Genomic DNA, 119,393 nt, shown 5'->3' with positions numbered 1-119,393 from the left:
TGTATTGCTTTAAATATATAGCCACGCATTTGGTTCCGCATATCTCAAAAAGTAGTTTTGTGAAGTGTAAAAAAAAGATATGAATAATTATTGTAAATTTCTCAACATTAGTATTATTAAACTTACTATATAGTTTTCTTCGTGACGCCACAGGATGGGGTGTTAATAAGTTGCCGTGCTGAACCCCAGATCTTCTCCCGTCAGCTATCGGTGCTGTGCAGTAAAAATGTTATACACTACGTAATGGAAGTCGAATCGTGGCCTATACACTGTTTTTTTGATTCCTACTTTTATTTAAATCTGTGCTGTAGAATGTCGTAATTAAAGCATATATTATTTCAATATTTAACTACTTGATTATTATATATTACAATATATACTTACATATTGTGTCAGTAGGTTCAGTCGGCGGGCAGGTTTCGTCGTCCACAGAGCTTTGAAACTTTAGCTCACGTTTCCGGAGAATTATGTTCTCGCCTTTGACTCTGGCGTATTCTGTTGAAATGCATAGACCAATAAAAAAGCAGAATGTTTATATAAATAATGCACAACGATCATTCATTTTTACAAAAGGTATGCAATCAAAATAAAACAGTAAAATACCCCGCAATATGTCGCATATTGCTAATTACGATTAATAAGTACCTATTAGAAGTTGAAACTATAGTGACGTAAACTGAAATAAGTATGTATGTACTTCTTAGTTACTTACACCTTAAAGATACTAAATTAGATTTTTAGAAACTTTTTTTTTTCTAGGAAGACAAGAAACATATCTACCAATAATAGACTCACTCATTCGTAAACAATTTTTATCAACGGGTTGTTCTGTTCTCGAGTTAGCTAGTACAAATTACAATATTATTATACTACAATAGTAGAATAAAATGGGTTCTCAAAGAGAAGTAAGTAGTCACCAGTCTTCAACAGGTCCACGAGTAAGAGTGCCTGCTGCAGCGGGTCTTCTTGCGAGCCCGCCGCCAGCGCCGCTGCCAGCACGCCGCACCACGCCACCACCTCCCATCTAAATAATGCCATTTGATTTATACATTTATGATTATTTTGTTGTTGAACGAACTGTTCGCAATAAAATGTTTTATTGTTCCATTTTTGTGTGATAAGGATTTTTAAAGTGAAAAGTATAATCCTTTTCGAAAATATTTATTCTATAGGTAGGTAAAACAACAGATTTTTTTACATTTTGTATATTTCCAGAGATAAGTGATTTAAAAATGATCTACGTTCGGTACTTCAACAGATGCTACAATTACTAACGTACAAACTAATAATTATTATACATAGCTGTTGATAGTGTGTTAATAAAATCGTTATTCAAATTTCAAACTCAACATCAAACTTTATAACAATAATAATTATCCGTTTTCAAGACAATACAATGGTATCTAAGATGCTTCTTTTTTAAACAGAATTTCACGTAATAACATCAAAGTGTAGCGAATCAAAAACTACAATAATTCCAAGGATTTTCTATTGTGACCAGTCGTTGAATCCGCCATTCGTTCTGCTCTATTTATGTATCCTCGTAGATAAACCTATGGGGTATAAAAAGTAATATAAGCAGTTAAGCATATTAAGGTAGACAGTTAATGCTATTAATTTTTGGGGTATAAGATAGTCTAGTAAGAACCTTCCTTACTTTTTATCAATATCTAATAGAACTAAGTAATAGATACTAAGTATTCCTTTCAATAATTGAGTACAATTTCTTATTTATCCATCTTTTTTGTGTGGTTTGAAATATTTTATAATAATTGATTTCCATGTGCTCGACTACATATTTCTGTTTTTCGCCGTCTCCTTCTGGTGGTGTTGTGGTTAATACGTTAGGGCGGCTCAGTCTGGCAGGACAAAGAAGGTTGATCAATGATCATCTTTTACGCAAAGAAAGTCGATCACGGAAACCGATGAAAATGCATCTGCCTCATATCTTACAAGGGCGCAGCCCATGAGAGTTGAGACTTTTATTATACACTTATTAGAAACTACCTATTCAGTAACCTGTGCTTTTCCTTGAGTTAACAAAAAACAAAATTATGCAAAGAAAATACTGCTAATTTTGTACTCAAGTACTTAAAATTAACTTTTATTATGATATTACTGTTCAACTTTGTCTATGTTCAAGCAAGCTTCACAAGAATTTTCATTAGCTTGACAACATGGTGGGGAATTTTCATGCGCTCTTTGAAGCAAGGAAGCGCTCTGGTAAGATTAGGCTCCATTTTTGTCTGATACTTGTTAGACCGTGTCTTGATTTGCATACCTAGGTAACTAGAAGATCATCCTACTTCCTACTAATATTAATGGGTTAAATAATTAAAAAAATCCTGTCCGGGATTTTATCAGTCAACCCATCTTTAATAGATTTTTTAATAGACTACGTATTATAAAATTGGTCTCATTCTATTATCACGCCGCTACAGGTCGACCTATATTCGGATCTAGACCATTATAAATGCGAAACTTTGTGAGGATGTATGTGTGTTTGTTACTCTTTTACGCAAAAACTACTGAACCGATTACAATGAAATTAAGCACACAAATGGAGGGTAACTTGGATTAACGCATAGGATAGGTTTTATCCCGGAAATCGAACGGAAACTGCGGGTTTTTCTTTGAAAACGCGGGCGAAGTCGGGGCGGAAAGCTAGTAGTTTATAAGCTGCAATTTAATATTATTAACTCAGGCCCCGAAATCACAGACACAATAGAAAATCTATTGTGTCGTGGACCGATCGGGCCGTTCGGGGCTCAATGGGTTATGCACAATACTTATATTTAAATAACTTATTTATAAAAAAAGAATATCTTAATTACTCTCGATCTCGAATCTATACTAATATTAAAAAAGCTGAAGAGTTTGTGCTGTGAGTTTGTGTTTTTGTTTGTTTTTTATCTCGGGAACTACTGGTCCGATTTGAAAAATTCTTTCGGTGTTAGATAGCCCATTTATCGAGGAAGGCAATAGGTAGCTATATATTTATATTATCATCGCGCTAAAACTAACACTGCGGGTAAAATCGCGGGGCACAGCTAGTAATATTATAAAATGAGCCATGGTCTCCTAAATATACCTTTAAAAAAAGAGTCATAACGAAAGTGTCACAAGTGTCAAAGTAAAAATCTTCAAAGTTCACTTTTTATTGCCCCTAATTTTTTAAATAAAATCTGATTACAATGGTGTTTTCTCCTAATTACCATTACAATTCAACAATACGAAGGCAAAAAGTAAATACAATATGCTGTAAACTGTAAAGTATGATTTATATCTATCTTGCTCGTATTGATTCGCTCGAATATCATTAAACAGCATTAAACAAACAGCAGTACTTCCTAGTGCAATTAAACTTTTATGATTATTTTTATGTGCTTAAAACCAGACGTTAAGTGCAACAATTATTAATCAGTTCAACTATTGCAATTAAATAAATGGTCCTTTGCGAATTGTCTCAAAAAAATTGAAATATTTCTATAATTGTATTTACTTATTCAATCGCATTTCTTTTAGCGACCTTACTTTCTTGATTTGCAATTTTTACGAAGGAAATCTAATTAGCACCTTATTATGAAATGAGGTTGAGGGTTAGATATTCTTTAATCCTCACGGATCTAGCACAACTATTTGTAATTATTGTAACCAATCCCTAATCGATACATTGCTAACGTTCCGGACCGTTAAATTAATAATGAGATAAAAACGACCGTTAAATAAATTTTCTATGTAAATAGTAGATAAATGGGTAGTTAGCGAGGATTCAATGAAACTACATAAAAGTAAAAGGTAGGTAGGTCGGGGTGCCGGAGGATCTGGCTGAGTGCCTAGTTGCCGCCAGCCGCCGCCGCGGCCGTCCGCGAGTGTTGTCTCAGTGTCGTCTTGGGGTGGTCGTGTTACGTGCTCGTCTTAGGCCGTATTCGTGAGTCGTGTAAAGGTAAGTCGTTTCTGCGATTTGTTGACATGTGTATATTTTAATGAACCCGGTTAAGATGCACGCGTTTGATTATGAATAATGATTAATTAGTGTCATCGTTGTTCTTTTGATTTATTGTTATTTTAAAGTGAAATAAGAAATTTAATTAGAGAAGACGAATGCTAATGAATGTGTAAATCAATGGTTAATAGAGAATTGGAAAATTTGAAATGGTGGTGGATGTTGATTTTAAAAGTTTCTTAACGTATTTTTATTTACAATATTCAGAATAATTTAATTACGAGGTACCCAGATTTTTACATGCTTATACAAGAAGGTAGTATTGTATCTTTGGAACGTTACGTTTTTTTAAATTTAAATTAGGAATGTGCATGGTCCTTGCGAATGCATTGCAAAAGCGATTATTATTTTTTGTTTAACTGCATTATAATATAACAATATTTATATCAATTGTCTTATCTTTTACATTTATCTCAAGAGACGTTTTATAGAATTAAATATGCTTTATTTCGTATCTTAGTTTATAAACTATCATTTTATTTAAGTTTTAAAGAATTAAAGAACGCTATTGTTCACGTTGAAGTTTTTTCAATTTATTAGGTATCTATTAGTAACAGCAATTAACGAATTTAAAACAAATGTTTATTTGAATTAAATGAACATAAAAAAACGTGTAATCAGTGTAATATTGACATAGGTATAGGTTTCATGTATGTATTTGCAACAAATGTCTTACAGTTTTATAATTTCTCCTGATACCTACCAGTACGCATCCATACTAATATTATAAATGCGAAAGTAACTCTGTCTGTCTGTTTGTTACTCAATCACGCCTAAACTACTGAACCAATTTGCGTGAAATTTGGTATGGAGATATTTTGATACCCGAGAAAGGAAATAGGCTACCTTTTATTGCGAAATTTGTACCACGCGCGAAGCCGGGGCGGACCACTAGTTATTTATAAAAAATACAGATATTATAAGAGCAAGGATGTTTAAAGTCATTTGACAACAATTATCAAATGAGTTAGCGGTAAATACGCTTAAATTCGGGGCCAAAATCTAATTACCTCTTTTATTGAGCGTAATCTATGGTTTTATTTATTTTTCAACATGCCTGTAATTAGGGCGAGGACAAGGGCGAGAGGTTTGTACGATTTCGAGACTTATCAATCAATGAATTTTATCACAATTACATTTTAATCGATAAAATATTACAAAATATTTGAATGACCCTCCTTTTTAATGCGTTGAGTACAACTGAGAGATACTGTCCCTACAAGATTCGATATCTTGTTGACACTTTGGTGACATGTCATATTATGCACTTGAATTTAGTTAACATCAATCAAAAGGCTTAGAGCTAGCGCGCACGAGCAACTTTGCCTCCGCAACTATTAATTTGTCTCTTAAGGCTTATACATGCGCTAATAACCTTGACCATACTAAACGGATCTCAAATCTCTCCCGCTGCACCTTCTTTTTTCCTCGCATTTTGTATTTAAAAAGATACTAATCAGTGAAAAAAAAAATCCTCGTCAGGGAATGTTGTGTAACTGATAATTTATTAAACATAAAATTTTCAGAGCTCTAAGTCAGCAGGTTACGAAGTTTATAGAGTATTTGCGGAAAAATCGATGACCACGGCACATTTTTTTTCTATAAATCTATTAACTTTGGAAAAAAATCCTCGCGAGCAATTAAAGATCAAAGACCATCCTATCTTATATATTTTTTTCGGTATTGTGCTTTATGTTGTACCAGACTTTATAGAGGTTGAACATAGTCGAAATTGCCGGGTAGCGCCTTAAGATCGGAAAAATGCATCTACAATATCACTGAATGTGTATTTTTTACTTATTTATTACTTTAATAGGTATGTACCTTTTTAACATTTTCATATAAAATATTGTTTGTTATGATTTCGCATTCGATTCGAAGGTTTTTTTTTGACATCTCATGTTGCTATATTGGACCTTGAAACAGGTCGTTGAATGTTACTATTTAAAATGTTGAAATCTTAGGTTGAAACATGATAGGGTAATTGGTATGGGGAATGGGAAACCATATTTTTTTTTACGCAAGTAAAGTCGCGGTTGGTCACTAGTTTATTGTTAAAGACTGTATCTCCCTATAAGTACTGTAAGTACATCAGAGATGCACGGTGTGAAATACTGTAGAAACAAATAAAAACTAACCTTCACAAACAATGTGTTACAATGGACTTAGAAAGATTTTATGGCAATGCACATTGCTGTTCTTATTTTCTATTCAAGTTTCTATTTCTGAACTGTATAATTATTAAAATAGTACTTACATGTTTCTATGGAGACACCTTTTATAATATTATATTAAAGATTTTTTAGAAGCATTTTCTAAATCAGAAAGTGTGTTTTTATGTTTGTATGTTTTATTTTCACGCCGAAACAGCTGAACCGGTTTCGATGCATTTGACATTGGCAACGGATACAAGGTGCTTTTTGTTGCTCGATCGGCCGCGGCGCGCGGAAAGCTACTTATAGTTTCAACAACTCATTGAATAAATACTTCATTTTGTGCTAGTAATTGGAGTTTGGAGTTCTCCTCAAACGTTTGAAATGTTTCCGCAACTATGATATTATACGAATTTATTCTATTCATTAAAATGATTATAAGTTTGCCAACTTTACATTGAACTTAAGTATTTTTTGATATTCTGAAAAATATGTGGACTGTCAAGCGAGCAGAGGGGACTAACCTGTGGGACTAACAACATAGTATGTACCTATAAAGAGAACATGAGAAAGCAAAGTATAATTTTTATGTAACCGACAGCATTAGACTCGACTTTCATTCAAAACGGATCTAGATTTTATTCATACGTTAAAAAAATACACTTATCAAGGATCGGTGACAATAAAATAATTTCATGAGTTTAACCGTGTTTTTTAGTTTTTACTACTTATGAGATGACTATGACTGTATGTATTTGTTTTGCACGAATTGACACAGTTATAAATTGTAACAATTATCTAAAATCTAGGACGTTTCTAAAAAGACGATTCTTAGATTAGATTAGACATCGAAAGTAACGGTTTTCGTGTGTCTGGTTCAAGTTTGGTTTTATGCAAATATGTATTAGGCTAGCGGTACACCCCGGCCGCGGCCACGGAAATTATTGCCTGTGTTATTGCTGGGATTTTTTGAAATCGGTACTGTCATTTCTGAGGTACCTAATAAAAGTAAGTTTGTAAGTTTGAACGCGCTAGCGTCAACCAACGTCAATTTTTTTTATTACCTACATAATATAGAATACCGATATACATAACTACTAGGTAAGTTACTAGTTACTTATAGTAATTTTAAAATTTCGATAAATTCATTGTTTGACCACATTCGGTGCTGTGTTTATAAATTCACGAATAATTAAAACCAGACAAGTAACCTTTTATTTAAATTTTTTGCTTTTAGAAAACCGCCAGTTTTATCAACCGAATTTTAATAAGTAGACTTAAATATTGTATCAAGTATCAAGTCGATGTATAATACGTGGACATATTTTTCTCCAGTATTCCAAGTATCGATGAAACACAAACAACGTATGATCTCCACGTATTTTTATTAATTAGAAAAGAAGAACATGATTTTTCTGAACTGTATGATGTTTAAATATATTTATGTATATCAGAGATGTGGGTTGACTGAATAAAATAATATAAATAATATACCGGTTGAACTGCATGTTGATAATCATTTTCTATATAATTTCGTGATCTTCCGATGTTTATGATGTCTGCTTATTTTGGTGTTAGGTACATATAAACTAAAATAAATAAGTCGTTCAAATTTACTATAACTACTAGACGAACTTTCTAAAAAAATTGCAAAATGTTGTGAAATTTGGAACTCCATTTAAACTATTTTATGATTAGATAAGTGCGTAAAAATTCGCCAGTCCATTGTCCATTATGGACCAGTTTATACCACCATTCAAGAGTAGTTCATATTGATGCTTTTCCAAACATACAATGATTGATCTGTGGACTGTGGTCAATGTCCATTGATTGGCCGAATGTGGCACGGTACTTTTATATTTTTTAATAGTCAAAACAATGGCAAAACAAAAAAAAATGTATTTATCTTATATTCGTATACTATATCAGCCGGTTGGCGGATATTAAGAACCAAATGTTAAATGCTAAACGTGTAAAATAACATAAAAAGGACTATTACGTGTTGTTTTTAACATAAGTGCTTGTTAAATGACCCTCATATGTTTTGCTTTGTACTAACGATGATTAAACTGTGAAGAACCTTCACAGTTTGTTAACAGATTTAAAAGAAAAAAGAATCATTTATGCACGTTTGTATTTGTATATGTAATAAAATATTTACATAAGATTATCTATTAAAGCTTCTGAATAAATATATACTTCAAATTACGTACATACCTATGTGTGTATATTTTGTATAGGTAGGTGTGTATGTTGATCTTATATCATTTTGATTTACATTGCTTTCAATTTGAAAAGGATTTCAGCGAAATTGGTACAGCAATTTAATATATGCGTGTGTAAATACTAAATATTATTTATACTTGTTAAAATTCAGTACATCAACAGATTATCTCGAGAGACTTGAATAAGATAAGGTCATAAATAGCTAACATTTAAAATCTATTAAACAACTTCTAAGTAGTTTCGTATTTTTATTTTAATACATACTTATATACAAAATTTATTTTGTAATTTTGTAATGCTAATAATTATATTGTATATGTTAATACTAGGGATGTAACGATACATGATTTTGCCGATACGATACCGATACCGATATTTGTAGTAATGTATCGGCGATACCGATACCGATACCGATATCGATGGCTTGGTAGAAAAATAAATAGTGAATTATGCATAAAAAGTTACCAACATTTAACAGAGACAACTGTTAATCGTATTCTTTTAAATAAAAATGCCAAATCAAAAAACAACAAAACCATATATATATAGTATTATTATTTTACGAAGTCAGTTAAACTTTAAGTAATACACATACAATCAGTACCTAACAAAAGTTTACTATTGGTAGAGTTTTTTCAGAAAACAAAGTGCGCACGCGCGGGCGGCCTCCCGCATCGTTCATTGGGCGCGGGTTTTTGAATTATTTGATATTAAAAAAATTGGTTGTTTGTAAAGTAGGTTTACGATCGAGATGTTTACGTGATAACATAATGCAGTGGCAGCGCTCTAGATGAAACGGGAGATCGGTCCGTCTCTCTCTCGTTATACCTGCGATCGCGCTCGTGAGGTTTTGGTGTGACACAAGTTTATGAACATGTCACCCGACTAAAACGATTTTAAAAACGTTATCACGTTAAAAATTAAAAAAATTCAAAATTATTTATTTCTTTCCTTTACATGAACAAAGTGTTTGGAACACTCCTAGTAAGCAAATAAAATGCTTGTGTCAGGAGGTTCCGCTCTTCCTTAACACTATTACAGAAACAGAAATAAAACAATATTTGGAAAATCCAAAAGTGCACGCCTCATAATTTTTTTTTAATAATTATTTATTAATTATTATTTTTGTTTATTTAATAACAATTAAACCACATCGAATCAGACCCTGAAAAATGAAAGGGTTCTATTCCTGAGCATACTCAAGCGTAAGAGAAAAAAAAAGACTCGATTAGTAAAGTATTTCGGTCGCTATCGTGTTAACAAGAAAATCCTCCGCACATACAGACACACGGACGTCCAAAACAGAACTTTTTTTAACTAGTTTAAATAACAAAAATGGCATCAAAAATATCATGAATGTTAATAATAGTGTTTTTTCTTAATATGTGTGTGTATGTATTATCTTACAAGTGCAATGTATGATACATAAAGACATTTTAAGTTTGAAAAATCAGATGTTTTGCGCGAAGTGACAGTAGTACCCACCTCAACGCTTCGCTTATGAGGCGTGCAATATGAATGAATACAATGCAAAAACATAAAAGAAAAGAAAGAATTTAATAAAAAAATATCGGTATCGGTATCGGTATCGTTACATCCCTAGTTAATACATATATACAAAATTATTAGCATAGGACTATCTGTTTTTAATAAAATTATCACTTGCTTTTGGACCCAAAAGCCATCTTACATATTACAACAAAAACTTGATTCTATATTATACTAGTGGTCCGCCCCGGCTTCGCCCGTGGTACCTAGGTACATGTTTCAACTATCCTATCTTTCAAGTTGGATCGAACTGCACATGGTGTGCGAATTTTATTATAATCGGTTATGTGGTTTAGGAGTCCATTGAGGACAAACATTGTGACACGAGATTTATATAGGTATATTAAGATTACATTGTTAAAAATATACATATTTTTAATACTTAATTTCACAGCAGCCAGTACTTACCTACGTGTAAGTAGATATTATGTCCGTATTCGTTTATGCCTTTTTTATTCTAAAGTTTCAAATATTTAAATAGCACTTTTAGGATTTAATTGCATGGAATATTCTGTCGAAGGCCAAATTAAGGGTGAATTTAAGAGTTAATCTTCCCGTCGTCGATAGGGCCAATTGCGGCTAATTATACGCAGGGGAGGTTAAAAAAGAAAAAAAAAGAGCTCTTTTCTCTACTTGACTGTTTTATTGACTCCCCTTTGTATTCTATAAACCGAAGAAATAGTATTTTTGTATTTTTAAAAGTATGATTCAATGCTTTAACTTTTAATTAACATATCAAAAACACGACGTTACCCTGTAATAGGTAAACTAACTTCGTAGAACACCGTACGATCATAATTAGTTTGTATTTGTGTAGTAAATAACTAAATAGTTTCTCAGTCTATATTTAAATTCATTAGCGGTGTAATGCAATGCTTGTAATGGATCTATTCTCGGCTTTAGATTATCAGCCGTACAAATAAAAACTTGCGTATTCAAACCTTATGCAATGAATAGATATGATAAGAATAAATAAAGAATAAGGATGTCATAATTTCTTACAAATAAATTTGGAATATCGTCGATGTAACTATAATCACGCTATGCAATAGGCGCGAAGCGGCAACGTAGCAATTCATTCATAATATTATGAAAAACATTGAAATTGTCTACGGTTATGCCTTGGTGCTGTCATTTTGACGCTCGTTTGACTTCGTCGAATTTGTTGTGAAGTTTTATCATACGATGTTCTGTTTATTTATTTTTTAAATATTTATTGGAAATCATTTAAATATAACATTAAATATGCAAGCAAATGAAAGAGAACGCTATCCAATATCCGGAGAACAGAAGATAAACCCACCTTGAGATAGAGAGTTGCCAAAAACAAAACATACAACTCCAGGCTTAGAAGATTTATATTTTCAACGAAAGTTTATATTATTGTGATAAGTTTAGAAATAAGTTTTATGTATGTATGGTTTGGCACATGTCATGATAAATATCAAAAGGGTTTTTCATAATTTCGTATATTTTGACATTTCATACAAAATTTTTCATTTCAATAGGTACATAATGAAATTATTAATTTGCTCAACTTTTTCTACTTCTCGTATATATTATCTCAAATTCAGATTGAAAATTGCTTCTAAAACTTGTAAAACACAGCACAATGTACCAAAAGATATGTTATAACTCGGTTATGTCAGACTTATACTAGGGTGGTAGCCGGAATAACGTCGAAATAGCATTAGTATGAATACTTATTACGACGTTATAATAGGTTTCATTTATTACGAGTTTATTTGTATGATTTTTACTTATTCTTAGTTTATTCTTATCATAAAATGTTATAACTCGTTTATTTGTACGGCTGTATGTATTTTATAGTCATATTACCATATTTAACGGGTTTGTTGGAAAGATTTAAATTTCTTGCATTTCTAGTCAATAAAATTCTTTGACCGAGCTAGCCGGAACTACAACACGTTTCTTTAAAAAATTTAGGGCCCCTGAAAACATCCAACATGAAATAGTGTTGCAACATCTAATATCATTAGATAAGATATTCATATTTTTTATTTGACGATGAAATCTTGTGCATCTTATAACTATAAATACATTACTTATAAAGTGACAAAATGCTTACTATATAAATCTTTATAATGTTGAGATGACGACGGAGGTCATTGCTCTATATTTTAATACATATTTGGCATTGTTACTCATGCAGATATATCTAAAACATATCTAATCTAGCCACACGTGCATAGCCGCGGGCTGAATCATTGTTTTGGTAAATATGTACTAATATTATACATACATATATCTATCTAATCTTTCCATCTATCATATAAATGTCTCAATCTAAATATTTCCATGAAATTTCGTATGCAGGGGGTATCGGGGGCGATAAATCGATGTACTTAGTTAGGACTCATAAAAGAAAATACAAAGCTTGTCATCCAAGTAGACAAGGTACCTATTCCATACAAAAGGAGCGTATGTGTGACCTAATAAACATTAAAGTGCATCACGTTCATCCTATACATACATATTACATACATACCTACATGGTCAATATTTTAAGCGCAACCGTACATTATATAATATGTACATATTTAATAATGCAAAACATTTATAATAATTATATGTAGGCAGGTTTTATTAAATTATTACATTTTATTTTTTGAGACCAAGAAAAAAACTAGAAAAAAAAGGATTAATATTTGTGGCTTTTGTGCGTTGTATTAAAAAACACTATCACATAGACTATAGTACCTACCTACGATTTATCTTTTTTCTACTAAATATATAAAAACATATCAAAATGATGTGAGTTGCTTAGTTCTATCACAGGTTCTATTCACGTTAGGTTTATTTAACTTGAAACTAGTATTTATTGTTTAATTGTATACGCGTTCCCGGAAACAGGGTTTGAAATATAATCTACATTACCTAACAAAACATGTTTTATTCAAAATGTATGACGGATTAGCAAAGAAACATTATTATTTATTTGTATGTATCGGGCAAGGATCTTGGTACTTCTACACGTAGTAGAAAGTAGTGTTAGAATTTTTTACATCAATAAAGGAGTAAATTTAAAAACAAGTCTTTGGAACTCCTATAGTACCTATTTACTATGCGCACGAGGACTTTTATTAATTGTCTTTATGATAAGAAGTAGTTCGTCGACGTTATCTAAGTTAATAATTTTCTTGCTCGAAACACCAAAGCACAGACCAAAGTATCCTTATTATATTTTTAAATATGCTTCTTAGAAAATAAACTAACCTAGAACGTCGTCAAATTACCTATTTCTTAGTATTCATAAGCAGATTTAAACTAATAAAGGTGATTGAGCCAATATCAGTACCTAGGTACATAATATGTACATTAATCCATATTTTTAAATTTACAATGGGTGAAGTAATGCGTAAAAAGTAGGTAAAGAAATTTAAATTTTGGATTGGTAACTTTCAGTAATATACAAATACTAGAAGTAACGATCATATTCAATACCTACACATAAAATAAATATAATTTTAATTATAATTCCCGTATAATTCACGTAAGTAGGTACTCAAAATACAAAATTAATTACATACATGATTGTTAACTTGCAATCATGTAAGTATATCAATGTCGTTGTAAGATAATTATTATACGATTATGTATGGTAAATAAAAAAATAGGTGTCTTTACTGGGGGCGATTGTAACTATAATATATCAACATAAAATATATAAGTTACATACTAATTACACGCTAATTCTCATAAGTATTAAGGAGATTATATTGAAACTTGAAAGCTCTGCAGTAGGAACTATTAAATTTTAACAAAAATAGGTACATATAACAACATAACGTAGTAAAGGATTGATGATGACAAAGGGTTTATTCAATTACTTTTTGGTGTGATTAAATTTCATATAGCCTCCAAAATTTTATGAGTAGGTACATTATGCCCTTTATATTTTTAATACATCTAGGACTTAGAATACATCACTACATAGTATAAAACAAAGTCGCTTTCCCTGTCCCTATGTCCCTATGTCCCTATGTCCCTTTGTACGCTTAAATCTTTGAAACTACGCAACGGATTTTGATGCGGTTTTTTTTAATAGATAGAGTGATTCAAGAGGAAGGTTTATATGTATAATAAGATCCATTAAGTAGTGGAGAAGTACTGTTATTTTTGAGGTTTCTAATGTGATGTCGTAAAAAATTACATTTATTCCGCTTACATTGCAAACGCAGGCTGAACCCTACAAGTTTTATCAAAATAATGTACTAAGTATTATACACATTGAAAAGGTCTACAGAAAAGTCCGCGATGGTATATGTCTATCTCTTATGGATAACCCACAATAACTTTTTTTTGTCATTTACTTTTTACGACAAATAATGGCTAATTTTCGAAGCGATTTTAACCAATACAGCATTAATCCTTAACCATGGCCGTGCGATGCCGGAGCGGGCCGCTATATTTTTATACCTATGTACAACGTTCACAGTTTTTCTGTAGTGTATTTAGTATCAGCATTGCACCCGTGCGAAGCCGGGGCGGGTCGCTAGTAAAATATAAACTGAGTTTTATACATTTTTATATATAGGTATTCTAAGCACCTTGTAGTGTTCAGATTCTATGTAATTTACTAATGAATCCTTAAATATATTTTACCCTTTCAGGCAGTCGCGTAAAAACTTGATCGTTGGAGACGAGAATTTCCAAGAAATTTTCTTCATATAATTTTATCGCAAAGTGCAATGCGCGGAAAATTGGCAATGTTTACTGATTGATCGTGTTAATTGCTTTTTGAAGTATTAAATAACACTCAGTTAATCTAGTTGAGCTGGTGTTATTAGTTATTACACCCGCGATGTCCGGTAACACAAACAAAAAGATAATTAGTAGTAACGTTAACACTTGCGCCAGTGTGCGCGAAATTTCCCGGTTGCAAAATCATGTAGGCGCTAATTGAGGTTCTAATTCTATATTACGGTGGTTTGAGTAACAATGTTACGATGCTACTATTATTATATATTCCTTGTAAAACTTTTAATGACTTATATATGACTTAATTTCCGACCCTAAATAAAAAACTTGAAAGAGTAGGTAAACATTGTGGCGTATAATTTCTTTTGAGTACTTAGTATATTTTTCTTATTTTTCTATAAATTACATCCGATATTGATAATAACGTAATGATTGTATTCAATTGAATACATATTAAGTTTCTTACGGGTATAAATATATGTTAATACTTAATATAAAAAAATAGATTTTCATTGAGACAAATGCGATTTATTGAAACATAGTTTAAATTCAGATTTGTTACCAAATAATTATAAAACACATCTGTAATATTTTTTATATTTTATAGTATTGTATACAAAAAGTAGTGAATCTATACATTGTTTGGTTTGGGCGAGCTAGACCGTCGTCGGGCAAAAGACCTAAAGGTGTCCTGCAGGCGCTCGGTCAAAGATTTTAGATTGCTTTTGCGAGTGGACTCCGGTTCCTTGATTTCCTGCAGAAAAATTTCACAAAAATTTAATAAACAACAACTTCATTTACAGTTTTGTTAGGTACTTACTAATAGGTAATGAATCGAGACATGAAAGCCTCTAGATAATGACCAATTTCCTATTTATTATAGCATTATACATAATTGTTTATCTTATATATGTCGTGTGTATTCAATGGAATAGACGAGATGCACTCTCGTCGATTCCATTGAATAGAAGCTAAGTAAGTGATGCGACTAATTATATAATCACGCAGAAGCTTGAACGCATGGCGGCGGTTATTGACAATCTCGTAAACAAGTCGATTTTACTCATTTTATAACTTTTGATAGGTCTGTTACCTCACTGTCATAAAAATAACTGAAAAAATACAATCTGTGCAAAGATCGTCGGTTCATTTAGACTATAAAAAATAAATTTAAAGTCTAATAAACCTCGGTTGGCGACAATTCCTCTTGTGGACTAGTGATGCTGATCGGCTGCATCTCCATGTCAGCTACATCCATCCCGGTCTCCAGGCTCCCCCCACTCTCCTCGGAGGAGGAACTCGAGAATACCTGTGTGTTTAATTAACAAATTGTTTCATAAAATCTGAAGCGCGTTAAATCTTAGACCATATCTAGCTTACCATCAGGCGAGATCGACCAAGCATTTCGCTATGAAGAATAAAAAATCTTCAATTTTACAATATGTTATTTTATATTTCAGTAGGTTACAACTCGTGGCTTCATCCGTTGTCCAGAACTTAACAGATTTTAGACTAATTTCCCTCGAAATCCTTGTTATCCATTGTTATTAACAGAATGAAAATCGGTGCGTTTTTTTAGGTTTATCGCAAAAAGACAGACAGACACGCCGGTTTAAAATGTGTATTAATGAAATTCATTTGTGCGTTATCATAACCTACTTAATCCTAATACATGTAGGTAGTTAGTAAATTATCATATATCTAGCTATTAATTTTTTGTTACTATGTATTAACTTGACACTGTTTTTGCCATTATTATGTAAGCAAGCGGATGCGTGCCGGATGTAGACATTATGTTGGCAATTATTAAATCACTACATAGTATAAAACAAAGTCGCTTTCCCTGTCCCTATGTCCCTATGTCCCTTTGTACGCTTAAATCTTTGAAACTACGCAACGGGTTTTGATGCGGTTTTTTTTAATAGATAGAGTGATTCAAGAGGAAGGTTTATATGTATAATAACATCCATTAAATAGTGGAGAAGTACTGTTATTTTTGAGGTTTCTAATGTGATGTCGTAAAAAATTACATTTTTTCCGCTTACATTGCAAACGCAGGCTGAACCCTACGAGTTTTATCAAAATAATGTACTAAGTATTATACACATTGAAAAGGTCTACAGAAAAGTCCGCGATGGTATATGTCTATCTCTTATGGATAACCCACAATAACTTTTTTTTGTCATTTACTTTTTATGACAAATAATGGCTAATTTTCGATGCGATTTTAACCAATACAGCATTAATCCTTAACTAATTAAATACCTTGAATACATTGTTCATTTAATATAGATCTATATGGCCCTTTACACCGTATGATTTAAGTGAATATTTTCGAAGATATTACAGATTTAAAAATTGCGGGACGTAGCGTTTGCAGCGGTACCGGCCGGCTATCTATTTTATACCCGTGCGAATCCGGAGCGGGCCGCTATGTTTTTATATACAACGTTCACAGTTTTTCTGTAGTGTATTAAGTATCAGCATTGCATCCGTGCGAAGCCGGGGTGGGTCGCTAGTTAAAACTATGATGGATAATATTCCCACGAGTTTGCAGGTAAAGTAGTCGTCTAACATATTATTCAATGAAGTGCATGTTATACAAGCGTGAAAGTTTCCTCAAAATCTGCCTAGTCATTCGTGGTGAGGAACTGTCATATACATAAACTAGCTTTTGCCCGTGGCTTCGCTCGCATCAAATTGTAAATGCACTGAAAACTAGCAAAAAAAATCGATCGACCATTTTAGGAGGAGTTCAGTGGAAAACAGACGCACAGAAAAATATAATCATTAATAACATAATACCGGAATGATAGACGTCCGTTTCGTGATGGGAATGTCAGGTGGAGGCGCGTCTCTGGGTACCAGCAAGGGGTCGATACAGAGTCTGTTATCCTCATTCGCGTTGAAGATGAAGAAGGAGTCAGCGAGGGGCGGCAGGCAGCGCTGGATGATATGAGCTAGCGCGAGGAGGGCGCAGAGTACCGCCGCCATCACAGCTACCACGGGGGCGAAGCCCAGCCTCTCCACGGGTAGCGAACATTGAGATTTACGCTCGTCGAACCTGCACAATTACCCCATTACAATTTAGATTTAACGAGCCGTACCGCCACTGAATTGCATAGAGATTTACTTTAGACCCATAGGTAGGTATAGAGGTTTTAAAATATCACCACGAGGAGTGCATCAATGTTGCAAAATTGCAAATTACAAACACACACGCATGGCTAATACGAGTTGTTACAGTAAATAGTTAATTTTAGTCTGTTTTGTTGTTATCTATCTTTTATATCAGTTATGTGTCGTTTATGTGTGTTTTTCTATAGGTAACTACTAAATCTTGATGGACTATAATACTGATGTCTTACTTAATCATATAAGGTAAAGTCGTGGCGTATGAAATTCGGTAGGTTTAATCCTGTTCTTAAAAAGTTTATTATTTTTACAAGACTGAATACTTTAAGAACAATGTATCTTTGAAAGTCATTAAAAGTTCATGCCGAAGTAAATGTTGTGTAAACCTATGATAAAATAATAAACAATGTTGCATTAACGCTATACAAATATAAATTACAGTTTGACTGTCTGTTGCGAAACAGCTGGTTCGTAACCAATTTACCATGCCATATAGTTTGAGAAGGTTATGTCTGTATCTTTTCCATTGGACATAGTGATACAGTAATTACTTAATTACCTTATAATTCAATTGTATTGACTTGATATCAATCTATTTCTAATTTAAATATTAGAAATAGATTGAAGAAACATGTTATTTTTAATAAAATTTTCCATCTAACTAGTTTAGTTATTTGGAATAGAACAGGTTCTCGGATAGAGTTTTTTACGATAAATAGGTATGGTTACAGATGAATCGTGAGGAAATTTGAGAAACATTAGGGATTTATGCAAGTACTATTGGATCGACCCACACCCAGGACATCCAAAAAACGAACTTACTATATTCGTATGTCATCCACCATCCAAATCATCCGAAGCGATAAGACAAACATTCCAAGTCCTCAAGCGAGTTACGAAACTGCTGGCCCTGAGATGTTGATGTTGCTTCATTGATTGAATAATCGCACCATTCACGACGTATTCTAAGGTAATTGTACGTACATAACAACAAAAACATTGTCGATTTTCCTATCCTTTGATAAGGATAAAAAAATGTATAAAACTATTATTTGAAGATACAATTTTCGTATAAACGTAAGGTCAATAAAATTATCCTATTTGAGGTATACAAAAATTAGTTCACAAGCTGTATTCCTATTGTGTCGAACTCGAAGAACGTATTATTAAATACCTATTACAAAAACTTGTTCGTTAATATGTAATAACTAATTAATAATTCCTTTGTAGAAGTTTTAATTTAAAATTTCAATCAATCAAATTCAATATCGATATTTTTTTATTCTATTCAATGAACATCAATCATGACGTAAGAATAATAAAAATACACTTTTAAGCAAATTCGCGAAATCAAAATATACGTAATATGTTCTTGCTTGTTTGTTGCACGAACAAAACAGTCTTGTATTAACAATGTAGAAACGAATGTACATAATATGTATAATAATTGCAATAATTACTATAATAGCAACGTCAAGTCAATTTTGAGTCAAATTCAATCAATTTCGACGAGTTAATTTATAAATTAAGGTGATGAATTAATTTTTCTAACATTTACGGCCCTTTTTAAACCTTCGTAATTTTTATATTATTAAAGTTGTCGTGATGAAAATTCTTGACAAGAAAGTTCAATAGTAACACAATACGTCTACCGTTTTAGAAACATGATTCCATGATATTTTCTCGATAGAAAAAAAATACAAAGTTCTCATTGTTATTTTTTTTTAATCTCTGGCATCTTCAAAATAACAAACGTAAAGTTACGACTTTTTGGATATTAACTATAAAATATACAACCTATACGTCTACCGTGTTAGAATTTTGAAATATGCGATGGTTTTGAAATAAACAAGAAATACTTGAAATTAGCGCCTGACCAGCCAATATAGCGAGAGCCGCCCTGTACCTTCCTACCCCGATCGCTGCACGAGTCATTCCCGCTACGGCCGTCACACGGGGAACTTGTGTCGCTTGCGCAATCGTAAAAAAGGGTGACAACACGATAAGACAAAATGAGACAAATGGGGACAATAAAGAAAATAAGAAGAAGAAACATAAAGGTTGGAGGAAAAAGAATGCTTACAATTGGAACAAATTAATGAAGTAAGTTGGTTTTATTTTAAATTTGATGATAATTGTATTATAGACGATGTTTGATATGTACCCCTGTTTTAAGTACATAACGAATGTGTAAGATTTTTGCATTTATAGCATAAATAATCTTTTCAGAAATCCGGAATCCAGAAGGAAAATAAACCCACTGATTGTTCACAATGTGAACCCACTCCTTCGTAAGTACCTTTATTCAGTCAAAAATGTATGTTATCAACGCTCTACTGGTTTTATCGCATGATTTCCATTTTTAACAAAAAGCAACAAAGTGCAAAGAAATAAAAAATCATGGTGAACTTAGTGGAAGTATGGTGGACGTAATATGGAATTATGGAACAGGAGCTCGTTGGAGTAGTATTATATTTTAAAAAAATACGAAAAAATTTCAAGAATTTCTTAGTAGGTGGTAGATAAGTATGTTGTATAAAGAATTTGATGTTGATATTTATTTCATTTATACTTACTACACCTGTGCGGGAAATTGCTTAGTACTAAAACAGGTTTATATTCATATTTACATAGTAATGTGAGTTTTCATTTCGAAAAATTTTGTGTAAGTATATTAAATTGAGTTCCTGGGTGATCTGGAAACACAATTGGGCCCGGAGGATGGCGCTGCAGTCACTCCTCCTAATCACATGAACCGATTTGGATGAATATTTGTGTGCACATTTCATTGTTGTGGGATGATTGGTTGATTCGTTTTCACATTAGCTAATATTATGTATTTTTGTTGTTAGAAAGTAAACTTAATTTAATGTTTATAATACATTATTATTGGTATAAATAAGCCAGTATTCGTCTCACATTGAAGTTCTCGTTTCTTTCTTCACCTGCCTACCTATCCTACCAGGGCCTAACTTTGTTCTGGCTATTTTATTTTGATTATTTGTAATGAATAATTACAATTATAATAGAGTGCAAAAAATAAATACATGCGTCAATATATTTTGTGTTTTTTTTAAAACAATTTTTTTATTTAAAAAAATATCATTCCGACCGCGGCTTTGCCCGCGTGGAATTAGGTTATATCGTGAATCCTGTTTTATCCCACAGAAGTGTTCAGTTCGGATAAAAAGTATCCTATGTGTAAATCCAGGCAATTAGCTATATTTTATCAAAATTGGTAATGTAGTCTTGACGTGATTAAGTAACAACTAACAAAAAAATATACAAATTAACATCCAAAGTTTCGCATCAGTTTTACTGTATTAGCGATATCTTCCACTCTTGACTTTGACTGAGAAGAATTAGGGTTTATAACTTCTTTCAGAAATAGTACCTTTCATTTCTGGGCATGATGTAATATCTACGTCAGCATCAAATTCTATCTAAATCAATTCAGTAGTCCGCGTAATTACCCGTGGCCCCGTCGTTGATGCGGCTTGACGGAACACAGTGGGGTTTTGGTCGGTAGGAATCCGACATAACCCACGGCCCCTTCCCCGGAGGCCGTGGGTATCTATGCAAGATTTCCCCACTTAAAAATTTTTTTTTTTTTTAGGTACCATTTCATTTTTTCAGAATAACAATATTTTTTGTTATTTTAAAGATTATTTATAACCTGTATTATTTTGTAATAAAGTAAACATTACGAAATAATAATAATTAATAATTATTAATAATGTCTAAGTAGTTGTTAAAAAGAAGATAATTTTGTGTTTATAAGCAAGAAAATAAAACCAATAAATCAACAATTAAATATATGTATAACAATATTATAACTGTATGACGACTCCATACATGTTTGTCCCGAGTCGGCCAGCGGCAGCGCGGCGAGTATGCAAGAATGACTTCGCGCACACCCGCGTTCGCGATAGCGAGCTATTAGACTCCGCCCGCCAAGCAGTGGATTTTTTTTTGTGTATCGTCTTAATGTAAGTGTTACGTAACTTGTTTATGATACATACACATGCTTTCTTTATACCTGATTGCTTCAAAAAAATTGATAATACTAATACTTTCAGGTCTTTAATTAAATAGGATTGGAAATATCAAACAATTGCCTATGTATATCTATTATAACGGTTTTACAATAATAGCGGTTTATGATTTGATTAACTTGTCCACCAAAAAGTGCCAGTGTCTGCCAAAAATGCAAATAAATACAACACGATTTAAATACACAATTCAGAATAAATAAATTGCTTGACTTCACATTTCAAATTTTTTATAACACGACACTAATCCGGCTTTAATAAGTCATAATGGACAAAATTTAAAAGGCACCAACAAATTCAAATATAAAATACCTCGCTATCAAATTCGCTTCACCCATTCGAAAGTTCTGAGGTAACAAACCCAAATAAACAGTCGAATTGTGAACCTCCTTCTTCTTATTGAGTGGAGCCATTAATTAAGAGAAGTAGAAAACAACCTCCTTTTGTGTAGTCACTAGTAAAACGTTACCAGTCATCCACGCCGCAATTCTTAATCCCGTCGCACACCACGCCGCTGGTGAAGCAGAAGTCATCGTCTCCAACCGTACACACGGTCTCGTTCTTGAGGAGACAACCCCCCCGGGGCTTCCGACGAGCTGATGTCACCGTCACTTGGTAGAAGTGGGCCTAGGATAGATACCTTTCTTATTAACAGAGATGAATAATTTTTTTTTAAGAATGGAAAAATTCGATAGCGAAGATTTGATTTTTGAACCCGCCTCTTTCACTTGCGGGGCGACGAATAAATATAAATATAAATGTATTCTCGCCTACCGATCTTTTATAAGTACAAAATTTTAATTAAATATATCCGTTCAAAGTGGATCAAAATCGAGTCTGAAGAAGTCGGTTACATACGTTTATACAGGCGTAGCTGATAAAAGGGTCCCATGTAACATGCAACTTGCAAATGTACATGTGCGCTCAGGTCACCTATATAACCAGCTCTTTTGCGGTTAGAAAATTCTAAAATAAAAAGAAAAACAAAACATAAATTATTAAAACTTTATACAAATCATTTTGATCAGCATTCGCTGAGCGTGCGCTTTAAAAAACAAAAAATGATTAATGTTCGCAACTTTGCTCCGAAATATATTTTTTATCACATACATATTTGAATTATTACGTTCAACAAAACATACACACGGTGGTTCATTTTAAAGTAGGTAATTATGTAATTATTGTAAACTAGCTGCTTGTCCCGGCTTCGCCCGGCAAAATAATTCAATTGAAATAGGTATTTTTGAGTTTATTGGTTACGTATACAAAAATACAGATCATTCCCTTTTATATGCCCCTTTTTAATATAAGTGAAGATAAGGACTACCTTTTGACAGTTTCTTAATTCTTAAGAGTCAAAAAAGATATGGGTAAAGTTGTTTTGAGCTAAGGACAACGCCCTTTTGAATTTATAAGGGTATTAAGGCAAATATAACATTAAAATATGTATAAATAAATACAATTTAATCATCGAAACCTTTTGAACTTCGTTTTATATACCTATTGCTATTTGCTCCCTTTTATAGATATCTATAGATACCTATACCTATATTTCGATTATTTCTATATCGTCTATCAATAATTGTTGGGCCTGTTATTTTAAATATTTTATAAAATACCTAATGCATTAATTGTCGGACACATTATCAAGTTTTTATGAGTGTATTAAATATCAAGGTTGAATCAAGTTTGAAAACAAAAAACAACGGCAAAGAATTACCTTAGTAAATTGTGAACCGCCATGATAATTAATCTAAGTGCGCATCCATTGTATAGTCTAAACATGTATATTTGATCATTACATTATTATGTGTCATTAAAAGTACATCCAAGTGATTTCAACACGGATAATGGGGACGAGTAACACGTTACTCATTATATACTGAGGGTATTTATAGAACTAAGTCAATATTAAGGTGATAATTCTATTTATATGTTGCATACCCAGGTGACAAAGACTTGATACACGGGGAGATCCTGAAGTTAAAGAGGCAAACAAACAGTTTAGAGTTAGATTACCTTTACGATTAACTAAATAATATTGATTGCTTGAATTAAATGGGGACTATACTTAATTAAAAATCACTTAATTAAAAATCGTGTGATACAAGTCAGTCTCGTTTTTCAGTAGGTATCTTATATTGTAACCTCGTTCGTTGCTAAGGACAAGTCCATCTGCCATCAGTGTATGTGCGATCAAGTAAAAATAAATTAATTGTTTATTATTCAATAACCTGTTATTTTACAAATTCAAATTCTGCGAATTTATATTTTATTTTATTTAAGGTTTCATCTAGTAGATTGAAATAGAGACCTATGATGTAATCGTCAGACATTCCTATTTACTGTAGGTAATATAAATGGAGTTAGTTCTCCTATTAACAACTTATTTCTTTTATTGTTTCACCGGTTCATCAATACATCATTATGCTAATGTCAATTATAATCGATTAACGAAAAATAATTGCCAATCTAAAAACCAACTTCACTCACATTAAGATCAGCATTGATGCTGCTATTACTGACAAATCGGAACCGCAGCCGATCCTTAACATGGAAGGTAAAGTAATGGGTCTGGTGGTTGGTATCAGTGACGTCACAGAAGCGGATGCACCTCCACTTCTTCAGCATGGTGAAGGCGTCCCGGTTCAGCTCGCAGTTGCTGATCACCGTTGTGGGGTAGCGCACCACCACTAGGAGGTGGTCGTTTGGGGATTCGGTTACTATTTCTATGGTGCAGCCGTAGTCGATCTCTGTTAGCGTTCGGAATACCTACGAAGTTATTGAAAGAGAAATAGAAAAAAAGCCACCATGACGTAAAAAAATATAAAAATTTCAAACAAAGAAGCAAACATAGTAATCGTAGCAAAAAGGATGAGCTACAAATCGTCTATAAAGATGCAATTAATAATATTGTGTTGGTATTTGGTTGGTTATTTTTTGTGCTGTGACTTCATTCTTCTCAGATTAATCCGCAATTTTCATTATACTGCATTGCAGATTAGACACAATGTTTAGATTTGGATAAATATTAATATCACACAGCAATAAATGTCTGATAAGAAGTCATCAAAAGGTTAAAACCTCTGTCTACATTGGAGCAACATTTATAGACTTATAATCCTCCCCACTATACTAATGCCTTAGTAACAAGGAATAATCACCAAAGTAATAGTATCAGACATGCCCATCCCAAACGACAGATCGTATCTCAAATGCTTGGAGAAGACACACGCATCGCTGATGTCCCTGGGCCGGTACAGCAGTAGGAGACCATGGCTCTGCACTGAGGAGAACAACACTACCAGCACATAACAACGTAGTATTGCACACATTGCATCTAGATGGCCATGAACTGACCTGTGCACGGCAGCACGGAAGACCTTAATGGCCAATTTTAGTGGCCAATGAGTATGTTAATGGCCTTGGCCAGTCTTAGTGGCCAATGTACATATTTGTTTTTGGTGAATCTAAGTAGCCAATGTATTTATTAATGGCCAATCTAAGTGGCCACTGTATTTATTAATGGCCAATCTTAGTGGCTAGTGTACTTTGGTGTAGGATGCTGTCGTCATCTTGTTTTGCGGAATGATATAAACGACTGGATGTTTTATGAATAGCTATATTTGGCAACAAATTTCGGAATAACGACGCTACTACCAGAGATTATAAATATTTACCTACTATACTACTTTTCCAAATGCGATATTTCGTACGAATTAATGATTGAGAATTTTACAGAATAATGTGTTTATTGATTTTAGATTTACTCTTCAAAAGCTAGTATAAGTTGTGTAGTCCTTGAAGCGGATGGGAAAGGGATTAAAGCCGCAGCCTGATTTATTTACTATAATAAAATGGTATATTACATTTAATTATTTCTGAAGGCGGTTCTTAGAACAATTATAGTTAGTCAATGAATACATGGCATATCGCAAATCACTCTAACAACCTTACGACAGTCAGCATTATTTATTATATGCGATTTATTCAATATTACTATGTGTGAGAAATAAACAATTTCTGCATTTTCATTTGATCGATACAAGATACACGATACACCCGATGCTGTGTATTCCCGTAACTTAGTTTTATAAGAAGCAATCTCTCGAAGCTTAATGAAGCTTAAGTTTCCAATGCAATTATGAATAATGAACTAACACAGGCGATGGCGAGGCAACAAATATTTCCTGATATATATTATTTTATATATTATATGAATTATGATAAATTTCACCTACTATGTACGATTATACGCTAAATATCAAGTTGCTGCTGACCGTTCTAATAACTTCCACGATATTTAACAATTATCAGAAAATCGATCTAAATACAAAAGTTAATGTTAAATCTAGATTTATATCCTTACGTTAATATTAACAAGGATATTCATAGATATATCTTAAGGTAACCTTTTATCATCTAGTGTAGGATCTTTGAAAAGAACTAAACTTCTATACTATTCCATTGTAGTTGATTCTTATTCTGAAACAATCATTCATTAGTAATATTTTGTGTTAATAGGTAATATATTTTTCCATTTATTTAGTCGAATCAAAACCAATCAAATCGGAAAGAAAGGAAGAAAGTTATTTATATAATCACTGTAATCAGTAATTCACACTCAATCGAATGATACCTACACGTCGGTCATTTCTCGAATTTAACATGTTAATAATTATTAACAAGGTCACATTCCCAATTAAATGATAATGCAGAACAAGTGCTCAATAATAAATATTTGCATGACTCGTGACAGCCTCACCTGTCATAAATAGCTCTCAACGTAATCCTTGTAGATTATGGTACGTGCTAAACACAAGTGTCGGTTACAAATTATCTAAAGCTAGATTTCCGCCCGCGGCTTCGCCCGCGTTTTCAAAGGAAAACCCGCATAGTTCCCGTCTCCGTGGGGTTTCCGGGATAAAACCTATCCTATGTAATAACTGATAATCCAAGTTATCCTCTTTAGGTATGTGTGCTAAATTTCATTGTAATCGGTTCAGTAGTATTTGCGTGAAAGAGTAACAAACACACACACACACACACAACCTCAGAAACTTTCACATTTTATAATATTTGTAGGAATTAGTAGGATAGTATGAAGTAGGATGTCATTTTATCCGTGCATTGCTCTAGCCTTTTTTGTCATCTGTGATACTTTTGCTTCTACCAACATCTGTCGTGGCTATAAGAGCTATGTTATAATCCGCTAAAGTTAAATCCGCTAATTATTGTGTGACGGTTGTTAAATCAACAATCGGCCTAGTCATTCAATTAAATGTCGCCATTCAATGAAAAAACTAGTCATTCAATCAAATAGCAGAATCAACCAGACGACTGTGACGAAAATACGCTCACGTCATTATGGAAATACATGTCCGTGGTCGGTTCTGTAGACTGTAGTGGGATAGACAGGAGACACTTATGTTCTCCCGAGTCCCTCCCAGAAGCTTTCGACAGTGTTCATAAGCTGCTTATCTTCATGCAGGAGCTGGAGTGGTTTCAGATTTTACTGTTATTCCGCCCCTACTTTTCTCTTTCGTCAGACCTGGGATAGAAACGAAATTAAATATAGCCCATGTGACTAAAAAAATCGGTCCAATAAGTTTGTGTGAAAACATGACAAACATACGTACAAAAATAAATGTTTCCTCTTTATAGTTAATTAGTTGAGATAATAATTAATATTGTATAGGAAATGTAAAAGTATTTATATGTATATCAGTAATAGAAAGTATGTTTGGTAATATTAGAGCGAAAGCCGTGACTGTGAGTACCAGTTAGTCCAGGAGGAATCGGCGCATGAGTACCGAAAACTATTCCACCTCAATTTTTTTACGTGATCCTCTTCAAATTGCCCTACTGATGATATAAATGCATGTTGCCATGGGGCAACCCGGTGCCATATTGTTTAAACCGAAATTGTTTAAACAATTGCAAGGAATTGTTATTTTTCAACCGGACAAATTTTTTTTATATTTTTTATCGAAATACCAATAAAAAAGGTCCAATTACTTTTCACGATAAAGTTAATATTTTCAAAGATATGAATTTTTTAAGGTTTGAAAAATCTCAAATTTGGGTACTTTCGACCCATGAAAAATATATTTAAAAAAAAAATAATATATAAGTAATATTTTTTTTTCAATTCTCTATACAATAGTTAATAATATTGTTAATAGAGATTTAAGAAAATTTCATTGTTTATATCTGTTTTTTAATTGTTAACTTCGCGCGCTCACAAGTACGCGCCGCTTACCTTTAAGTATCGCCGTCTCTCTCTTACTCATGCGCTGCATCGGCCTCTCTGTGTCTTGAATCATTATTTATCATTTATCTTAAAAACTATCAACTTTATCAAGATTTCTAAAGAGAGCAATCTTATTAATAATTAAATTGTCTACAATTTGTTTCTTATATATTTTTTTCTGAAATCAATTTTTTTAAAGTTATTTAAGCATAAATTGAAACATGTAATTAAAATTACTTTTTTGTCAGTTTATATTACTTTTTTGTTATTGAAACAGCAAGTAAGGTAAAAGACCCAGTTATTGACACTGGCCTAGTTGTTTGACACTCGCAATTTGATTTTAATTAAAAGAATGAAATGTTCTCAAAAAACCAAAGATCTTAAAATTTTTAATTCAAAAATTATATTTATTAATTTATTAGAATTGATTTGTTTTTTTTTTAACTAAAATAAAATTTAAAGTGTCAATAACTAGGTCTTTTACCTTATTAATTACATTGAATAACTTCTTCAAACGAAAGTTATAGATGGAGAAGTATGAAATAATAAAACAAGATTTAAAAATAAGTATTTATTTATTATCAATATTATTTTTATATATTATATTCTTACAGTCTTCTGAATCACAACCACATAGAAGTATGCAACTTATATTATTTGTGAGCGCGCGAAGTTAACAATTAAAAAACAGATATAAACAATGAAATTTTCTTAAATCTCTATTAACAATATTATTAACTATTGTATAGAGAATTGAAAAAAAAATATTACTTATATATTATTTTTTTTTTAAATATATTTTTCATGGGTCGAAAGTACCCAAATTTGAGATTTTTCAAACCTTAAAAAATTCATATCTTTGAAAATATTAACTTTATCGTGAAAAGTAATTGGACCTTTTTTATTGGTATTTCGATAAAAAATATAAAAAAAATTTGTCCGGTTGAAAAATAACAATTCCTTGCAATTGTTTAAACAATTTCGGTTTAAACAATATGGCACCGGGTTGCCCCATGGCAACATGCATTTATATCATCAGTAGGGCAATTTGAAGAGGATCACGTAAAAAAATTGAGGTGGAATAGTTTTCGGTACTCATGCGCCGATTCCTCCTGGACTAAGTATGGATGTTTGGTTCTTTGAAACAAAAACAACTAATGGGATCCGGTTTAAAAAAATAAATTTTGGCACAGATTATATTCAGACTTTTCTTTCACACAACACTTGAGTGAATTCGTATGATTTTAAAATTATGAGTTTATGTTCACATTATGAGTATATGAATCAAAGATGCAATATATTCTGATTTCAATATCGCAAGATGTCCTTTGCGATTTTTTACGATAAATTTATTTTCGAGTAAAAGAGGTTGTTAGCACTTTATCAAGTTAGTTTTTATTTCGTTTTTAATTCATGCTTGTGTTTGTCTCGCAGTTTTAACAAGTGACATTCTATAAATAGTAAACATAATATACTACTTGTATATTGTAGGCCGGTTTCTCGCTAACTTGTAAGAAATTATAATTAGGTACTTCTTGATAATGACGTCAATTAACTCATGGAGCTACAAGCCGGCTTGCTTTAAGCTAAATAACATTGAACGAACGGAAGGTTAACACTATTTACCACCTTAAAATTTATTGCTGACAAATTATTTATCTGAAAATTTCGTTATTAAAATAATAGGTACTTTTTTTAACACAAAACTAGTTAAACCGCCTTAAAATGGTCAGTACCGGACAACATTTAAATGTGACCAACCGGAATGCACTAGCTATCAAATAAAAAATCTTCACCAAAATCGGTTCACCCAGTCGAAAATTGTAAGGTAACAAAACAAAAAAATTTAGGGCTGATTTTTCAATCCTTGGTTAAAACTTATTCGTCGAATAATGTATAAAACTACCATTTTAAAAACATATTCTAATTGCCCGTATTTAACAGTTTACGTGACATTTTAATATTATCGTGTAATACTTTATTGGACGGATAAGTTTTATCCAAGCATTGAAAAATCGGCCCTTAGTCAAATAGCTTAAAAATTAGATAGCTTTTCGTATTTCGAACTAGGTTGGACTTATGTTTAGAAGTGAGAATAATGTTTTATAGCGGTTTTATACTATAACTTTAGTCTGTCAAGAGTATATAAGTTACATATTATTATGTAATATTGACATGATTTTAAAAGGACTATGGAGTTTCTTGCCGATTCTTCTCCATAGATACTGCTTTCCGAATCGGTGGTAAATGTTAGAAATACTTATGTAATGACGATTCGAAAGTGCTACTAAATAGTAGTCTAATTGAATAAATGAATGTTTGAGTTTTTTTTATAACTATGTATATAGTATTTGGATTAAAAAATGTCGTGTTTCAGATGGTGTTAGCAACGGAGCCCAACGAGAGGTGTCACTACGGCTACAAGAAGGATCTCCGCACGGCGCTGCCGCAGCTGCTCGCTGTCAGCGTCAAAAACCTTCTGCTTCTAGGTAAATTTTAATTGTACTTTTTAATTTTGTACATTAGACAATGAAGTAGCATGATTTTTTTCACTTATAGCAGGAGCAGGACTCATAATTCGATGCATAAGAGATAGATAATTTAGTGGAGATTAATTCTCGTTAATATTGATTATACTTTTTTGCTGGTCATCTTATACCTTGTGATAATAAATTTAATACAATTAACCTTATAAACTGATCGTTGCACGTTATTAGGTCATCGCATAGAAAATATTGAGTCAAAGAAAACAGGAACTCAATCCAAAGCAGATTGTCTGTAATCAGGGTTGGTTAAAGTCCACGATTACTCTCTAAGTACAGTATTATTGTTTATTTCGATAAAAATATAATTTAGTGATACTTATCTAATTTTTAAACTAAATATCCATTTACATAAACTAATAGTTAAGTTTTCTTATTTTCTTTTAATTTTGGCGCAAATCTCTCGAGTTTTGCAATCTTATGTTCCTTCTAAATGACAATAACCAACACAACTAAAAAAGAATTATCGAAATCGGTTCAGCCTTTCACGCGTGATGCCATGACCAAGGATAAAGAGATTGATTTTTATGTATAGCGATTTACCTTAGATACATCCCGTATCGGTATTATTTAAGATTATAAGTGTTATGTAAAATGGTAAACCTTACTTAATATATTAATAGATATTGTTACATTAAAAGGAACATAATTTTAACTTCCCTTTTAAAGGACTGAATAAATTCTAATTAAGGTATAACAATATTTAGCAAATTTTAATGTTATTCTTCATACGTTATCTTTCAAAATTATAATGAAACAAGAAAATCAGTGCATTTCATAACAGCACTAATTGTAAGTATACATGTAGTTGTAGTTAGTCAGTAAATATTAAATAGACGATATTAACCTTTTGAACGCCAATGACATCTATAGATGTCATGCGCAATCGTGCCCTGTGCGCCAACGACACCTATACATGCCAAGAAACAGATCATAGATAAATACAAAATAAACATATTAAACCTTTACTTTTACGTGTTTTATTTATACAGTTTATGAACTGAATCCCCAGTTATTACATAATTGTACACAGTAAACAAAATTGCCAAGTAGTTATTCAAATATTTGATGACAAAAAATAACTTAATTAATGGCTAAAAAAGCATGTTCTCTCGCGCCAATGACATGTATACGTGCCTACTAGTGATGTAGTGTAATATTCAAGTAACTTCATTAAAATTTCAGCGAAATTACTCTAATTCGCTTAATTTTTGTAATAACTACAAAAAAAATATATAAGCTTAGTCACTGAGAAAAAAGGTAAATACTACATTCTTTGGTATAATACCATATTGTCTATATTGTGGATATTGTTGATTTGAATATTTTCCTTTTCGCTAATCATGCGCATCCCTAGCACAGTATCGATATGCAATCCCTTCTGCGCCATTGACATGAATAGATGTCGGACTGGTGACGTCGTAAGCGCGTGCCGTGTTGTTAAGTGCGGAAAGTTGTAAAAATATTTTATCGAGTATTGCCGAGAGTGTGAGTGCCTTTATTAGAATATTCTTATGATACAAATTGTCGCTATGTCATATCAAAATATGGTAACCTACATATAATTAGTATTTGTAATAACTCAAGTATTAAACTAAATGATTGGAAAATAAATACATATGTAGTTTTAGAGCTATTACGCACTGTCGACAAGTCGCCGGCGACTGTTACTTACTATAGTTTAAATAGGGGCTTGCGCACTGTCGTCCAGGAGTAAGTCCAGTCGCCGGCGACTGGTCGACAGTGCGTAATAGCTCATAATGCAATTCCCTTTATTTAAAGGTAATAGTTGTTTTGATATTTACAAATAAACACTCCACAATAATACCTATAGTTCATATAAACTTAATAAATAAACTCGATAAGTTATAATAATATACAGCTACACATCCCTAATCAGAAGCGAGAGATTATAAAAAAAAGGATGGTTGCCCGCGCCATTGGCATGTATACATGCCAATGGGGCGTAACTGATAGAGAATAGTGCTGTAACTTGCTGCAATTTTATATGTATTTTTGTATCTCAAAAGGTTGATTTTTTTGTTGATAGTTGCTATTTAATGTGGTCTTAAGTTTTTACAGTAGGAGATGAGGTTAAATAAATATTATTTTTGTGTTATAAGCTGTTTATTCAAATATTCAGACGTGAATTATTATGTTTATCGATAACATTTTGGAATCCCTACTATTTTCAAGGTTATCTCATTGAATTTGTGGCTTGGCGTGGAGGGCACGGCGATGCGTTTTTGCTCTGGCGGTCAAAAGGTTAAAGATTGCTTCCGTCTGCTGACATTTTATTACCTACAAGTTAAATTCCTTTAGAAGCTGAAATCTATATAAAGTATTTTAATATTCTTATCGTTTAATAATTTCCTGGATCTGATGAGTAGCCAATTATTCTGTCTGCGGATGTACTAAATAAAGTTTTTAAATGGTGTTTTAATAAACGACAAACGTTTTCAAGATGTATTTCTCTTATCACGATTAAAACTAAAAGGAGCATCAGTTATATATAAATATGTTGAGAATTTATTGTTGACCGATACAATAGTTTTCATAAATATTCTCGTAACAAGATCAATTGTTTTTAAACAGCAGATATCCATGGTTATGAAATCGACTATTGTTCTAGGAATAGACGATTCATAATCATTATGTATATTTATAATTAGCGGTACATTGTAAGTTGTAACATGTAATAGTTAAATAAGAGGACAATTCTTTTTTAACAGTAAATTACAAATTATTAGAATTACAATGGTGCGTGAAAAAACGTTACGTTGTGGAATTCCCGTCCCTATTTCACATGGCCACAAGTCACAACGTAGGTTGAACACTTCAGTACCTATTATATTTTTCTTCAAGATATATTTTGTACAGAGAGTGGACACGTGTCTTACGGGTCTCGTTACGGGTGCACCAGGGCATGAAATATTGTAGACGGAGTTAGTGCATTTTAAGTACTTATTAAAAGGTTAATAAAATAAATTTGCGTTATGATAGTTGAGCGCTTTAATTATTACAATTTAACCATTTGTTACAGTAGCGTTTAGAGATTAAGTTAAATGTAAATATGTATTTTGAATTTTATAAAGTAAGTACTCTATATATACGTTGTACGGTGTACTTCGTGAATTGTTGCAGTTTGATTGAATAAGACATTGTTTTCAATAAAAGGCTTCACTCTACTCCAACAGGAATGAGGAACCATAGTTTGTAATATAAAAATGGTTAAAAGAGTATAAGGACTACATTTTTGGAGATAAACTCTTACATAAATAAAATATGTGTTAAAATTATATTAACTTTAAAGTAAGTATTAATAAATGTGTTGAAAACAATGTTAGTGTTTTGTTATTATCGCATAGTTTGTGCTGGCAGGAACAATGCTTATTTCCCAAGAGCAATGAGCGCCGCGGTAATGTCGAGATGAAAAGCTTTTTAATACTTAATAACTTCAAACAATCATTACTTTGTGTTTGTGTGTAATGTTTCTTTGTTTTTATTTCACGTTCAACAGGGCTTTTTTGGTATGAGTTTTGTGCCTTGAGATAATAGGAGGCTAAAAAATGACAAAGGCTTTTTGCTTATGACTAATGGAAATTTGACCATCTGTGCAATTGTTAGTTTCATCAATACAGAGTAAACCAGTATAATCTAAGTACTTCAATTTTCTAAATGCGTTTCATGTTATCACGCTGTACGCTCTTCAATATTATTAGGGTTGATTTGAAATAGCTCTTGGCCTCAGACTTTCATGGAGGAACGCAGACAGATTTTCTTATTTATCAATTTTAGCATAGATGTTTGCAGAGCGTTTTTATCAAATCAATCGGATAGTCTAGTTTGAAATCCTTTTAAAAGATATTAGGAAGATTTTTAGAAAACTATGCAAAATTGGACCAAAATAGCTAAGAAAAACGGGAAACTCGATTTATTTCCGTGTTCCAAGTTCAGTACCTTGGAAGTCGGAATGTCTGCTATTATTGTAATCATTGCATTACATGTCAGTTCACTGTCCCATAGATTACACTGTGAGGACACTTCAAAGTATCTTATCTAAATGTTAACGCGTAGATTGAGATTCTAGGCTTATCCTAGGCGAATCATACAGCCAGCGCCTGATATAAACTTTCCTAAGTGTGACTCATTTATTTCCTATTCCGTAGTAAATGCACAAAGGAATTATTTTCTTGTTATTTAAAGTACTGTCAAATAATATAATCCAAAAACATCATATTTCCGGTAGTCCTTGTGGTAACTATTTGGTATTTAAGGTAAAATACCTTTCTCAAAACCAATGAAATGTGAAATGAGAACCATCGATGTGTGATTCATATTATGTCAACTTTGTATTTTAAGTCTTAAGAGCATACATAAGTTTTAACTCAACAAAATGCAAGTTATAATCAAAGTACCTCACAATTCACTATATGTCAACGTAAAACGATACCAATTTTCTTTCGAGTATCTACATCTACTTGAAACCATCATTCCTTATCTATCAACTAAAATGCAGTTTTGTATTGGTGTTAGATTACTGAAAACGATTCGTCATCTTGATGATTTTAGGCTTGAGACACGTGTAAGAAATTAAATAGATTAAAAATTATTCCAGGGCGTAGGTAGATGAACGGAGTAACAATAATACATGTTGACATGTAAAATATTTCTATAAATATAACTTCTATATGATTTATGAATATTCATAAGCGGATTTGAATATTCATTTGTATGTGTCAAGTAGGTGGAGACAGGAAGGGGTTGAAGATTTTGCAAATATAAATGGCGAAGGTAACTTATTTGTGACGCCATTCAGCCTACGCAAATCAATTGGTTCATAAACAAGTTATACCTACGCATAGATATTTAATATCACAAGACAGTTACTATTCTCATGAGTGAAATAATCCAAATATAATATATTTTTATCTAAACACACTTTTGAAGATGAGTGTACAGTAAAGACGGAATGCAAACGCAAGGAGAACGTGAAGTGTTCGGTTCAAGGGTACGCGACTGTACATCGGTTACTTTAGACTTGCTTATTGTCAGAATTATTTATGAGCAAAAAAAAAACACTAAATTGAAGGTACATTTATATATTATTCAAAAAAAGTGTTTAGGTCAGTACTGTACGCGATTGTACCAAAATCATTAAGGAAAAAGGCATTGACCTCAATATGTAATACAATAGTAATAACTATTATCTAATCTGACAATGGTCTGGGTTTTTAGGGACGTATAAAAATGTCTTCAGCCTGGCAAAGTCCATCAGTTCCTTGGAAAAAAAAACCTACATGAAAGTCAAGATTTCGAGCTCTAAATTTATTAGTTGTAGACTAAAGTCTAAACTATTTGTATGTACATCCTCCAATAAAGCATTTCTCATTATAATTATCGTCTATTTATTACACTTTATATACATTCTAACACATAATAAATTGCATTGATTGAAGTACATTAATTTTAATAAATAACAAAAAAAAGGTCGATCAAAATGATTGATCATGACAATGAGCAGGCATCTTAATAAATCTATCTCCTTTTTTAGATACAGAAACAGGAAAATCTAACTTAAAATGTTAAAACTAAATAAAAAGGATAAACAGAAGATGTAATACGAGGAATATGATATTTAGAAATCTAATATCTTTCAATTGAGGGAAATAACTCTTGAATAATTTTCTCTCAACCCATCCGCGTATGAAAATAATTCCTGGAACAGATTCCATTGGATTCGTCTACGGGATGTATTTCACTTGCGTGGTTAACTCGGATAAAAGCATTTTATTCCGGTATATTAAGGTTTCAGTTATTCAGACGATATTGGTAAAAATAGATAAGTACCTTATTGGGTATACGTTTTATAACTTTGATTAATAACTGAATTTGATATTAGATATTTTAAACCATTTGTCATAAAGAAAGAATGACAAATAATACGGTATTTATATACATAAGAGTGAGTGCAAATTATGTCTCACACTTGTTGCTGAGACTTGAACCAACAGTGACTTCGATGTCAACAAACTTATCTGTGTTTATTTCTTATCTAGACTAGATCATAATCACGAGCTCTTGTTAGACAATAACGAGACTGCCTCTAGCTTCTAGCTTCAATCCGTGGCATCGCTTGATTTTGTCCAAAAAATTTCTGTGTAACCATTTTGAAGGATAAATCATAAAATACCTCATGATTTTCTATCTTTATGTCAAATATTGAAATTACTTATATTTTTTTATGTATAAATAAAAATATAAAAAGAAAAGGCTGTCGCAGGAAATAACATTTTACTTTTCGACTAATGATTCCCATTTCCCACGTATTCTACATATAGAACTCATTACACGTATTCTACATAGAAGTATAAGTAGGTAAACATCCACAAGCTTATTATTTAAAAGAAACCCACACGATATAAAAATACTTATTTATGTGATTTAGTCCTTACCTATATTGATTTAATCATGTCCTTTTCATATTGAAGGTATGATAATAATCTGAGTTTGATCTATTTTCAATGTAACAACCTTCAAGGTCGCTTCTAATAACTACATTGTGCCCCGCGGTTTTACCCGCATTGTTCCGATATTGTTGGTAGTGTGACGATATAATATAACTTATAGTCTTCCTCGTTAAAGGGGATATCTAATACTGAAAGAATATTGCAAATCGTACTCCTAGTTACTGAGATTAGGGCGTTCAAATAAACAAACTCTTCAGTTTATAATAAGTATTAGCACAGGTATTAGTATTGATAGCGAAAAAATATGATTGGAACTAATGTCCTTGCAGTCATTTGATAAATAAAACTTTTTTAATTTTCATTGTACGTATAACTAATTACTTACTTCTATGAATGTAATTATAGGGTACTAGCGGTCCGCCCCGGCTTCGCCCGTGGTACATATTTCGCAATAAAAGGTAGCCTATGTTCTTTCTCAGGGTCTAAAGATTTTCTGCGCCAAATTTCATCAAAATCGGTTGAGAGGTTTAAGCGGGAAAGCGTAACAGACCACAGGTAACAGACAGATAGACAGACAGACAGAGTTACTTTCGCATTTATAATATTAGTAGGGACTAGTAGGGATTAGTAGGGATGTAAAAATCATTCTGAAACAAAACAATGATGCCTTTTATCTGCTAAGTAACATAATAAGTTTTCGCAACAAAGGCTTGAGATGTATAATGCGTGACTGTATTTGTACATTTAGAAGTTCACAATTTTTAAAAGTTTTAATCGATGTTCAAAATAAAATGCTTAAATACAGCAGGATATTGTAAATTACTTTTTATCATTATAAAACACTAGCTTTCCACCCGCAGCTTCGCCTGCGCAGTCAAAGAAAAACCCGCATAGTTCCCGTTCCCGTGGGATTTCCGGGATAAAACATATCCTATTTCCCGGGATAGAAAGTAGCCTATGTCGTTTCTCGGGTATCAAAATATCTCAATACCAAATTTCATGAAAATTGGTTCAGTAGTTTAGGCGTGATTAAGTAACAGACAGACAGACAGAGTTACTTTCACATTTATAATATTAAGTATGGATTAATAAATTATTAATTAATTTAAAATTAAACCAGTCGATTCATCTACACTAATATTATAAAGAGAAAAACTTTGTTTGTTTGTTTGTTTGATTGTAATGAATAGGCTCATAAACTACTGGACCGATTTTAAAAATTCTTTCACCATTCGAAAGCTACATTATCCATGAGTAATATAGGATAGGTTTTATCCCGGAAATTCCACGGGAACGGGAACTATGCGAGTTTTTCTTTGAAACCGCGGGCGGAGCCGCCAGTGGAAAGCTAGTATTTTTTTAAATCAATTTCATGCTAGGAAAAAATACACAGTTAGTCGTGCATAGACGTTACTACGTCTAATATACTCATTAGATACATTATTTACTTACATGATAAAAGTTTTCAGGAATAACGTGTAGAATATTTTATGATATTGAATATTTAAATACATTTAAAGTAAAGTCCGTATTTTTCAGTGAAAATGTAATGCTTTTAGTATCCTTTGAGAGATTACCGAATGTAGATTAAACCGAGAAAGATTTGTCTATTTTATCTGAATTTGGATTCAAGTGATATTGAAATAGATTTATTTACTTATTCAATGGAGTGGGTCAGGAAATAAATGTCAAGACCGTTCGGAAACGAAGTCACTATCTTACTATGTTTGTTGCTATTTTTAACCTACTTCAAAAAAGTGTACACTCTAAATTCATGTGACATTTGTTTTTTTGTGTGTTACGTCAGGTAAACCAAATTTTATAATCTTCTTATATATAAAAATGAATCGCAAAATGTGTTGGTAAGCGCATAACTCGAGAACGGCTGAACCGATTTCGATAATTCTTTTTTTATTATATTCCTTGAAGTACGAGGATGGTTTTTATGTAGGGAAAACGTAAATATGTACCACGGGCGAAGCCGGGGCGGACCGCTAGTTTTATACACATTTAATACGGTGTTTTTAATTTGATCATGAACTGACGAGTAATTTATATGTAATGCATACGTAGTATATTATTATTAGTCTGTGGTAATGCATATTTAATTGACTTCGTTACATCGATAAAAATAAAATTAATTATCCAACAAAAAAATCTTAAAAGTAAGACAGCAATAAATAAAAAAGAACAATTAGTCGATATTACTACATTAAAAGAAAAAAAAGAAAACTACACATACCTATGTAGGTACTTGTGTAATTTCGTTTTAACTTACTTCAACGAGATATTGCCCAGTAATTTATTAAAATGGCTGTTGTTAAGTAGTTTACAAGATTCGCACACAAACCTACATTAATAATTAATAATATAGGTTGTATCGTAAATAGACATACAAGATTAGTTTCCTGGTTGGCTTGTCCTTCCGGTCACTATTGGACGCTGAATAGTTGATACATTCCGGTTCCCAGCGATTATACCTAATGCAGGTCCTAAACAGTTTCTAGCTCTTAATTAGTCAGATTCTAGCATAAATTACCACTTTCTGTGATAGATAAAGATTTATTGGCCTGATTTATTATTTTTCTATTGTGTTGAGTTATTTTATAAACTTAAATAATGAAATACTTGTATCAGTACTAATATAGTGAAAATTTGTGAGGTTGGATGGATGGATGTATGTTTGTATGTTTGTTATTCTTTCACGAAAAAACTATTGAACTGTATGTAGATAGCTGAAGACCCGGAATAAGGCATAGGCTACTGTTTATCCCGGAAATCCCACAGGAACGGGAACTTTGTGGGTTTTTCTTTGATCGGGAGGCGGAAATCTAGTCTTAAATAAATATAAGCTTTTCATGAAATAATTTAAATATCCATACTTTGTACTTTTGTAACTATACTCAGTCTAAGCTCTATAAAGGACGTGGTAATTTAGATAAAATAAATTAAAAGTATTTTATCTTTTTCCAGGATATGGAATGACGCTCGGGTTCCCCACCATTCTCATCCCGGCTGTGAAAGATCCAATGGAAGGGGAGGTACTGCATTTACAGAACTCAGAAATATCATGGATCAGTAAGTTACCATTGTTTTATATTTTTTCTTTATCATAAAGAATCGATTGTAAAAATAGACAGTATATTAATTAGATGTAAAAAGTAAATTGATGAATAATGAATGTCTAAATTAATTGGATTAATTTGTTCTTTTTATCAGTGCGTATATTCTACAATGTAGTTTCAATTGCCAAAATAATATTTGGAATCTACAGCGAAGAAGTTCAATCGGCAAATTAATTTAGTTTATTATTTATCAAAATTTCTCATAATAACAAACCTACTTCTTATCGTAAATCAGTGTTAGTCAAAATTTTTTTTACTTGAAATAATTTCATGAGTTTAAGTTGCGTTTTTGAAGTGAAACTTCAGGGCGCGTAACGCGTTGAGAGTAGATAAAATTTCAAAGTCGCACCTTCATGTCATGGAGTTAGGTGACGATTTTGGTATCTTTGAATCTCGCCAAATATAGGTATAAAGAAGTTTCAATTCTGGCAAGTATGTTCTGCACACACGCTTTTTTAAACTATGAATAGGTACTTATTTTATTTATTGTCTTCTCCAGGCTCCATAAACTTGATAGTGGTGCCCATCGGGTGCGCGCTGTCAGGCTTGGTGACGTCACCGCTGGGTCGGCGGCGCGCCATGCAGTTCGTCAATCTGCCCTTCTTCATCGCCTGGCTGGTCTTCCACTTCTCCAAGACCACTTCACACTTGTATACCGCGCTGATATTGACTGGTTTAGCTGGCGGTCTTTTGGAGGCACCCGTATGTGAACGTTTATATTATTTTTACTACAGATTTTTAAATTGTATCTACGAAATCTTCACCGTTATTTTTACGATAGCTAAATCCATTGGTCTATAGTTGTGACAGTAATATGATTATAGTATCGGTGGTGTAGGGACAAATAACGGGAGCTCCGATTATTTTCTACATACCTATCAATTCAACACAATAATAATAAATTATTCAAGAGACAAGAAATAAGGTGATATAAACACAAAAAGTGCTTTAACCTTTATTTTAATATATTTTAAATCCACCATCGAACAATATTCCATTTCTTGTGAAATATATGGACATGACCTCCTATACTTATAAAATCCGTGTGTTCACTTGTCAACTGTTAATTATCTGGTCATTGTATTGCCTTGTGCAATTTGCATGTTTTAGTAAACATAAATAAATGGCTGAACGAGGCCATCGAGATAGAGGTAACATCCGCCATGGCATTATGCAAGCAGCATCACAACAAAAGTATAATAATCATATTTCGCAACATTTGGAAGATTTTGTGTCACGTGACGTAAAATAGCGAGTGGATTGTGTATGCATGTCTTGATTTCTTTAAATTTATAAATATTTATAATATACAAATTTTTCGCTATGTTCGACTGCTCCAAAAATTAATAAAACATGAGTACGTTATGTTGAAGGTACTAATTGGTAGTCCTATATTATATTAATTATATATCGAACTGGCTGTGCTCCGCGGTTTCACCCGCATTGCTCCGCTCCTATTGGTCTTAGCGTGATGATATAATATAGCCTATAGTCTTCCTCGATAAATTGGCTATCTAACACCAAACAAACTCTTCAGCTTTATAATATTAGTATAGATTTTATTCGAATCCTACTAATATTATATACTTATACGAAAGTATATGAGAATCGTACGTTACTGTTTCCCAAAAAAAAACAACTTTACCGATTTGGATGAAACTTTACAATAACATAGGTTATACATTAGAATACCACATGAGCTATATACATACATACTTGATTTTACACTAGATATTACTTACAAACCATCTGATGTAGGTGCTGACATACGTAGCGGAGATCACGCAGCCGCACCTCCGGGGTGCGCTGTCAGCCACCAGCTCGATGTGCATCATCATCGGAGTCTTCACGCAGTTCCTCTTCGGCCTGATGCTGTACTGGCGCACTGTGGCTCTTGTTAACATCGTGTTCACGGTTAGTAACTACCAACTATGTCAATTATCTGCACAGCTCGAAAACGGTGGAAAATATCGTGAGAAAATCGACATGTCCTAGAATTATATTGACGACATGTGACTGACTGACTGACATCCATTTTGAATCCTCATCCTAATAAGGAGTAGGAACCAGCAGTAGGAACATAATATTATATGGGCTGCGTGATAACATGTCTTAAACATCTGTTTCATTGATGAATTATTATAGAAGCAAGGAGAAATCTTGTTTTTGTTTTTAAAAAACTCTAGGCCACAGATTATCTATTCAGAGATTGAATCTATGAATTAACCATTTCGCTGTGCCAAAATACAGTGTAGTTGCGGTCAATGACCTTAACTGATATATGTAAGTGTTCGACGTCTTAAACTAGTCAACAAGATGTTTATACTGATACTCAGAACAGGATATTCACTTTTTTGATGCTTTGGAGTTTTAATTAACATTTAAACCAGTTTTTAGTAACAATCCATATACACAACAAAAGCTTATTTTGTAAGTTTTTTTTTCTGTTTAAATTTGATTTTTAATTCGTACTTATATTTTTTATATTTATTATAATCACTATCAGCGATAAGACAGCCTGAGCGTCCATGTTATTGCAGACCAAACAAAATAAATATTATATACACTTGAACTCTAATAAATAATAAACGACCTTGGCCATGGCCGAGATTTGAAAAAATATTATATCGGTGATCAAAATCGTTTTAGATAATAATAATCTGGTTTCTTCTTGAGAATAAAAAAATAATCTTATATTGTGTCCTTGCTAAAACAAAGTTTTTTTTCTCTTAACTTAATAATGTCACCTACAATTACACACGGTCAATTACAGCTAGATTTATCAATATTTATAGAAATTCATATATTTACAGGTTTTAGCAGTAGTGGCTTTATGCTTCGTACCCGAGTCTCCTCATTGGCTCGTCTATAAGAAACGTTATAATGAAGCAAGACAGGTAAAAGAAGAAAATATTTTTTCCAAATAATTTATCTATTTTAAACACAACACATAATCTAAGAAGTCACTTTATATATAAGTCGTATTTAAGGTAAAACTATTTTACTGCCCCTTTTCAAAGAGACAGTATACACTTGAATTACAGAAGATATCTAGATTTAAATGATAATAATATATTTTGTGACTAATTCCATGTTTTCAGAGTCTGCAATGGCTGCGCGGTTGGACTGCCGCGGCAAATGTTGAAACAGAACTGAGAGACATCGAGGCTCTTTATAAGAAAAAGAAAGGTATACTGTCATAGATCATATTATAATACCATACTAGTTATTAATTCATATATATTTAAGGATTTAAGGATCACTATAAAAGAGATGTCATAATGAGTACGTTGTTTGTGTTTGTTAATTCAAGACTGTCACACCGTATTATGCTGGGGAAACGCAGGCATAGGCGATGTTCTTTTCTACATTAGACGTCCGATTTTGATCTTTTATCGAGAGCTGGTGGTTTTCGTGTGCTATTTCAATATGGTCCACTTCTGATAATGGCATCTATGTCAAACGACATCTTTTCGCTCGAATACGGAATACCGTAATGCTAATGCTTTGCTTCTACTCAGCCACATTTGTTGCGGTGACATGAATATTCGCCATAGCCATAGCTTATTAATGACCTTGAACGTGCCCTCCACCAGCAGAGGCGCAAGGCGAGGAGGAGACGCTGTGGTCGCGGATCTCCCTCTACACCGAGAGGAGTTTCCTCATGCCCTTCTTCCTGGTCAGCTACGCGTTCTTCGTGGGTCACTTCAGCGGTATGACCACGCTGCAGGTCAGTTCATTTTTTTTTTTTTTTTTTTTATTAGGTTCACCAAACTGGACATAGCACTACAAAAATAGATATGGTTATTCTATGATACATCACAAGTAATAGGTGCTAGACCTTCTAGAGGTGAACACAGCCTGCAATACATATTTACATTATTACAATATTAACATAATTTAGAAAAATAACATTATGGATCAATTTAAATACAATATTTATACAATTTTGGAAACTAATTTTTTAAATGAATTTAGGGATGCGCTAAATATATCGACGTTATTTACATACTTTTTCGTTGTAAGCTGAACACATGCGGTGCAATGACGAGTGTTGAGCGTAGTTTGTACGACAAAAGGGAAGACTAAACGTTTTCATGTTAGTGGGACGGCTGAATGGCCTTGGTACATGTACCAAGGCCATATGCTAATTTTTCCTAATAATTGAGAATTATCTATTTTACCATTTATAATTTTGTATAGAAACACGATATCAGAAAGGGTCCGTCTGCTTTCAAGCGATTTCATTTTAAAGTGCATAAGTCTAGAAGAATAAGACGTTAGGTTACGGCAAAGATTGTGAGTGAAAGTTAGGTGGTACAGGAATTGTTTCTGTATCCGTTCCAACCGCTGTATGTGTACGGCATAAGTAGGATTCCACACAGGGCTGCAGTATTCGAGGAGAGATCGTACGTAGCAATTAAAAAGCAATACTGGTACTTCTGATACTGGTAATTTTTATGTACTTTTTCCTGAAAATATCCTCTTTTTATACGCTTGATTTTAATATTGGACGAAAAGTTGAGATTTTGGAATCAGTTTTATCGTATGCGTTTATTTACGCATTTAATGCAAATAAATGCTCGAAAACCTTCACAATGCGACCAATAACTGCTATCCCAGATGAACCTTTATCCCAGAATAAGATTCCCAAGACGCAGTCCGTACTAACCACATTGACCTTTTACCATTGACTTTTTATTTATAGTTACTATTATTGTGTGCTTTTCCAGACGTACTCGGTGTCGATATTCCAAATGCTGGAGGCGCCGATCGACAAGTACTACGCGACGCTGATCCTGGGCCTGCTGCAGATCGCCGGCTCGCTGGCCTCCGTGTCGCTGGTGCACTGCGCCGGCAAGCGCCCGCTCACGCTGCTGTCCACCGCCGGCGCCGGCCTCGTGTGCCTGCTGGTCGCCGGCTACGACGCCTACATACTGACGGTTACTGATCCAATTGCTTGATTAAGATTTCTTTGTCATCATCATAATATCAGCCCATAATGTTCCCAATGCTGGGAAACGAGCCAAGCCTATAAGGGCTCCCTATAAGGGTGCAGGCCATAATCCACCACGCTGGCCAAATGCAGGTTCACGCAGGCTTCCTCATGATGTTTTCTACAGCATTTCGAGCAGCGTGTGCAGAGTGTTTTCAACATTCGCTAATCAATTTAAAATCAATTTATTTCCTGCACGCTCGCGTAAAACTCTGATTATCAAAAGAAATAAGCAAAACAAAGAAATATAATAAATATAAATTTATTAAAATGCTTCGTGTTATTCCAGACCATGGAAGTTGGTGGAGATGTTATACCAGAAATCGTGAATATTACAACTACAGCGAGTACCGGCGTTATGTCTACGGTATGTGTGTAGTCTTTTTATTAGAAATGAGAAATCATTAGATTTATTGTATTCAAAAATTTTTAATTTTATTAGTTTTCATTCTACTAGTGCCATCTTGTACATTTATGTGAAAGCTGTAAGTTCCTTTGTCCGTCTTGTCATCGTTGCAGCTGAAACATTGTTGTAGTACGTACGAAATATCACAGATGGCGCTGATATAAATATTATTTTTAATGGCGTTTTTGCATGATTATTTTGTTACTTTGATAAATTTCCGTAATAATAAGTAGCAAAAAACTAGTAAACCGATATAATATGATAGTAAAAATAAAAAAATAATTCTATTTTATGTTTGCTTTGATGTCTTTGATGAATGAATTTAAAATTCCGAATGAGTACATGAAATGAAATGTTTTCTGCAGAATAATCCCACCGCTTGGATCCCCACGACTCTGCTGATGCTGCTGGCTCTGATCACCCACACGGGCATCAGGCTGCTGCCGTGGATCCTCATTGGAGAAGTATGTCTTCGCATTCTTAATTCTTTAATTGTATCTGAAACGATGTACACCTAGACTTAATGGAATCAACATGATAAATTCATAGTTTTAGTTACATGTACCTTGATTTATATTTTTAAATATACATATTATCGTCAAAAACAGAATCAGGGATTACCGTCAACATGTAGGTAAGGGAAAAATCAGCAAACGGAATAACCACTAAATAATAATTATAAAACTGAACTAAATAGGTAAGTAGGTACCTAATTATAAAACACTAGTTTACCGTCCACGACTTCACTTGCGAAGGAAAATACAAGGTATCCGCATTATTTCAGTAAGTAACTAGAATTAAATTTCGCGTATGCTTAAACGTTCCTAATAAATAAACTTACATTCACATATTTTATAAGTAAGTAAAGTAGGTATCGTGCATTTAATTTACTTCAACGTATTGCCTAATAGAAATTACTAATAATTATAACAGATTCTATTATCTATATTATATCATACACCGTCTTCACCCGTGGTACATAATATAATCAATAGCAACTGGGGGTAAACGGGGTTGATATTTCGCGGAAGACAGGATATCGCTAGTTAGCCAGTTAGTACAGATAAGAAGATTACATATGCTTTAGCAGACAATACGTACCTATTATAGTACCTAGTATTACGGTTGTGCTTCGTATGTGAGGCATTTCACGCGCAGCGGACAGATTTCAGGGTCAGGTTCCAGATTTCAGTTATATTTTAGTAGGTACTTACACCTGTATATATCCTACGAAATATTTTTTCATTTAAAAACTTAGTTTACTAAAAGTACGTCGCGCTAACCAGCTAGGCAAAAAAAAAACAGCTAGGCACTAATATGGGGATATTTCCGCGCTTCGCCATTCTAATACATGTAGCTTCTAAACTACTGCGATGATCTCTTTAGAACTTGGCGTGAAGTTTAAGCATAATATAAGCCTATTATATAGCATAATTTATTTAATGATACGAAAAAAAAAAACAATTATTTTAAATAATACAAACTAGGTTAATATTTTATATTTTCGAAATCTTAAATATGAGGATAGAAAGGTTATTTAATGGGGTATTAGTGGGTATCTGTCTTATTGGGGTCAGTACCTAATCAATTTATTTAAAAATTACTTTGGAGTGTATTGTGTGTGTAAATTGTACTTAGTTAAGTATTTGTGATTAAACGTATTTTCTTTCTTTCAAAAAAAAAAAAGAAAAAGTTAAATGCCCTATAGTATAGATAAGCATTAATATTTACCTAATGCTAAGCTCGTATTATGCTGTTCTCTGGTTGCAGGTGTTCAGCGCACGCACGCGGTCGGGCGGCGCGGGGCTCGCCAGCGCGGTGGGCTACATCTTCGGCTTCCTCACCAACAAGCTGTACATCAGCATGGTGGACACGCTGTCCATCTGGGGCACCTACGGGTTATATGGGATCGTGAGGTGGGATTTTTTGAAGTGAAAACTTCTTTAGCGGCGTTGGGTATAAAATCTTAAACTCTTCAGGACACGTGGCCTGATCGAAAAAGCGTAAGACGGATGGATATCAAACATGCTGAACGTAAATAATCAAGTTTTCACTTCTGCCAGCACTCCCGGAGTGCAACCCGTCTTTTTTTGTCTTTGGGTTGTTATACACGTTGTAACAGGGATAAAAGTAAAAAAAAAATATATTTATCAAGTTTTGTGTGCAAATTTAAAAGAAGGAAGTTGTTAAAAGATATTTAACGTTATAGCAGTTTATTCCTTAGATTAACAAAAAAATGTGTACCTATAAATAGACTTATTTTATTAGCATTTTGTAAAGAAAAAAAAAAACATACTTTCGCATAGAATTCTACGGTAGAATGTACTTAATAAAAACGTTAAAATCATGTAAGATTTTCCCATATTTTTAAAATGTTTAAATTAAAATAATAATAAAAAGAGCCAAGTCGAAATTATACCTTTATAATGTCCAACCATCCTTGTTTGATATTGAAATAAACAATTTAAACGAAAGAGATAATCTCCAATCCGGAAAGCGGTCAAACAATTCCTGCGAAATATCTCTCCGGTTTGATCCCACTGGACCATGATCCGAAAGGAAATCATCTCACTGGTTCTTGCTAGCTATAATATATTATAGTAATTTATAAGTAAAAATATATAACTTTATTGTTAGTACGAATTGATACACATTACTTTTTACATGATTTGTTTTTATGAGCGTTCTAATTCCCAGATAAACTTTTTGCAATTTGGCGTGACAATTTGTAGTTAAAGCAAAACTCGACTATCTACTTGTATCATATTTGATATCATGTATTGATGTCTTTTTAGGGTTCCGTAGCCAAAATGGCAAAAACGGAACCCTTATAGTTTCGTCATGTCCGTCTGTCCGTCTGTCCGTCTGTCCGTCTGTCACAGCCGATTTACTCGGAAACTATAAGTACTACAGTGATGAAATTTGATGGGAATATGTGTTGTATGAACCGCTACAAAAATATGACACTAAATAGTAAAAAAAAGAATTGGGGGTGGGGCCCCCCATACATGTAACTGAGGGATGAAATTTTTTTTTTCGATGTACATACCCGTGTGGGGTATCAATGGAAAGGTCTTTTAAAATGATATAAAGTTTTCTAAAAAACATTTTTCTTAAAGTGAACGGTTTTTGAGATATCAGCTCTCAAAGTCGTAAAAAGTATGTCCCCCCCCCTCTATTTTTATAACTACGGGGTATAAAATTCTAAAAAAAATAGAGGTGATGCATGCTAATTAACTCTTTCAACGATTTTTGGTTTGATCAAAGTATCTCTTATAGTTTTTGAGATAGGTTGATTTAACTGTAATTTATTATATTTGCTGCTACGGAACCCTTTGTGCGCGAGCCCGACTCGCACTTGGCCGGTTTTTTATAAGTTGTCCTAAATAAATGTACAAACAAACAAAATGTACATAAATTATAGTTTATTTAGTTAATACTAACTCGTATTACATTATCATACTTTACAAGCGACATCATTATTAATTCTTTCTCAAAACAATACGATGTATAAAACAATAACATTTATCTCCAGCCTCTCGGGGTGCGTGATGTTCTACTTTATCCTGCCGGAGACGGAGGGCAAGAAACTCAACGACATTGAGAACCATTTCGCGGGCTTGAGAAAGCTCACTAACAAGGTGTATCGCTCCAAGGTATGGACGAAATTAAGCACTACATAGTATAAAATAAACTCACTTTCTCTGACCCTATTTTATGCTTAAATCTTTAAAACTACGCAACGGATTTTGATGCGTTATTTTTTAGTAGATATAATTTATTAGGTTACTAGCGACCCGCCCCGGCTTCGCACGGGTGCAATGCTGATACTAAATACACTACAGAAAAACTGTGAACGTTGCATATAAAAACGTGATAAAAATTAAAAACATAGTGGCCCGCTCCGGCTTCGGCCATAGATAGCCGGGCGGCCGGCCGGTACCGCCGCAAACGCTACGTCCCGCAATTTTTAAATCTGTAATATCTTCGAAAATATTCACTTAAATTATACGGTGTAAAGGGTCATATAGATCTATTGTAAATGAACAATCTATTCAAGGTATTTAATTGGATAAGGATTAATGCTGTATTGGTTAAAATCGCATCGAAAATTAGCCATTATTTGTCGTAAAAAGTAAATGACAAAAAAAAGTTATTGTGGGTTATCCATAAGAGATAGACATATACCATCGCGGACTTTTCTGTAGACCTTTTCAATGTGTATAATACTTAGTACATTATTTTGATAAAACTCGTAGGGTTCAGCCTGCGTTTGCAATGTAAGCGGAAAAAATGTAATTTTTTACGACATCACATTAGAAACCTCAAAAATAACAGTACTTCTCCACTATTTTATGGGTGTTATTATACATATAAACCTTCCTCTTGAATCACTCTATCTATTAAAAAAAACCGCATCAAAATCCGTTGCGTAGTTTCAAAGATTTAAGCGTACAAAGGGACATAGGGACATAGGGACATAGGGACAGGGAAAGCGACTTTGTTTTATACTATGTAGTGATAGACAAAGCGGGCGAATGCTACTAGTATTATAAATGCGAAAGTTTGTGAGGATGATGATGATCATTTATTGATGATGATGTTTATTTGTTACTCTTTCTTGAAACAATTAATGATTTAGAATTATTAATACATGAGCTATAGAAAGAAATACTTGAATTTGCCCGCTGATAAATCCGAGGGTGAAATCGTGCGGCACTGCTAGTATTGTAGTAAATTTACAACAATAATTAGTGTATTTTATTATTATTGGTACCTTATGTTTTCAATATTTTTTGGAAAAGAATTAAATTAGGTGTTTTTAATCGATATTAATTGTTATAGTGTTTATTCAATTTGTTGAGAAGTGGAGTAACTAAATAATTATTGTGTTTTTTGTAATATAATGGCTAATGGTTTGATCATAACCATGTAATAAATAAAATAAAATGAATTCAATTTTAATAAGTATTATATTTTCGCAGAAACTGCCACCCCCTGAGATAACGAAGATAAGCGAGATAACGGGCTTCACCAACCCTACGTTCGATGGAGACACCACTTATATATAATTACTGCATTTTTACCAAATTTGACTCAAAGTCTCGTAATTTTCAAATCTTTATGTCTATTTAGATTTTTAGAATTGTGCTGTGTTTAGATAAATAATTTTATAATTGACTTCGTGTTAAAGTACTGGATTTTTTATGCTTTGACAATTCTTTTAATAAAATTGTTTGAATATTAACATAGATAATTAAAAACAAATGGGTAAATTGACAAGAATTGTAAATAAGTGTATAAGTTGTTCATGTATTTTGTTCGAAGTATTTGATTGTGTCATAAATTGTCTGTGATCATGATTTTTTTTATTTATTAAGGTCGTAATTTACTAATTTTCAATATTTATTAAGTGCAAACTATTTATACTTTTTTAAAACCTTTATTATTATTGTAAAATCAAACTTGATGTATGTTTAAGAATAATTGTTAATGTACTAAATTATTGAATTAATGTTTTATATTATTAGAACAAAATGCATTTTATGATTTTAGTTTAAAAACTTCTAGAAACATTTACATACATAAAATACTGGTCATAAATCAGTATACGTATATATATTTCATAGTTTTAGGAACTATATAAGTATTTTAACCTGTTTTCTACTCCTAGATCTCTTCTATCTTTTGTAATCAGTCTTTATACGAATCTATTCTATTTCTTTCTTTTTTGGTTATGTAATTTGATAGCTATTTCTTTTTTTATTATATAAATATTAAATATACTTGGAAAATTCGACTTTTCATCAACTCAGTATTTTTGTAAGTATTCCACATCCCGCTATTATTAATATTACTCTGTAGAAAAAGGAATATTGGCATAAGTTTTATTTTTCAAGGTAAAAGGCCATTTTCACAACTTAAAGATAAAGTTACGGTCGTTGTCCTGTCTTCGCGCGAACTGTCAATCACCTGAATGTTTCACCCTTTAGTTTCTCCGATTTTGGCGAAAATTTATTAAGCTTTTATTCCATAAAATCCCCAACAACAACTTCACATGTTATATCGTGACCAAGGACAACATTTTTATAGTACATTTGTCATATTAACCGACAGAAAAGCTCAACAAAATATATCAGAAGTTGTGAAACTGGCCTTAAATTCATACAAATACACGCTGAATGAGACATTTCAAAAGTTATAATGGGGCAAATGTTTGCCGCGGGTACACTGTCAGGAGCGACAAGTTTGCTGAGCGGTTCCAATGTTCACTTTAGGGGTGCGAGTCGGTTAATTTACAAGAATACATGAACATTTTCAATGGGTAATACTTTTCTCAATGTTCTCAAAGTTTCCTTTATGTAAAGACGTTTTAACGTCTCACAATTCTTAACTTAGTAACTACATTCCATTATGTGATCAGATTATTTGTAATATATTTAGGTAATAGTAATACTGATACGAGTTAACTTTTTATTAAATTTATAAATATTAATTGCCCCATCGAACAGTGTGATGCTAACATGGTTTATTTAGTGTACTCGATAACCGCTAGAGTAATAATTCATTCAAGTACAATTTTTGGGAAAATATTGTTTTTAGAAGCGTGAATTTTATAATTTGAAACAGGGTTCTTTTTATTGTAATTTTAATACACTGGACGTATATAAGAACAGTTGTAATCAATTCTGAAATATGTAAACTAATATTTAGTGTTAGTCTTAATTAATTTAATGATATAATTTAATTAACATTTTTATAATATTTATATACGCACAAACTAGCGCATTAAAATGTACCTACTTTGTATTATACGATTATAGATAATTTGTAAATATTAAAAAAATATTCCATCGAGATGTTGTTTTTTTAACTTCCCTTGCTCCCTTTACCATATTATAATTTTTATTATATTTTGTCTAATTAATAATATGGTTTTTATTAGTAGTAATGTATGGTGGCGAATATTGCACTGTAGGTACAAACTATTTAAAAAAGTATCAAAATAACTAAAACTAAATACAGTTACACAATTCAGGTTGATATGGAACTATTATTAGTATGTGGCATTAATTTCAAGGGGTTTTTCAATTTGTTGTGGTCCATGTACCACAATATACCTCACAATTGTAACATTTGGCGCTCAGTTCCAAATTACAATATAAAACTTTAAATATAGATGGCGCTGTTTCCAAAAATATACTCGTAAATCAAAACAAAAAACCCCATTACATAACACCATTCCAATGCAGGAAAAACTTTATTGTGAAACACGCTGTACGGCTGCGATTTATTAGAGGGAGGCAAAGCTTTTCCACCCTCTCGCCCTCCCGCCACTTATAATTGCCTGAATAGTAGTATTATTTACATTTCTCTGTAATATCTTGTCGATGTCTTTCAATAAAACATGGACGTACAATGTTTTAGTATTGAAGTAGCTGCTGGATATAACTTAGGAATATTTGGATGTATCAGTACTTTTTGTTATTATAATCAGTTAAACCCACGTTAAACCATACAAAATTGCTAGTCATATTGAATATAATTAAAAGCTTTTACTGAGCTTTTAAGATATTGGTTCAACATGTTTCTTGAAGTTACTAAACACAACATACATTTTAGTTTCTTAAACGGGATATTAAAAAATTTAAAAAAATTCATACAAAATAAATGTTGCAAGTTTGTAAAATCATAGCTATCAGTGGTCGCGACGCTGTCGCCACCCTCATTGAAATCACGCATACAGAAATGCGCAACTGGTGGTCGGGCGGGCGGCGGCGGGCTGCGGGAGGGCTGCATCCCAGAAGGGCGCAAGTGCATGTTGCAGCGTCGATACCCGGCCGAGGCCATAGGGTTGCTACTCTCCACGCATTACCTCCATTTATGTATGTATATTGTAATCGGCGTTACAATATATCACTGCGTCATCCGTATCAATCCCAGCCGGACCGTCGGGAGATAAGCCGCCTGAAGCTTTCGCCGTACTGAACAACGAGTGTTCCGAATTATAGCAAAAATACGCGAAAAATTAAGTGCGCGTTTAAACTATCCAGTGAAATATTTGTAAAAATTTTGGGGATTACGTGCGTCCCGGACCCTGGCAACCCGTCACCCCGAATCGATATCCTAGTTTCGGCCCGGACACACGCACTCGTCGTCTTCGCATCACGAGAGCAACAGTTTTCGAGTCCCTCAGTTCAGAGAGTCGCTAAAATGGCTGCCAAAAAAAATCTGTTTGAGAATCTGCACGAATTCAACGAGGAGGAGATCCGCGACATCCGGATGCTGTTCGCACTGGACCCGCCGGACTCCAAGAAGCGGCCGCCGCCGCTGGTGGATTCGCTCGCCGACAACGAGGCGGTCATCCTGCAGAAGGTGCTCATCAGCATGAACGAGACGCGCATCCGGGTGAGGGTGCACGAGCAGAAGCGCGTCGTGTACCTCGTGTGCTCGCGCTGCGGCAAGCCCTTCAAGCGTGGCGTGCGGGCCTGGGCCTAAGCCCCCGTGTAGAGCTCGTTTCTCTCAGTTGTCGCTTTACAAAGTTTATATTGCACACGTTTTCCATTTAGATTCTATAGTTGTTAATTTGTTTTATTAGAATGTACTCTGAAAAAGAGGTCGAGTAGTGTAGAAAATAAAAAATTGGTGAAAATATTTGTGAGGTTTTATTTCTTTGTTAAAGTGTTCCCCTTTCCGAGAAACTAATACACAATACCTCTTAATACGCAAGTAGGTATGCAATACAAATAGAAGAGCAAGCAAAGCTCGATATGTGTGATTAAATATCATTATATTGAGTAGAAATATTGTGCTCGATAAGCTCTAAATACTGTTGCCATTTATCAGTTCATGTAGAATCTCTCTTTAAATAAAGTATTGGCGACAATAATATAATATTAATGCGCCATTTAATTTGAGGCTTGTGTATTTATTGAGCAAATTTGGCTTGCCTTTAACCGCGGCTTGTTTGCGGTCGCACACAGCCTGAAGCCACCTGTTGCTTTGTCAAATCTACGAATTTACTGCCAGTTTATCTCCAATGTTGTATTATGTAAGCCAAATACTGAATGATGTTGGATGCAAATTGATTAATTAACATTTTGCCTTTGAAACGATCAATAAAATAGCAATCAAATCTAGTTTTATCGTTTACTGCTTGGGCTGATAATATGGTAGCATTCTTATGGATCGACTGTTTGGCTCGCCTGGTCTTCTATACTTATGTATCAGTTTTTAGAATCGAAAAAATATCAAGGACTTATTTCTGAGAATCTTCAAAATTGTCAGTTTCATTAAGTAGGACTGTACGGGATAGATATCTCATATTCATTTAGGAATAAGGATAGGGACCATTTGATAAGAAGGAAGGCAGTGCTTATATTGGTATTTTAGTTGTTGATAATGCCATCATGTATATTTTGGGGTAATAAAAACACAGCATTTTTAACATTCATTTAATTGGTAATCTTAACTACGTTTACATCAATTAAGTACGCTAGGACACTCGATGTTATGAGTTGTTTGTGTTTGGAACAAGGGCTTCTAGACAAATTGCATAAACGATGAAACCAAAAGGTCTAACAAGGATTGTTTTCATCATCTTCATAACGTCTACATGAGATCTACCGAAAAGTTATACGAATGTAGGTACACTAAACTTCCATCCAGCTTAAATTGGAAAAATTGTTCAAAACTAAATTCAAACTAGATTTAGGAGAATATTCAGACATAAAAATATTCGATTTGCCATTTGTCTATTCCCCAAGAACTTTATTTCCGTACCTATTTTACAAACATCAAAAAGTATCATAATCGTATACATTTTAATCAAAATTGCGCAACAGTTGTTTTTCGCACGTAACATAACTTCAGTACCTACACTAGAATGTCCGACTAAAGGATAGAATTAAAAATTGAATGGTGTATGCGAGATGAGGCGCACACGGCCATCTCGATCATAATTCTATCCTTCAATGACACAGGTTATATCTAACATTAATTTATTGTAATTAAATGCTTATTACTACTAGTGATTGAGCACAAATAATTAAAATTAGTAAGTAAAATTATAAAGTGCACTCGTGGTGACCGCAGGAGATTAATTTAGGAAATGTATATAGAAGAGATAGGATTGCAGACAATGTTTAACACCTATCCTCGATGATTAACCTAGATGCTGCAGGCTAACATACGCGACACCAAATAACAAACCAAAACTAATTTTGCCGATAGGTATCGATATATATTTCGATAGAGAAGGACTGTTTCTCGTCAACGAGACAAAGCGAAGTTTAAAATCGATTTAGTTAATTCTATTATTCTCATTTATGCTGTTGAAAAGCGACTGAAAAACATACAATCATGAAATAGTTAAGTATTGAAATTCAAATTAAAATGTGTTGTCTTCACATTCAGAAGAAGTAATTTACTAGAACTCTAGATATCATTTTATAGTATTCTTGTCTAGCAGTATTTGCCGCCGCGTTAAGGCCGCTAGAGAAAAAGACATAAACGATCCAAACGCGACAAAACGAGCTGAGAAAATGTTGTAGCGCGTATGCTTGGCCCGCTAACATAATATGAGATATAATTGACTATCGGATACAAACACATATTGTTACAACTAATCTTACCAATTAATACAACACGGTTAGGCCGCGTACACAAATACCTACGTACATAAATATCATATTTAATACACTAAAAGCAAATAGGACAATATTATAAAGACGAACAATGACAACAACATTAAATTTTAATATACTTATTCAAAATTATCTTAATAACTAAAAACAATTGTTTTATATATATACTGAATAATGCTTATGCGAATATTTATTAGGCTTGTCGCAACTATTGTCTTTTAAATTGCTCTGAGATTTGTACTGCCCTAAAACCAAACTAGATAGTACTCTAACATTGATTTAAAATTTCAAGTCTAATGTTATAGGCCAAGTGCATCTAACGGTATATTAAATTATATAAATTTAGGATCAAGTTTCGAAAGTGTAGAAAAGTGGAGATCGCTAACTCGTCAACTTCATCAGAAATAATTTGAAACGTGTTAAATCCAATTACTAAATTTCCCTCCCTAAAGGCTGTGTATTTTTATTATTTATACAATAAATGTTTTAAAATTCACAAATACCATATTTAACTAGACAACGGGTCGGTTCAGTGACGACTGAACCGGCCACCTATTATGAACCGTGCACTAAAGTCAGAACATTGCCCCCTTTTTTTTCTTTTATTTAAGTGGGGAAATCTTGCATAGATACCCACGGCCCTCGGGGAAGGAGTCGTGGGTCATGTCGGATTCTTACCGACTAAAACCCCACTGTTCCATCTAGCCACTAATGATGGGGCCGCGGGTATCGGTTCTTCCGCGGCCCCCTCGGCAGCAGCCGGCCATCAGGCCAAGTGCAAACACAGAATAGCGAAGGTGGTTCGCCTGTTCTATCCTCCAGTTGGCGGCACGAGCGGAACTCGTCTCACGCCGCCACACCGCACCGGACGGATTACATTCCCCGTTACACCGCCCGGCGACCTTCATCAAGGAGGCACGTTACGACGGCGCCCAATAATGCGGCGCCGGATCGGATTCGCGTGAGGTTTCCCTCTCGCACCCGATCTGCCTCCTATCTTGCGATCACCGCGCGCGGATCCGCGCCACTCGCCATTGGGCGAACCGACGCGATGACCGCGATCAAGCGAGCGCTCGCCCGCGCGGGGCTCACGGCGACTGAGCTGCCGGCTCTCCGCGCGGGCACGCCAGTCGGAAGCCACGATGGGCTCCCAGCTTTGCGCCCACTTGAAAGTTAGAACATATCCTTTATAGACGTCATGTAGTTTATTATAGATTTGTGAATATTAACGACTTTAGTATCTGACGATGGTCTTTTATAAAAACTTAAAGATGCATTGAAAATTGGAACCTGGCGTAAATAATAAAAATTGTCGTCGAAGCACACGGTGAATTACCATAACTCTAATATTATTATCTGTTTTAACTTAATCGCAAGCCACTCAAGACTCAAGACACTACGCCACCCTATGAGGTAATACATTAAAACATAATTTGAGTCAAATTTATAGAAAAAAACTATCAAATTGAAAATAAGATGAAATAATTATTTTTTTTATTGCCCGACCCTACATTGTACTCGTCGGGGAATACACTCTAATGTCCAGTCCCCTGCGACTCGTCTTTATTTAACGCCTAATTAATTATAAATTAGTAAAATGAAACTGCTTTGCAGCCCTCTATCGGAGACTACTTTTTATCACTCCGTGCTTTCTACCTGTACCTATATCTATTACTTACCAGCACGGTACCATGATGTTAAGCAATATTATTCCCAGCGTGGAAAAGTGACAGGGCTATATAGGTCTTCTAGCGCCGTCCCTTTCCCACACTGGATATAATACTGCTATAAGACATCATGGTAACACCCCTTTTTAGATACCGAGATGTTTTTGCGTGGACACCTATTACCTAAAAAACGATTCTTAAGTCTAAGCCTTATTAACTACTAAATTACACAACATACTCATCTCGAAAAAATAAATAGAATAATTTAGATAGTAACGTTACATTTCCAATTATACATGATTTAATTTTATTTTTAAAAAATATTTCTCGTTTATAGATACCGTTAGCAAATTCGTTTGGCCTGTATGGGTGTAGCTCGTTCAATTGACATTATACCCTCAGATTTTAAAAAATACAATTTTATTATTATTAACTAACAATAAATTTCCAGCTGCTCCATACCTTTTTGTTCACTACAAGCGTTACAGCACTGTGTTGACAAAAAATAGAATTTGGATAAAGGCCAAAAAGTATTTATTTTTAACGCAAGTTCAGGTGTAAAGGAAACAACAAGTATTTGTACAATGGGTGTCTTTTTTACAAAAAATACTTCTTTAAAAATTTACAGGTTATTTTTAGTGATGTAAAAACCTAAAATCGTATATGTAGTTACTTTCTACGTTAAAAAAATTGGTCATTATATACATATAAAAATAAAAAAATGTGTGCGTGTACTATAGTGTACACACGTAAGAAGTGAAACTTCTTTATGACCTTATTTTTCAAAAAATAATTTACTATATGCAACTTTACAGAAATACGACGAATCACGCGTGGTAGGGATAAGATAACGGAAAAATGTCACGCGTAACGAAAAAAAGTTACACAAAATTTTTTTCCAACCCCGATAAAGAAGTTTCACTTCAAAAATTTAAATATACACTCAAATATCAACAAACCTTACAACTACACATCAATTCGGAACAGTCAACACCAAAAGCATGACTACAGCACAAAATGGACGACTTCACAGACGGAGACGGGGGATCTAATTATAGTAAGAATATCTAGAAAAAACATTCAGAGCTAAAATCTTTGTCACTACAAAACATTTGAGTGACAAAGATTTGTTTTGGAAGCTCTAAATCGTTAAGTCATACATTTATTGTTTTTTCTTTTTTACAGTGTAATTAGCTTAAATCACAATTTTAATGTCTTTTTATATTGCAATTACAGTCACTTTAATTTATATTTTCAATGTCTTTAGTCACTTTCAAATATTTCATATTTCAAAATATTCAGTTTCAGTTTCGTAAATTTTCACTTCTTTTTTAGTCCATATTGTCATTTTAGTTTTCTTATGAATTTGTCCAACATCTTGTATTTTTTGTTTGTTTGTCCGTGTCTAGTCCAAGTATCCTTATTTGTTTGTTTGTTTGTCCATATCTAGTACTCGTAGTACCTCATGGTGTCGACGTTAGGGAACGCCATTGCCGGGTGAAGGGCCGGGCACAGGAAGTATCTGAATATCAGTGCAGTGATCCGGTTGAACTTGAGGCCCTTCCCCGACGGCCGGGGTCATTCACCCCGCTGGGGGGGGAACATACTTAAGGGCAGACCTTTTTTCGGCTGGGATAGTATAACCCCATCCTGAGTTATAACCGTATCTTTCTTTATCGGTTCTTGTATCGGAAAGTCTTTAGATGTCCCCGGTATTGGTGATTCTGGCTCCTCCTTTTTTGGTTTCTCCTTCTTGTCTTTTTTCTCTTTGTCTTCTTTTTCCTTTTTCTCTTTTTTGTCCTTTTTGCTCTTCTTGTCTTTCTTGTCGTCCTTGTCGTCTTTGTCCCCGTTGAGTTCCGGGTTTTTGACAGGTTGTGTGGTTATAACTAGGTTTCCCTGTGTGCCTAAAGTAGCGGGCATTTCTAGTTTGGTTCGAGCTCCAGCGTAAGTCGCTTCTCTGGGAGTCGGGGCCTTCAGGTAGTTGCGAATGGCCTCGATCTTGGAATGAATCCTGAACTGTAAGCGGGATTCGAGGGAATAACCCGATTTTTTCCTGTAATAAAATATTGGGTTGGTTAGGTTGTATTGTTATGAAAACCATATTTAGAAACGGTTCCATATTTGATAAGGATATTTAAATTTAAAAGGAATATCATAATTGTATGAAGTTGTTAAACAAGGAAACAATTTGATTACCTTTAATAATGAAATTACTTGCTTCTTTTTCTTTTGATTAACATGTTATAGCGCAAATTTCGATAAGCATGGTAATCAAGCAAACCAAATACAAATATTTTAACATCTCGAATTGCATTTGCAAACGTGTTATTCATAAATAATTATCTTAAATGCATTCGAATTATTTTAAGTGGTCTATAAGATTTTATATCTTGTAAACTGCCAGATTTGGAGAAGTAATTTTATTAACAATTATTTCATTTTGATTTTATTTTTGACCTTTATAGTAGAGATTAGATTAATATAAAAATTGAAAATACAAACCTAGCGTCATTAAGTAGTTTAATAGCGAGGTGATGGTCTCCAAGCTTGTGGTGGCACATCGCCACTTCTACCATTGTGTATGGTACTAGGAAAGTGTCCTCTTTTATTTCTTCCTTGTTTCTGTGGAAAAAAGGTTTTTTTATTACAAAATTCCTGTGGGAAATAAGTATTTTGCTGCTTGTTCTGCCCAAAAGTTTCATTTGTAAGATTTCAAAAATTTTAAAGATTACCCTTGTCCAATGAAAAAAAACAAAAATAAAATACCTTATAATCCGTTCGATAGTGAGGGAAAATTGTGAGAGAATTTACACAGAAACCCAAATCTTGCAAACCAAAGTTTCTTTTGCAATTGCCCCCTTTTCCTAAAATCTCCAATACAGAGCAAGACCGAAACAAATCACTTTCAATTACTTACTTCAATATAAGATCCAAGTACTTCAAAGCAAGTCGTGGATAGTTCATGGCGGATAATAAAGACCCTCGCAAGTGTCGGATTAGCGCAAGGTCGTCCGCGTCGAAGGGCCGCGGCATGCCCTTGTCCTTGTGTTCCTCAAGTTCTCTGAGGTCCGCTTCCAGGCCCTTAAGCTCTTCCAGGCCTGTTTCTATAGTCGTGTACATTTCTTCAATTTGCTGAAAGGGAAATTTTAAATTAGTCTACTTCATTCTATTTTTATTTGTGTAATAAATTGGTTTTTAAGATAAATAAGCAATATTAAATTATTTTTTATAAGCAAAAGTTGATAGAAGTGGTAAAATATTCTCGAGTAGGATTTGAGGAACCATTCGTATTTTTTGTACATCTCAACTGCCCGATTAAACTTAATTATCATTTTTAATTATTGTCAAATAGACTCAAAAAATCAGATCAAGATCAATCAACAAATGTGTTCCTCACACCCATACCAATCTTCACTTTCAGGAGGTGCTAATATAAAAAATCCTACCCCTAACAAAAAGGCATTTACATGTAAAATCTCAAAGACTAATTTGTACACTAAACCTCCCTTCAGCGAAGGCCCTACACTAAGTGCAGGAACGCCACTCACTTTTAGCATCTGGTCAGCAAGATCCTGGTTGTTCGCAACCGAAGGATACATGTTCCAGATGCAGAGAAGTTCAACCGCGGGGAGAACTAGTCTTCCCCGCGATTTGAACCTCCTGCATCTTTTTAAAGCGAACTTCTCCATCGGTAGCGAACGTCCGAGTATCCTTTGTCTATAATTGTTTGCGGCCCTAAAAATTTTGGGTACATTAGTATACTGGATATTTGTGGAATAATCCAAAAAAATTAAAAATTGGTGAGTGTCTTGATCAGTATATGTGTGTTCAGGTTATGTGGACATGGTCAAAAGATGGGAAAAGTTAACGTTAAGGTCGGATTATGTACTATGTCACGTAAAGTATAACCTGTATATAATCATATATAAGGGGCAAATTTAAACGTTAAGTCGAGAATTACTTTCCATTATAAAACAAATTTGTTCGTTTATCTTTCTAAAATTATTAATTAGCATCTAAATGTCTGTGCTACTTAATTAGCATTATAGGATCTCGATAACTACAAGTTTTCCTCATCGATTTCCAGGCTCTAATAACATCGTAAAGGACCGGTTTCAAATGGATGTCAACTTTCACAATAGATAATATTAAAGCTAAACCTTACGAAGGCTCAAAATTTTTGTTGATAAACCTATCCATAAACTTGTATTAACAACCCAAAATGAATATTCTTGGCAATAATTTCACAGCAGATTAAGTATATTCACTTAAGTGCAGTGGAACTGCCCTATAATCTTCGGTTATAGATGGATACCCATGTCTCGCAAGATGTAGATGTCAGATCCCACTTGTCCAAATTGTGTATATGTAATGTGTGTGTGTGTGTGTGTCTGTGTATACTCACTCAATAAGGCCATCGACCCAGCTCTGCTCCGGGATGGGGTCGTTAATGTGCAGAGCAGTGGCCATGCAAGTGTACGCATACACTGTGCGGGACCACATGCTCTGTTCCAAGAGTTTTGCCGCGAATTCTGACGACTGTTTCCAGTTGCCCATCATCCTGTTGGGAGGAAATTTGATTTGAAGGGATGTTGTAATTCTGAATTAAGTGGAAATACTAAATGCATGTTTATTGACATAATTGATTACAGGTATCATGAATGCGAGTAGAAATTTATAATAATCAATTTATAGTAATTGCTTATGTTTTTTGGGGAATAAAAGTCTCGAAAATGGAGCTTAATAATCAATAAAATCAATTTAAGTGAAATTATAAGAGAAAGATGTGCGCATAAATCTAAAAGTTAAGTCTTTTCAACTGAATATTCTACCATATATTAGCAGGATCTGATAGCATACCATCAGAAGTTGCTCAAAATTCAATACAAAGCGACATTTTAAACAAAGGTATTAAAATGTTAATTAAACACAAAATACTATAAAAACAAGCAAACATGGCAATGTTAATGATATGAGTGATGGTGAAAGCTTTGTTCCTTATGTAATTTTGCTAATTTTTTTTGTGAAATATAAAATGAAATTTAGACCGTTAGGTACTTGCGGTGCTTAAAAATTTGAACAAAATAGAACGTGGTATTTAATAGAACCTTACGAGCATCTTAAAATTTAGAAGATTAATTAAAATAGCTTCAATTAATACAGTCAGAAGATAACCTAGTAATTTTTTGGTTTGTAATAATATACTCACTCGGAATATCGCGACAGTGACCGAGCTAAGAGCTCTAATTAAAATAATTTTCGTCTGAAAGTCGCGGGTTCGATATTGCGACAGCGTGTAACAATGAAATTACTATTATTATTTTAAAAAAAATTATGCATGACCACCAGGAAAACAATGTTTTACAACCACAGAGGGACATGTAGATCCTTCAATATCACTGTGATTTTTGAGGTTAAGCATGATTTATCATTCATGACAATGCTTATTTATTCTTGTTTACCAAAGGAACTTATTTTAATCTATAATTACTATAATGAGAATCTACTAGAAACACGTAATGCTATACCAGACATTAGGGGGCAAAAAAAATCATGCCATTATTGACTATTTCATGCTACCACTAACATTCCAACCGGGGGTTACACGGACCCCACATATAAACTTATAAATACTTACGCATGCGCCCACATGCTCTCCCAGTAAGCAAGGTGGACGAGTTGGGGCCACAAGCCACTTGTGCTTGAGGCCCTTTCGTAAGTGACCACGGCCTTCTCTGGTTGCCCCAAGAGCAGTTCCATTCTGCCCTTGAACATTAGGAACCAGGCGCTGTCCGGGTATTTCTGGAGAAATTTGACGAGTTTGTATGGTTTGGTCACAGGTTTGGTAATTAAACAGGGTGGAAAATTTTGCCCAGTTTCTTCAAAAATTCTCACTTTAGTCCCCCAAACTATCTCTAACTGCATTCCCCTTAACTAATTCTAATTCCAGATTCTCAATTAACCCCAATTCTAATATTATTAACTATAATGCTTATTACTTTAAAGACCTCTAACTCTAATCAATCAACTAACTTCAAATCTAATTCCTTTAACTACCTCTAACTCTAATCAATCAACTACCTTTAAATCTAATTCTTTTATCCAACTCTACGCCCTTTAACTACCTCTAAATCTAATAATTTTATCGAAATCCAACTCTACTCCCCCTAACTATCTCTATATCCATTCCCACCAACTAACTCTAACTCTAATCCCTAAAACTCACAACTCCAACTAACTCTGACTCTAATCCCTCCAACTCCCAACTCCAACTAACTCTAATCCCTCCCACTAACTCTAACCAACCCCACTCACCTGCAGGTTCTCATTAATAAGCCGCTCCGCGAGATCAAAGTCGGGCGGTATAGCGGCGAACTGGCCGATCACCAGATTGTGGACGAGTAACGTCATGGAACAGAGCACGGAGCGCAGGCCCGGGGAACGGGCGCCGATTAACAACTCGTTTAGACCGTGCTCCTGTGGGAATTATATGTTTGTAATTTTATTTTTTATTTTTTTGAAGTGAAAACTTCTTTAGCGGCGTTGAGCACTTTTTCTGTAATGGGTATAAAATCTTAAACTCGCGTCAGGACACGTGACCTGACCGAAAAAGCGTAAGACGGATACCATTCCAAAATATCAAACATGCTCAACGTTAATAATCAAGTTTTCAATTCTGCCGGCACTCCCGGAGTGCAACCAGTCTTTTTTTATTCATGAATAGGTAAACATTTGGCCGCTGTTTCACCTGATGGTAAGTGACAACGCGTCCTAAGTTGGAGCATGTTTACCTAGAAGGTGCCTATTCACATTTGCTTTGAATTTGGATAGATTGTAAGTCAATTATGGGTGAATTTATACAACTGATTATTTGTATTATCAAGTTATTTCGTAATTGGATCTATCGAATTCTTTTTGGTGGAAATGTTAATAAAATGTTTACTTTTTGAATCTTCTCAAATTTTTACTTTTTGAATTATTCTCTGAGCAAAATCATACATCAATGAATATAATACACTTTGTCATGAAGCAATATAAGCATGCGGTTACATTCTTGGTCAAATATTACAAATTAATTATTTTATGTATGTGCCTGTGGTTATATGAACCACGTGATCTATCCATTAATATATAAATTGTGCAATTTTTCTACTTCTCTAATAAAATATGCATCAAATAGCAATCTTGATTTATATCTTAGAGAATAAAACCGAATTTGAATAATTTGTTTTCGAACAATCGTAAAAAGCGATGTTGTTTCTTTTTTTTCTGTCCTATCTTTAATACCTAAATGTTGTTATATCTTATTGTGATTTTGTAATTTCTTTGTTCCAAAGAATTTAATAAATGTAAGGATATTCTTACAACAACAAGAAGAAAGTTTCCAAAACTTGTTTAAAATATGTATTTTAAGAATTTCTACATTATTTTCTCAAGCCAAAATTTTTGATTAATATTATTTTATAAATTCGATTTCAGTTGTATTAATTCATTTCAAATGAATGTTATCAAGGTTATTCTTGAATTATAAATAATTATTAAAAGAATTAAAACTTTAAAAATTCAAAGAGTTTCAAACTTTTAACTTTCTAAGACCTAGATTTACTGAAGACCTAGCTGTTCCAAGTTTCATGTTTCAAAGCGGACATAACTTTAAAAGCTGTTAGATCTATTCATTGATAAAGTATTTTATTATTCAATCAAATCTTTTATAGTCCATAAAATTATAATGTATTTTTTAAATTCTAAAATAGAAATCGTCTAAGAGTAAGTCCACACGGCGCGTCGCGTCAGCGTTGCGTCGTCGCAACGCAAATATTTGACGCATAGCCGGCCACACGGGCGCTGCGCCATCGCAGCGTTACTACTACTACGAGCGAGGCCACATTAGTACGTTGCGTTGCGCTGCGACGTCGCAGCGTTGACGCTGCGTCATTTTTCATATATTTTTTATGATATGCCACATATGCGTTGCGTCGTCGCATGCGACGTTTCAACGGATCGACGGACAAGCGACGAAGCGGGGGGAGAGTGATGCGCTGCGCTGTCGGAGCTCCGGTGTAATAACGGATAGTGTTTCGCTGCTAGAGGAGCAAGCTAGACGTGCGCAACGATATTTTTTATCTTTATCATGAGTGTGAACGATATCGATATAGATTTTCTCATATCCCTGGTGCAAGAAAGACCGATCATATGGGATAAAGGACATGAACATTTCAGTGATAAATTCCGGAAAGCAAACGAATGGGCAGCTGTTTGTAAAAATTTATTTGAAAATTACGACGAATTTGAGGATGCTAAAAAGAACAAAATTGGTAAGTTATCATATGTCATAATTACTTAGTTATATAATTTGGTACTTATGTTAATTTAAATCTTCTTCAACTGCCATGGTAAAGCGCCTGCGGGACTCATAAAGTAATTAGCAAATTGGTCTCTGATAAAATTTTGAGCTAATGATTCTCCGATGATGTGGGGTCGCAATTGTGGGAACTTACTTATTGTTATCTTGTCTTGTTGCCGTAAACCATCGTGTTCTGTGACAAAATTGTGTAAAACACAACAAGCTTTCACAATATCAATAGTTAAATCATATGCTGTATCGATTGGCCTGTGTAAAATACGCCATTTATTTGCCATGATCCCAAATGCACATTCCACGTATCTACGGGCTCTGCTAAGGCGATAATTATAAATTCTTTGTTTCACATTGAGATTTTGGCCGCCATATGGACGCATAACATGCTTACTTAAACTAAAAGCTTCATCACCGACGAGTACATATGGGATTGGCGGCTCATTACCATGATCATTTACGAGTGGTTGAGCATCGGGCAATGGTAGTTCATTTCTCATTAAAACTTCGTACAGTTTCGAATTTCTAAAAATGGTAGAATCACTTTCTTTTCCATATGCGCCCATGTCGACAAAAACAAACTTATAATTGGAATCTACAACCGCCAGCAAAACAATTGAAAAATAATGTTTATAATTATAAAACAGAGAGCCGCTATTCGCTGGTTTTGTTAAACGTATATGTTTCCCATCAATTGCCCCGAAGCAATGGGGAAAGTTAGCTTTGCGATCAAAATCTAATGCAATATTTTTTAGTTTTTCTTCTGTGATTTCTTCTATGTACTGTGGTCGAAGATATTTCCAGATAGCTTGACAAACGGACGAAATAATAATAGAAATTGTTGACCTTCCACGTTTAAATTTGAAATGCAAGTCCCTCATCGAATTTCCACTGCCCAAATACCTGCAATACAAACAAAGGGTATTATTACCTACCTACATATTTTTTTCTCTCTTTGCAGGTAACGAAGTTGTAAAAAAATGGAGAAGCGTGAAGGACAACTTTTTACGATACGTAAAAAAAATAAAGGATAACAGTTCATCAGGATCAGAGGCAAAACAAATGAAAAAATATCATTATTACAATCAATTGCTGTTTTTGCTGAAAGTTGCTCAAAATAAAACTGACAGTAGCCTTGATAAAGGAGTGGAACGAAACGAAAACACAACATCATCTCCACGTGCGACAAAACAAATGTCATCGTTACCTCCAGGTCCTTCTCGCTACGTACCTGCTAATCGCAAGAGATCAAACCAAGCAATAGATGATGTCGAGGCGCAAATGTTAGAGGCGTTGCAGGAAAAAGAAAATCGCCATCTATCATTTTTTAAAGGTATTCTGCCTTCTTTAAACGACTTTACGGAATTACAAACGTTGACATTTCAAAGCAAAGTTATAAATATCATTACCGAAATGCGGTTCGGGGAACAGACTCAATCAACAACATGGCAGCTACGCGGATATCATACGGGACAACAATATCAATCGACAACAATGCAGTCACGTGGATATCAAACTGGACTACAGGCCCAGTCACCATCGCCATCGGAGTATCAGACAGGACTACAGACCCAGTCCCCATCGCCATCGGGGTATCAAACGGCTGAATTCGAAACTACTTATTTATCAAACACTTCAGTTAGTAACTTTACTGATGATAGTCAAGAAGAAGAATATAACTTTGCTGTAATCTCTAATACTGATCCTTAAATAAAACTGTATTAAAACACAATAAATGAATAACTGATTATTATGTTGTTTCTTTTACTTACCTCAATGTGATACCAATCATTTCAATTGGTTCTATTGGATTCCTGAAATTGGTATACTGCTTCTTTAAATGTGGTTCTAAGGTTATCACCAAATAATTAAAGCTGGCCACACTCATTCTAAAAAATGCGAAAAATTTATCTTCATCTAACAACAACTCTCTATATTCCTGCATAAAAAACTGACCATCACTATTTCTTAATGCAATCACGGGAGATATCCAGAATCTTTTTTGGTTTCTACGTTTGTTTCGGCGGTGGCGTAATAAAAGCAACAAAAGAACACGTTTGTATCGATCCATTGCGAGGGCTGAACTGAGACGCTTCGTCGCCCTTCTGCGTTGCGACGACATGCGTCGACGCAACTCTGGTGTGGCATACAATGCGTTGATCCGTTGCGATGACGCGACGCACCGCAACGCAACGTACTAATGTGGCCTCGCTCTACAACTGAGCGCTGACACCCCCTCCCGCTTCGTCTCGGGAGCTGCTGTCCGCCACGTGTGCGTTGCGCGCCGCAGCGCGCCGTGTGAACACCTTGGTTATTTGTATGTAAAACGACGCGACGCAGCGACAGCGCTACGTCGACGCAACGCTGACGCGACGCGCCGTGTGGACTTACTCTAAGATGTACTTATAAGAGACACGTGTACGTTTTTTTATTCATTACATACAGATTGTCAGATTGTGACCATAGTGAATTGAGAAATAAAGGATTTTTTATTATTTACTAGTGGTCCGCCCCGGCTTCGCCCGTGGTACATATTTAGTATCCTATGTCCTTCTCCTGGCTCTAAACTACCTCTCGACTTTCTTTTATATATATAGATTTTTATTTTTTTACTAGCTGCGCCCTGCGGTTTCACACGCATGACTCCGCTCCTGTTGGTCTTAGCGTAGTGAAACATAAGATCAATAGGAGTGAAGCAATGCGAGTAACCGTGCAGCTCGTATAGTTACTTATATTTTCGCAATATTGTTCTTATACAAATTTAGTCTTCTGAACCAGAAAAATATGCATTATGAAATTATTTACTTACGAACGACTTATAAAATAATTTAAAAATCACAACTGTCCCGATATGTCGATGATCGATCGAACTGATCGATTGCTTTAAAAAAAAACTATTTTTTTTATATTTTTTGGTAAAATAACCCACCTTATCCCCCGAGAAGCCCACGAACTCGAGCACGCTGATGACCTTGGGCGGCAGCAGCGAGATCATCACGTTGAACGTGGCCACGCCCATGCGCACGCCGCTCTCAAAGTGTGTCCGGGACGCTTCGTCCTCCCACTCCTTTTTGTCCAGGATCTTGACGCAGTCCCTGGAGGATTGTGCGTTTACTTTGAAACTCATTCAAGATGATTTTTGAATCAGAATTTTGTCAAGGGTTGGCGGAAAATTTAATTTTTGTAACAGACTTTTGGTGACCTCAAGTAAATATTGATTGTTACACCAGAATTTTTGTTATTAGTACTGCCTCATACTATTTTTGCAAAATTTGTGCACATTGTCTAGTGTATCTCCAAAAAGTGTGAAAAATGTGTAGAAATTTTGGTGACCGTAAAATGTAAATGTCAATCAATAGAATCTAGCTCATTATGCAAAATTTATTGGCAGGCAAAAAGGACGATGCTACTCTATTTTTATATTTTAAAAGAAGCAACGGAAGGAATTAACTCTACCACAATTTACTTACTTATAAGAATCATGGCTGTTCTTAATCTTCAGGGTGGCCTTAATGAGCCCCGCTAAGTCCTCCCCCTCGAGTGCCACGAGACACGCCTGCACGAGCAGCGCTTCCGCGTTGATCAGTTCTGCGTGCGCCTGCATCTCCGAGAACGCCGCGAAGTTTGGCTACAGGGGATTAATTATCTTATAAATATAATTATTGTAGTATCTAGAGATTATCTTCTAGATGTAAAGAAGTCAGGACATTCTGAAGAGATCATTATTTTATTGATGTATAATATGTCGTGGCCATATCGTAAATTTGCTCATTTCATGATATGATTGGCCATTTCACGAAACGGTCGCATTTCGTGAAATGGCCAATTTAGTTTGGCCATATCATGATGTGGCTTGAGCAGATCAATGATAAGAAATCGTTTCACGATATGGCCAACTAAACGCGCGGTTTTTTCATGAAATGATCAAAATTATTTGATCATATCGTAAAATAGTTACATTAATCATTGGTAGAGGCGCTGCAAGCTCTGTGTTTATGTGATAAGATGGCGACCGCTGGCGAAAATTTAATTATTCGCAGTTAAAAACTTCATAATTCGTTTAATAACGATATGAAGAAAGTCATAGCAAAGAATTTACGACGGTTCGAGTACTATGGAAAATGTGGATATCTTATATGTATTGAAGAAAAAATGCGTCTTAAATAAAATAATTTAAGACGCATTTTTTCTACTATAGTATTATAATTGTTTGTTTTTTAAAAAGCGATCCGCTTCTGGCACTCGCCGGCCGCTGCCGCGGCACGCTCGCTTTGCTCGCTCGGCTCGTGCGTTGTTTATCAAAGTCTAACCTAACCTAACCTAACCTAACTGTTTTTTATTACAAAAACGATTCGCTTCTGGCATTCGCCGGCCGCTGCCGCGGCACTAACTTAAATGACATTAAACAAGTTTTTAGAATATTCTGAATTTTTTAAATATTTTATGGACTCTTTATATTTTATACGATCTGGCCAAATGTGGATGGCCAAATCGTGAAACGTTGACGATTTAACGATCTGATCAAACTATGTTGGCCATTTCATGAAATGCGACCATTTCGTGAAATGATCGATCATATCATGAAATGAGCAAATCTACGATATGGCCACGACATATACATAAGGCTGAACATTCTATCCTTGAGATGCAAAAAAGGTTGTAAAGAAGATACTCTGTTATATGGATCTGTGCAAGGCTTATAAAGATCGTCAACGCACCTGTAACACCACCAGAGTTTGATGTGGTTTTGGGTATTTAGATCGAAGACAAAAAGATCTTAAGAATGGAGAACGTGATGTTACCTAACATTAGCCATAAAAAAGATTTCGTCTAACTCTTCTTAGAAGTATTTTAAGAATGGCAATGATAAAACTTTTACTTGTAAAACCAAATATCTGTAACAATTTTATTGCAATTTCAATACATTGTAAAATTTCACTAAGCTGAAATTGTAAACAAAATGCAGGTAAATTTAACGCAAAATAAAGTACCAAATGTATTTACATAACAAAAATTGGTTTAGGGTGCCATAAAGGTGAAATGATCGCATTAAAATCGACGCAAGAATGCAATGATTGAAACCGAGACTGCATTAAATAACTGCATCGTTTGTGATCAGATTTACGCGCAAATTGCTATAAAGATGCCTTTGAAAGACGAGTAGTCTGTAGATGGGTTTCAGATTTCTACGAATATCAGATTTTGTACGAAGAAAATTTCTGACATTTTTATTCTTACATAAAAGCTAAGTTTGAATAAAATATAATAGACAGCTTATACTAAATAATAGGAGTTTTTGTCATTGAACTTCAACGGCAGGACCGTTGTATAAACTTTTGTTTCTTTTAGCTTGATTCCAGAATAGTACAGAATACAATTTGAAAAAAAAAAATTAACTAAATTGAAAAATGATTCCCAATCAAAATCAATATTTTCACACCCAAAACCAAACTTTAATACCAATTTTTATCACCATTACTTTTCCCTCTAAAATTTCTACCCTAAACTCCTGCCAAAGCCTAACGTATCGTAACATAAACTTCACCCAAAGCCTAACAAAACCAAATCTTCTTCCTGAAAGACTTCCTTAAAATCCACCAAATTCCTAACCTAATCTAACTTCCCTAAAACTTCCTCCCTAAAATCCAAATCCTTTCCCTTACCTTCTTCACGATGCTCCCGAGCGACTCGACGAACGTGTAGGACTTGCGCAAGCGGTTGCACAGCGAGATGGTGTCCTTCACCGCGGAGAGCGCTTTCTGGATCTGCTGCGGGTCCATCGTCAGCATCGCTGGGATGAACTCGAAGATCGCCGCGCCGTGGCTGTGGTATAGCGACTTCTCCTTCCTGGGATTGACGTTTATAATGTAACTCTGGGAGATTCGTGGGTAATAAATCAGTTTTTCTGTTAATGTAGATATAATAGGATAGGTAGAAGGATGTCCTCGTGTTGGGCAAAAAGTTGACTATTAATGTATTCGTAGGTTAAAATCCATGTTGTTCCATATCATGTCATCTCCATACAGGGGTAGGAAAACTTGGTTTTCTTGTAGCAACAGAACATTGTTAGCAGAAAATTTTATAGACAAGGACAGATCGACATAATTGTCTTTTCTGTAGTGATATACCATTTTTACGCGATGAACGTAGATAAACTGTGCATTAATTAAAAATTTATTGTGACATCAATTATAGAATAGATGGATAAACTATTTTTTTAACAATACTTATTTGACACTAAACCACAGAATACTTAATAGTAGCTAACGCTAACTAAGCTTCATATACATGTTACCCACCATGGTTTCATCACCTCTGCGGCCCCCTTCACATTATTGGCGAAGAATTTCTCAATGGCGAGCTCGCAATCTTCCAGGGACTTTTTCAAGTCCATCCTATAAAAATAAATAGTGATTAAACCATATGTATTAAAAAAATCTAAGATAATAATAAATCCCATTTAATGTCCATTTTAAAAAAGAATAGAAGACAACTAAAATAACTAAAAATTGCATATATTTAAATGCAAAAACGCCGCGCGTCGCGTGCGCAGGCGATTTTTAATTCTACTTTTTTAGTTATAATAAATTAAGTATCATTTATCTACACTAAACTGACGAATACATAATCAACTAAAGTATACTTACGTTGGCTCCAGCGCATCTTGAAATTCTTCCTGCAAAATAAAATAATGTAATTTTAAAATCATGTATAAGTAGTGTAGTGTAAGTTAGTAAGCAAGTCATAGCAACTATATGACAATGGTGTTATCATTTCAAGCTTCTACTCTATCCATCATTGCTTAAGGTTTCAATTAACATTGTGTTTTGATCAAACAAGGTACTTACTATATCATCAAAATCATCAGCCGAGTCGGATCGCGCCAGCGGTGCCTGCGTGAGGGCCGGCGTCAGGGGCCCCTCCTGAAGCGCCATGTCCTGGGCGTGGCGCTGCATAGAAAAACACAACATGCAATAAGTAAACATCGAAAATTGTTGAAACATTGAGTATAGAACTTAAGGGAACACACTGATCTTATAGTTAAATCGTTTTTAAGGACGCTCTTTTTAATGTCCTCATTTGTACGAAGGTACATCGCGATGGTTGTGGCGTCAAAATAATTGATGAAATATTCTATTTGTAGTAACTTCATAACGCATATATTCAATAATTTGATGTCATTGTCCACGATTTATGTGCTCTTTCTAAAATACGGTGATGAACAGCAAAATTTAAGAATAAAACCGTATTATAAAACAAACGCCACAGTAAAGCTTCCAAAATATTTATCGTATAAAAAAAATCTGAAAAATATGTCAGATTGATACGTATTATGTAGTTGAGTAGTTCATATTAGAGGTAGCAAGGATTTACGCTTGGCGGCTTGTATAGGTATCAAATCATATCTATTAAGTGGTATGACATCGGATTCACATTTCATAATTCTAAGAAACTGTAATATTGTACTGTCAGTGCAAAATTCACAAATAAAACTCTGATCCAATAATTTGTATACAGCAATTTAATTTTTTATTGGGATTCATTCGCAGAAAATACACAATAATATATCATTTATAATAAGCTTATTTCATTAGCATGATGGAAACCGGTTTTTTTTTATAGATGATTTCCAATACACTTTACTTTCGCATAGATAAAGACCATAAAATTAATAGGCATCACAATTTAAATCACAATATACTTAATGTATACTTATACATATACGAATTAAACCTTAATAACTAAATACGCAATAAGTATTTTGTACAAAGTACTACCTGTTTCGCGTTGTTCTAGTTATTAAGTTTAGCTTTTACATCTCTTCCTTGAGTTTCTCGTATAAAATACGTGTTGCAACAAATATTAACTAGGTATTTAGTAAGTTAGTAATGAGAGAACTAACAAAATTATTGAGAAAGCTATAACTTAAAATTGGGAAGTTTTTTTGTTGATTATTATTTATTCCCCACTTAACAAAATTTCATTTAGTATGTGAACAACATTAGAACGTTTCGCCATTTATACACATGTTCGGAATGTATTTCCAATACAGAAAAGATTTTCTTCTTCTTTAGAAATTCAAAACATCCAGAAGTACAAATACGTACAGCTACGTAGGTAAGGCTATATAACCCACAAGCTATTTTTTATTATAACAGTACATTTTTATTCCCACTTGAAAAAGAAATTATCCAAAAGGTATTGCGTGATAAACACGAATACAATGAATCTCCATAACAACATATATCATCAATACAGTTACCGATCAATTTCAAATGAATGGGTTTATTGTAGATGACTGCCGGAGGACACAATAGTCCCCAGCTATATTTAGCGACATACACGAAGAGATTTTTATTAAATGAACACCCTTACTTATATGTATAAGCTAAGGTATAGAACTATCCATTGTATGCCACTTGTCACCGTTATCCGTATATTATACATGATCGATCAATTATGTAATAGATATGGAAGTGGAACATAATAAATGTATAAAAGAAATAAGGAAAAATGTCACTCACTCAATTTTTATGATCAAATCGTACAAAAAACATTTTAAATATCTATTGCCAATCATGAATCATCCCAATTTAAATACTAGAATGAAATAATCTGCACAATATCTCATGCCCAGTGGTCTTGTCTCATTACAGAAAATTAGACAGACATTATACCTAGTCATTATTGTGAAACCGTTGGAAACAAGATAAGTGCTATATGCCATTACCGGAAGCAATTTATGGCCTCTCATTAGGTTTACGTATAATATGTTGTATAGGTACTAGAAGTGTACAATGGTACTCCTGATAATTTGCTTTTCCTTAAAATTTTGCCAATAAACGAGCAAATGATCTTTCAATCCAAAATAGTTTAGATTTAACACGTGTAAAACAATTTAATTTTTATTGATAGAGGGCCGATTTTTCAATGCTTGGATAAAACTATCTGTCCAATAAAGTATTACACGATAGTATTAAAATGTTACGTAAACTGTCAAATAAGGGCAATTAGAATATGTTTTTAAAATGGTAGTTTTATACATTATTAGACTAATAAGTTTTAACCAAGGATTGAAAAATCAGCCCAGAAAGTTATATTTTTTGGTTTGTATGAATTCACGTTCGTGCCAAAAAAGCGGGATTGGCCCTACTCGGCTGACCCCTGGCCAGGCACCCTTCCAGACTCCAGTGCTTGTGTTTTGTTACTAATCGTATGCTACATTATCTCACATCACGTTTATAGTACAACAGCTGCATATAGACGCTTTTGTTAATTATAACTTGCTACTTTCGAAGGTAGGTACCTATAGTAATAAAAACTTCTCAAATAACGAATTAACATTGGCAGAATACTTACATGTGATCTAATTTGAAGGTTAGTGTTACGTTTTATATAGATTATGTTGTACAAATGGGATTAATAGTTATTGGATTTAGATTCCGTAGCATGGATACTAACTAAGTACTAAGTACTTAAGTAGAAGACTAGGTGTGAAAATGTTATATTTGTAGGGCTTCTAATGTCTAATTCAAGGGAAGGTCACGTATAACTATACTACCCTTATAACGTAGATAGGTACAACTTATACAATAGGTAGATATTTCATTATAGTAGTTTTAGCTATGAAAATCATTATTCATTACCATGCTGATAATACCATTTGTTTCTGTTTGAATCAAATCAGTTCCGAAATTTTGAAAATTCTTTCACCGACATACAGCTACATTATTATTGAAGGCACCATTCGGCTAGTACTATTTAGTTTTATCACTACATAGTATAAAACAAAGTCGCTTTCTCTGTCCCTATTTCCCTATGTCCCTTTGTATGCTTAAATCTTTAAAACTACCCAACGGATTTTGATGCGGTTTTTTTTAATAGATAGAGTGATTCAAGAGGAAGGTTTTAGTATATAATTTATTATGTTTTAGACAAAGCAGGCGAAGCCGCGGGCGGAAAGCTAGTTTTAAATAAAGTGCATAAGCGTTACTATGTAATGTAATGTTAGTCTCGTTCTCACAGGTCTGCTTTACTAGCGTTACATTTGCAACCTGAGATCGATTTAATTTATATACATATCAGATATCTTAGCTTACCTATTTGTATTTAATTTATTAATTTCCTCACCGCTTTGATTATTATACTTTATGCTTTCACAGTTCACTCAATAAAACGAATGCGATAAAACTGATTTCGATACAGAATGCAAATGAAATGCGTCTAATGAGTTTTAAATACACACTAAGAGTGACATTAAATTCACAACCATTATATACTAACTTCACTCAATGCAGCAAAACAATCTTTTTAATTTTATAAAAAACATATTCGATACCATTCAGATAAAAAAGACACGTATAATTTGTATTGTAACAAATAGCATTCACTAATCCAATAAATAATATCTTTATAAATGAATAAATACTGGAAACATTTAATAGGATAGAATTTGCGACCTAATGAAGTATATAACCTACTTTTTTGAATACAGACCCGTCATCCCCTCAACTATATATTGGATAGATTTCCAACAAAGCCCGGATAGAATTAAAGGGATAACATTAAGAAATAAGGGCGAAATATTTAGTGTACAAAGTACAGTAGTAGTAAAGCAGAATAAATAGTAATTTTAATGAAATCACAAAGAAATTGATTCGTAATATTTTTATTGACATATCTATTAATTAAATATTTAATATAATACCTTGTAACAAATACTGTTACATAAAATATAAAGGAGATATTACGCGATAGTGATTTTTAAAGTAAATATTTTTTTTATACATACAAATAAGTAGTAAAAATAAAGCTATATAATATTATAACCGCTCATTGCTATCGCTTCCGCTTGTACATTGAAATGGCGTTGTAGTTTAAGTCGCGGTCATACTGTTAGCTATACTATAAAATATATTGTATAAATACAGTTCAACCCGCAAAGTTTCTTCTTCCAAATTAAGAATTTATGAAATTTATGAGAATTTATGAAAATGTTTAGATAGTTCGAGAGAGAAACGTATCATAATAAGAGTTAAAACAAAAAAGCTCATAACTTGGAATGTTACCATAACATCTTATCGTTTATCAGAATTTCGTATCAGACAATTTACTTTCTACTTTGTATTAAACTTACTTCTTAGTGAAATTACTCAAAAATGTTAATTAGATCTGTTAATTAAACTCAATTTCACAAATTCCTCTTTAGATTTTTCTTCATCAGTAATATAAAAATTTAAAAACATTTAAACAACACGTCAAATAAATTTAATTTGATCTAAGATTCAAATATTTTTGTAATCTTTTCTTGAAATTTTGACAAAAACGAAGGCAATAATTTGACACCATCAAATCGCCAAGGCTAAAATATTATCCTTAACTAGACTTCCATCTACATTACGTCGTCCATTAATTTCAATTATTCCGAAATTTACCTATATTCTGATAACCGCCACAAATTCTTTCAACAGTCTCAACTTACACCAAATACAGACTTTCCTGATCCTCGATTTACCAATATTCCTAGCACTTAACAATCTCAAGTTTGTTCGTCAACCGTCTCATCTTTCGCGGTTGTCACTCGCTTGAGCATCGCGCATCGTGTTCGTGTGTCAACGGTGTTCGTTAGTTGGAAGTTTTAACAAGGAAACTTATGTTAACGACAAGTTTATACTTTTAGCTTTGATTATTTTAAGTTTATGGTTAAATATCAGAGGTTGAGGTGGCAAAAGTTTTGAGGGATTTAGTTACCTAATAGGAGAAACTAAAAACAGGTTAATGGGTGCAAATTCCGAAGATTATCCAACAGTTGATTTAACAATTGTAATTTTTGTTTTGTCTATCTCATTTGCAAGTCCGCTAAGTTTATTAAACACGCTTTTGTTTTATAACTCGCTATAATTATGTTCAATATTTATTGTATAGTTTTTTGTTCCATTAAATAATACGGAATCTCATTCTCTCTCATCTTGAATTCTCTACAAATTGGGAATCCGACCTATTATCTTTACTAATTCAACATGAATGCTAAATTCATTATGCAAATTGGCATAGAGTATCAGCGAAGACGGTTCAATTAGGATCCAATTAGAGTCTCTATATAAGTGTGTGTTTCAGTAAAGATAACAGTAAATTGTGTGATAAACACCATATAACTGAGATACACCCGAAGAAGATTTTCGAATTTTTTTTTTCGAATATATCACCTTTTCCAATTAAAAAATTATTAACTATCTTTTAATGTGTTCTTCAAATAATAATCAATTAATAAAATCCATCCGACATTATCAAACAATATTCTTGAATTAATTATTATCTATAGAAAGTTAAATTAGAGATAGCTTTTTGTTGTTGCTACCTCTTCACCATCTTCTTGTAACATCTTTAGTCTTGATAAAATGACTCAATGGAAGCTAGGGCACATGCCACACATGCGCTGGTCACACGCCACGTCAATTCATAATTGTTTGATTGAAGCAAGGATTGAAGTATAAGTCACTATTGAGCAATTATATTGACATTATGAACCGACAGGCCAATTTGCTGAATACAAGACGGCTATAATTAAAATGCTTTGTTCCAGTCAACTGCTATTATCGCTTCTTTAAAAATGTATTTGCAATCGATATAATAGCCATTAGAAAATGGAGAATGTATTGGCGAAACCTCATTGTATTGAATAATAAATTGATGGATTTATTTAACCTCGAGTAGGTATACTATGATTTCTTTGTTTCGTAGAGGATTAGTGAAAAATAATCTTTATATTATATATACTATAATATAAGAATCATTTCTTATAATGTCATTTCTTTATTTAAAGTTGTCAATAAAAATAAATATTAAAGGAGAATAAAGGAATAAATTATAATCTCAATTTTAAGAGGGTCTGTGAAGACCCATAAAATTTTGTAGGTTAAAAAAAACAATTTAACTGTGTATATGTTAACTGAAAATAAAAAGATAAAGTTTAAATCCCTAAAACCAGAACAAAAAACAGACGAGCTGCGAATTCCCACAAAAATTCAAACCATTTAAAAAAATATATTAATTTACCTATCTACGCACCACTAGCACCACGAACCGCAAGCTCCGGCGATCACATTGCAAATGGCGGAAATATTCTATGCAGTTCCAGAACAATCTGCCAAAGCCTAGGGCTTAAGCAGCTATAGAGTTGCGCAGAAGCGGGTGGGCGGAGCATTTGCAACTGCGCATGCGTTGCGGGGGGGTGCTGGGGTGGTACGCCATAATACAATTATGATACTCAACGTTCTAGAACTTTCCATCGAATTAATAATAGATAACGATGTTCTAGAACAACGTGACAACGCCCTCAAGCTGCTCGCAGGAAGTGGGTGGGCGGAGTCTTTGCGCATGCGTACAGGGGGTGCGGGGTGGAACGCCATAATAAATGATACTAATGTTCCAGAACATTCGATCGAATAAATTACTCATCGAAAAAATGAATATGCACTCAATAGTAGATGTCGAAGTTCTAGAACAACGTGACAACGCCCTATGGATGCGCAGAAGCGTGTGGGCGGGGCCCTTGTAACAGCGCATGCGTGCACCCTGAGGGGGCACCATAATATATCGATAATAATACGAAACGTTCTGGAACTTTCCATGGAATACCTATACCATATAGCAATATTCTGGAACAACGTGACAACGCCCTAAACTTACGCAGAAGCAAGTGGGCCGGCATCGTTGGGCGGAAATTACTAGGGTGCATGCGTGCAGGGGGTGCGGAGGACGCCATAATATATCGATAATACGAAACATACTGGAACTTTCCATGGAAAATATTACATATAGCAAAAGTACTGGAACAAAATGACAACGCCCTTAACTTATGCAGAAGCGAGTGGGCCGGCAACGTTGGGCGGATATTGCTAGGGCGCATGCGTGCAGGGGGTGCGGGGGACGCCATAATATATCGATAATACGAAACATACTGGAACTTTCCATGGAAAACAAATTACATATAGCAAAAGTTCTGGAACAACGTGACAACGCCCTAAACTTATGCAGAAGCGAGTGGGCCGGCAACGTTGGGCGGATATGGTTAGAGCGCATGCGTGCAGGGGGTCCGGGGGACGCCATAATATATGGATAGTACGAAACATACTGAAACTTTCCATGGAAAACATATTACATATAGCAAAAGTTCTGGAGCAACGTGACAACGCCCTAAACTTAGGCATAAGCGTGTGGGCCGGCATTGTTGGGCGGCTGTTGCTAGGGCGCATGCGTGCAGAGGATGCGGGGGACGCCATGATATATCGATAATACAAAACGTACTGGAATTTTTAATGGAATAAATAAGAGACAGCAATGTTCTAGAGCAACTTGACAACGCCCTAAAGTTGGGAAGAAGTGTGTGGGCGGGGCGGTTGCTACGGCGGATGCTTGCAGGGTTGCGGGAGACGCCATGATATAATTATAAAATATGAAACGTTCTAGAACTTTCCATAGAATAAATATAATAGATAGCAATATTCCAGAACCACGTGACAATGCCCTAAAGTTGCGCCAAAGCGTGTGGGAGGAGCCCCTGCTCCTGCGCATGCGTGCGGGGGCGCGGGGGACGCCATGTTACAACAAAACGTTCTAAAACTTTCCATGGAATAAATATAACATATAACAAAGTTCGGGAACAACGTGATAACGCCCTAAAGTTGCGCAGAAGCGTGTGGGCGGGGCATTCGCTACGGCGCATGCCTCTAAGGGTGCGGGGGACGCCATGTAATAATTATAATACGTAACTTTCTAGAACTTTCTATCGAATAAATTAAGCATCGAAAAATGAATATGCATACAATAATAGATAGCGAATTCCGCAATACCCCCCCACCTCACCGATTTCACAATTTTTTCTCTTTATTTTATATTTTGCTTAGGTCCTCCGACTTTCTAAAAAGTAATTAGCTATTCCGAACCGGTTACTTTTGACACTGACAATAAGGTCGCATGCATATTATTATGCATTCAATTAATGTTTTGAAAGAAATGTCAAGTAAGGGTTGATTGTTGAGACAAAGAAGTGCCGAGGGCTCTTTGTTCTAGACTCTGAACGAGCGCTGGACCACACCCAGTAATGGCGGCCTCGTCCTTTTTTTGTAATTTTATTAAATGTTATATATTTAAAACTTTTTTTATAAGTTAGATATTTCTTAAAATTATGTTATTAAGTACCATTTTTTTTTTTATTTTATAAAATTAATATTAACGTTTTTTTTGTGTTTTTTTCTTATCTTATGCTATTGCAAGTTAATAAAAAGCCGCAATGTGTTGTTAAAGAACGCCAAGATTAGAAAAAATCATATAAAATATATAATATAAGGAACATATTTTTTCATGTTATACAGACAACGCCCACCAGGCGGCCATTTTGTGGAGGCTATATGGGTGGGGGCGCCACCTATGCTGTTATCGATTTTTAGCTCTAGAAATTTCCACAAAATGGCGGCCTAATCTATTTTTAGAAATAAAAAAATCGCCTGCATTAAAAAATCGCAATGCAATCGCATTCGCTTTCATTGTGCCATCACCTTTAGGAACTATAATATTTTAATCATTAATTTTATTTTTGTCGCAAAAATGTGTTAATGATATTTATAAAATTTCACACAATAACTATTTCACGGTTGAATAGCACGAGACCAATAGTTAGAACAATAGTTTATGACATAATAATAAATTAATAATTCATATAAAATTACGCAACGGTCGCGGGTTCAATTTTGCTTCGAGAACTTGTTGAATGTCCCTCGTCGTTGCGCTGGCGTCACACCAACTAGCCCTATCAAATAACTCAAAAGAAATTCTCAAAAAAATTCGCGAAATTGATTAAATCGTTTCCCCTTAACACTAGAAAGTAATCCTATTTAATATAAAATGGAAAATAAAAAGATAAAAAGCATCGCCCAGCATCCGCCCAGCTCCGCCTAGCTCGAGTCCGCTCGTCCACGCAAAACAATAAAAAACTGATAAAAACGCAACGAACCTCCATGAGGCGCTCGATCTCCTTGGACACCAACTGCCATTTACGTTTCCGCCGCGCTTTACGGTGTACTCTGAACGAGTGCATCGTGGGGCCGGGACCCAGGCACGTCTGCCTAGGCCCGCTGCCGCTCTGACTGTGAGTCCTGGCCGACCCTGCCGGAGGGAAGCTGCCACCCCGCCTTATATAGACACCACCCGACCTAACATTTCAATACTGTATATAATAATAACAGGCGCAGTTGCAGCCGATCGATCGCGTGATATATGGGCGGGCTAACACTGAATTCATTATCTCCCAGATACAGCTATAAAATAGGTCACCTGGATCTAGTATTTTCCGTCCCCCTTTGGGTGTGTCTCTCAAAACTATTGAAAAATTTATAAATCTAAATAAAAAAAAACTTACTAAAGAAATTATATTTTATTACTTATAATAAATATAAAAAATACCCATTCACTTCAGAAGTTTTATCATCAATAATATAGTTAGCTACGTCACACTTTAGAAGTTTTCAAAATTTTTACGCGAAAAGAGCGCACACCTAAACTTTTTCTTTTCCACACTCGCCTACATAAACAACAATGATTTAAAGAAAATTAGGCGTTATTTTAAAAACTATAACGTATTATACAAGTATTATACATATTATATGTATCCGAAATGCGTAGAAAGACTAAAATAGAATTGGTTCAATCCTTGATTTCTTTGTGTTGCGGTTTCCAACGTAAGAATATTCTAAAGAAATATTAATAATTTACCAAAATATATATTCACCAAATAGCCGAGAAAAAAAGCCATTGCCTCGAAATGCATCGAAAATTCTCAAAAAAAAAATTAGTCTTAAAAATTTACTCATCAAATTAGCCAACACATCAAGGCGACTCAATAATGTAATATCATTATTTTATCTATAAAAGTATAAAGTATAATATTTCGCAATATTTTTTTCCTGATTTCTAAAATAATATATTATGCATTTTACGTGAATATAAATGACTCATAAATTCGCGACAAAGTGGGTCACGTTACCAAAAGGATATTAATTCTAATGTTTTGTATATTCCAAGTGCATATTATTATAATCATGAATTACATAAAATAATATAAAAATGCATTAGCATTGGCAATTTCTCAGAACAGTTTCCTTGATAGTGTCTTTGATACTATGAATGTTAACTTAAAGTTTATTTCTTTATATGTTTGTTATTCAATAACTAAAAAACGACTGATTCGATTTGAACTTAGTTTGACACCAACGCAGATAGTTAAATAATAAAATAAAAAATACTACATACAATACATAGTAGGTAGTATTATCAAGTAGGTAAGATAGTGGAGCGCCGTAAGGTTTATACCTCGGAATCCAGGGCCAGTCAATGAATCTTAATATAAACCTTGAAAATATGTTTTTAATAGTATATAGAAAAATGTTAAAAAAAATTTTTTTCGCGCTCTCAATTTTTTATTAATTATTATAAACAATTATTAATTTTTTGGAGTTTTCATTGATTTATATTAGTCAAAAGTCATATTTTAAAAAGAACAACTATTACAAACTTGAAAACTTGATCTTGGATCTTTAGGGACTGCAGATATACCGATGAAGGTCGGGTTGGAGAATAGAGGGGATAACAGCAGCTGTTCGGTATTGTTCATGGCGGGCCCTCACAGGATAGTACGTAGCTGTTGTTTTCGTTCCGAAAAATATTTATTTCAGATTTTTGTTTATTAAAAATTAATGTTTATATTATTGTGCAGTGAGTGTGATAAAAGTTAATTACTGAACATTACTGAGTTTTAAAAACTTTGAAAATAGTGGCATAAATTGTAAGTATTTGTTTTTCATTTATATTACATGCTTTTGAAAACAGTTATGAATATTTTGTAATAAATCGATGTTAAAAGTTAGAATATAATAGTAGAATTTAATAATATAAATCATTAATTATGTAAAAGTTAGTTATTAATATTACTAATATTTGTTGTTGCAGCCACGTGTCGCAATGGGTGAACCATCCAGTATTGATAGTACAAGCAATGATTGCCTCATTTGTGATAAAATCGGATCTAGTTCTGAATTAAGCTCTGAACTAGGAGATATTATAAAAGTCACTAGAGGCATATCATCATTAAAAGCTGCATCTGCGGAAAGAGGGGATGGACTTTCTCAGTATATTAATACTCGCGACTTTGTCTACGTGCATTCGGTATGCAGACAAAAATATATTAATAAAGGATGCATTAATTCTTATTTAAAAAAAGAACACCACATCTGCATGCTCTCCACCTAAAAAAAAGCTTTGAACAGCTACTTCAATTGATTTTGATTGGAAAACTAGGTGCTTCTTTTGTGAAAAAGAAGCGGATGAAATGAAGGAAAGAAGGAAGTCCAAGTCCTCAAGACAACAAATCAGCTACGTCACTAGTACTGATTTCAAGAAAAGTATTGTAAGTTTGATATGTGAAGACAAAAGTGAATATTGTCGCAATATTCATAAAAGAATTGTAGGCGTGTTAGATTTAGTAGCTCAGGGAGCTAAATATCACGCGGATTGTTACATGTGTTTAAAAACAACGCTAAAACAGACTCAGAGGGAGAAAAAAATTCATCTTATTTACACCGCAAACAATGACGCAACGACCAGCTCCAGAATCTTTATTAAAAATTATTTTTTGCTCGTGCAAAACAGGATGTGGAGCATCTTGTGGGTGCAGGAAAAGTGGATTGAACTGCACTGCAGCTTGCTTAGAAGGCAATGGTGACAGCTGCACTAATCCTTCACCTACAATCTATATCAACGAGATCGACGACGTCGACAATAATGTACAATGATGTAACAATGTGTATAGTTAATGATAAATTTTTTTTGTAACTTATTTTTACGATAATCTAATAAATTAACATTAAAGTTACTCTGCACATATAATTTATTACAAATAAAATTAAATTTTTCACTATAAACACTTTTTCCCCCTTCCGCCTCTCATTTTTCAGTAAATTGTTGTTAAAAATTGTTGTAAATCGAGATCGGTCAATTTTTTTTTTTTAACTTTTTTATTTGAGGTTTTAATAATGCAGTCTCATACTTGATATACAGATTCATTGACTGGCCCTGGGTTCCGAGGTTTGACCATTTTTATGCCTTACGGCACTCTACTAAGAAACCAGCGAAGCCGGGAATGTTTAGTAGCCGGCAAAAATAACCTTTTTATTAAATTGGTGATATATATTCATTATTCATTTCAACCACTATGTTGAAAAAAGGCGTGTCCTCAAAACTGGAATATATTTGATACAGGAAACTTATCTATATATTTATTATACAAGTATTTTCGAAAATTTTATGTAAATTAAAATTAAGTTCATAATTAAGAAGACCCACTTAGTTAAATTTTATTCGAAAATAAATATCTTAAATATTAAACTTGTAAAATATTATAACAACTCCCAAATACACATTATTTGTTCAGACATTTTTTATCTTTTGATTTAATATTAACCCTCAACTACCTGACCGGAGTCTCTCAGACTCCAGCAGTCTTATTTTTGTCTATATCTTTACAAGCAAATGTATTTGAACGGTGTGCGTCCGTGTACCTTCGCCCCTCTGCCTGCAGTACCGCCCCTGAACTCGTCGAGGTCATACGCGCGCGCGCTGTGTTTTGGTGAGTAAAAAACTATGTCGTGGAGTCTGAGAGACTCCAGGTAGGTAGTTACGTGACTATTTCATGAAACTTTTTTTTTCTGTTTTAGTTCAAAATGACCTCGAATGATAAAAATATTGATCGTTGGTTGGAGGAGGACCTTTCCTCGAACGAAGAAGAATGTTTTAATGAACTGTGCAGTGGACACGAGGAAGATATTGAAGAAAATTGTGTTCTTCCCTGTGATTCTGCATCTGATACAGAGATGCAGATGCAGGATGTAGTTATGAAGCACCTGAAAAGTTGGCAATACGCAAGTACTACTTCACATGTGACCCGAAAAAAAAAACTTAAGACGCAGTACTTGTGTTTCATATATAAGAAGCCTACATGCCTGCAGTGCACCTACACGGCGTGCTCAATGTACCGGGAAAAATTGTAAAGTTTGAGCCTTGCAATTTTATAAAAAAAATTCTTTTTTGCCAAAAATTTGTGTCACATTATGTTGATTAGTTACTAAACTTTAAACAATTTATGAAGAGAGTTCCTAATTTTTGTTAGTTTTTTTAAAGATCTCATTTATTAAAAGTGAAAATTTTTTTAAAAAATTTTGCTTACTTTAAAAAAAAGTGTAGTTTTTAAGTATAAGCCATAAGGTTATATGTATTTTTTTTACTTTTAAGAAATAAAGAAGTGTTCAAGCTATAACATGTTTCTTTTAATTTATTTTCATTTATAATAGTTTTTGTTTATTAAGAGTTCAAAGTATGGGAGTCTGAGAGACTCCAAGTAGGTAGTTACGTATAAGAAATTAGGGTCAGGTAGTAGAGGGTTAACTACTTCTCTGAGAATAAAATCCTTAAATTTCTTTTTTTTATTTGTATGTGCAATTTAAACGTAAAGAACATTCTAGTAACTTTTTTTACATTATCTACTTAATAAAGTTAATATCATTTTGCAAAAAAAAATCGTGATAACCCTCACCTAGGAAGATACCTTGCAGATGCATTTCAAATCAGTTTTCGCAATCAATTTTACCTCGATAATAATTAACGATGACAGATAATAGTCAATGAGTTTTTACGAAGTCATTTCATCGTTGATTATTGAAATAGGTAAGTACTTAAACTTTATTTAAGATATATTTTATACTAGATTTCCGCCCGCGGCTTCGCCCGCGTTTTCAAAGGAAAACCCGCATAGTTCCCGTGGGATTTCCGGGATAAAACCTATCCTATGTGTTGTCCAAGTTACCCTCTATATGTGTGCTAAATTTCATTGTTATCGATTCAGAAGAATTTGCGTGAAAAAGTAACAAACACACACACACACACATCCTCACAAACTTTCGCATTTAAAATATTAGTAGGATAGGATACTTTACTTTGGGCATATTTTATTAAACTTGAGCTTACTTATCAAATACATTATGCAGATTATGTACTTGTACTTTGAAAATGTTAGGAGTGAAATTCGACTGCTTCTCTTTTATAGCATTTCTATTTTTGAAAATGAATATTGTTTTAATTTATTGTTTACAAATTCATAAACATGTGCCATTTATCTCTATTTACTGCGGCTGATGAACTCCATTGTGGAGTTTGATATTTTTTTTCATGCGCCAATGGTGATGCTATGTAGTCATTGTAATTATTACAATTTATATATATTAATTTATATATATTAATATGTATATTAATATGTATATTAAGGTAAAAAAATAATGTAATCAAATTAAAAATAAAACATAATTTATTTTATACGAAAACTTGCCAAACTATCAATCACATCGAATTAAAAGTATTTTTATAGATTAAATTTTTTGATAAAATTTTTTGGTTATTTATTCTTCATAATTTGCGTAAATTGTAACATGCATATAAAGTAGTTAATGCTTATAGAAAGGAATCCTAAGGGAAATGCCATATTCATCGGGATAATGTTCCACACACTGAAATGTGTTGGATTTGCTTCATAATATTGTAACAGCGTCTTCATATCAGCTTTATATCTTTCATCTGCAAATCAATATGACTATTAGTGTTTTAACAAATGAAAGTACTTTTAGGGTTCCCAACCATAAAAGGAAATAACTATGTTTCTATGGAACCCTCGGTGCGCAAGTCCGACTCGCACTTTGTCGGTTTTTATTTTTTCGAATTAAGTCTTTATTTTGCAAAAGTTTTCTCAGACCATGGATGATTTGCATCATATTATGGGGTATAGTTTTAAATGTATTACATGTTATAAATAAAAAAAAATATATACGGAACCCTCGCTGCACTCAGTCAGACTCGCACTTTGCCGGTGTATTTTAAGAGGGATATTGTAATATACAAAAGATATTATTTTCTATTTATAGCTTACACGCATCCGATGTAATTTTATTCGCCAAACATAATCGTAGACGATTCATATCCTCTGAAATCATTTCGAATATGCCTCCACAGTAGAATATAATCAATATATAGTTTATTATACGAAATACTGAGCCGGAAATAATCGCAATACTTATTTCTTTACCTGTGAATAATTTAAAATTTTGTAAAATTTACCAGGGGCCGCATTATGACCTCTTATTCCCAGTCAGTTTACGCCGTGAATTGAATTGACTTGACTTGACTGAATAAGAGGTCATAATATTGCCCCAGACATTTTAAAATTTTAGTTGTACCTAACGACTAAGATTCTACTGTAAATATCGATCAAAGTATAGCATTATTCCTTGAGAAATGTCAATTCTGCTACATGATTTTCATGACAATTGTGTTAAAATGTATGATTTTTTTACTATAAAACTAAAACACGCAACACGTACCTTCATATAAATAACTCATTATAATACGATATTGTAGACATAAAATATTGATTAAACAAAATACAGACATAGCGAGCATCTGCAAAAAAAACATAAATTATTCTTCAATTTTGTGAAATTACTAAGAATATAGACAGTGTTTATGTAACGAAAAAAATTACAACTAAATGGTCACTTTACAAAATCGCTATTTACCATAAGTTTCAACGGTTTCCCCACATCATCAAAGCGTTGCTGAATCCTCTCATACGACTCGATAGCTGCCTTTACATTGAAACTTTCTGGATCTTGTAATTCCCTTTTCACTTTGTGGGTATAAATTCGAACCCGACAAAAATAAAGAGCTATTACCAGCAAAGGTGATAAAAAGCCACAGTCACTAATTACTCTGAGCGTCGCTCGAATCAAATGGCCCAAATAATCAAAATCAGTTATTACAAAGGAAAGAATAATAAACGAACTATAATACAGACAAATCTTCAAAAGAAAAATGCAAAGAAAATAACGTAGTATTTTCGAATAAGTTTTCCTATGTTTCGATATCATGCTATCGACTTTTGGATCGAAAACATAATAGTTTAAAACGTATTTGTCCTCAGTGTAAAACGAAATTAAATAATACGTTAAATATTCTAAAATCCGAGTTGTAAGGTTAATTAAAGGATTATCATCGAGTTGAAAATATACATTAAAGAATACATAAACAAATAAGTACACAGTAAAAAGGTACTTGATGAAGCGAAATCTTTTAAAAATTGGCAAAGCGCAATAAAAGCCACAGAATAACCTTAAATACATTAATATATGTATTTTACAAACAAATTTCTCTTTCATTTTGCTAGACGAGCGTTCTAGTAATCGTATTTCAGTTTACTATTAGGGTCTTTTCAATTAATCTATATGAGGTATGGTTTATTTATAAATATTACATTTTCTACACAATGCTTATATTCAAATGGTTTTCATTATTTTGAGTGTTTCATATTTCAAATATTGTGGCGATAACAAAAACTAGTAATTATTAAGAACTAGCTTTCCACCCGCGGCCTCGCCCGCGCAGTCAGAGAAAAACCCGCATAGTTCCCGTGGGATTTAGGGGATAAAACCTATCCTATGTCCTTTCTCGGGTATCAAAATATCTCTATACCAAATTTCATGCAAATTGGTTCAGTAGTTAAGGCGTGATTGAGTAACAGACAGACAGACAGAGTTACTTTCGCATTTAAAGTATGGATTCAGCGAACATACATATGTAAAAAATAGGTATTACTAGTGGAATTGTAATAAATTGTTTATTTTACTTGCAATTTTGTGTCACTAAACTGTGGGCTGTGCTTTGGACTTTTTTTGGTCCTATAAATAATATTTTTGACAACCCTAAGTGACATATCACACTAGCGGATTGCGAGCGGTTTCAAAGCGGAGCGGGTGCGCAACGAATACGTTGCGGGCGCGCAACGAACACGCCGCGGTTGCGCAGCGAATTCGTTGCGGACGCGTCATTTTGTATACTCTCGCACAAAAGCCAGCCCTTCCGCCTTGCCTAACTTCCATTCAATATTTCCATCGTTTCTGTAGCACTCAATTTTTTAACCGTACTGTGGAAATGCACTTACTTAACAGTTAACTAAAGATGTAATAACAACTGGAGTTGTTAAAAAAAGGTGCTATAAAATTGAATTACTAGGACTTTTAGAATGTACCATACATTCCAAAAGTATGTAACGACTGACCAGTATAATCTCTCCCATAGCAACGTATGTTATAAAGAAATTTTGTGAACCTAATTATGAGCAAAGTGATAGTGAGTTGCTGGTTGCTTGATAAAATTTTCTATTCACTGCTATTTATCTAATAATAAGATAGCCCTGTTTTAGTTAAGGAGCTTTAACATTTATTTCACTAATGAACTTTCTTAATGAGCAATTAAGTTATCTGATTGCATTTCGACCAAGATTTAATAGATAAAACAATACCCTAAACATTAACATGTTATGAAACTCGTAAAAAATAATGATCTCATAATTATTATACTATCACAAGTTATAAGTAACAACCAGCACGGATTCCATTTTGTTAATGAGTGTACATGACTGCGACGTAAACGTTGCGCATCTGCCACGCGTCCGCAACGAATTCGCTGCGCAACCGCAACGTATTCGTTGCGCACCCGCTCCGCTTTGAAACCGCTCGCAATCCGCTAGTGTGATATGTCACTAATCTCTTTAAATCTCCTGGAAATTAAAATTTGGGCAGAAATTTGGAATTCGTAGACAACCATCAATAATTTTAAATACACATCTTGTATACTTTTGGACCAAAATAATGTCACATAAACTTAGTCACATGCGCAATCTACGACGGAACTAGTATCTATAACCAAGACACAAGAGAGTTAAAATTATTAACGTAAAACATTGGAGGCTTCTCCTAGAAGTTACATTTAAAAAGTACCGCATACTAATATAATATTATACTAGTACTACACACTATTATATCCGAAGAATAGTCACCAATATAATTAACAAACGACAAACAACAATTACTACGATTACATACCTAGTTCAGTGACTGAGCGGATACTCTAAGTGTTGACAAAACGAGAATCACTTCCTGCACAATATATGTGTTATTACTATTACATGTTGTTATAGTTATTACTTATTACATGTTACACGTGCTATTTGTCTCCTAACCGAAATTAAAGATGGCCGCTGTTACTAGAAAAATCTGAGAAACAACGGAGAAAAACTTTCTGTAGCAACGCTTTGACGCTATTTGTTTTATTTATTCATAAACTTTATTGAAAGCAAAAACAGAAAATACAAATTTTATATAAAAAGGACATTAATTGTCATCATTTGCATCAGCTATTGTATGTAGATTCAGATCCCCTGGAGATTCCTCAGAGATACTGACTCTTTTTGCTTTCATAATAATTAATTAGTCTTAGAATGTTTCTTTTTACAAACTGGGTACTAACAAAAAAGTATCTTAACACTTCAGATTTAGATATTCAAGCAAAAAATACACATATTTGTAAGGTGTCAAAATTTTGTTTAAAAGTTGAATTTTGCAAATAATTATTCAATTCAAAAAAACGATAACGATATCGCTACATCGTATCTTGTGTTGAACAAGATAATAAACATTCAATAAATTATTTTTTATCAGTTTGTGAATAAAATACAAACAGATTTCATCATCTTGATACACTTTATTTTTATTTATTTTAGTTTAAATGTATATAATCGTGTAAAAAATAAATAAATGGTGACTACTAAAAATGTTTGTTATCTCAGATCTGTCGGCAATTTATTGCCAAGTGCCAATTTATGAGCCAGTGCAAGAATGTAAGGAGATTAAATTGAATGAGGTATACAGGATGACACACAATTGCCCTGGTGTTATCAGGCTGCAATTGAATAGCAGGATGCTATTTTTTCAATTTAACACTAAATGTCGACATATCAACCAATTGCTGTGTCTGTTTTTTATTTGTGTCCTATAGTATTCCAATATTTTATTATTATAAAGAAGCATCGTTCATAAGTTTATAATTGAACTGATACGGCATTCCTTATTTTTTTATTCATTTGATTGGGAGCTTTAGTCCCATTATTACAATATTTTTTAAACATTACAAAACATCTTTGGCTCACTTTTTTGTTCAATTACTCATCAATAATGTATCTTTTATCGATCGTGTGCATAGGCCACTGTATAGTATGACCTATTCATTTAACCTCGAACAGTTCGAAGCATATCAGTTGCAGGCCACCTGAAGCCATGTAATATATATTAGTTTTGCTGTCAAATGCAACGTATTGACGTCACTGCACTTTCCAGAACCTTCTCGTTATTTCTGATACAAATCGTTACATTCTATTCTTATTTATTGAATATGCGCTATCTAATTCGATCTTTCGACATCAGTCTATTTTGATTTCAATGTGACTAACAGGGACGATAATATTATTTAGATCAAGTTGTTAAAAATGTCGTCAAGATTGAAGGCGGGTTTATTTTCAATCTATTAATATGATATACATTCTCGTACATTGTGCAATACGTTCAACATAATATATAACATTTGGAACACCCTGATGATGATGATGATTTTCTTTATATTAGTGGATATTTGAGAAATAATCGCACTATACTATTCTTGCGTAAGCAAAAAGATTTCTAGAACTTGCGGTTGCAGCGTTTGATTTCTACAAGCAATAAACATACAAAGATAATATCAAAACAACATTATCCCTATCTGATCGCATAAATTCATTGGAACGAAAGCGTAACAAGTAACCGCAAGATGTTAACAGAAGCCGAGTGATAATCTTTGCTTTAAAGTTTAAACTTTGACATCGATGTTTATCTACCATTGTGTTGCATCGGTGATCTATGGCATTTGAATACTGAATATAGAACAGAAGTATTTGTAATACTAGATTTTTAGAAAAGGTACTCATAGAATTATAGAACACAGTTATAGTAAATAGTTATCATTTGAAAGTCTGTAGATGGGCTTTCTATGTGATGTTTCAAGGAAATTTATGACTACCAATTTTAAAATTTGGATAAGTTATGATAATAACTCGCTCATATGCTTGAAAATACGTTGAAAAAGATTATTAACTTCTTGACCTAAATCTTCGAGGAACATCACACTATATTTTGCTTTCAATATTCTTGCTATCTTTTAAAATTAAGTATTTTCCATTGACACGAAGGAATCTTGAAGTTTATTCGCTTATTCTATCCAATCTGCGTTTGCTCATACTTGTCATATGTTGAAAGAATTTTTATCGTAAACTTATATAAGAATATCTGTCTCATAATATATTATCCGGTATCTACAATCTACATACTTGCTTTATTGTATTATTTAAAGCTTCCTACATTCTTTTATATTCTATACCAAAAATCAAACATATCTATTAGGCTACAATAGCTAATAGTACCTAAGATTTTTTCTTTAACAATTTCATAACAATTTCTATTCAATAAACACTAGCTTTCAAAGCCCTTTGACTAAATGTCCTTGTCGGCACCAGCGTTCATACTCAAGAATTTGACGACCGACCAAACTACTTGACAACCATAAAACTATAGACGCACCAAAATAAAAGTATACAAACAACGGTTCACACGTGAGCTCGGATATTTGCACCAGAGAAAGCGGTCAGCTACTTTCTCTGCGCTCTCGAGCTTCGGAACGATTCAAACCTATCTTAATGATAGCATTACATAAATATGCATACACGTCACAGATCTACCGCAAGCTATTCACATTTCAAAACTGTTTTATTAGAGTTTAGACGAAGGTTATTGTATGATAAGCAATATTGTAGCGTAAAATTTATAGACAGAAAGTAATGATTTCAGAGCAGGTATATAAGACCACTATAAAGTATTGTAAATCAAATAGGACACTCAAAACTGAGAATACTAAAACATTATGTACACAATATAAGACATTCACCCCAATCGAAGTTATACCTAATAACACAAAGGTTAAAGAGGACGTATTGGCAATGAACGTAAACAGATTAGTTTGGTTTATGAATAAGTCTGATAACAATATGTCAAGTACATCAATCGGCTAGACACGGGATTATAAGCTTAATTCAAGAGGATGAATTAATATATTATATTAAGGGTACTTTTATTATTACCCTTAACCAAGCATATTTACTACATAGGACTATTGCTCCTCTGTGACTTATCTCAATGTATCTAAAATGCACGGATGTCAAATAATACCCAGTATTCAATGTTTAAAGGTTATCAATCTTTAGAATCTATAAAATTATATATAAATTGATATCTTTGGCTCAATTGCTTTTATACTTAAAACGTTAATTATTATTAGAGAATCAACAATATTATGTAACCTCAAGAAGTCTTATCAATTTCTCAAATGGTGATTGCATTTTGAATGACGTTAGAGGACGTTAGATATAATTTTATCTTTGAAATAAAGGAAATGATTGAGGTTTCGATGTCAAATGTCAATTCAGTCTTACTTCCTCGAGACCTACTTAGATTTTATAAAAAAGCAACGGAGTGCTAATTCTATTCAAGAAATACGACTGCTCAATTGCCCTAAATATGGCATTTCACATTTAATATAACGTCGATGGTTCTAAACATAGAAACCTTTCGAGTATCCTTGTGTACCAAGTATATATATGTAGGACAGGACAGGGCAGGAAGATGTCTTATACAAAAAATATTTATCCTATGAATGTGTTCGAACCGGTAACAATTGAATGGTACCTACGGCTATGGTAAAAGTCAAATATTTGAATATTGCAAAATCGACACGTGCTTAAATACAAGTTCTGCGAAACTGGTTCTAGGTCAAGTCACCAAAATTTTTGCCTAATGGATATGCTGATTTGGATTTGACATAAATAATTACCTATCCATTAGGTATTGGTACAATCAACTCGTTCGTCTATGCGCGAATATTGCGCAATACGCGTTTTCTCCTATTGTGCACAGAGACAAGAAAAATATACTTTAAGTATACTTATAATCATAACAACATTGAAATGACAATCATTACTAAAAAAACCATGCACCTTTCACAGCAAACAATTTTTCAACGAAGATAACCAATTTATCCCATAGCAGTCTAGCAGAGCCATTAAAACAATCAGACTTGTTGAACCAATCTGTCAACGATAGGCTCCAGCCGATCATGTAAATTTGTGGACTACTCTATCGGATATTGACACTCAAGCGGGGTTCAATGTAAATTTGCCACTATATTGTGTCTATACACTCCGTGTCTATTATCCTGGGGACGCATGATGACGTTTTGATGGTTTACACGATGTGCCCGGTTATTGTTACTGCATAATAATGTTCGATGTTTGCTCAACACGTAAGACATCGCATAAAGCTAAGAGAATTTGCAACATTGGTTTATGGTTTATTGAAATAGGAACCTTTGGAATTTATCATGAAAGAACTTGCAAGCCTCTAATAAAAAAGATGAATAGGTACTAAATTAAACAAAATTTTTCCAGCACACATAAAACAGGTTCTAATGTTAAAATAAAATGCAGTAGACAAACCTATGCACAATTTTTAAATGATAGCGACTTAATTGCATGTCCAATCCAGATGGTAGATTCAAACAAAGTTTAAATTAGTTACATGGAATCAAAGCTTATTCAGAACCCACTGTCCTAACTGTTCCGGTCGCGTTGGACATATCAATTAGTCTGCAGCCTCTGAAAGAGTCTCGAATAGGATTCAATTTAAAATTAATTTGTCTCCGTTCATTCTTTGAATATCAATTGTCACTATCTATGTAATTTTCTAAATCTCAATCTTTCTTACTTATATTTCATTCCAATTCGATGGCATCATACTGACTATATAATTTCAAAATTGGCAATTTTAGGAAAATAAGTATGAGGCATATGTGCGATTTTAGACCTTCTGGATGTCTTTATGTAGATATATGAAGATTTCTTGAAGGGTGACCGATGTAACACGTTTTTTTATTTATTATTAAATCATATAGTTGCTTAATTATATTCAAATTAAAAATAATATCATACATATTATTAAGATAATAAGCAGTATGTACCAGACACAGAGAAGGTCTTCTGTGAATTATTTTATGGAGCAGGATATAATATTGATTTAGTTTATTTTAATAGCTGAAATTACCAAAATGGCCGCCATATATTTATTGATCTAGATATTTTGTATCGATGACGTGGTTGGCATCCATTGGTCTGTCATGACCTGAATGTATACAATAGATCACGTGGAGTCCAGTCATTGGAGCTCTGTGACCTAATTCAGGACCTAGCAATAAAGGGGCATTTACATTTTCGTATGAAAAATATAAATTAAATATTATTAATAAATAAATGGGAAAAGCTCAGTTCGTTTTTTTTGTTTTACAGCCCATGCAACGCGTGCGCATGCCAGTTGGCAGGGTGAAGTTTAGCGTTTCCTTCAAATATTTACACGAAATGGTACATATTATGATATTATCTCAAATCGTCTCGTTTATAGCACTCAATTCCGATGCAAAACAAGTACCTGAACCAATTTCGATCGATTTAGCAATGTGAAATCATTATAACTGATTGTATTACACTCAATGTGTAAAAGAAACCAAGTTTCATATCCAAAATTTCCAATTTCACGATTGTCTGATAGGTCCTTAATAGTATCTAGATTTTTCTCTGGACGGGGATAGTGGGCGCGGCTAGCATCAGCTAGTTAATATGTATGCGTGTGACGCACACAGGTATATTAATGAGTGGGGGCCACCCCGCGGGAGGTGCATGCGCGCTGCACCTGCACCCTGGAGCCTGAGCCCTCCATCGATCATATCCCTTCGTTAGCTCGATCTAGGTCATCCGGGACGAGCCACGAGGCGGGTGGCCTAACTGCGCAGTTATCAAGGATATTTTAACTAGCAAATTTACACAGCTTTGCTCGAGATTTTCCAAAGGTCATAGTTGTGTAGGTGGTCAGTGTGGGTTGATAGCGACGCCCTAATTAGTGCCTAATCCAGCTTCATTAGTAGTTATTCAGATAATTGGGTTGTGTAATGTTTGTTATCTGAAAAATGATTTATTCAATTACGATTGTTTTCTAGGAAAGTCAAATATTGTAATGGTAAACATCTTGATGCGTCTGTGTAGTTTTTTTTTTTTCGAAAAAAGGCAACTAATTTTATTTGTATATACAATTATGTAGGTACTATCCGATTGATTATCTTATTACCTATTGCAATTCAATGCCAAGTATTATTACTGGTTAGGAAGAATTCATATGGTCGAAAGAAAGCATGCTTTGCCTTTAGGACTTAGGTACCTACTTAATTTTTCCGAAGACGTGTGATTATGTGTTAAAACCTTGTTAAAACTCAAGCCAACTACACTTTTTGGGACGAATTTCTTTTAATTTACATTTATTAATTAGTAACATTCGTATGGAAGCATTATAATTAAAATGAATTTATTATTAATTAACATATCGATGTCGTCACGGGCCCTTAGAGTTCATGTAACTGTATCCTCTGAAATGCAATACGCATTGACACTTATTAAATAGATTTAATGATATGAGTGTAAATCTAGGCTTGCATGTTTGATACAGTCACGTGGAAACGGCTGTTGCATGAGCTTTAGTTTTATTATGCAATAATAATATTGTTTAATACCATTGAAAGTTATAGGTATGTAATGATTAGCAATCGCTATGTGTATAGGTGATAAATATCAAGATTTTCAAATAGCTGCATTTATTAAAACAAAGACATAAAACAAGTAACGATGAATAACTAAATTGTTTAATCATAAAAACGTTCAACTACTTATTCTTTGTATTTTATATCTTCTTGCTATTGGTACCTACTTGTTAAATGAAAATAAAAGTATTTATCATACAATATCCCGTTGATATCAGTATTTTTGTATATTTCCGGAAACAACGAATTCAAAGACCTACCTATATGAAAAGTTTGTTTGATTGAACGCACTAATCTCAGAAACTACTGGACTCGAAAAATCTTCCAACATTAGATTCATTTCTTCCAAGATTAGATATCTACATGATCCGGGAAAAGTGAAAACCCAGCGCGATATAATAATCTTTATTTCAATCTAACATACACCTATTTATTTGAGAGAAAACATTACTTGTATAATATATCTACAGACTATAAATAAAAATAGCATATCACACGAAATTGTCCTACTTTGTTTTTATTCAATAGGTACGTGATTTGGGATGATATTAATTAGCTAGTTAGGAAAATAACATCCTGTTTGTATCAATCCAAGAATAACATTAGATGAATTAATAGGAATTAAGCTTAGATTATTTTTACAGTTATTAAGGTCCTAAAAATAACTAAAACGTGGACACAGGTGTGGGGTCCGCGGTCCCCGATTCGATCAAATAACGAACCAGACAGACTAACGATAGCCTATGTCTATGATTAAGGGTAGGTACGATACATTGCATGAAATACTTACAAAATTGTTAGATTTTGTTGCATCTTTTAGATACAGATAATATTAAGCAAAGCCCGTTTAACAGTCAAGTCTTTAGTTTTTTTGAATATTCAAAGAATACGATAACACCCAGACACTTGAAAAGCTCAAACAAACGAATTTGAAGTATAAAGTTTATCACATAATGCTTTTTCAGTATTGAATTGAACGCACTCTATGGTGCATCAGTTTGGGACATAACCACTGCGCCATCGCGTCATGGTGAAGAAAATTAGGCCTGCTACGCTTCTATTCGAATTAAATTCAATTCTGTTACAATTGGCATTACGCATGATATTTTAAAAATATAATTTTCTTGTTTTTGATAATAATAAACCTTGATTTGATTTAATAATAGTTTTTACATAAGTCTAAGACATTTTAAATATCAATATGCATAACAAATCCTCTAAGTTTCCTTCTTAACTTCAATTGTTACATGTTTGATAAAAAGCCCTTAAAATTTAAAATGTCTGTAATTAAGTAAATAACCCATAAACATTCAAGCGATACAGTGAGTTTGAACAAAAACTCTTCAAATCGTAACGACTAAATTACGCATTTCAAATTGCAGCTAAAAGCCCAAGAAAATGCCTGTAACCCATGTTAAATTGTACTTATAAAATACACGACATCACATTGTTGTCTGCCATTCCAGCACGTGAACGCATCACGTGTTTGTGCATGTGTGTGTACATTTGTATGCATGTGTTGTGTATTGCACTAACTCACGTGGTACTAAGCGGGAATCAGTCTGTGGTACTGTATATATGTCTATTTGTATCCATGATAATGGAAAGGATTACAGCCAATTAATGATGTCTGAACCGCTGTGAGGAGATCGAAGTTTAATACAGCGATGTTACGAATGTAAAAGATTAGGGGGAATTTGTATGGGGATGGTTATCTCATCATTATGCTGGTTGGCAAAGCTTTGTGAAAGTAGCAAGGGTAGTCGTTATAAAAATCACCTTGTTACTTTGATAAAAAGTTCTAACCAATCCCAATTTGTCATTTTGTTTGATTGAGTAACAAGGTAACAACCCTGCAAACACAAATATGGATATTCACAAATTACAAAAATGTATTTAATATAGATAAGTAGGTACTCTTGCAGGTAAACATAAATTATTTGTAGTTTTATTGGAAGTTTAATTCATAAAGACAAGAAGGGACACAGGAAGGAATTAACAAAAAATCTCGTGCATTTACAACTCGATATTTTTGGAATTCGACCGGTACTACACCATGTCCTGCAAACCTATTTATAATTAACTATATGTAAAGCAAAATACTCAATTTCCACATAAATAAAGAAACCTAACTTCCGCATTCGTGATAGGTTCGTTTTTAAATTTAGGTACAAAAAAGAATAGTATTTCTCGAAATTCTTCCGTCTTTTAAATTTTAAACAGGTCAAAACAAATAAAAAGTTGATAAATTACATGCGATTAATGGACACATTTTAAAAATGTACGGAACAATAACTTACGCAACATAAAAAAATTGTTAAAAAATTTTACTTTGATAAATCACTTGGTAATCTTTATTTATTCCCAAAAAATACAACTATTATATGTACCAGATGAAAATTTTAATACTGAATGTAAACTAAAATAACCCCAAAGTATCGTCTCTATTGAAAAAGCCAATTACAATGAAAAAAGCGCAAATCGAGATGTCCCCTGTTCGATTCCTGACGACAGCTGACATTCATCACACAAAATGCTGGTCACCTTAACATTTACTTGTCCTAAAAAATCGATCAATGAAAGTGAGAAATCAATTTGCTCCATACTCGACAAGTTGATGTAAGACCGAATGCATTATTTTCACGTATCGAAAAATAAAAGTTTATTTTGGCAAAGCTTTCCTAAAGGTAGAAAGTTTCTCACTCCTCTCGTAGATGCTCTGCATCTCTACCTACGTCATCATCTACGATATGTAGTTAAATGTACATTATTACCGAATATCAGTTACTGAGTAATAAGATTAGCTATTACAAAACGAGGTAAAATATGCGTAAGCAAATTGTTGAAATTAATTAGGTCACTTGACAATCCTAGTCTACAATACCCAGATCCCTCTGGGTATTGGGTGTGAGGAAACTAACTAATTTAAGACACGTCCACAAAAAAGATACATACATAACAGTATTTCCTAATAATTAGACGTCCGTCAGTAACAGCGACTGAATTGGAAGGAATCTCGTCAGACCTGTCTCTGGTGTAGCAAAAAATTTCCTCCTTCAAAGTTCGCAAGCACTTAGCGAAGCATGCCTGGATACGAGTCTGCGGTCAGACACGGAGATCTATTAAGATTATATCATTACTGATTTATACAAAATTCAAATTAGGCAAATAATTATTATTAAACACGTGCGAGATTCCGATTCCACGCATCTCTTTGAATAAGGCGTTAAGTGTCTATTTTGAGTATATCATTAATTCATTCAGTCACAGCCTTGAAGAATCCTGATTGAAATAATATTCTAGTATCGTTTTACAAGGATCCACTCAGTCTTAGGGTGTCTACGGATATCTCAGGTTAGACCTGTTTTAATATCCCTTGAGTGCGGGTTAAAAACTGGTATCGGTCTACATATAAAATTATAAGGTGCTAAATGCATGTCTGCATTCAGATAATCTTAAAAATCAAGTTCCAACGTTTAAGCAGATCTTGATTTACGATTCACTTTTGTAAAGTTCATTCAATCTATATATGTATACTAGCGGTCCGCCCCGGCTTCGCCCGTGGTACATATGAAAAATAGATGTTGGCCGATTCTCAGACTTACCCGATATACACAGAAAATTTCATGAGAATCGGTCCACCCGTTTCGGAGGAGTATGCAGACTAACATTGTGACACGAGAATTTTATATATAAGAAGATAAAACTCAAAGGTGACTGATATAGTGATCTATCAACGCACAGCCCAAACCACCGGACGTATCGGGCTGAAATTTGGCATGCAGGTAGATGTAAGGACGTAGGCATCCGCTAAGAAAGGATTTCCCAAAATTCTTGCGGGAACGGGAAATAACGAGGATGCACGTACAAAGTCGTGGGCGGAAGCTAGTTGAATTATAATCAAGCCCTCGCTCGGCCCCGTAAAGGAAACATATTTGCAAAAGTAAAATGCAAAATGTGCCAGGTGAATTATTTCATCCACAAATGAAGCAATTTTAAAGTCACACTCATCATAGTATAAGATCAATAGATAAGGATTAATTGACATGAATAAATTATAAAATTTAATAAAAATAAGAATATTAAATAATCTAGAATTTAGACGAATCCTTAGCAGCATAACTGGACTTAGGATGTCGATACGAGTTTTTTTAACAATGTATATAGACATTAACATTATGTGCAGTTTTTCTAACATTACATTAGCTATTAATAGAACGAAAAAGCAGCTTGTAATATGACCAAGTATTTTTTTACTTTGGCCAGTATCTAAAGTCCTAATTGGCAACTGGTGTTCTATAGAGCAGGCTCCAAGGAGATGTTCGTTTGCAAAAATAGCGGACCTAAATCTGACTTCTGATATATATTGTATAGGTCAAAGACATCCTATAGACAGATGTTGCCAACCAGTTTTGTGGTCCCCCTGCCCGCACCCCGGTAATTAAATATGGCATACAAAGAAAAAAATAAAAATTTCCAAAACATGCCGTGTGTGGTATCAAATGAAAGAGCTTATTGAGTAGATCACGAATATATAGCATACTATATACATTTCTTACACTTTCTCTAAGATTTTTTAGAAATTTTACGAAAATGGTCCATTTTTGAGTTAACTTTAAACCACTATAGATTGAAAACTCATGAATATATTTTTTAAATTATTATTTTAAATAATTAACAATAGTCCATTGTTTATGATTCAATAGTTCGTAATATAATATAAGTGAGCTATGTGGTGGATTTGATGAAAATAACTATATACTATATGAACTTGAAAATATACTCGCCATCTTTGAATGCTCCCCCCACTCCCCCATGCAACTATTTCACTGTACGAAATATATAATCAAGCTGTAACAAACACTATCCTTGTAATTAACTTTACGTATGTCACGCGATGGCGTACAGAGTATCAAACTTACTAACTAATTAAACCCATACTCGACCTAAGTTACAAGATTTCAGTTGGAAACCAACTTATATGTATTGGGTATAGATCAGGCTAAAGATTTCATGACTACTTATGTTCGTGATTTACTTAATGGTATTAATTAAATGTGTTTTGGAAACTTTATTACTCGGACTAATATGTATATTTTGAAGATGTCACGTAGAGTACAAGAAAGTTTTTAAATTGATAAATGGACTATATTTACTAAGTTAAGGTTTAGTATCACTTGTGATCTTTCGTTGTAAGACGATTCGAAATAGCCTCAATTTCTTAGACTGAATATATCGAAATAATTTATATAGAACTAGCGGCCCGCCCCGGCTTCGCCCGTGGTACATATGAAAAATAGATGTTGGCCGATTCTCAGACTTACCCGATATGCACAGAAAATTTCATGAGAATCGGTCCACCCGTTTCGGAGGAGTATGCAGACTAACATTGTGACACGAGAATTTTATATATAAGATTAATCTTCTTCTTTGAAATATCATTCTGAATTGACATTTGATAAAAGGCATAAGAGGCTTATAATAACTTGTAAAGTGTCTTTGAATTTTATTGGCTTTGAACTTGAAGGACATCTGAAGCAATAACATCTTTTCAGGAGCAGGTCTTTTTAGAGATAATTTATGTGTCTTTTTTAGTTCAGTCAGGTATATTTATTAGATGATGATTATTATTAATATAAAATTAAATTATAATATTATAGGACTTTAATTTTCAGTCAGAAAATTTTTATCGGTATAGTCGCATGCATCGGCTGGTTTTTTTATAGAACGCAAGAAATTCAATTTAGTGACCTATCTAGCCAATGAATACTATTTTTATAATACACTAGCGACCCGCCCCGGCTTCGCACGGGTGCAATGCTGATAACCTAAATACACTACCTACAGAAAAACTGTGAACGTTGTATATAAAAACATAGCGGCCCGCTCCGGCTTCGCACGGGTATAAAATATAATATAGCCGGGCGGCCGGCCGGTACCGCCGCAAACGCTACGTCCCGCAATTTTTAAATCTGTAATATCTTCGAAAATATTCACTTAAAAATCATACGGTGTAAAGGGCCATATAGATCTATATTAAATGAACAATGTATTCAAGGTATTTAATTCGTTAAGGATTAATGCTGTATTGGTTAAAATCGCTTCGAAAATTAGCCATTATTTGTCGTAAAAAGTAAATGACAAAAAAAAGTTATTGTGGGTTATCCATAAGAGATAGACATATACCATCGCGGACTTTTCTGTAGACCTTTTCAATGTGTATAATACTTAGTACATTATTTTGATAAAACTCGTAGGGTTCAGCCTGCGTTTGCAATGTAAGCGGAAAAAATGTATTTTTTTACGACATCACATTAGAAACCTCAAAAATAACAGTACTTCTCCACTATTTAATGGATGTTATTATACATATAAACCTTCCTCTTGAATCACTCTATCTATTAAAAAAAACCGCATCAAAATTCGTTGCGTAGTTTCAAAGATGTCAATTGTGCACATAAGGTTAACAACCTGGATTCTTTACGAATTTACGATAGCCTCGGGGTCAATTCTTAACAATCTTAATGAAGCCGACATTTGAAACTTATCAATTACGAGTAATACCACGTAATGATATTATGTTAATAGGTCAAGTTCACAGCTGATTGTTTTGGCAGGTAGAATAATTCAAGATACTATGGAACCTGAGAATATATTCGAATATTGTCGCATTCGCACAATTGAATACGATTTTAGAACAAAAAATATAATATGAAATTATATTTAGGTTTATATAGGTTTGAGCTGGGTATTCATATGGCTTTTTGGCAATCCATACTAATATTATAAATGCGAAAGTAACTCTGTCTGTCTGTCTGTCTGTTACTCAATCACGCCTGAACTACTGAACCAATTTGCATGAAATTTGGTATAGATATATTTTGATACCTGAGAAAGGACATAGGATAGGTTTTATCCCGGAAATCCTACGGGAACGGGTTTTTCTCTGAAAACGCGGGCGAAGCCGCGGGCGGAAAGCTAGTATATAATAAAGTTTCTTGTCATAGATCTTTCACCAATCATTTTTAAGAAAAATGACCTTTAAAGTATAAACGCTCGTATTAGGCTCGGATTTGTAATGTTTAAGGTTGTAATTAAATGTTACCACGACATAAATAAATATAATGTACAGTGGAATCCGTTTATAATGACATCGAAGGGAATCGACAAACACGTCATAATAAGCGGACGTCATACAAAACGTTATGTGAAATGAAAAATGTTTTTTATGTAAATATGTATGTATTTAAGTATTTTAATACAGAAACATAGTATACTTGCATATGTATACGTACATATCAAATCAAAATCAAAATTGCGCGTAATCAACAGATTATTATAATACCTAACACATACAAGTGTATTTTTTTACTGTAAGTACCTACACTTTAATTTTTGTCTGCTTTTGTTTTTTCATTTTATTGTAAAAACAATCTCTAATACTTTGTGTATAGAAGACATAGCTTTGGTCAAATTATCATTTTCAATATTGCTGTGAACAAATCGTGATAATAATTCTGCAGCTTTTAATGCCTCTTCTGCGGTAGGTAATGGTGATTCCTCGACTTCCTCTTCCCCATCACTTTCCAGTTGTTCCTTAGCACTAATGTTCTGTACGATATTTTCATCGGTGGGTTCTTCGGATGTGAGGAGATCGCTATCAATGACAACATAATCTTCCCACATTTCCGTGTAAAAAATCATGCCGGTCATTATAACCAGACATAATTTATTAAAAATGGGTCATAATAAGCGGCATGTCACTGTAAGGGAAGTCAATATATCCGACTTTTTATAAAGAATTTTATATGAAAACCAAACTTCGTAGTGCAATTACGTCATAATAACCGGTTGGTCAATATAGGCGGAGTCATAATAAACGGATTCTACTGTATATGAATAAGATGACATTTCACAACATTTTTTCATCGCCCTTTGGGCCTTTTCATAGGGTCATATTACAATTATTATATAAATAAAGCAGACACTGGGACATTTCGTAAATAATTCAGTCATCGTGGTTACCGACCAAACCGACCAATTAATGACGGTATAAAAAGCTGTTCTTAAATTTTTAGGCATAAAAGGAAATGTAACATAATTTCAAGGTCACTTCAATCAGGTTCGCTGATTTTTTGTAAGAATTTAAATAAATTTTTGGATATTTTTCATAAATCATGACAAGTTATCGAATTCAAATGCTTTTGATAAGTACCTTATACAAGCCTTATACTTACTTATTTGTGAAACACTGTCAAATGCAACTCATTCTAAGATTTCTAATATATGATAATAATTTAATTTGTATTTCTTAAATAAATATAATAAATAAGTAGCGAGACGGAGTATTTGTTTTAAGGTCATCTTTAGAGATAAGTGTGAATAATTTATTCGCCAATTTTTACATAATAACATTCTAATGATTTAGTCTTGAAATGGGACTTTTTGAAGGTAATTTTAGAGTAAACGTTATTTAAGTGTTTATTTATATAGATTCCCTAATGACAGAAATAAACTAACTGGCGTCCTTTTAGCGAATAATAGCCTTTCTAATTACGCTGAAGTCTGAACTAGTGAAGGCGGATGTAAAGACTGTCGGTCTGACACACTAGTCTAGATTTACTTTTATTAACCACATTTTACCGGCGATCTAAAATCCAGCTAACCTTGTATTATAGCGATTATTTCGCTTTCCGTCCGCGGTTTTTCCCACTTTTTCTAAAACCTAAGATATTATATATGTACCTACTGAACCTTCCTCGAGAATCACTATAAACAGAATCGCAAATCGCAGCATAAGCACGTAAGTGCAAACAGACAGACGGACAGCGGGAAATGCCTTAATATTTTGTACCTAGTGATAGTGATAACTGATAAGTAATAATAATTTTAAATTATTGCCTGTCGTCTTACAAAATTCAGTTTTAAGTAAATAGCTTTTAACCGGTAGCCATTGGTGATGATAATATGCAGATAAATTGAAAATTTAATTAAATTCTGCTCGGTCGACCTTATGGTTGGAGTCGTAGGCTTACACATTTTATCCTTATACCTAGTTATAAATTCGTGAATACGTTTGTATGTTCGGTTGTCACACCAAACAGCTAAAGTTGCTTTTAAATAATATTTGCATATTACTTAATTGATTGGACTGTGAAGCAATATATTCATCTTTTTATCGTGAAAAGAAAAGTTTGAGGGAACGAAAGTTGAGCACGCTTCGTCGATACAATAATAGAAAATAATATAATTTATTTAAACCATTAATTAATGTATTTATTGTAAAGTACGTATAACAATAAGTATTTAAAAATAGAAATGTCGTTTAATAGTATAATAGACTTTACAATTGTTTTATTTCTATTGTGAATTACTTAATAGTTCTGGAAAAATCCGATATTGAAAATGGCGCTAGTGGCAGTAGCGTTGTCCTGTTTTTTGTTATAAATTTAGATAACTTAGTGTATTTAAGAGTGCAAAATTTATTCTTTTTATACATTATGATAAAAAAATATGGTTTGAAATAATACTAGACAATGAGTATATAATCGATATTAAGGCCAATCATACACTAAAATCCGGTGTTGACTAGTTTTTACCTATATAAAAAACGTAGTACATAATTTTTTTTTAACTTGTACACTTTAGCAAAGTAGGTAGAGTAACAGCAATGCGGTGCCCCTAATTCGAGTCCCGACTCCCGCCTACTGCATATGAGATCGTCAGCTTTTGATAATTTACGAAGAGATCTATTCGCTCGCAATTATCGACATTTTATATACTTTGATGTTTACCTTTCCTTATTTAACAAATAATAATTATTGTTAATAATAACAAATATTAATTATTAATCATTGTAGGAAGGTACTTGACAGATTAATGTTTTTGCGAAATTTCGCCTATAGGGTTAGGTATCGTAATATAGAGACTGTAGAGTTGTTAAAGTTTCAAATAGGTTTATTATGTGATCATTAATTTAATTTTATATAATTTAATACATGTTCATAATGATGATTTTATTAACAGAAATTATATTTGTTCGTAGTATTAAAATAAACACAACATAGATCATCTTATACTCTACAAAATACGATATGATAAGACCGAGCTCTCACTTTTAGCCGCGTTAAGCGTACGTATATAGTTAACTTCTAAATTATTTTCGCTGTAACGGTACACATACAATTAATAATGAAGAAAGTTAATTTAATCATAACTTAGCTTTATAATTAACACAGAATACATCGCACCTCGCAGACATTGCCTTAAATAACATTACTAGGTATAATACTGCAACTGCAAGCGTTAATTTAATTAGCTCTAATTTTCACTAGACAAGCTCATAAGCATTCTTCTTTCGCTATTATGAGTACAATATATTTTATCTGCATGTAATTTGTAAAACATTTTAATAAGTCGATATTTAATAATTAATAAAAAATCTTAAATAATAATTTACTAAACTCAACTAAACTTAATTAACATAAATATAACTTGCTAGTGTTCAAATAAATTTAATTGTTATCGCAAAGTTGTGGTTTGTTATCAATACAATGAACTTTATGTGATTTACTCACCAATAACCACGACGCGCACGGGCAGCGATGTTCACAACAAGCGAAGTAATCGAACCACAGAGCATCGAACTAACAAACACTCACGAATAAAGTTCTGTGTACAATGCTCACGAGTCACAAATTCATTCAACTCATTTGTCACTCAAGAAGTCAAACTTTTTATTCGGATTTTTTATGTTGTGACTTGTGGCAAAAAGCTTCAATGACGTGCGTAAACTTAATGAATGTAATTAGTAAAATTTTACTTTTACAGGAGATATTTCGAAGAAAAGCTGCAGTATATATTTTATGTTTAGTATTAATAAATATGAAATCTATTTAGTAATTTGCTACAAAATGTGAATGGATGACGAATTTTTTTTTTCATTCCATAATTTACGTACTAAATTTAAATTCAAACTGCAAGTTTTTTTTGTTGTATAAGGCAAGGCTTAGATTATTTTTTAATATGTATAGCCTTTTTTCAAATAATTTAGAGAATCTGTTGTCATTTATTATCTGTCGCCTGTCAAATCGTATGAACAAATCAGCGGCCGCGTTCGCGTCAGCCGTCGACTGTCACCGTCAAACTGGATTGATCAGAAATATTTCGATATTTATTTTCTTTCACCGAGCAGAAACCATATAACTGAGGGCAATGCCGACATTATTGATTGATTTTTTAAAACTAGTTTAATTAAATTTATGTGTAATACTTTAAAATCAACAATAGAACTTATCAAATCATGACACATAACATAAAAGTGGAGGATCTATGCCGAACTTGTCTTACAAAGGAGATTGACTTGATATCTGTTTATGAAATTTACACCGGCTCCGTAACATTAGAGAGCATCTTATCTACGTTGACCGGTCTTAAGGTATTTCAATATTCTTATTTTTTATATGCAAACTGAGCACTGCGAAAGTGATAACGATTTTATGTAGCTTTAAGCGATTGTCACGTTAAATGTATTGTTGCAATGTTGTTATTTTCTTGTTTATTATGTGTCCCTATTTGCCTCACTGAGTTTGTATCCGTCACAAATAGATAGAATCAGGAGATGGGCTGCCCTCGACTGTATGTCTCGCGTGTAAGGACAGGGCCACAAACGCATATGACTTCAGGCAACAATCCATACAGTCTGATGCTAAATTGCGTAAACTACACAGAAATTGCAAAGTTGAACCCGTTGAACCCTTAGCGGTAAGAAATATCTTTGATTATATTTTTACGAGTTACATATGTATTTAATTGGTTGATGAAAATGCCTTATCCTTGCAGAACAACAATGAATGTGTTAAAACAGAACAGTTTGGTATTGGGGATCGAGATGACTATTTGGACATTGAATTTGGGTTGGATTTTGCAAATGGCTCTGATTCCTTTGGTAAGGCTTTGTTTATTGCAGTTCTCTGTTTCTTATGCATTTAATTCTGTGTTATTGTTTACTTTTGTTGACATTGTTAAGCCAGTTGCCTAGCTTAGTATACAACCTATTGTTGGACCTACAGAATGTACACAAACAATTGTATTCATATTCAATTGAAGTGTTTACGAGGAGCATGTAACCAAAATATTGTAAAAGCTAGCATAAACTGTTGTTTCTCAATTAGTGAATTCATTGTAATGAATTAGTAAATAATGTTATTTTTACAGATGACGTCAAGAATGAAGCAGAAATTAATTCAAAACATGACTTATTATTGTTAGAGCAAAATGAAAAAAAGCCCGCTGTGTCAGAAAAAGCCTCTGTTGGTTAGTATTTTCAACTCTTTATACAAGTGAAATGAACACCTCCTTGGTAGAGTGGTTGACGCGCGAGCGTACAACCAAGGGGTCCTGGGTTTGACTCCCGGTGGAGACGAGAATAAAAAGTCTCGGTCTGGTAGGACATGGAAGCTGATCACCTAGTACTTGTCCTAAAAGAAAACCGATCAGTGAAACAGATGTATGCATAATGCATCTGCCCCTTACCCCACTAGGGGACATGGGACTTCACTTTTATACAACTGAGATGAGCAGTAAATTTTTAGATTTCTGTGTCTTATCACAATTTGATTATAGTGTTGTTCAAAATATTGTCTTAAAAAATACTGTATAGAGTATAGACTATGTAACTTGGTAGATATTTTAAATGCTTCAAATATATTATGTTTGCTGAATTATTGTAAAATTTTTTATATTTAACTTAAACTATATAAAAACATAATAATAAATATTAATTTTTCTATATAAAAACTAGCCTTTGTTTAGTTTAGTAACTAGTTTCGGTATATTGGTCACCAACTTCGAATTTCATCAATCATCTAACAATAATGACTATAACAGCGATAGATCCAAGAGACACGAGCGGGACATATTGCCCGCTGTGTGCAACAAGCTACGGCAACGCGGAGGGGCTGACGAGTCACATGTGGGAACACCATGCTGATATCATGGGGCCTAAGAAGAGGGGTCGGCCTAAGAGGCTTGGGACTACGGTGGGTTTATCTATTTATGATGATACTAGCTTTCGGCCCGCGGCTTCGCCCGCGTTTTCAAAGAAAAACCCGTTCCCGTAGGATTTCCGGGATAAAACCTATCCTATCCTTTCTCGGGTATCATAATATCTCTATACCAAATTTCATGCAAATTGGTTCAGTAGTTTAGGCGTGATTGAGTAACAGACAGACAGACAGAGTTACTTTCGCATTTATAATATTAATAGTATGGATTGAGCTATTGTGAAATGGTTAATTTGACATAGTTAATTGTAATTAAGATATATTTATACACTGAATAAATGAAAAGTTAATTATTTGGTTAGAAATTAAAAAATAAACATTTATTTTAAGCTATGACAGGGATTGCTTTCGATCACATTCATCAAATTAACAAAAACATTTATTTATTTATTTAGATTTATATTAGAAGCTCATTTTAATCATCTAATTATGTATTTATTTTCACTACTTTTGACTACTAATTATAACAGAAAACTTATTAATTTTTGCATATAAATAAAAAATAATTACCACTGTTTCATATAAACAGTTGAATACTAAAAATGTAAATTTTTATTTAAAATTGCAGGCCATACTCAATAAACTATCAGAGAATGGAGTCCACGTGAAGTGGGTGACGGACATGAAGTTTAACTGCAACTTCTGCAATCAACAGTTCCGCTCTAAAGACGATCTTGATACACACATTGTTGCCTCACATAAAGGTTAGTTTAGTGACTTATTTAATGAAAAAATATTATGTATCTTGCATTAGCATTAAAATTATCAAGATCAAGTCGCAAAGCTGGATTTTATTCACAATTGTCATTTATCTTTGTACATGTCTGCCTTTTTAAGATTTGAGGATGTAAAAAAAAATTGGTTGTCTGTAAAGTCGGTTTACTGACGATAGTTGAATGTGACAACGGCCTATTGTGCTTCTTTGTCGCTCGTTCCGCGCTCTCGCTCGCACTTCAAGCCTTACATGGAACGCCTCAGAGCGAGGTAACGCCGCATGAGTCATGTTTTTTCGTGCGTGCAGCCGGCTATCGAATTATAAGACGTTGTCACGTCAAAAACAATTATTGATATGTATGTTACAATGTTATAAAAATTTTAGCGTTAGACTGTTTACATGATTTCTTTTTTATTCTAGAATACCTTATGAAATTATTTTTCCATCATAATCTTTACCTTACAGAAATTAGAACAGTCGTTATTATGAACTTGTGTAAATAAGCTTGTATTAAACCTTTACAGATCTAAAACTAGTGAACTGCCTGATGTGCAAGAAGATATACCTGAAACGAGAGGACTTTGAGAAACACAACTGTCAGTTCAATAAGGACGATGATAACGCTGAGGTAAATATTTTTTACTAGCTACTAGCTTACCGCCCGCGGCTTCGCCCGCTTTGTTTAATACCTAATAAATTATATACTAAAACCTTCCTCTTGAATCACTCTATCTATTAAAAAAAAACCGCATCAAAATCCTTTGCGTAGTTTTAAAGATTTAAGCAATTAAGCATACAAAGGGACATAGGGACAGAGAAAGCGACTTTGTTTTATACTATGTAGTGATTATCTGTAGCAAAGGAAATGTCCATTTTAGCCATGTATCTATGTCCAGGCACAAATGTCATATAAAATTTATGTGTTTTGATTTGAAAGTAAAACTAACATATAGACACTTTAGAATTTAAAATTTTACGAAGGATACAGTTATAGTAGAACTTTCATCTACATTGATATTCTTTATAATTATAAATTCTATTTTTTTTCTACTGGATATAATTCTCAAAATCATCTTAATCTATTTTTAAGTTTCAAAGTTTATATAATAAAAGTTATAAAAAAATCGTCATTATATACTTGCCGCAGTATAAATAATAATAAACACAGCATTAAAAATATTAATTTATAAATTACAAAAATAATCGATGTTTTATATGTTTATGGTATTCTTTACAGGGTACGGCAGAAGATTCTGATGTGAATAGAAATGCGCTCAGCGGTGAGGTGGTACTGCAAGAAGTCATATCACAAATACCTGAAACAGTGAGTTAAACGTCCATTATTAATATAAATATTATTCCAGACGAGTAATGTTAAAGGCTAGTAGGTGTCGATAATGTTTGATAACAAAAAAAGTACAGTAGATTGATGATTGGAAAAGGTAAAGAAGGAAAAAAAAAACAAAACTGCAATGAAAAAATTTATTTCTCGAATTATGGCAAAACTTTATGAACTATGGTAAATAAATCATTTACACTATTTTTGCAAAACTTTGAAGTTTATGTGAAAAATTCAAATTGATAATTTTTAAAGTATTTATCCATTATAAGAAAAAAATATGTGTAAAAGTCTGCGTATACCTACATTCATACATTGTTATGTTCTAAACACTCGTTACTTTTATAAATGCTTCAATTATTTATTGCCAGCAAAAAAATGTTTTGTATGCATTATAACACAATTTTTTTTTCTCATAAAAAGTTTTTGTATAAACCCTAATTAAAACTGACCGGCTTTATTCATCACCTTCTCACTTATCCCTGGCCAGTAACAACAACAATAAAAATAAATCCTACACCAAACTGGCCACTAACAAAAAAAAAAAGAAAAAAAAGACTGGTTGCACTCCGGGAGTGCCGGCAGAAGTGAAAACTTAATTATTAACGTTCAGCATGTTTGATATTTTGGAATGGTATTTGTCTTACGCATGGAATATAAGGGCTAAAAAAAAAATGCGTCTTACGCTTTTTCGATCAGGCCACGTGTCCTGACGCGAGTTTAAGATTTTATATCCAACGCCGCTAAAGAAGTTTTCACTTCGAAAATTAAAACTCGAATCACTTATCCAGGACTGCGTGTCGGACATATGCACGTGCGAGTGCTGCGGCTGCGTGTGCGCGGGACAGGAGCAGCTCGCGCGGCACACGGACGACGAGCACCCGGAGCTGTCGCCGCGCTGCCAGCTGTGCTACAAGGTGTTTATTGTCGTACTGTCAAGGGATGGAACGGAGTTAAAATAATGCTTAATGAGAGAAAGACAGAGAAACACACGCACGCAAGATTTCCAAATATGGCAAAAATTGTCGTTCCATTTTTTGTCTTAATTTTTTCCGTCTAGCCCCCTTTCGCGGGACTTTTGATTCTTCGACATACCGGTTTCCTCATGATTATTTTCTTTACCGTTCAACTACTACTTATCTCAAATGTTATTGATGTTGGTATTTATTAGTATTGCTTTTACAGATTTTACTATTTGATATTCTATTACAGGTGTTCGCATCGCTCAAGTCTGCGGCCCGCCACCGGGCCACGTGCAAGCAGCGCGAGCGCACGTTCTCGTGCGAGACGTGCGGCGCGCGGTTCGCGCACGAGGTGTCGCTCAACAAGCACATCCTGCGCTCGCACCGCGGGCAGACGGTCAGCGTGCGCTTCGGCGAGCGGCCGCGCTCCTACCGCTGCGAGACCTGCGCCACCAAGTTCTGTCGGTGAGTGTGTACACACACACACAAACACACTCGCCAACAAGCACATCCCGCGCACGTACACACACAGACAAGCATGCACACGCACGCACACCTACGCGCGTGCGCCATCAAGCATTCACTGCACTCGACATACACACGCAGCTCGTATTCACGTACACATGTGTGCACATGTGACACGCACACGCCAGCGCACATGTCTCTACTCACTCGACACGCACATACTGACGCTCTTACATATACAAACGCGTGCACGCATACTCTAAAATATAACTGTGACATGGTATGGACACTCGAATTCAATATAGTAATACTGATATAGGTTTAGTTTAAAATAACTACACTTTAGGTAAATCTGTTAATAATTAATTTTCAGGAAGGACTTACTAGCGAGACATGTGAAGATTCACAAACCGTCAGAGAAAGTGTTCGAATGTGACACGTGTAAAAAGAAATTCCATAGGCGGAGCAACCTACGGTATGTTTATTCTTATTGTTGTGATTTATTCTTAAATTTATAATTGTTAATAATATTTATGTCGCGTAAACAACTTGACGAGTTGTCTTTTAGTTATTCTATTAAATGTCGTCATTCAATGAACGGGCTCGTATTCAATCAAATAGCAGATTCAATGACTGGCACTACATTTATTTAATATTATACTAAAAGGGAGGGCGAGGTTTTTAGCTCTTTTTGTATTCTAACTATGTCATAATTGTTATGAAAGAGACGCCTTCTAACACAAGTGAAATTAATCATCTCAACGAAGACACTTACCTCCAACCGAAGATGAAAACTTGTTTAAAAGAAATTTCAATTTTTTTTATGTCATGTTTTAATGACCATTTTTACGTGATAACGTTTTTAAAATCGTTTTAGTCGGGTGACCTGTTTAGAAACTTGTGTCACACCAAAACCTCACGAGCGCGATCGCAGGTATAACGAGAGAAAGACGGACCGATCTCCCGTCTCATCTCGAGCGCTGCCACCAATAAGACGTTATCACGTAAACATCTCGATCGTAAACCTACTTTACAAACAACCAATTTTTTTCTTACAATTATAAATGAACTCATGTCCCCAGCACGCACATGCGCGTACACGAACCAGGTGGTGGCAGCACTAGCGCGTGTCTCTGCCTGTACTGCGGGCGCGGGTTCTCCAACTCGTCCAACCTGATCGTGCACATGCGCAGACACACGGGCGAGAAACCGTACAAGTGCGACTTTTGTGGCAAGGGTGAGTTGCTATTGAATCAAGCATTGTTTCCAGTGTGGAAGATATTTGGGTCGTCTAGGGACACTTTCCCATACATTATGCTTTAAGTACTTTAAACTTATGGCATACGGTCAGAGACCTGAACAATGGTACCCTCATAATTTGAAAAAAAATTACGAAAATGACGCTATATTATGATTAGTAATAATTACCGCTATTACAATAAATCAATAAGACTGTCATTTCCTCACTGAGTTAACTTTTACTGTAGGATTTTATTAGGAAAAGTGGTTTTCATATGGTGTGTCTTTTTTTGCAGGATTCCCTCGCTCATCCGATTTGCAGTGTCACAGGCGGTCGCACACTGGTGAAAAGCCTTGTATATGTGGAGTTTGTGGAAAAGGTGCGTGCTATAACAAATTGTGGTGAAAACTCTGGTGGGTATACGGATGGCGGAGTGGTCAGGTCACTGGTGTCGACCTGGCAAGGCTAAAGACGCATGTTCGAATCCCGACTAGTGATCAATATTTTTTTATTAAAAAAATTGGTTGTCTGTAAAGTCGGTTTACTGACGATAGTTGAACGTGACAACGTCCGATTGTGCTTCTTTGTCGCTCGTTCCGCGCTCTCGCTTGCACTTCAAGCCTTACATGGAACGCCTCAGAGCGAGGTAACGCCGCATGAGTAATGTTTTTTCGTGCGTGCAGCCGGCTCTATCGAATTATAAGACGTTGTCACGTCAAAAAAATATCGTCATAATGATGTGTGTTGCAGGTTTCTCTCGCAGCAACAAGCTGTCGCGGCACATGCGCGTACACACGGGCGTGAAGCCGTACAAGTGCGTGTACTGCGAGAAGGCGTTCTCGCAGAGCAACGACCTGACGCTGCACGTGCGGCGGCACACCGGCGACAAGCCGTACGTGTGCGAGCTGTGCGGCGAGCGGTTCATACAGGTTGGTGGATATTGGGCCAGCGTGGGCCAGGGTGAAGGAACATCGTATATAACGCGAATCATGTAAAAATAACGCTGGATGAAAGTGATGGGGTGTGTTTTGGCATGTATCGAGTTTAGCACGAAAGTTATTTGCTGCTTATTTTATTTTTGAAGTAGGCTCTCGAGTCGTGGCTTCGCAACAACATATTTGTTATTCTTATACCACCTCATAACACCAAATAGACCAATAAATCGCCGATGCGCAGCTTAACCGTCAGCGTTCTTTTTACATGATGCGACCTATAGAAGCTACAGACGCGTGGCCGGAGCGCTGTTGATCAATCATGTCTATGGCCTCTACGGTTATATAGTTGCGCTACTAAGCGTGGGGACGCACTACAGTGCACGCGTCCGGACGGTTGGCCAAGCGGTTGTCTATAGTAGTGGGTATACAGATGCACTGAGCACAAGCTTGGTAGTAATGGTATGTGGCCTACTCGTAAATAGCTGTGTTTCACCAACCTCTGCAGATATTTCACAAATGCACTCATACATATTGTTTTTGCTCGTAATTTTTTACCTACCCTACTCAAACATATTATTACACTAGCTGTTCCCCGCGGTTTCGCCCGCATTGCTCCGCTCCTGTTGCTCTTAGCGTGATGATACATAGCCTATAACCTTCCTCGATATATGGGCTAACACCGAAAGAATTTTTCAAATCAGACCAGTAGTTTCTGAGATTAGCGCGTTCAAACAAACAAACAAACATACAAACAAACAAACAAACTCTTCAGCTTTATAATATTAGTATAGATAAATAAATATTATAGGACATAAATATATTATACATATATTTATTTATTACACAATATGCTATAAATACATGTTTCTTTCTTTTTTTCAATATAATAATCAAATAATCCAATACTCAAACATTTCCAGGGCACAGCGCTTCACAACCACCGGCGCGCACACGGCCACTACGCGGAAGGCACGGCGCCGCTTCCCGTCACATACACAGTACAGAACATTACGCAAAACTGATTGCTGCTCGTTTGGGTTGGCGACGCCTGCCCGGTGATACGGTTATAGCCGAGTGTAAAATCGAAAGTAAATTGTCAATGCTAGTTTGGGTTGGCGACGCCTGCCCGGTGATACGGTTATAGCCGAGTGTAAAATCGAAAGTAAATTATCAATGCTAGTTTGGGTTGGCGATGCTTGCTCGGTACTACTATAATAAATTGAGGACAGCTGAGTGTAAAAAGTACTACTGAAAAAGCGACAACCTTCTAGTTTGGGTTGGCGACGCCTACCCCGTGTGAGAAAATTGCTAAGAAATAGTTCGTCGATGCTAGTTTGGGTTGCCGTTTGGAATATAGCGTGATGATGGGTTGAGGACCGCTGAGTGCGATTTCAATTTAACGTATTGGTTCACGGCGATTGTGAACTCACTGTGTGAAAAGGTTGACGATACCTGATTGTAAATACGAATTAACTTTAGGTTGATGACACCTGAATTTAATTTCAATTGGTCGTACACTATGACGATGCCTGAATTTATTGATTTGAGTATATTATGTTAATAATACCGGAATACGAATCAAGATGTAGGTTGACGACGCTTGCGTGTAAACTTGATTACTTGATACAGGTTGGCGTATTTGAACGTAAACTTTAAAGGTTCAGCGCTGCCTTCTTATTAGTAATGTTACTAACAAAAGGTTTACCATCTATGTTTAAGGGGAAAATGCGATAAAATAGAAATAAAAATGGTTCATGTTACACATTAAAAATTGCATAGAATTGTGTAAGAAACCCAATAAAAGGTAGAAAGGAAAAAAAAATTTAAAGTACGCGAAGATCTCTACTTCTTTTATTGAGACAACGAAACTTTTTTAGTATATATAAGAATAACAAATCGAATATTCTGTTACCATAAATCTATCACAAAATAAGCAATAATATGCCTTATTCTAAAATCACGAACGAAGCTGTGTGCATATCTTAGCAATAATGATTAATATACTTAGTTAAAAAAGCTTAAAAATCATAAAATTATTGTATTGTCACCTATCCTTGATAAGTGTGCAAAGTTTGAATTAAATCTGTCAATTTAAGTGTGGTTTTCCACCAATCATATCGCTTTATTTAGTTTGAAGTGTTAAGCGTTCGAAGCGATACTATTGGTTATTTACAAACATTCCTCGCTACACATTATCGCACATTCTTGGTGGAAAAGCAGCCTTAAGTGGGTCAAGATCGAGTCTAAGAGCTTGCTCGCACGAGCAACTTTGTCTCCGCAACTATTTTGTCTCTCCCATCAATTTGTATGGGGAGTTGCGTCGCTACGTGCGCGCACTTTCATACTAGCCCATGGGTGGGAGAGACAAAATAGTTGCGGAGACAAAGTTGCTCGTGCGCGCTAGATCTAAAGGAGTCGGTTACATACAAACATACAGGTGAAGATAAATAAAAAGCGTGTTTAAAATAGCATCAGAAATATTTTTTTTTTATATAATAAGTTGTCACTAATAGCAAAACCTTTGATTATACAATTAATGAATATACTTATTGATTTTACACTTGTTATTTTTAAATTGGAATAATTTTAGTTTTTGTAAATAAATTCTAATCACTAAGCAATATAATGTATAGAAGATTGTTATATATAAGGTAGTTTAGCG

The 119,393-nt window shown here is 33.9% G+C and overlaps 5 protein-coding genes and 1 long non-coding RNA gene across 8 annotated transcripts; 4 read left to right on the top strand and 2 right to left on the bottom strand.

The window, feature by feature from the left end:
- Positions 1–3,833: 3,833 nt before the first annotated feature.
- LOC149490945 (facilitated trehalose transporter Tret1-like) lies at positions 3,834–52,493 on the top strand. 2 transcript variants are annotated; one of them, XM_089696081.1, is made up of 14 exons: positions 3,834–3,946; positions 30,473–30,584; positions 40,082–40,186; positions 40,733–40,935; positions 41,992–42,147; positions 43,047–43,130; positions 43,335–43,422; positions 43,833–43,963; positions 44,967–45,176; positions 45,519–45,596; positions 46,001–46,099; positions 47,406–47,551; positions 49,171–49,291; positions 50,621–52,493. In XM_089696081.1, the coding sequence occupies exons 2-14, from the start codon at positions 30,473–30,475 to the stop codon at positions 50,705–50,707; spliced, it is 1,620 nt and encodes a 539-aa protein (XP_089552207.1). In that variant the 5' UTR covers positions 3,834–3,946; the 3' UTR covers positions 50,708–52,493. The 2 variants fall into 2 exon arrangements, with proteins under 2 accessions (XP_089552207.1, XP_089552197.1); XM_089696071.1 differs by having other exon boundaries at positions 43,830–43,963.
- On the bottom strand, positions 15,287–25,177 carry LOC149490946 (uncharacterized). Its single transcript, XM_089699984.1, has 6 exons — positions 25,007–25,177; positions 24,336–24,614; positions 22,312–22,469; positions 17,461–17,719; positions 15,842–15,964; positions 15,287–15,409 (listed from the first exon to the last, which is right to left on the bottom strand). Exons 1-6 carry the CDS (start codon positions 25,175–25,177, stop codon positions 15,287–15,289), a joined length of 1,113 nt encoding a protein of 370 aa, XP_089556110.1.
- A 6,673-nt stretch (positions 52,494–59,166) lies between the features above and the next one.
- On the bottom strand, positions 59,167–108,688 carry LOC149490942 (tetratricopeptide repeat protein 39B-like). Of its 2 annotated transcripts, none has more exons than XM_089714981.1 (14): positions 108,589–108,688; positions 73,153–73,254; positions 72,952–72,980; positions 72,604–72,699; positions 71,968–72,151; positions 69,775–69,932; positions 69,234–69,399; positions 64,264–64,425; positions 63,587–63,750; positions 62,354–62,509; positions 61,497–61,683; positions 60,866–61,080; positions 60,451–60,570; positions 59,167–60,001 (listed from the first exon to the last, which is right to left on the bottom strand). In XM_089714981.1, the coding sequence occupies exons 2-14, from the start codon at positions 73,237–73,239 to the stop codon at positions 59,527–59,529; spliced, it is 2,199 nt and encodes a 732-aa protein (XP_089571107.1). In that variant the 5' UTR covers positions 73,240–73,254; positions 108,589–108,688; the 3' UTR covers positions 59,167–59,526. The 2 variants fall into 2 exon arrangements, with proteins under 2 accessions (XP_089571107.1, XP_089571042.1); XM_089714916.1 differs by lacking the exon at positions 108,589–108,688 and adding an exon at positions 82,317–82,479.
- LOC149490944 (uncharacterized) lies at positions 66,080–68,054 on the top strand. The gene is made up of 2 exons (XM_089714804.1): positions 66,080–66,263; positions 67,266–68,054. Exons 1-2 carry the CDS (start codon positions 66,080–66,082, stop codon positions 68,012–68,014), a joined length of 933 nt encoding a protein of 310 aa, XP_089570930.1. The 3' UTR covers positions 68,015–68,054.
- Positions 83,652–84,442, top strand: LOC149490943 (uncharacterized). The gene is made up of 2 exons (XR_016316023.1): positions 83,652–84,143; positions 84,308–84,442. It is a non-coding gene; the product is annotated as an uncharacterized LOC149490943 (long non-coding RNA).
- A 424-nt stretch (positions 108,689–109,112) lies between the features above and the next one.
- On the top strand, positions 109,113–118,355 carry LOC149490941 (uncharacterized). Its single transcript, XM_089715082.1, has 15 exons — positions 109,113–109,448; positions 109,619–109,774; positions 109,853–109,958; positions 110,228–110,326; positions 110,900–111,051; positions 111,644–111,779; positions 112,315–112,418; positions 113,028–113,114; positions 113,921–114,046; positions 114,342–114,556; positions 114,930–115,031; positions 115,639–115,793; positions 116,092–116,175; positions 116,547–116,725; positions 117,652–118,355. Exons 1-15 carry the CDS (start codon positions 109,314–109,316, stop codon positions 117,751–117,753), a joined length of 1,938 nt encoding a protein of 645 aa, XP_089571208.1. The 5' UTR covers positions 109,113–109,313; the 3' UTR covers positions 117,754–118,355.
- Positions 118,356–119,393: the final 1,038 nt, after the last annotated feature.

The sequence above is a fragment of the Colias philodice genome, chromosome 1, assembly GCF_061535455.1.
Source record: "Colias philodice isolate Cphi_HAF_F1 chromosome 1, ilColPhil1 Martin Lab GWU primary, whole genome shotgun sequence".
Taxonomy (NCBI): domain Eukaryota; kingdom Metazoa; phylum Arthropoda; class Insecta; order Lepidoptera; family Pieridae; genus Colias; species Colias philodice.
This window is presented reverse-complemented; position numbering and strand designations above follow the sequence as displayed.

Excerpts from the sequence above, each read along its gene's own strand:
- LOC149490946 (XM_089699984.1), bottom strand. The coding sequence starts at position 25,177 with ATGTGTGCAATACTACGTTGTTATGTGCTGGTAGTGTTGTTCTCCTCA. Across the intron at positions 24,615-25,006 it reads TGTCTGATACTATTACTTTG|GTATTCCGAACGCTAACAGA; the intron begins GTGATTATTCCT and ends ATAACTTCGTAG. Across the intron at positions 22,470-24,335 it reads GCATCAATGCTGATCTTAAT|GCCCACTTCTACCAAGTGAC; the intron begins GTGAGTGAAGTT and ends TATCTATCCTAG.
- LOC149490945 (XM_089696071.1), top strand. The coding sequence starts at position 30,473 with ATGGTGTTAGCAACGGAGCCCAACGAGAGGTGTCACTACGGCTACAAG. Across the intron at positions 46,100-47,405 it reads CGTGGATCCTCATTGGAGAA|GTGTTCAGCGCACGCACGCG; the intron begins GTATGTCTTCGC and ends CTCTGGTTGCAG. Across the intron at positions 47,552-49,170 it reads GGGTTATATGGGATCGTGAG|CCTCTCGGGGTGCGTGATGT; the intron begins GTGGGATTTTTT and ends ATTTATCTCCAG.
- LOC149490944 (XM_089714804.1), top strand. The coding sequence starts at position 66,080 with ATGAGTGTGAACGATATCGATATAGATTTTCTCATATCCCTGGTGCAA. Across the intron at positions 66,264-67,265 it reads TGCTAAAAAGAACAAAATTG|GTAACGAAGTTGTAAAAAAA; the intron begins GTAAGTTATCAT and ends CTCTCTTTGCAG.
- LOC149490942 (XM_089714916.1), bottom strand. The coding sequence starts at position 82,400 with ATGCACTCGTTCAGAGTACACCGTAAAGCGCGGCGGAAACGTAAATGG. Across the intron at positions 73,255-82,316 it reads AGATCGAGCGCCTCATGGAG|CGCCACGCCCAGGACATGGC; the intron begins GTTCGTTGCGTT and ends TTTTCTATGCAG. Across the intron at positions 60,571-60,865 it reads TACTTGGATCTTATATTGAA|AAACAAGGAAGAAATAAAAG; the intron begins GTAAGTAATTGA and ends TTTTTTCCACAG.
- LOC149490941 (XM_089715082.1), top strand. The coding sequence starts at position 109,314 with ATGACACATAACATAAAAGTGGAGGATCTATGCCGAACTTGTCTTACA. Across the intron at positions 109,449-109,618 it reads CTACGTTGACCGGTCTTAAG|ATAGAATCAGGAGATGGGCT; the intron begins GTATTTCAATAT and ends CGTCACAAATAG. Across the intron at positions 109,775-109,852 it reads AACCCGTTGAACCCTTAGCG|AACAACAATGAATGTGTTAA; the intron begins GTAAGAAATATC and ends TTATCCTTGCAG.